Source organism: Magallana gigas, chromosome 3, assembly GCF_963853765.1.
Source record: "Magallana gigas chromosome 3, xbMagGiga1.1, whole genome shotgun sequence".
In the NCBI taxonomy this organism is placed as follows: domain Eukaryota; kingdom Metazoa; phylum Mollusca; class Bivalvia; order Ostreida; family Ostreidae; genus Magallana; species Magallana gigas.
Window position 1 is genome coordinate 14803283 of NC_088855.1, and position 128287 is coordinate 14931569.

The 128287-nt window shown below is 33.3% G+C and overlaps 8 protein-coding genes and 4 long non-coding RNA genes across 16 annotated transcripts in view; 6 read left to right on the forward strand and 6 right to left on the reverse strand.

Annotated features, from left to right (window-relative positions):
* The window catches only part of LOC105336245 (T-box transcription factor TBX2-B), a 16320-nt gene extending 14553 nt beyond the window's left edge, over positions 1-1767 (reverse strand). Inside the window, exon 1 of one of the 3 annotated variants that reach the window (XM_066078626.1) lies at positions 1166-1767. In XM_066078626.1, the coding sequence (XP_065934698.1) occupies positions 1166-1512 (347 nt within the window). In that variant the 5' untranslated portion in view covers positions 1513-1767. The remainder of the gene's footprint in view (positions 1-1165) is intronic. The other 2 variants (XM_011440481.4, XM_020070605.3) reach the window with 2 other exon arrangements.
* A 4038-nt stretch (positions 1768-5805) lies between these two features.
* On the forward strand, positions 5806-14989 carry LOC105336234 (uncharacterized). Of its 2 annotated transcripts, XR_010711840.1 has the most exons (5): positions 5806-7542; positions 12053-12151; positions 12613-12676; positions 12854-14106; positions 14263-14989. It is a non-coding gene; the product is annotated as an uncharacterized lncRNA (long non-coding RNA). The 2 variants fall into 2 exon arrangements; XR_901414.4 differs by lacking the exons at positions 12053-12151; positions 12613-12676 and having other exon boundaries at positions 5808-7542.
* Positions 14990-15230: 241 nt separating this feature from the next.
* LOC136273652 (uncharacterized) lies at positions 15231-16722 on the forward strand. Its single transcript, XR_010711841.1, has 2 exons — positions 15231-16393; positions 16479-16722. It is a non-coding gene; the product is annotated as an uncharacterized lncRNA (long non-coding RNA).
* Positions 16723-36394: 19672 nt separating this feature from the next.
* On the reverse strand, positions 36395-43329 carry LOC105336233 (T-box transcription factor TBX2b). Its single transcript, XM_011440460.4, has 6 exons — positions 42760-43329; positions 40863-41130; positions 38910-39056; positions 38214-38290; positions 37925-38094; positions 36395-37806 (listed from the first exon to the last, which is right to left on the reverse strand). Exons 1-6 carry the CDS (start codon positions 43095-43097, stop codon positions 36863-36865), a joined length of 1944 nt encoding a protein of 647 aa, XP_011438762.3. The 5' UTR covers positions 43098-43329; the 3' UTR covers positions 36395-36862.
* A 15152-nt stretch (positions 43330-58481) lies between these two features.
* On the reverse strand, positions 58482-73514 carry LOC105336232 (BCAS3 microtubule associated cell migration factor). The gene is made up of 22 exons (XM_034482067.2): positions 73354-73514; positions 72407-72461; positions 71659-71734; positions 71144-71244; positions 70820-70901; positions 70551-70614; positions 70059-70169; positions 69713-69789; positions 69339-69415; positions 68276-68359; positions 67943-68107; positions 67230-67460; positions 66776-66869; positions 66200-66349; positions 65803-66066; positions 64530-64689; positions 64016-64119; positions 63265-63365; positions 62796-62989; positions 62536-62657; positions 62169-62342; positions 58482-59162 (listed from the first exon to the last, which is right to left on the reverse strand). Exons 1-22 carry the CDS (start codon positions 73419-73421, stop codon positions 59041-59043), a joined length of 2676 nt encoding a protein of 891 aa, XP_034337958.2. The 5' UTR covers positions 73422-73514; the 3' UTR covers positions 58482-59040.
* A 3079-nt stretch (positions 73515-76593) lies between these two features.
* On the reverse strand, positions 76594-81585 carry LOC105336231 (uncharacterized). The gene is made up of 4 exons (XM_011440458.4): positions 81359-81585; positions 78792-78873; positions 78199-78290; positions 76594-77144 (listed from the first exon to the last, which is right to left on the reverse strand). Exons 2-4 carry the CDS (start codon positions 78831-78833, stop codon positions 76805-76807), a joined length of 474 nt encoding a protein of 157 aa, XP_011438760.3. The 5' UTR covers positions 78834-78873; positions 81359-81585; the 3' UTR covers positions 76594-76804.
* An 869-nt stretch (positions 81586-82454) lies between these two features.
* Positions 82455-85728, reverse strand: LOC105336230 (uncharacterized). The gene is made up of 5 exons (XM_034482068.2): positions 85550-85728; positions 84516-84638; positions 84176-84367; positions 83692-83782; positions 82455-83483 (listed from the first exon to the last, which is right to left on the reverse strand). Exons 1-5 carry the CDS (start codon positions 85719-85721, stop codon positions 83159-83161), a joined length of 903 nt encoding a protein of 300 aa, XP_034337959.2. The 5' UTR covers positions 85722-85728; the 3' UTR covers positions 82455-83158.
* Positions 85729-89859: 4131 nt separating this feature from the next.
* LOC105336244 (uncharacterized) lies at positions 89860-95963 on the forward strand. Its single transcript, XM_066077763.1, has 7 exons — positions 89860-89938; positions 90175-90555; positions 90659-90841; positions 92542-92664; positions 94790-94954; positions 95077-95182; positions 95378-95963. Exons 1-7 carry the CDS (start codon positions 89869-89871, stop codon positions 95619-95621), a joined length of 1272 nt encoding a protein of 423 aa, XP_065933835.1. The 5' UTR covers positions 89860-89868; the 3' UTR covers positions 95622-95963.
* Positions 95964-104491: 8528 nt separating this feature from the next.
* Positions 104492-109163, forward strand: LOC117692840 (uncharacterized). Its single transcript, XM_034482069.2, has 6 exons — positions 104492-104573; positions 105725-106108; positions 106195-106383; positions 106690-106812; positions 107380-107623; positions 107852-109163. The coding sequence occupies exons 1-6, from the start codon at positions 104498-104500 to the stop codon at positions 108093-108095; spliced, it is 1260 nt and encodes a 419-aa protein (XP_034337960.2). The 5' UTR covers positions 104492-104497; the 3' UTR covers positions 108096-109163.
* A 1654-nt stretch (positions 109164-110817) lies between these two features.
* On the forward strand, positions 110818-113453 carry LOC117692841 (uncharacterized). The gene is made up of 5 exons (XR_010711508.1): positions 110818-110878; positions 111222-111308; positions 111549-111929; positions 112891-113073; positions 113330-113453. It is a non-coding gene; the product is annotated as an uncharacterized lncRNA (long non-coding RNA).
* A 612-nt stretch (positions 113454-114065) lies between these two features.
* LOC136273329 (uncharacterized) lies at positions 114066-116668 on the forward strand. The gene is made up of 3 exons (XR_010711509.1): positions 114066-114238; positions 114359-114464; positions 114673-116668. It is a non-coding gene; the product is annotated as an uncharacterized lncRNA (long non-coding RNA).
* Positions 116669-123192: 6524 nt separating this feature from the next.
* LOC117692843 (uncharacterized) lies at positions 123193-127528 on the reverse strand. Of its 2 annotated transcripts, XM_066078627.1 has the most exons (8): positions 127324-127528; positions 126988-127067; positions 126372-126755; positions 126093-126275; positions 125689-125811; positions 125274-125519; positions 124675-124765; positions 123193-124209 (listed from the first exon to the last, which is right to left on the reverse strand). In XM_066078627.1, exons 1-8 carry the CDS (start codon positions 127338-127340, stop codon positions 123885-123887), a joined length of 1449 nt encoding a protein of 482 aa, XP_065934699.1. In that variant the 5' UTR covers positions 127341-127528; the 3' UTR covers positions 123193-123884. The 2 variants fall into 2 exon arrangements, with proteins under 2 accessions (XP_065934699.1, XP_065934700.1); XM_066078628.1 differs by lacking the exon at positions 125689-125811 and having other exon boundaries at positions 127324-127527.
* Between the last annotated feature and the right edge of the window lie 759 nt (positions 127529-128287).

Below are 128287 nucleotides of genomic sequence, written 5' to 3' on the forward strand. Positions count from 1 at the left end.
AACTAGAAAACACCGAAAATAAAAGTCTGGAATATATAACTGTAATTTATTTTGAAATTCGAATAATTTTTAGAGCAATATTTCTTTAGCAAGGAAAAAATTAGCCTGATTTAATATACAAATAATTAAAATTTTCTTTCTATTTCCTAGCAATAATTATATTCATTACATGGTGTATGGGAATTAGAATGTGGAATTTCTCCCATATATCTCTCAGCTGGACTTAATTTAAATCTTACATGATCCATATAAGTTTCAACAATATTCCGGAGATAAGATACCGTGTTGGTATCACAAGTTTATTGGTAACACAGTGTCACTGGACACGAGAAGTACTCTGACACTAATCCAAATCGGCTGACCCACCAGATTCCGGAAAAATTCACAAGGTCCTTTCCTCTCGGTTTATAATTGTATTAAGACTTTTGTTTATCTGTTAAGATGAACCGACGTAATCAACACTTATGCAGTTAATTACACAGGATATGGAATCAAATACGACTAGCGATTTAAGAGTGATCTTGTAATGGGATTTGTAAACTAAATCCACAAACGGGATCAAGTTGGGGCAGCCTTTAATCCAATTTCATATTTAAATTCACAACAGGCTAGCAGCTTTTTGTCGACGCAACCCGACGCCCTGGGTCGTTTTTAACATGCATAATCAGTTATAACAATATTGTGCAATATGCGTAAGGACTCTATCTATTATATATCAATTTTTAAAATCGTAAAAAAATAAATTAACGATATTAAGTAAAATATGCAAACATTTTTGCTACAAATAAGAACAGGTCCTTCTTTAATATAAATGCAAATAAGATATGTGATAAAATTGAAAATATGAGTTGTTTTTCCTCTAAAGATTACATTTATGTATAACACGTTTAATGGTTTTTATTTAAAGAAACTATTGTAATTATTTCAAATAAAGATTCAAATTGTTTTTAAATTTTAACATGTAATTTTTGGACGGAAATTGCTTTTGAAAAAATTCAAACCTTTAAAGTTTGAAAAGGTAAACATTAAGAAGATGAATTGGAAAATAAAACCACAATAAGGAAATTTTAGTAAAAATAGAAATGAATAAATGTAAATGTAAGGTCCCATAAAATGCCTTGTTAACATATATATACAACTTGGGTGGTAAATAAAAAATGTTTACCTTCCGGATTTTGTGATAACCATTTCGGTTCCGAGATTATGAAATTGTTCCCAGAGTTCCTTGGACTCTATTTCCACTTTAGGATCATCCTGGGCGTCGGGTTCGGGTTCCATGGTCCTGAGGGGTCGGGGATGAAATGGGTGGAGTAGTTCTCCCGGAGAAAGCGGGGAACGCCCCACAGATTGTTGAAGCTTCGGCAGAATGGACGCAGGGATCCCGGGGGGTCCAGGAACGGCCATTCCGGGTAAATAGTGCTGCTGTAACAGTGAAGTATAGTCCGAAGGCCTGGGAAACAAGAAGGGATTGTAAGCCATCGCTAAATCCGGATTTTGGTTTTGATAAATCATTGATACTGTTTCCGTATATATATCAAAGTATGTTAAACAGTATTAAAAATGATAATTGGATTTCATGAACGGCGGTCAAAAGTTAAAAACATTGTCCACGGATTTCATCTAGCCATTCACAACTGATGTCCGAGTATTATCAATGATAGAGAATATAGTTCAGGATTATCTAGATGACAACTAAACACTGCTTTCACCGTGAACTAGAATTGCTCATGTATATAGAAAGATATGCCTGATAACATATTGCGCGGTTCTGATTGGTTGCTTTTTTCCCATCATTATCCAAATGGGCGAGAACTAAGCGAGATTTGACGGCTGAACTCGCGAAAGGGTCTCGCGCCAGTGTGTCGCCAGCTACATAGCCTTTCTCGATAGGCTGTGTAATATGTGTTAATATGCCAGCCTTATCGGCAGTTATGACGAGAAGCTCCGCCCAGAACGTTACGCTTTACATATTTATTTGCCTCGTACACTTTCCTTCTTCATATTTATTCTAGTCGAGATTTCAACACGATTTATGCTGGAATGTTTGTTTAATAAATAATAAAACAGGTATCGAATGCAGGTTAAATATTTAATGATACAACAAGATTTAAATACAAATTTTAACTTTCTCGCCCATGTAAAATCTGTTTGTATTAAAAATTATCCTCATAGTCTCTTTGTATGACTGAAAAATATTTAAACTGCGGGTTATAATCGACAAAAAACATCGATATCCTTGAAATACCAAGTCATATCTCCAAAGAAAAATTTTGATAAATTGATAGGAGGGAATTAATGGCACATATCTTCCCTTCTACTTGATTTCAGTTTTTGAAACGGTACTTCAATAATCAATGGCTAATAGATAATCGTAGAACCTTGAGAATTTGGTAGGAAAGGCGCCTGGCTGCCACTCTAAGGATTAAGGGGAAGCTCGGTAGTCTGGCCTCTGAAACCGCGTGAGTTCCAGGGTCAACCCGCCTTGAAAATGTCACAATTTACTCACCCCCAAAAGTTATCCTTAAAAATCTTATTTCTGATCAAGTTTGTTATCTTTTTTGGAATTTGTTTGTTTTAAAACGTAATTTGTCAGCATCAAATTTGAATTTAGAGAACGCGTTTATTTTTGTTTAACATCATTTTTAGAAACATATTTAGTCTTTCTTTTTAACATTTCATTAAATTCTTGGTTTACGATTTATAAGATTTTATTCTACTTGTATTTCAAATCTGAGTGTTTCCTTCCAATTTACTCATTAGGGTAGAGGATGTATAATATTTTGCCAAATAAAGAACGATTATTTATAGGAAGTTAATGATTAAATTTAGAAAGAAATTTAAATAAACAACAACAAAAAGAATATTTTTGACAAGAAATGAAAATATACTTTAAAAAGTATTCTCTATATGAAATATTTAATAAATTGTCACACCCCGACTTATTTGAGTATTTAATGTAGAAAATATTTTTCAAAAGTTAATGCTAAAATGTACAGCTTTATAAATCTCTTATTTTTGGGGGTTTTAATTGGTTAAATAAAATTACATGAAATTTGAAATAAAGGCTTCTTGGTGTTTTAATGCCTTGTGTCTGAGACACTGTGAGTCATAGATTTTTTTTCTGTTTTTGAAACGTTTATAAACATGTGTCATTTCATCATTAATTCTTAAACAATCGTGGTATGAAATGATGTCTTTCATTCATAACGCGCACTTGATACAATGTAATACTTTTACGCGTGTACGCGCAGTTTGTCTACAGACTTGTGTTTTTAAAGAATTATATTTAAATCGACTACGAAAATTAAGCCTAAATAGTATACTTATGAAAGAATATAAGACATATTTCACTTTAATAAATGTGTAAAATAAATTAATAGATAGAAGAAATGATTGGAGTTAAGTTTTTGTTGTTTATTCTTCGCTTCTAATACTGGTGTCTCTTATCGAAGTCTAGGATGCTAAATTCCTAAGACAATATTTTCATATCAGTTTTAAGCTATCCATTATGGTGTGATCAGCCTCCGAAAAAAACCCTGAAAGATTATCTTAGAAAAACATCATAACAAAAATAGCGGCGGTATTAAAGAACACATTCAGAGAACGCAGGCAGTGGAAGTCTGGCTAGGAGCTGTAGACTGAGGGGGGACTGGTCAATTTGATAAGACAGGCGACAGTTTTACTGGGTAAACTGGCGATACGTTGTATTTAATTCAAGTCGGATGTAGGTAAACCAATCAAGAGAAGAAAGAAAATAATCGGGGATAACCCGACTGGAGTGTGAACATAATTAGTAAATATGTATCGCCGACATTGTAGGTGTGACAAAGCATTGTTTTCAGACTAAGTCGTTCGACGATTGTGGTTTAATTCGATTGAAGGGAATTGAGAAGGCGCCGCGCACCATCGCCCCAGTGGACATAGGTTTTATCTATGTTGAATTCCGCGGAAGGACCAAGGAAATTCTTGAATGGAAGCGCTGTAATTTGACAAATACTTTCTGGAGGCACACAGTGTCAACACTAGCACTTTCTCTTGCACAAGACCTTGCTACCAAGTCGGCCATTTCGCTTTTCATTCAGGTGTATTCGGTGATGAAATATTTGTTCAATAGTCGTACCAACGGCCACTTAAGGTCTTCACAACTCTACGAAGCATGTAGAGGTTCTTGTTTTGTCACCGAATGACCCAGCAAATTAGAGTGGAGTTTTTTCCTGTTTTTAAATTTCTCTTTTGGTACTGACTAATGTCATTGCAATATAAACAAGCTTCGCCCCCACTTCTACTCCCTCAAAGACCAAAGATCTCAGCTCAATTTCAATAATTATAAGAACCTATTAATTAAAATGATAAAAAATGTAAACATTGGATTGATTTAACCGTTAAAAATCTCAATATCGGGAAATTATCCTCTTATTGTATCATTGATTGCTCAAAGTAAATTTTAAATCCATGCAGACTCGTGCAAGGAACCAAAAAAAGATTAATATTGCAAATCATTAACCGTTTTATTAAAAAAAATTGATATTTTACACTGTATACAATCTATGATTGATATCACAGATGCACATTATCCTCACTTGATTTCTTTATTTTGAATTTTCAAATCCAAATAAATTCAAGCTAAAGGCATTGAATGAAGATTATTTATCAAACTAATCACTGAATGATTGTAATTAACCAAACTTTCGAATAGGTAACCCCTCTCCTAAAAATATGCATCAACGAATAGTTTTATATATTTATTTATATTTACTATTAAGCATGTACATTTTCATAATAATTTACATTTTTGGCGGTGTAAGAGATTGCAAAGTTTAAAATCAACACACTTTGTTTTTAAAATTCCTTTTTACTATAATAGCAAGACACTTATGCCTTATATGTATTTTATACGAATTTGCATATTCGTCAAGGATAAAATTTTGATTCATAAAAGTCTTTATTTGGTAGACGTTAAGTTATCATGGGACAAAACAGTGATTAATTAGGTGTGGTAAGTGGGTAAGTAATTAGAAATAACATAACAAAAATATAATAATTGTATTAAAAGAATAAATATAAAAAATATAAAGGATTCACGCATCAGGTCTGCATTCAAACTGTCAGAAACAAATGGGTTGCCCTTTGCAGTGATATCATTAAACAAAAACTATACAGGGCTCAGAGTTGAAGAAACTGATGTAACATTCTTGATTTTATATAATGTTGACATTTGAATAATAATTACAGAAAGTGGCCATACACAAAGCAACATCAATACTTTCGAGGAGAAGGGTGACAGATTTCAGTTACTTCAAAAAGGGGACACCAAATGTAGCATATTTATATCTCTGTTTCCCATATTTTGCCATAAAAATAATCCAATTTGGAAAGAATAAAGGAAAAAATACATCGATAAACGATTTCTACTCAAAACAACGGTATCAGACAATGATTTCATTATCCGGAATAAAGCGTCCATGAAGCTTTGATACGACTATAAAGTAAAGGACTTTCATTCCGCGCTTTCATGTACAAGTGATAAAATTTTATAGCAATATCATTTTTATTTCACACAAAGGGAGTAGGTAAGGGGATTGTTTACATGGTATGGGTGCAAAACCCAACAAAGATAGAGACTTTCGCGTACTTGATATTTTCACGACAGATTTTGGCTGTAAAATTTTACCGATCCGGACTGACATTACGTTTGATTCTCGTGCTTCCGGAGAAAGGTTTACTCCGGAACGGTTTTATCTTTTTATTTTACAGTCCCGCACAAAGAAAATGTTTACACAATAATTCAAAATCTTTGATGCGTTGTTTACACTGCTAGCAGGTGAGCATTTTCTCGAGAAGAAGTGTAATGGCGCTTGTTGCTCAACATTGACAATAACGAGGCAGTGTTCACTTCCTGGGTGTTCCAAACAGAATCAGTTTCTGTTTAAAAAACTACTTTCAAAGAGAGATAAAATATTTGGATACTGTGAAAGTAAAGTGCATCAATGAAAAACACTTCAAGAAGCACAAAAAACATAATTTAATGTTATAGTGTCAATTATCAGCCCGAGAATGCCAAAATATCTTGAATCTAAGGAAGAAAGTATAACCAAACATGAATCTCTCTCGTTTCTTTGGTTGAATTTATTTTCTGTTTGTCTGAATCTTGGTGATGGATACATTTCCACTGTCATCGCGAACGCGTGTCATTTTCAGCACTATCAGTGATCTTTATCATCTTACTATTACTTCATTACAACTAAGCTGTATATCCCGTAGATAGACGCTGCTAATCTGGACCAAATCTCTGATAATGTGTATTTATGGAGGACCCGAGGATTAGCGCCCCTAAGACAATATGTTTGACTTTTGATACGGTCGTTTTCTGATTACTTGTTTTGCAAACAAACCTGCACAAGTTCCACAAAGACCTGGACAAGGGGATTAGTATCTAAACATCGTCAGTCCAAATTAGTTTAACGCGATAATTTTGAAACTTACACCACCCTCTCCCCCGGCCCAGGAGAGAGTGCTATGGTGGCGAGTTTACTCTGACTTCATCAATTAATAATTAGACCGTCGGCGGGGGCCTCCTATCACCCTCATCAGACGGACTGACGGCCAAACCGAGTTTATGTAAGGGAATCAAAATATTGGTATATCATATCATTGTGGTACGGCACCCAAGATAAGGGACGTTCATGGACAAAAACACACTGTCACTTTTAATTCTCTTAATTGCACAATCACCTTCATCCAGGTTTTGAACAGCGAGGAAATTCGATCCAGCTTGGAGAGTTGGGGTTTCCTATCCGTCCATATTGGGGAGATGAAATTTCTAATTATCGCGAAAATGTGAGACGAAGACTTGTCGAGCGAGCACTTAAATATATTTGTTGACTGTTACATCATACGACAGAGAGCTGTCAGAGGAAGCTTATAACAATGCACGGCCCCTCTCCTACACAGAAAATATACACTCAAAACAATTATAACACATCGCACATCTCGAGCCTAGAAGCAGTCACTATTGTTTAAAAGCAAAACCTTATTTGATCGATGCATCAGATAAGCATTGAACTTTTTTTCATAATCATGATCAGTGTGGAAAAAATTCCCCTCTTTTATCGGTGGGTAGTGAAGCCCATTTTTCTGCTCTGTGAAGGTAAAGAGGGATGGGGCGTGTTGCACGACCATCCACCCGTGGTCTGATGTTTACGATTACCTAAGCATGTGTTGCTGTTTGCTACAACGAACACAGGTTCCCGACTACCTCCAATAAAAATATATTTATTTTTAACAGAACGTATCAAAATGTGCGTACAACCAGTAACCATTGTGGCCAAAGAATCTTACAGCTTGAACATACCGTTTATTACTTTTTTTTTTTACCTCTAAATAGAAGCAATTAAGCAACTATTTTGTGTTCAATCTACGCACGACGTAATATCTGCATTGTGCAATCCGCCATGTTTGTTTGTTTTCTTTTCTTTTTTTCATGGAATGTTTGATTTCTCGGGTACATTATTTACTGGAATTGTGCTTATTAAATTGACACAGGTTAGTAAAATTTTATTTTGTTTTTTATATATTTTTGTTTACGTAGGTTTATTTTACTAATTATATCTTTCCGATTTTGACTTTTGTTGAAAGAGATGCAATTACAGATAACAGACCAAAATAGTCAACACATGGTTATTTTCCATTAATTTGTAGACCCGATTAATTTCATGAAATAAACATCCTGTAAGACAAAATTTGAGTCAGTATCTTTATCTAAGTGCCCGTTTCTCTGCATTATCCAATAGTTTCTAAGTTTTGACTAACATTTCATTAAAAGTGGGAAAACACAGTGACGCCATTTCGCCAATTAAATCAGTTCTCCTTGGAGCCAAGTGTTTCACAAAATTGTCAAACAGTTTTCGCAAATTTGATAATAAAATCTGAATTTTTGGTCCTCTTAAATTGAATGTAAATCGTCTTCTCAATATGGAACAATAATTCCAAAAATACATAGTAATTATATGGCGAGTTTTTCACGCTTAATAACATGTAGACATGTTGTGGCATATTGTTTAGATAGCTATCTCAGAACTTTCGTTTGAAAAATTGCACGATATCCAGACTCGGAGTCTAGGGTTTTGTATGGGACTGACCAAAGGTAATCCCTGATTTCGCGGGGATAAATCCAGTTGGCCGCGAACAATGGCCAGGACTCACACCTACCCCAACGATGTCAACTCAAGAACTTATCTTACAATAGAATTGCCAAACTTTTTAAAACGATAACATCTAAGAAGAAAATCGAGAAAATACATTTGATAATAGAGTAATAACACTTTATACAATACATGTAAATTGAAAGTCGCGAAGAGAATTTAGAATTTAGTTACAATGATAATCTGTTGTCAATGTTGTTAACAACGAGGCATTAAGGGATTTTGTTTTCGTTAAAATTTTTTGGAATTATTTTTAAATATTAATTTTTATCGTTTATTGTATAGAAATGAAAACCCCGGCTCTGCATATACTGCTGAAAGTAAAGTGTATAGGTCTTTAGAAACAATTGAAAAATTCACACGAATGTCAACACGCAGCACGAGAGTTTTCAGACAAGGACTGCTACATTTACAAGAGCTTGTCAGTCATCGAGAGCAGCAAAAGTCGCCTTAATTGTCCAACTTTAATTAAATGCTTCCTGCATATTACATGTAAAACTTCTTCAGTTTGACTGCGGATCCACAGTAGTGGTGACAGATCTTATATAACAGATTTCGGATCGGGCTCGATTTGACACCAGTGAACATGGAAAATTCCTTTGATATCAAGGCGCGAGTAAAATAAGACGGTTGATATTAGTTCATAAATCAAATATCATATTTTAGTTTTAATTAAAAACTCATTTATTAAAGAAAAAGAAAAGATGCAAAACAGTTTTACTCTATGCATTTTCTAACTGGGTCTCTCCCCCCTTTCTTGAATATTTCAGTTTTGAGAAAAGCGACTCAAAGTGCAATAGAAAAATAACATGCACAATTAAATTTATATTGTCACTGATTACTCTCCTTATAATAATTGTGATGCACATTGTAAAAATATTTATTCAAGTTTTCAACAATGAGTAGAAATTTTGGATATAATTATAACACCAATAAAACAGCATATTTCTTCTAAAAAAATGACCCACAAAAAAGATCCCACTACTCCATTAAATGAATTAAGTAATCAAGTTTATTAAGCTATTGATACACAAAAAATAATATTTCAATTCCAATACTACATGTAGTAGATAATAATTATAAATATAACAACAAATAGTAAATCTCAGGTTAATTGTATTTTTTGTGGAATTCAACAAGTAAAAAGTATGAAAAAAAAATGTAACAAAATTTCCAATAAATTACATATACCAGAAGCTACATGTAAATACAATGGATTAATGGAGAATGCATGATATGTAAAGTTCGTGTCTTTTGAACATGTTTTTAACGTCTGTTAAAAATTGGAAGCGCCTTTCTCAATAATTTTGTTGTACGTTGATATAATGGAAAGTAGCAATTACCGCTCCAAGCCTGAAGAAATCACCGCCCGCATCAGTTTACTTTTTGCTCTCATTAGTCCTACCTAAGGGTCACGTGACAAGACGATATTGATATGCGAGACTACATCAAAGTATTAGTATGCCAGGTATCACGAAAGGTTCTGAGTTTTACGGTATTGACTTCCGAGAACAAAATGGTAGCACCATTAGTCGCCTGCAGTTAACTGCAAAATGTTTGGAGACAGTCAGTATGCTGCCATATTGCAAAGCGTTAGACTCTTAATGACTACCGCTATGGTAACTGATAGTCGGGTGCATAATCCCCTCTAATCGGGGAAAATCGATCGCTCAAAAAACACATCTGGAGGGAGTATGTTTTGGTGTAAAGCATTTTTTGGCTAGATATTCTATTTTGTGTTCATAAACCCAAATTTCTTTGTCGGGAACAAATGTTACTTCTAAAATTTTTGAAATTTTGTTTGAAATGACTTCTGACAGTAGGTGTACTTCAATTGGATTTTACAAATATTTCTAACGTTAGCCCTAGGGTCAACCAGAATGAAAATAAAAAATTGTGTACATTTCAAAGAATATTTGAAATTGAGAATATATCTACTAATGACAATATATCCGTAAACGAAAATATAGTTATAATGCTTTTGAAAAAAAGTACATTGTAGAAAATTACATGCATCTCACTTTATGTGCAAATTTAGATTCATACTTCATTGTATACAAACTATGTCATTAATATGGTCAAGATATATCAACTATGTTGTTTTGTTATTCTGCTTATATATTATTTTACACTTTAAATTATCCAACACATAAATTTTGAGGAATTCTTAAATTGTCTATGCACAAAAGGGAGATGGCATCCAAATTGAAGACTAGCACACGATAACAGCCTCATTTACGGCAACTTTTTTCCGACCGTTTTCTGGTAGATTTATTTTTTAGTATTTTAGAAATGTAAATATGATTACACTGGTAAGAAGATACAGGACAGTTAAACAACCTCTACACCTGGTCTCACTTTAGTACTGTAACATAAATTCTAAATTATTCTGATGGTGCGAAAATTCCAAAATGAGATGTCGCTTCTGACACCCAATCTACGGGTAGTTGTTACCTTATGTCAGCATTTCGGCATCAGATTCGAAGCAAAGACATTTATGTGTTAAACAGATACTAACTGTGATGATGTAGGTGTATTTTCCCTGCTATTGACACCTATCACCAATACACCCCAGAATGATACACCTTATTTATCAAATGTCGAAATAAATTTTTTTGGATATGAACATGATCCTTTGTGACAAATTAAGATGTTTGTGTTCTTCTGTTACTATGTAGATGTCGAAAAGTCGAGAAACATCTGTCCAAGACGTATGTATTTGGAGCTTGAATAAGGTGTGAGTTTAAGTTTCGGAAGAGGGCCGACCTCTTAACCCTAACAAGGTGCGCGGAATAACTAATAAGTTTCACTAATGTAGTTCAGGTATCTTCTTTTCTTACTGAAACCATACATCAATGTTATGAGCGGTAAGGACCCCCTACCTACAGCGAAGAATCCAACGTTGTATAACATTTAAAACCAAAACTGGAGCATTCAGGAAGGCGTTTGGATTACTTCGGGTAGTGTCTTACATCTGCCGGAAAGTTCACCCAGCGGAACAAAAGGCCACCATCTTTATTGTTCTGATTTGCGAGGCGTTTGATCATATCTGGATTTTTACACCTTTCAGAGTTTTGTTCGACAGTGTTATTTAAATTCGTAATTATGACACATGTTATTGTAATTGCGCTCAAAGTGCCGTGTATTGTTAACCGAAAAATCAATTCAAAGCATGTATTTATCATTTATGGATTTCCTTCTCATTATCTTGATTTCATTGTCCGAAAGAATGAAATTCAAAGAATAAATATTTTTTAAACACTTGACTATGCTGTCAGAGTTCTTTAGAATAACCAGTACTGAATGAAATGCATGAAGGCGAATGGATTTGGCGGCTTTTTTTGGACAGCACTGTTTTCTTTGGCGGAAGGATGTCCATGTCGAATTCGGCCTTCTGTCGACGCCGGGAAGCTAGGGAGCGTTTGATTTTCTGAAGATAAATGACGTCTTCCTACGGTGACACTGATGAGATGCAAACCAATTGTTTCAGGCAAACGAACGGATCCTTGATGTCATTTTGTTAGAATTTTAAGTATCTACTTGATTCAAGTACTACTACGATTGTTACTGATGGTTATCTCGGCTTCTTGTGCACGAGAATGAAGCTAACTAAAATAGCTCCGTGTTATCACGAAATTTTTTTGTTTGTTATTATGAAACATTCACTTGCCAATTAAGCACAATATTACGAAACTAATAATCCTTCTTTGAGAGTGAACTTTGCATGTGAAGTAGAATATCCCTAAGGCGCAACTATGGCGACATATTGTGTCCATGGCGACAGGAATTTAAAAAAATAACCTCAAACTTTTATAACTTTTATGACTGAAATTCTTTCATTTCTTTTAAAGGTCAGGCACTTTTTTCACTTTTTCCGCAGAACTTGATAGAATCCTACGTGACAGTGTGTCATGTTATGTAAAGATGCATTAAGATTAAAATTATTGTAGGTATGTATTACATGCAAAGAATTATGTTAATTAGTCAATAAAATGACAGAAAATCACCGAGTTTCGAACGAAAATAGCCACCTAAGTGTAAACCGGAATACGCCCAAAAGAGTCCTTAGCAACAATTCGTAACCCTATTTTAATATTACTATGTATTGTTTGGGGGTTTAGGTTAAACGGAATACGTTAAAGAAATATGGTAAAAAGCCCCGTTTATCAGCAACAAAGTTTGATTACATAGAATACCATTTTTTCCATTAGTTTTACGTTCTGGAAGGTGATAAGCTAGATTAATTTGGTTAATTTGGATAATTTATGTACATCATATCTTTGCAATATTTTCTAGCTTTCAAAATTAAATGTGCAGAACCTATATAATACAAGTATAATATCTAAACATCACTATAATCAATATTTGATAATAATTCTATATAATTCTAAAATACTTTTTTAACTTAAAGGGTAACAACGTTAAATTAGGAATAATAATTTTCACAGACAAAACCAACAACTAGACGGAGAGAGGTAGCTACAGTGCATTCTTTGGCCCACTAATAGAATTGTCGGAACCAGTACAATTACTACTATAGCATTATGTTACCCTTATGTCAATTTGAATTTTGTCAACTCATTCTGAATATGCCAAGAAAAAGAAAGGTGTCCTAAAAGTAGATTGTTTTAAATTTTTGCTGTTGTCTTTAGGAAACAAAATAAAACCTTGACAAGGACAACAAGCAGTGATCTTTGAAGGGCATGGATCTTCATTGACAGCTTGAAAACAAAGATAAGTTGAACCACTTTCTACTAAATCTCAGAAAGTGCCAAATGTGTCGTTGAGACAATGTCGTTTGCGAATTCTGTCCTAGATAAGAAACAATGTCAAAAATTCCTATGCAAAAGTGAGAACTTCATTTGCATTATGGCACTGATATAATAGACTTTTGTTTGTCCTTCGATTATTTTGCAAATCAGTCAAACGGAAAAAAGAGCAGACAAAAGACTTTTTTCTCTACATGCCGCGTCTTTAATATGTAACAGACGTAACATAAAAAAATGTATAACAATACAGGAACGATTTCATCTAAATCAACTCCAAAAGATTTTTAATGTCAACGAGGCAAAAAAAGTGTCGTTTTATTAGAAGTAAACCCCAAACCAAAGCATCGTCAGTGCTCGATTTAGAGTAGAGATGAAGTTAACTATACCCTCGAGAGATTAGACGAAAATGGAGGCAAGCTTTCCGAGGTGCGAGCAAGTTCCCGTAAAGTAACGAGAGAAAAAACATGCATAATTAAGAGACCGATTCCGAAGCTGATATAGGAGTATTCCGGACAGTTTATGGGATATGGTTGTCCCATGGGATACGCTTAGCGACTAGCGTTTTCAATGTCTGCAGATTTGCATAATATTCATTGCCATTTTGAATGTAATAGTGGGTTTGTATATCGCAGTAGTGCGAAATCATTGCAATGCACATCGGCAAAAACTCGTGATACAGATCTCGCGAGAATCCGGGAGTGACAAAAGCAATTTACGCCTATAAACACTATGCGAACGCCATCTTCCAACCAAGTAGTGAGACATGCATTATTTTTCGAAAAACAATGGTAATTTGTCATGCAAAATGACGATCATGTCCAAAACTTTCCACTCAAAAATTAACGGTATTTTGCATTCAAATTGTCTTTCAATATGCACAAGAGACTTTCCATTAACTGAGATTGTTTTCTGTATTCGACACAGACCATCTTGTGCCAGCTCGGCGAGTCTCTAAATTGAAACAGAAATATCAATACTTTGGGTCTCACATCTGATCTTGCGACGCATTACGGGCGTGAGAGAGGGTAATCAAACTTTATGGTCCAACTTAAAGAGAACTGACTACAACTAAATCTTTGAAAGAAAATTAAAATGAATAGCTGGTTGGACATTCCAGTACAGATTGCATTACTATAGTAAGAATCTAACCAAAATCACCAGAAATAAAATTTCAACTAATTTAACAATATTTTTTTTTCAAATCTTTGATGTAAAGTTAGGCTTGTGCACTAAGACCCGGGCACCATGTCTGAAGTGGCTAATGAGTATCTTTTTTGTGGTATAAAAAACAGGAGGAAGGGGTCGGTGGTTTGACAGAGGCACGCGGTGAAGAGCATGAAAATGGCGCATCAATGACAAAAAATGCGTGTGGTGGTGTCGACTAGCTTCGATCACGTGACTCCCAATCTCATCATCTTAATTAGATACTATTTTAAGCATTTGCCGAGTTTACTCCATACGTCAATGGAGTTCTTGTTTTGATACGTAGAGGATTGAAAATTATTGTTGTCTGACGACAGTGAATAATAACAGTGGTAACTTTGATAGTTCCTTAACACGTCTTCTACGGTCTATCTCGCATACAGTGCAGGAAAAACACGGACAACTGATGGTTATATATCGACGTAAGCTACCACCAAGCACCCGATGTCTGCCGCCGTAGTCAAGCAGACGACAGGCAACCCATGTGATAAACATCCGGGACACTCTCAACAAACTGACAGAAATGTCACGTGGGACAACAAGCAGACGACAGCAACAACGCTGTTTATCAGGGGTGCTTGATCGAACAGGTTTCGACAGAGTTGTAGAACCTGAGCGCAGAGAAAAAAAATTAAATGCTTAAAAAAATCCCATAGGTTGCTTACGGTATTCCAAAATATCAAGTGTATATCCTTAATAACTACTCGATATCTATTTCTTTTTTTTGCTATTCTTATACATGTATAAAATATGTTTATATTATTATTACATGTATCTCCATAACCTACTGCATTTAATTTTTTTTGCATATTTGGCTGCACATAAAATCTTGTATGTAAAGCTTTAAAACGCTTGTTTTTTTATCAATTTTCAAATTGAATAACTTGTATTAATCGATAATTTACATAAATCATTATTTACAAGAGAAATTTTATATTTTTTGTAAGAAAAAAAATATCTTAAAGTTTTGTATTTGTAATTTACTTTGAATTCGGATAAAGTCATGATTTTATGCTGGGTTTTTTTTACTTCAAAAATTGCTGTACATAACAATAATTCTGCATGAAACTTTAACGTTTATTATAAATAAAATTAAAACCAAAATTTTTTTTGGAGAATAGAGATTTTGTGCTCAATGGAATATATAGAAAATCAATTATTGTACAGGAAGACAATGATGTTATTTCAATTAAATCTGAGCATCTAAAGTTTCCCTCTCGTATTCTTTTAAACATAAATAATATTTACAGAAAGTTTATTAACCATTATTTTTCCCAGTAAAGCAGTTTATAACAATTTTACAACAAACTGATAGGAATAAAAATTGCAGCTTATGGTGCTTTAAACGAAAATTTCTATTCTGCACATACATTTATAAGTAAAATAATATTTAGTATATAGCTTCTAATGCGTACTCCCCTTTCACTTATTTTACATTCAAATTGTTAAACGCAATTAACTTTCACGGAAAAAAATAACAATGTTTTGGAAGAACAGAGTTTATTGTAAGTATAATTTAATAAATTACATTGATTAATACATTATTTACGCTATACAGCTTTGTAAAACACTAATAATGCGATTATGAGAATAAAGACACTATATAAGGAGTGGGATGGGGGTGGAATCATATTTTTAAATATTTTCAAGTAAACTTCACATGCACTGATTTAAGGTTATATTATGAAATATTTGCATTTCATTAATTATTCGGCAACATAAATGTTCGCACCATTTTTTTTTAAAAAAGTAAGTATTTCTATAAATTACTAACATATATTTTTTGTAATTCGTTTATATCAATTTTTAGTTCATTATTTATGCAACTATATTCTCACTGAAAATCAATGATCATTTACAGTAAAGCAATAACTATAGAGGGACAGCAAAGGTATAAATTTTCATAGGAAGCTAACCAAATACACAAATATTTATTTAAAGTAAAGCTTTTCTGAAATATTTATTTCAGGAATACATCTGATTTTCAATTTCGTTTTTTTTTTCGTTTCACACAAAAGACATATTTTTCGCAAGGTTTCTTTGTGGTTAGTGTCCTTATATACGCGTAATGTAAATAAAACTTTTGTGTCTCATTATACATATAAACATCAGTATAACAAGCATTTGGAAAAAAAAAGTTTTCAATGCCTACCTGTACATTGCCAAAGACTGCAGGTTGCTTGACCAATCGAATGTCCATTCCATGTCACGTGTTTTTAGGTAATTCTTTGGAAAATAATAACTTAAAAGTAATGAAAAAGTCACTTTTATGTATCGCTGAATAACTAGATAATCTGCATTTCAGAGAACCTTAAAAGGAGAACAACCTGAGAATATATTTCTTATCGAGATCAAAGACTTTCAATCGGCAGACATTTCGATTCCTGATTTTTAGGACAAATGAGCAAGACACGCAAATCTACGCCTATCTACTAAAAAACATGATGGACCAATCGCAAACACAGGGAGACCCTTATCAGACGGTTTAAAAGATTGACAGAGGCATGGTCTACCTTGCTGATAAAATGAAATAAAGATATGTCATTGTAGCTTTTTTCACTTAACAGTAAATAAATCATTCGGCTATGCAACGGACGGAGAGAGAGAGAGAGAGAGAGAGAGAGAGAGAGAGAGAGAGAGAGAGAGAGAGAGAGAGAGAGAAACAAAATCAAAATTAATCCTAATATTGTTTAAATTTTGAAGCAACATATAATGTTTCATTCATTATTAACTATCTCTTTTAAACCTGTATAAATGAACCAGAAATAGGTATGTTTCTTTTCATTAGCTATAGATACATTTTTGCTTGAAGCTAAAGTTTCGGTAATATTTTATTGCAAGCTTTGGTATGCGCCGCAGTGAGAGATAACGTTTCTTCATATGGGAATCCTATTTATGTTTTTTCTATTGTTTCGATTTATTAAGATCTCTTTTTGTAATTTGTTTCTTGGAACCCCGGGTGATTACAGAAACAGCAATATTCATTAAGGTGTAAAATGGTATTGACTGTGCTGCAGTTCTATTTGTTCTCGCCCAGACACAGATGCAGAGCGAGGGAATATTTCCACGACGGGCACATGCGGGTAAATAGTACCCGTCAGTTCTCGCTCCAAATCTCGTTTTTAACGATAACTAATGCGAAATCGACGAGAAAGTTGGCCAAGAAAATTTCAAAAGTGTGGCCAAAAGAAAAACGTATTGGCATTTGTAATGGAGGGCTGATCGACCAGACTTGTCTAGGGGGTCTTTATTAAAACCTGTTGCCATAATATCTAACATAGCGACATTGTGATTACATTGCAAAACATAATGTCAAAAGGAAAAAAAAAGATGGACACTCCGTAAAGTGATTTCAATGTTTGTCAAGGGTTAGTAAATCAGCTAAGTCTCTTGGTCTATACACTCTTTTATGAAAGCGAGGCCGTGATTCAAGATGGCGCCATCTGAAAAAAACTTCACACCCTTCCGAGTGGAAATCGACCTTGATTGACGTCCAACTAGTCTATATCACTGAAATGAACCGAATTACACGTTTTGTAGACTTCCTCAGACGCCGAAATTAAGGTAAATGATGACTTGGAGCGGTGATGGGAACCACGCCGAATTTCGCGACATTAAACATTCCCCCCTCGCTTCGCATTCCCCCCTCTCCTCAGTACACGTTGATGCCTCGTTAGCCGTGGATACACGGAGGTTTTTTACTCCCTATCTCGATGACTATAATTCATCAGACCGATACACTTTATGATCAGACTGCCAGGTTTTCCGACAACTCATAAAGATTTATCAACATCAGTTTTCTTAGACGACTTAAATTTTAATTGGCGCAATAACTTTTTACAGCTTTTGGTAGGGATTTGTGCGAAGAAACCTTTTTCTCGAATTCCTATTTGTCTAAAAACTGAACAATAGCGAGTGAAAACAGCTGTTTCTTGTAAACATACGAATTCTTTCTTAAACATTAAATTTCAAACAATTATTGTTAATTACGACAATGAATAAAAAAATCTTTACAAGCTTCTTACAAGCTTTCTTTATTTAAAGATTTTGTTGATGTATACACGATACAAGCCAATGAAATAAAGAATTCAAAACCGATATACTGCATGATCAAATATAAGTGTCTCTTAATTTTATTTGAAATAAAATAAATGAACCATTTATTTATTTTCACAAACATATTTTCAAATCCTTGTGACACATAAGCTGTATTTTGTAGGTTTTATTTAAAAAAAAAACGTAATTCAAAAATTGTACATTAAAAATAGACCACGATAAATGTGTAAAGTTACAATATCGTTTTGTCCAATATGACAGCAGTTTAGATTTTACCTGCAAAAAACGTGATAGGGTTTCGAATTCGGATATTTATGGCTTCCGGCTGCTGTCTTGGTGCAGCAGATTTTGGTCATAAACCGTTATAACAATCATTGAAAGTCCCATTTATCACCCAGGGGTTAACAAATTTAGGCAATCTAGATATATCAGTGAATTAACATGAACAACAATGATACTTATGAAATTTAAGGACGGCTCGCAAAGGGATATAGGGGATGAATACAGTAACTGGGTTTTAAAAATAGATTTGACGTTTAAACCATCACTCTTTTCACTAAAAACAATTTTTAGGAGAAAATTGCTGGTTTAAGAAATTGATTTTCGGTTAAGATGCCTCTACACCTATAACTTCATGATAATACATGTACGTCACAACATGGAGATTTAAATGTCTTGTGAATTTATTTTTATCGACAGAGATTTTGTTTAAATTCTAAGCTCAGTAGATAAAAGATGATAATACTGAACCACAGAAAAGTTAGGTTCGAATACGAAAGGGTATTTGTTATACATTATATGAAGGTATATGTTTTAAATAACTACTTTCTGTTCTCTGTAATTGCTTTTTTCTTGTCATTAACAAATTGGAATACATGCAAAAATATCTAATTATGAAAGACTCAAGGTGTTGAAAGACGGATTTTTTCTTTAAAGTTAGAGTGCAGTTAGAGTGATCAACCGTTTAAAGTTACAAAGAATCAAAATACTTACAATAATTTTAAACTTTGTAAAAAAAAAAGGTACTCGAAAAATTATTATAGACCAAGATAATGTGAAACAATGATGCATGCATTTTCCTAACTAAAGTGATTTTTATTGTGAAGAACCAAAGAAAAAAAAAGAACTTTGAATTTCCCTCCCACTAAATGTATGTTCATGCATGATCATGCATGTTTACGCAAGCGTATTGTAATACTATAGCATATTTTAAGCATAAACAAGTGGTCTGTCGGGTGACCCGAATTTCTTCTGAAACCAAAATTGTCTAATTTTAAAAGATGAACTCTTTGATTATTGCGTACTTCTGACTGCAACTTTTGAATTTTCTTTAATTCCATTATTCCTGCACTGCCTTTCCTTTGTTACTATTTTTAAAAACAGCAATTTCAATCACGTGACGCACTTATCAATGTTAAAAACATACATGTACGAATTACAGTACGTTTTAAATATTGTAATTGTAAAGTTAAGTTTCTTTATCTTCTAATACTTCATTTAATATTGTCAATTATCTATATATACGTTTTAAGTCAAATGAAATGAGTTTCTATTAGTAGTCAAATTTTTTTTGTATATTAATACTTCTTTGTCGTAATGTCTTTTTTTTTGTATAAAATGGTGCATTCCCTTTCTTAAAAATGAGCTCAATATATAGATTTTTTTATGATAAATAAGATTTGAAAAAATCATTAATTTTGTCAGAGGAAAGATTTCTCTTCTAAGGAATATATACTCAGTAGCAAATCAATTTTTGTACAGGATGACAATAATTCAGTTTTGCTTCAATTAAGGCTTCTTAACAGCTTTTCCCACAAAAATAAAGCTAACAGAAATTTAAAAGCTATGTTATTTTTTTTCATTTTCGCAGAAAATAATATCTCATGAAAAAAAATTCAACATGAAAATTGCAGCTCATATTGCTTTAAATTGTGTTGTCTCTAATTACTAAAACCCAAAATAAAATGTATCTGCAACTGACCAATTATCGTAGCTCAGGGAAAAAATCATTCGAATGAAGTAAGGGAATTTTATTTCAAATAATGGATTAAAATCGTGCAGTTTTCATTGCAAATATAACTTCTGCATCTTGAGTACAGAAATAGCAATCAGTAATTAATAAATTCCTTTAATAAGCAAAGTATAGGGAATCGTAGCTCGTATATTATAAATCACAGTATAAGAATTCCGAAACTGTTGGATCAGACTAGATTAAACAACGTGATTTTCAACAACATGATTTTCAAAATCGGAGACAGAATGAAAATCAGTTTGTTAATCCAGCAGTTTTGCTAAAGAGCAATTATTCCAACGCACCGAACGCCCGATTCATAAATTATCAAATCTGTGTATCCTCCACAGCATTTAATATCTATTGGATATACTAATTCTAGACTTACTTTTAAAAAAAAATCCTCTGATATGCAAACCTGTAATTATAGCTGTGATTTCAACCCCTTCAAGAGAATTAAGGGATACACTTCCCGCCATTTTGCAAGAAAATTGTGTCTCAAAAAGACTCTAAAACGCCATTGATTAATTGACTTTAATGATTAATGTGTGATTGCTGTCTTAAAGAGTTTAAATAATATTCAAGAAGCGATTTTATATTTTAGATTTCGTCGCCGGGGACCGGGGCGATATGTTTGATGTAGCCTTAGCGATGCCTTTGAAGATTTTAGAATAGATTATAATTTGACATGTACGTTCCAACAAAGGTTCTAGTGTCGCCAATTGCTGCCACCCCGGATTAGAGGAACCAGCGAAGCTGTCCATTACACAGTCACTTTTGATCACTACCACAGACCATTTTGTATGGTCAAATTGTATTTTAACTATAAAACAAAGTAATCAGATTAAGTGGCATCTTAGATAATTACCTACACAATTTTATCCTGACCTTTTTTTATCGCACACTCTCTGAATTTAAAGTATATATATTAAATTTTGTTCAATTCATTGAATCAATTTATTTTTTTTTTAGTTATTATTTTATAATGTTTATAATTGTTATAGAAGTTTTTCAAACAATACAAGTATTTAATTATGAAATTATTTCTATCTGGTAAGAACTTATATTTCTAGAAATCCCAAACTTTACGGCCAAAGATTAAGTTATGGTTATACTGATAACACGAAAAAAAACTCACTCTAGAAAATGAAACTAGAATCGTTGCATAAAAAAGTAAGTAGGATTAAAATAACAATAGTTTTGGGTTTCTGTGGCTGTTTAATATGAAGACCAAGCTGATCTTTACTTTATCTATCCTAGGACAACAGAGTCTATTGCGCCGTGATTGCTTTGTCGCGTCACAAGTTGGAGTTTCGTCTGGAAGGTAAACTGTTTTGAACACCAAGAGGATGGTGTCTGGTGGTCTCTATATTGGACATGGCATCTGTGCGTGTAACTTCTCGCGTCATGCGAAGGTTGTCCCAAGTACTCAGGGCGAGGGCGTCATGATGCCTCCCGTTACATAATGAAATCTCCTAAACACTTCACCCATCGTCGCCGACCAACCTCACAGAGGCAGCCCACGTGTCACAGAAAAATTCCCTTGAAATGCATTATTATTTATTATCTCTCTAAGCGAAAAAAAAGTTACATTTTGATATACCCTCGCGGTGTGCGGTTGGTCGCCAAATGTCGGGGACTTTACTCCCCTCCATCGTCAGAAGAATTCTTCAAAGGGCTGTAAATCAAACAGGTCGCCCATTTATTTGGAAAGCGAAAGTGTATTTGTTACATGTTGTATTTTACTTTTGGCGACTACCCATCGTCTAAGGGTCGCAAGAGGTGACAGGAGTTGTTTTTGTTCATCCTGGTTTAGAATTATTAAAATCTTCGCTGAGTGAGCTCCCGACAGCCGAGATCAACCTGAATGCCCCCTTTGCATGACACGTAGTTTTGGGCTTGGGGTGTGAGAAGGTTATGGGCAGCGCCATTCAACTTTGGAATGCTTTTCCTTGTACACTTTCCCCATTTAGTTTTTTTTTCTTTGATAAGTTAACGTCGCGATGACGATTCATCATATTTTCATGTTATGTGTCATTGGAGTGTCTCCCGCTTTTGCTGTCGCTTTTTTCTTGTCAGTTTTTCGGTATTTTTTCATTGAAAGTCGCCAACTAAATCACGACTATATTTGATGTTTTAACCTGCACATGATATACTTTTGATGTTGATGAATTATGAACAAATTTTTGCGAGAAAAACGTCTTATACAAGAAAAATAAGCTATCGCTTTCTGTAATTATAATCATGTTCTTTTATTAAAAATGGTATAAAAACTAATACTTAGTGTCTGCTAATTTTAATATAAGTTATCTGTAGTTTAAGACATCACAGGAAAGGTGGAATAACATTGCAAATACCCAAGCTTAAGTAAAAATATGTCTCGCAACTACAAAAGCTGGTCGCTTTCTAGATAAAATCAGGAAATATGTACTCAAAGCTTCTATTTCTATCTTCTTGTATCAAATTCCAAATGTGCAAAGATTTTTAATTAAAAATATACTAAGAAGTGACTAATCTGATGTATTTTAATTAATATTAATAGATTGATAAATCTATAGCGACGCCGCCAGAAGATAACCGGAAACTGGCTCGACGACATAAAACCAGCAACAGCAGCGGTGACGTAACACGATGTACAGGTACAGCGGATCGAGATGTTCCGGCGCTGATGAAACGAGCGATAGTCCCTGCAACGTCGCCAGTTACTGCACGGAAACACCGTATCTGTACAGTATCTTTCTTTTGGAGTGTAATGATCAAAGATTGTAATTACCAATTAGACGGTAAATTGTGTCTTTCTTGAAGCCACGGCGCGAGTTAACTGCAAGACAAACAAGCCCCGCTGTCAGATTCAATACATGCGGTGGCTACTTGAGAGATCCGACTGGTCATTTATGCCCGAACCACAAGCTTCGGCGGTTCTGAACATCCAAAAGAATGCTGATCCTTTTGCGATCGTCAATTTGGATTAGGGGATATTGTCCATATGCGTGGGGGCCCTACTGGTCCGATAAACAGAACACGATGTGGCGCTATGAGAAGGCGAGGAAGCTGTGCTACAAAAGACCACATGCAGTGGTGGTCAGACAGAGTCGTGCAGGAGTCGATCACCAGACAAACGATCGATTCAAACTCTACAGTGGCCTTGCTCGTATTGATGTTGAGCAATGCCAGGAATGGGTCAGCCCAATACGAGAAAGGAGCTTCGCTTCTTTATTGCTTCCCAATTATTTGCACAATGGCCGACATATTTTACTTAGCATGTACATAAACATATCCCCGAATAAAGGTATTTCAACAGGGTATCTTGAGGTAAAATCTGAATAAATACCAAGCCCGGATGTGGTGCCAAGACCGGTTTGGAAATTAGGTAACACTGTTGTAACTTTGATACAAATGGCGACGCTATTGCTACCAATCACGCCTCGTGTTTGACGACAAGGTTCTTCAAAAATCTCGAGCCTTTTATCATAGTAGGTACGAGGAATGTCTGGTATATCGCCCATAATAAAATAATAATTTGGTATTTACCTACAGACAGTGGAAACTGTTTGAGTGGGAAATTTATCTGATGTAGGTACATTAAAATCCCACGGTAGAAGGGTTATAAAGCGGCCCTCTAATTACAGCAATCGCTACATCGATAAGATTGACTAGTCTAACTAGATAGAGGAAGTATTAAAAATGCCAATTTTATCATAAATATGTACCACCGGAAGGGTCGAGGGTTGGTTCCAATGAGAGCAATTCACATCCACCGTATTGCTTCCCCTCCCTTCCCCTCCCACCCCGTAGTTTTATTTTTAAGAATCACCTGTCATTACGATTGCCAAGAGGAGTCCGTTGTAAAGTAGCCATCAAAATACTGATTAAGATTGATAACAGTATGATGAAGATGAGAACTCTTAATAAATACCACGCATTTGGCCGTATTGGTGATGGATTTGAAATGGCATTTACTTTCTCTTTATCAATATACGTGTAATATCTTTTCCATAACATTTTCTTGAAGAAACCATTGTTTAATCCAACTGTATTTGTTTATACTAAAGGAAATTGCAATGGGTCCTTGAAAACATACAAGTGTATTTGTTAAAAGCAATCAATAATAAAGTATTAATGTATCAAATGAACAACACCCCAAATTTAACAAAATCTAACAAAGACCACAAAGCTTAGCGACACAGGTGTGCTGTTCATTAGAATTAAGACACAAAGAAGATTCTATAAATGATATAACATCTGTTGGCTAGCAGATTAACGAAAGCTTCCAATTCAGTATCAACTACCAATGATATACAATTTTATCTTGTAATTGTTACGACAATTCGTCTCTAATTGCAATATACCACTACACGTGCTGCTTGTTTCCAGATTTCGCCAGAGAACAAGTTAAGTGGGGGTATTTAGATGACGCCACCCCACGATAACAATTGAATCAGGATTTTAGGGTGTGCCCTTTCCGGAAATTACATGTTCAAAATCTCGAGACCGTGGCGAAAGTCCAGCCGAGTGGCATGTTTTTCATTTAGATCCGTCGCCATCACTGACCGATCCCCGGGCTGGGTGGGAAAATCCATCCTCTCTCTAGGAGACTGTCAAGTGTTGATGTAAAATGATTGGGACATGGGGGAGTCGCGAAGTCCGAGATGTGTGCCGGATAGGGCTTAGGCTGGTGACGAGAGTCTGGTTTGGTCATCACTTGTGGTCAGTCCCGGCAGACTAGGCTGTTATTTTGTCGCCCAATTAAATGGAAATCTCGCGTGGAAGTGAAAAGATGTGAATGGGAGGCGATGCCGAGATAACGCCAATATTCGCTGGACTCCCAAGGAGCGATAGCCTTGTTACTGTGTACCGGCGATTAGCCAGTCGCCTGTAGTTGGATCACCGCCATTGTACTTCGAGCAGATGATAAATAAAATATAGACTTTTATTTACACAAGTTTTAGCATACGTTTAACGTTTTTCTGCTAAATAGAATCTTTAGAGCTACATGTACATAATCACGGATAGAGTGATGGTACTTGTTGGTAATATGCTTCTTTTATTATATTTACATGTATTAGATAAATGCAGGGCTCGGTGACTTCTATTATTTGTACCAAAAGAACGTTTGTTGTTGACCACATTTACAAATTCAATTACATTAGGGATACTGAAAAATATAACTTAAAAACTTATATATTTTTAATCATTTGTTTTGTGCATAAAATGCAATTCTTATTGTTTTTTCAACGTTTATGGGCTGTGCATTTAGGTTTTCTATATTATAAATGTGAAAAAATACTTAATAAGACTTTATTTTGAAAATAAAAACGTGATATTGCCAATGTATGATAAGTTTTCATTCACTTTTTAGCATGTATTTCAAAATATCAAGGGTTTTCTATTGATTCTTGTTTATAAAATTTTGGCATCGGATTTTCATATTTCCAAAGTATACAAAACATTCTGAACATTTTTCCTTGTTTTTCTTTATTTTAATCTATGTTCTATTACAACAATTACTTTAAATTTTTGGTCATAATTTGAATTATATACGATCTTAAGTTTTGGCTTATTTACATATGGATTTGCATTTCTGAAGCTACCTGGGTTCTATTATTACATCACAGCGTATACAGATACATTTATCTGAGTTTTAACATTAAAATATGTCGACTTATATAAGCATATATAATTACAAGTACTATCTAATAATTACTAAAGAAACGTATTCATTTGATTAATTCATAATATAAAATTTTTAAACATTAGATTGTAGGAATAATTTGGTCAATTTGGTGGGTGGTGGGTACTATTTTAAAAGGAATAAAAAAACTAAACCGTTTTTATGACCTAACTTCTAAACGTCGTCTGGAAAACAAGACAAAATATAGTAACGTTCGGAGGGCGGGAATAAAGAAAACTCCGCCACATTTTTAATTTACGATATTTGCTTTAAGGAACCTCAAATATATATAAGGCTGTAAAAATTAATAATGGATATTAATCGGTTATCACATTAATTTACTGCTTTGACGTAACATTACTCAGTAAAATACCTCATGACGTATGTCTGTTGCCCCATATTTTGACAGTTGGACATAAAAACAAGACCCCGGAGAAAATACAGCAAAAGCTTCCGATTTTTGTAATGATTGAAAATCAATAATAAAACGCCAAATAGAATATCAATGGACTGGGCTACTTGTTAGATCAATGATAAAGTCGTTAAAATTTGCCCGTAATGATCGTGAACTTGCGCAGACAATAGAAATTAATGTGATAACAAATTGATACGTGATCACGTGGCCCACGGGCATGTGTTGTCGTTTGTGGTCATTTGTTGGCGGGATTTAGAGGACCAGACAACATAAACATGGTCTGTTATTGTTTAAAAGAAAACAAAAAGATAAAATGTGTAACATGAAATGAAAAAAGGCGGCACATACTGTTTGTTATTCTTGAAAAACAAGTTCGAATCTTGGTTTTCCAGTTCAAGACTATTTTAACGGGTTTATCTTAGTATTAAAAAAAACTAAATAATCAAGAATTATTGTTTTTAATTCCGCCGGAATAGCTTTGAAATGTCTAGTGTCAATTACATTTTTTTTATAGAAAAAACGGTAAAAAAAAAAAGAATAAACCAAAAACTGCTTGTTATTTATTTTTCCACTTGCGGATTCAAGAGCGATTTCCATTGCTCCAGAATGTTTTGGTATATTAATTGGTCTTCATAACTTTACATACACATTTTAGTACACACAATGTTATTCATGAAAAGTTTGCCACAATAGAATAAAAATAGCTATAGTCACGGACCAATAGATCATATGCAATAGTGATATACATTTTGTACTTTAATCTATCAGAAATGACCCGAAACTGATGTTTGAAATTACATGTTACATACTTTTTGAAATTTGCATGCCTGTAAATAATTTCAATATTTGTATTGTACATTTATCCATGCCAGTGATTTATTGCTTCCTGAGATGATGTTGGTTGGCGGCCCAAGAGGATATGAACATTAACTGAAATAAACAACATTAATAAATATATAATGAGCGGCACTGGACATCTCACATCAGGTGTCAACTTCACCTGGTCAGGGGCGAGGTGATCTATGTCTGTCCATCCTCTTAGATTAACAGTGTCACACGCCAGTCTCGTGTTTATAGGCGCTTGTTGATTCGTAGATCATCAAATGATTTGTACATGCATATATATAAAATATATCAAAACTTCAAATTTTATTTATTGTTTTTACAGTTATCTTGTTTCAGCGTTAATAGGCACTTGTTGATTCGTAGATCATGAAATGATTTGTACATACATATATAAAATATATCAAAACTTAAAATATTATTAATTTTTATATTTATATTTTTTCAGCTTTTAACACGTTGAGGTTTATTTTGAATTTACTGCGATAAGCCAGATTCAACGATCTCGAAGAAATATTATGTATGGTGCCTTTCAGAACTGTTTGATTGAAAAGTTCCAGATAGTTAGTTGTAAGCATATACAAGAAGGCGAATACAAACGAGTATTCATGCCATTTTACTCAAAGCCTGACTATTCAATTATTTTATAGCGATTAAAGTATATAAAACGCGTGGGTAAAAAGTCATGTTGGTGAACATTTTATTGAAGTTTGTACATGTAGTAAAAAGCTTGATGATGAATTTCTGTAAGCATCGTAAAATGATTAATTTTATCGGAAGAAAAAAAAAAGATAATATAAGAATTATTCAGTTTGAATATTCATCATACAAACATAATTTATCAAATTTCTCGAAACAATTTGTTCTTCTTTGTTTAATTTTGCACTATCATTTTATATATTTCTGTGGTCAATTTAGGATGGTCTTTTTCAAGATTCTAGCAGACGACATTTGACAGAGATGGCGCCTGGAGTCTGGGACCAGCGATGTAGCCCCTGTTTACTACTAATTATTATGTGAACATTTATTTTCTTGAGTAACTCATCAACGGTTGTGCATTTACAAATAAGTGTCAGAAATGATGTTACTAGCCACGAGCTGACTGTCAACGCGAGAGATCTACGCTACCTAATCATTGAACAGAAATTATTTGACGCGAACTGACAAGAAGCTATTTCCGGGAGAGTTATCTGCCCCTGGTTACGCCTGTCTGTCAAATTTGTTGTCAATTCGGGATTAAGAAATGCACATTAGTAAAACAATATTTTGTTATTTATTTTAAAGCAACACTAGTAAATATTTGTTGACACGATCTACTTAGAACGCCCATGATGATTTAATGTTTTGCAAGCACTTGTTCCGTATTTATTAACAGTTTCACCATTAAATCATTTTTAAATGTGAAGAACTTCAAAATCAACAAGACAAAATTTGCACCATGCATGAAACTGTACACTTATATATTTAGAGGTGAATGGCCATAAAATTTATTTTCATTTTACAAAAAGTTGTTCATGATTACGCAAAGGTTAAACAGTGAAATTCTTTAAAAAATCGATTCAACCATTGCGGGCTTACTAAATAGAAGAAAAAATAAAGTAGAAAAAAAATTCCCACGAAATTTATAATTAAAAGAAAGTAAATTTTGATTATAACGCGAATTTGCAATTGAACCAAACGCACGATCACATGGTGGTTGCCGGAACCCTGCACAGCTATAGTTGGGTATCCAGTGTGAAACGAACTCTTATGTAAAAACACAATGTATTAAGTTTATTATTACATTATGGCCGTAGTGCTTGTTGATAAATCTGTAAGAATTTCACACGATACCTTCAATGTGTGAACAAAACGAAACAAATAAATTCTAATGTTTTTGAATTGGCGCTACACAGAGACGTTTTGTGTCTGGAAAATGTCATAAGTATAAAAACGTATCGGCATCCTTACGGCCCCGCACGGATCAATGTGGTTCTGATTTTTGAATGTGGTGTTTGAATGTTGTGGCCAGACAGACCAATGTGGATATTGATGTCAATTTGCCCCCGCGAAAACTTATTTTTTTGACATCTCTGTAAGAATCAATCCTTGCGTTAAAAAACAGTCAAGAAACGAGTTCGTGGCGCCAGCCCGGTCTCAAGTTAGGTTCTAGACACCCTCAAATGAAAATAAAACTCTCAACTTTACATAAACGACACGGGCACTCGTCCAATCAAATGCCCGAGAGGTTGATGGATCGAAGTTTTGTAACAAGTAGTCGAGGAACACCATAAGCAAAGACAATCCCAGGAAAAGGACTTTCGCCACAGTCTTCATATAACCGGACTACCATTGGTTACATTCATTGATCCAACAGCGTCATCCAAGAAAATAAGCTGTCAAGTGTCAGCTTGTTCTGTACAGGTTATATCCAAGACATCTATATTATCTTGAAGATTTCCTTATCCTTTAAAAATAAAAATGTTTAAAAGACGGCATTAACTTCTTAACCATTTCCAGAAATATTCTATATATTCAGATTGCTAGAACATTGTAAATAAAGCAAAAACTTTTTTGCCAGATGTGTGCAAAACAGGCCCTTTACAGTAACTTATGAGAGTTTTTCTTTTTACTTGAAATCCTACAAATCAAGGAGGAATGAGCGCCAATATTTAGAGTAACACCTCTATATTTTATGTCCGCGGATGAGTGTTTTAAGAACACTTTTTGAAGCTGAGGCGCTCATTTGATGAAGAGATTGACAATGTCATACATCACACCAAAGGAAGAGCAAAATGGAGCAAGCCACATTTCTGTGAAGTTTAAACATTTAAAAAGATTTCAAAAACAGGGTTGGGTGTCTCGGGGGTCTAGCTTTGGCATGGTCATTTATCAGCCACAATTAGGGCGCGATAAAGCTGGCCAAGACTTACATGCAGGTGCTGCGTTTTTCACTACATGTGGTTGCGTCATCAATTTAGTTGAATGCGATCATTTATCAGTGCACTTAATTTGTTTGTGTGGACATCTTTCTCCACTAAATAACCGGGAGCGCTTGTAAAAAATGGCTATCTGGACATATACGTATGATTATCGGGTTTTAAAATCAGTGTTCACAGTACCTACGTCCCTATACTTGATGACACTTCCTAGCCCCCAGCACTCTCGATAATTGATTTTGAGATACGATACGGATCTCTCCATAGAGTCCTATAGACGGAGAGCCCTGTTCCTTCTCTATATCTCTTTCTCTCTTAACATGTACCTGATGTTTACAAAATTATCAATTAAACCCACGTCTATCTTACCTGATCTAACGTTACTACTTTATCAAAATCTCATGTCATTAATAAAAAAAAGAAGACGCAAAGTGTTACGTTAATTTCAAGTGATAATTTTTACTATGAATGCCGGAGAAAAAAAAGTAAATTAGAATTAAATATGAACCGTCATATTCAGCTGACAAGATATCTAAATCATGCTCATCCGCAGTACACTTGGAGATTTGAACGAACTTTGAACTTTATTATTAACTGCTCAAACAACACGTTTTTATCAGCATTTGTGTATCTGCAATGCTTCACTCTAAATCGCTGGTTGCGCAAACGTACCAGGCAGAATGCGAAACAACCTCCCAGTAACATGAACTCCAAACACTTTGGCCCAACTTATTAATCATACAGTTGAACATCCCGAGATATGATATTGTCAGAGCAGTAAGATTTCATAAATCAAATTTGTGTATTTTTTCTCCCTTCTCAGCGTTGGGTGAGCGGGATTTGGTTTTGTTATATGACCACGTCTAGAATTGGCGACGGTGGAGTGTGTACCGTGTGACAAGACGGAGACATCACTACTAGCTCTCACGTACATCTCAGGGCTGGAGAAACACCGGGGTCAGAGACTGGGGAAGAGCAAGGCCGGGATGCAGTTATTTTTAAGACCCTGCCAGATATTTTTCTCTATAGCTGAACTTTAAAAAAAAAATCAAATTCCTCCTTAAAAAAAAAAGTTACTATCTCTCTATAAAACCCCCAGAATACACAAAGTCTTGTATGTTTTTTGTTGGTGGTTCAAATCTATGTAGTATACAGCTATTTAGTGTTGTTGGTGCGTGCACTGTATGCATGTGTGTGGTTCTTTTTACTCTTTGTATGTCTTAATCACCTTGTTTGTGGGTGCAAAGACCAAGAGGTTCACTTTTCGCCTCCATTTTGTAGATTTGTTGGAAAACATTGAGACGTAATTATGCAGTGTATTTCCTAGATAAATTCGGCGCATTCCTACCCTCTCCGTGTCGATGCTGCTACAATTCCAGTGAGCCAAATGGTCATTTGCGTGCTTTCTGATCGCTGGCAATTCAATGCGAAGCAAACCAGATGGCGTTTATTCTCAAAAAACAGGTACTAGTAAACATGGAGCACGCTAGGTGTCTGCTTGATAATTAGCAAAAATGTTGTTCCGGATGGCATTCGGTGCCAGGTTTTCTTCAACGTGTCATTGCCGTGTACCAAAGCGGCCATGATGTGAATTCGACGGGCCTTGTTGCATGAATCGTCTACGGGTAATTGCCGAAACTTGTAAAACTCTCTTTCACACTTGGAGTTCAACCAATTTATGTAATAGTTGGAAATTTGTCATTCCAAGAACCTACTCTTTAAAACAATACCACATGTAACGGTGCCATCTGGTTTATTTGCCGGTAGAATACTTCTTACGTATTGTGAAAGAAATTATTAATAACTGTGAAAAGCCTATCCTATGCTGTTTGAAGCGCCGAGACCCGCACACGCACGCGACCATTGGAAGCCCAAAAATGCCATTCTCTCAGATACAGAAATTTCCATGGCGACTGAAACAGCAGGTTGTCCGACAAACAATTGTATTAATTAAATATTGTCATCTCCCCAATGTCTTTGCTAATTGCAAACTAGCTGGTTTACCGAAAACAAATACGTTCCCGCAACTCTTCACCATTCTTCTGGTAGAGTCGGTGCAAATTAAAGAACAAAGATGAAAAGAAAAGAGTAAATTAAATGAATGTAAATCCACAAAACGTGTAAGCAGAGAAAGGAAATAATCACGTCGTTTTTTTTATTCAGAGAGTTCGAAAAAATTATACCAATTTTTAAAAATTGAAAACATTCGCGAACTAATGCTGAGTTTCATTTATTAAATCTTCATTTATATTTCATCGCCTATTGTGTTTGGATTTCCGAATCTCTGAAAATATCCCCATTTCTTTGGATCTTCGATTATATGCTCCTCATCCTATCTATTTTGTTGTTTATGAAGGAATTGATAAAGTCTTTGTTCAGATGTGTTTACACTTTCTGAAGAAAAATCTTCTCTATTTATGATAACAAATTACTTCTTTTAAGTTGATGATGTCGGAAATGTACTTGTATCTGCTAAAATATTTTTATAATTTATAAATTATTTATAAATAAAATCCCTTCATGTTTTACTATCTAGGAACATTTGTCATTTTGGAATATCAAACAACGTTGAAGATAAAATGGCTCGCTCATCAGATATAGAACGTCAAAGATTGCACCAGATATTGATAGAACAATGCAAAACATATGATGGCCCGCTCTGAATTTGACAGCGTTAAATACGATGTCTGTTAGCGATTTGCAAAAAAACCGATTTGGTTGCAAAAAACCCGAAAGCACTTTGCAGATATTGGCATGAAACATGTCATTGTGAACAGGCTAGCCTAACTTATTGGTAGAAACCGATGCCATGCTGATAAATTGTCACATGATGACACTGTCCAGCCGAATTTTGTCCCGCGTGTTTTCAGTACATCTACCCCCTGTCGCCGCGCACGCGCCGATGGACCATCAGTGCCCGAGGCGTTCCGATCAGGGCTCTGGAATCAATTAGGAAGCTTCAATCTACAATCCAATTGTACATAATACAAGATGATGCTTCGTTTTTTTCACGATAAACGTATCAACAATCCCCGATTTTCTTCAGAAGATGTTTTTATCAGATTAATGCCTAATCCCGACAGACTCGCATGGTCCGCGATTGAAGCGTTCAGTCGTATGATGAACGACATAGACAAGCCCTATTCAACATAAAACCAATCAAATTATGAACATCTTGGTTTTAGGGGAAAAAACAAAATCTTAACTTGTAGGGGCATAACATGACAAGTTTATGGGATTTTTCATCATACAAACTGTCGATGGCTAGAGGTCACGGGGGATTTATCTAGACAACAAAGAATACTCCATTATAAAAAAAACATGATTTATCATGAGGAGAAACGAAGTTTATAACTTGAAAAATATCAAATATAAGAAATAAATCACATAAAACAAGACAAATGAAGTTAAAATCTTCGTACAATTAGGAGTGAAAGCGTGTAATTGGGCTTAGCACGGGGGTATTGCAGACTTTTACATTCAAATGGGAGTATGTTTGGCCGTATTACCTTATGAAATTAAAAAAAAAAGAGTTCTTTTTTATTGCGAAATTTAATATCACTTGGAATTACATCTTCAAAGAAAAACAGTCATAAATAAAGTAACTAGTCCCTGATTATTGTTTTACAAGGGCTTTCTCTTTCATTTTGTCGCGGTTCATGTTGTTTTTTCCCTGAAGGAATTCACGATAATCTTAATCAAACAGACCGCTTAGCAGATTAAATAAACATAAAATATTCAACCAAAAAGAGTACTAATTTATTTATGAATTAATCAAAGTCGGTAACAAAATTAAAAGAGTTAATTTTAATTTTAAGTTTGAGATTTAGTAAAAAGATACAAATCGCTTTTTACTGCTTTTTTTATCAGTAAAATCAGACTGTGCGATTTTCTCCTTCAGCATTGAATTTGGTGTTAAACACTTTTACAACAATGTAGTGGAATTAAATTTACACGTGTACTTGTGTATCTTTGGTCCCTTAACAGTGTAATTAAGGTCATATAGATCAAAACTAAAGACTTTTACGACGATTTTACTTTCTTTTATATCTTTGCACTGAAATCCCCACGTCTGAGAAATGTTAGGTCAAAAGAAAACCGCCCATTAATTTAATTAATACCACTTGAGACGACTTGCTTTGAAAAAAAAAATTAAAGGATTTTATATTTATTAAAAGAATGATTTCATTATCTATAATGATAATTCTAACATATCTAGAAATTACCGATTAATATGTACGAAAATTTAGAATTTATTAAGAATATAATTAATATATAAGATTCATATAAATAATGACGAATTGTTTTTTTCATATTAACGAAAATAATTGTTTATTTTTTCACTGATTTTAAACAGAGAGATCTTTCAATAATTATTCGTGAAAAGTTAAATAAAAGAAGACACAATTTAATAGAAAATGTTAAACACAATTTTTCAAAAGAATTTTCAAAATTTTTGAAGTGAATTTTTATATGAAACAAAATTTAAATGAATAGAGAAATTATGGCAAATAGTCATGACTGCCTCCTCTTTGTTTGGATATGTTGGGAGAACCCTGCATGGTCATAGCCTTGGTCGACAGATGGGGCTATGGGGGTTTGACACACGGAAATCAAACACTACAATTCAACTGCAATTATTGTAGTATTTCTTTGCTGAATTTTGACAACCATATTTGAAAATACGGACACTATCGCTGTTAATAGTGTTAATAGGAGCATTGGGAGTTGGAAAAATTGTCACAACTTTGTCTTCGATAACAAAGGATATTCTGGACCAAAATATGGTTTTCATTTCAATGGGTTCAAAATTTACATGAAATTTCCCGCCCCTTCAACCGCTGCTAAATCGCTACCCAATAACACATATTCACTGTTAACAATGTCCAAATTAGGAGGAAAATTGGGTCTTTTTAGTTCATTTCCATAAAACAGGACTTTGAAAAATTTGATACTGTGTTTAGCAATATCTTAATCCTTCCAATGAACTAAGGACGACACGCTTCTGGGAATCTTCTGTACGCAGATTTTCCGGATTTCATTGATTTTTTTTTAAGTCAAGAGAATGTCAAGAAAAATTATCTGCTTGCTATAAGAATGAATCTTATAGATCAATATGTTTATGTATAAGTTGAAATACAAAAATCCCTACCACGCAAACTAATGTATTTCTACATAGAAATAGTCCATCTAACTACATGTTCCAATCTTTTAAATTGGTAAAAATAATATTAATTCTCATCATCAAAGTTATGATAGAAATTAAATAGATTAATTAATTCATCTTTTTATGATCTTGGTGTTAAAATTTAGTTGTCAACATCTTTTTTCAAATGTTGAAAATTAAAAATATGTAATATGGTTTGATTTCTCTATTTTTGTTGTATTTTTTTTTTATTGACGGTTTGGTTTTTCTTAAAATGAATCTTACAAGAGTGAATGAAAATGGTTGAATCGACTAAAATAATTCCAAATTACATGTTCCTTGCTTGACATACAGCACACAGAACATATTGGCAGAGTAGAAAGGGTCATATTTTATCTGGTTTTTCCCTGTGAAGGGGGTATATTACCTAAGAATTCTTTTTTGGGGGCTATCATGTTACGACAAAATATTGCTGACCCGCACCATGCTACTATACAAACCCAGTTGTGGGCGAACCACCAAGAGCTTTGGGGGACGCCTCGCTGGTTCCTATTCACCAACCTGTCGATTTATACACCTGCAAAAAATTATCTACCACGTCCATTGAAACTAAGGTGAACAAATTGTAAACGACACGAACGGAAATCTGAACTCTAAATAGTCGAGCCATGTTGGCAAAGGGTTGAAGAGAGACCCTCTGATTTCTGGAAACAAAGGTCGCTACACCGAGGACTTCTATCGGTGTGAACATCGACCGACTCCAAAAGACCTCTTGCGCAAGATACGGGTTGATAAACAAAGATAGCTATAAAAGGTAACAAAAGACCTAATATACCGTACACTTGCAAGGTATGCAAATTAGCTTTACTATATTCGTATTGCAATTTTGAAACGGGATTAAAAGAATTTACGAACATTTAGTCTACTTATTTTCTTCAGACCACAGGTGTATCTCAAAATCTGCTTTTCTTTCATGTACCGGTAACGTATATAGTACTTCACAAAATCTAGAAAACTATACACGTGAACATAAAATTTTCTTTCTACACTGCTCTCTTTCTATCAAAATCATGATGTAACTTTAAAGCATCCTTTGAAATACAACTGTTAACAGCTAAGAGTTCTTAAAAGATCAACAACAGATTAAAACTGTGTATGTTTTCAGTACTTTTATTTTCATATTCAAAGGAACGAATTTATTGCACTATGCCCGTATGAATATTAAAGAGCCCTGTTACAACTCGGCAATATTGTTACGCCAAGTGAGAAGAGAACTTAATGAAATATAGTAACGATTTACATACACAATGGTAACAGAGAAAAATAAATCAATAACAATATACATGTATACTTATAGTAACAATTCGATATACAATTCCGAAAAAAAATTTTCATACTTCAATCTATACAAATATACAATGCTCGTATGAACTAATTTTCAATCTATCATGTTTCAATCATAATTTTTTAAAGACCTCTAACAAATACTATTGACTAGAAAGCAACACAAAACATGACAATTATCATTTCAATGTATATCAAAACAAATCATTATACGACAAATAAAAAATCTTAGTTATGTTATATCACCCGTTGTTTTTTCAATGAAGAGATTATAGTGTAAGGCTTTTATTTTTCTAAATGGCTGTGCGGCATCATTTTGCTGCGATCGAGTCCGGTCAACATCCGTTCCATACTTTGCAGTTCACTACTTCTACTTTGAGTGTCAAAAGATGAGGGAATGTTTAGAGACACGGGACTACGATTTTGGGGTGAATGATGACCATATCCATGCGTACGTGGTGAAATCAGGTCAGGGGTACAACCAAGTCCCAAACCGGAAGTGTTTGGGGAGTTTGAACTGGACATTGTTGTTTTTGTGGATGGTAGGGAATAAGGTGTAAATCTTGGACTGGTGCGAGATGTGAACATTGGTCCGATTTGGGTCCCTTGTGCGTGAGGAGGAGAGAAAGAGCTGCTTCCTGTGAATGAACTTCCGGTAGAGTATGCCGGTTGTAAAAGAGTCTGGTTATGTGGGGAGAGGGAACTCAATGAGAGCGACAACGGGTGTGCGGGTGGTAAACTGCTAATGTCACTTTGTCCAGTGCTGAAAAATGGAAGCTGCGAAGAAAAGGGAGAGCTTCCGAACATGTGCCCAAGAGGGAAAGGCATCGAAGACGGTGAAGAAAAAAGCCCGTTGGATGGGTACATGAATGGAAACATTGCGTGTGTGGCGGAGGGTTGAACCACCGTAACATTGGGTGGTTTCGTTGGTTCTTTGCAGATGCTGTCAATGGGGGAAGCACTAGAGGATAAGTCTGGTGATTTCCGGCGATCATCACGGATACTTTCGTCACTACTCTCTCCTTCGTGGTCACTCAGACTCTTGAATGTAGAATTGCTGACGTCGGACCGGTTAAACTCGTCCCCCCGGGTCGGTGACGGTGATTCCTCCCTTTTGCAAACTTTTTCAGTTTCTGTGGGGGATGCTGGTTTCTCGCTGTCGAATAATTTGACCGGGGATTCAGGTCTCTTGGGTGAACTTGGAATTGCAGCACTAATAAGTTCTTGTTCTAGAAGAGAAAAAAATAAATCTTCATTAAAATTTGTCAATTTTAAATCAACTTCTAATACTGTTTAAATCATAAAAAAATATTTGAAGGCGAGAAGTTATTTGGATAACTTAATTACCAGTTTTATTTAGGTTTTTGAGCTGGTTAGCAGACGACACATCGGTATGCATGTCGTCTGTCTCATCGACACAGATCTCTTCGTTGTCTTCGTCGTCACTCTGGGCGTCATCTGAGCGGGATTTGTCTGGAGATACCAACACTGACTGGCCATTTTGTGTGATCACCCTTCTAATGAAGCAGAGAGAAAAATGATTTTAGTTATATATCTTAGCATATTGAAATATTTTGAATTGTTAATTATTGGTTCATTTTTTTTGAAAACTGTTAAAGTTGCAATGAAGGCTTACTTCTTTTCTCTTTTGCCTGCGCCAGTATCCCTGAAACCTTTGGCGAAAGGGTTATGGTCAATTTTCAGCTGTGTGATCTGGAATTGAAAATATGAAATTAAAAATTATGAAAGAATTTAGCCATATGGGATATTATGGCTCACAATTCAACAAACAATTCAAATAATCACAATAAGCATTAAATGCAATCAGGCACACCAGAGCCTGGAATTTTCAATCAAATGGGGGACTGATAGCCGATTTGGTGCTTCAGAAAATATACATCTACTGTGTGTTCTAATTAGTTGGTCATTAGGCGCAATCACGGACATGCCTTGTATACGTAGCGCGCACGTGTCGGGCGCCTGGCCGGACCCAAGGAAACACATTGTGATGGGACTGATACCACAAATCGCGTTCGATTTGTTTGAACAAGGTGTCTGCCGATAAGGGTTCTTTGGTCTCTCTTTGTAAGAAATCATGTACACCATCCCCCCAAATGAAGCAGAGCCAAACATTTGTTTCTGTAAGTGATAACATGGCTCTGGTAGGGCTTCGTTAACCGTCTCTGTCACACGCTAATTTCTCGCTAATTAATTGCGATGATGTCCACTCCGAGTCTGGTGTGGTCATCAAAAGAATATTTGGGGGTCTTGGATCTGTGTAATGTAGCGGTTGTCGTGTTTATGATGGCGACCAGAAGATGGCGATAGTTACCTTTTCGTTTTGATACGCTGTGACTGCAAAGAAGTCTGTCTCTTTGAAGACAAAAGTCTGGAACGTAGAGTAGGGAAGCTTCAGAATATCGTTGGCCCGGACTAAATGAAAACGAGGCTGGTACTTGTGCATGGAATTCAGGATCGTCTGCAAAAATAATAAGTCAAAAAATAATAATAAATTGATATAAATATCTATAAAATTTGCTTCTAGGTAAAACTAAACATGATTAGCAAAGCATTGTTATTTCAGTGTTAGATTTTGTCAAAAGCGCATTAATCGGGCGCGATGTGTGATTAATCCCCCTAATGTTGTCGCTGGGAAGACTCTATTTGTTATTTTTTAGTTCACTTTCTATGAATCGAAATTCTCGGGGTGGCGACAAGGAGTATTTGTCCCTTACAAGATATTAAATTGTATTATTACTCAGAGGCGTCAACGTTAGTAGTCCTTTCAGCAGTTGTTCGGTCATTCGCATATATGTGGTAAAATTGGACGTCTCTCTAACAGTGTTATCGCAGCTTTATCAAATCTTTGTAATCCGCCCGTCTCAACCCAGGCTAGCAGTTATATCAAATACAAATTAGGGTGTCATTGCCAAGATATTGTCCGTCAACGATATCATGTTAATAAACTCCCAAGCCTTTGATCGAATGGGAAGAGAATTATCCATACGCAGATGCAAATAGTTCGTCTAATTACGACAAGCCCGACACCCCGTCCATTGATTGGAGCGGGGTAGTCTTACAAAAAGCATATGCAAGCCTATGTAAGCGATTATTCTGCATGAATTCAGTCATTCTCCGGTCTTTTCATCTTGTACGATCTGTCACAATTTAAAAGGCGAATTGATTTGAACCCGGCACTGCATATGAGCCGTGTCGAATCCTGCTACCATCCAAACTTTATGCACAACCTTGCAAAAGATTTCCATTACCGATAGAACGTATTTCTCCCGCTGACCAACATCATCGCGACATTTATGGAGGTGGAATTACCGGATTGTTTTCTAGGATCTTTGTAATCTCGCAATCACATTGAGCTCGCTCCAAAAGCGCGATTTTCCCTACTCTTATTTGGTCCTAAGTGACGATACTCGGAATTATCAGGGAAACTCATTTGCTAAAGTTAACGGGTCTTTTGTATATAAATGACGTGTTTAAGGAAATTTGATTGGGCTTCTGACAATATGTAAATGGTAGAATTAACAGTAGCATGCAATGTTCGATTACATGTACTAGAGAGTCTGTTAACGTTTACACCATTGCTCTACGTTGATTCACAATATTAGGAAAGAAGAGTGGGAAAATATTTTTTTTATATTAAACAGATGGATTGATATACATTGTAGTAATTTAGAATCAAAAATAGAAATAGAATACATGTTTAAATTCAAAATAAATTCGAAGATTATTTTAATACAAGATTAAAAAGTGGGCTTGCATCAATTTCTATTTCCGTGCATTTGAAGATTTTTTTCACAAGTTTCATTAAGAAAATCTTCTCAGGAAGCGCAATTTCTGCCTAATTTATACGGTTATTGCAAAAGCACATGCCTACAAATTCAATAAAGCTAAAGATTGTCTACAACATGAAAGGTGTATATTAAATTAATCCACCCCTTTGTGTTCCCAGGACCAAATTTCTTTTATCGTCCTTATGAGTACCGCGGGTTGTAAATAGATTTTGATTGCAGAGCGCATCCCTCCCTTTCGGGACTCGTTTGACCGCCATGGTGAACTTGGGTGTAGTATCCCTCCATTGTTCTAGGTGACTATACCACACGTAGGGCCGATCTATTTGCGGTATTTTTGTAACTGAATTATATGTAATATACTAACAAATCTTGCCCAGGTGCCAAATAGACCCTGATTGCGAAAACCGTTCCTAATCGAATTTCCTACGCTCAAATTAACAAATTATTCTTATGGGATCAAAGTATATTGTACTTACAAAGCCGTGCTTGTCCGAGATGTTATTGGTCAGTTTCAGCTTATGGAAGGAAACCACTTTCTGCATCCATTGTTCCCCCGTGCTTGGGGAGTCGGGGTGGATATACATTCTTTTGGGCATTTCTGGGTCGGCTTTTCCTGCCACCACCCAGCGGCCGTTGTGAAATTTGTATCTACAGTCATCAACGGGGACGATGTCCATCAACAGAATATATTTTGCTCTTTTGTCCAATCCGGAAACTCGGACTTTGAATGGGGGAAACATGCGTCTGTAAATAAACAAAAAATATATAAACTATTTACTGTTGTTGATATATAAACATTTTAGAAATCAATGATAAAACATATGATATATTTCAAACTAAATATATAATAGTAAGTAAAATGATATTTTTAATATTATACTAGTACTTTTGTTAGATATTTTATTGAAGCAGATATTCTAAATATTTTTGTTTGTTCAATATTGTGACAGTATTCATAAAAGTACTTATTTTGAATTTGTAGATATTATTTAAATAATATTTTTTGTATAAATGTTTTCTCTGTGACTCTTTCGTTTACTGTAATGGATACATGTACAATATGAAAAAAATCTGCGACTTTTTTCACAGGGGATTTCGTTTTAATTATTTATAAAAAATAATCAATGTAATCGCATATTAATAATATAGCCGAGATTTATGGTGTTGTAGTGAAATGAAGTGCCATTAACACTGGTTGCAGAAAGGAAATGATATGCTAATTATGCTCCTTAGTTTAGATATACCAAGTACATGTCAAAACTCCCCCCGCTGTTAAATAAGAGGCTGAGAGAGACATATCGTACGTTTATGATACGGTGTGATCGGTTGGCAATAATAGCGAGGATTATTTTACAGTCATATGGCCCTTCAGTCAAGAACTTGTCATCAATGTATCTTAAGTAAGAAATTAACTCGGTAGCGCATCCTTAATCCTACCCGGGCGCGATCTCCGATAAATCATAAACCCCATCCTCACCCCTAGCTCGATAAGAAATGACCACGGCTGGTACTAGTTACGACAGTATTCTGTGGGGTGACACTAAGCACAGTATCGTAAAATATTAACGAGATTAAGTATCACAGATCCTGTTTTTAAATGTGATTGTGCATTAAGCTTTTCATAGGATGAACGCTAATGTAAATTGATATGTATACTTTATTTTTCTGTGTCCATTAACCCTACCCATTTGCTGACATCAGATAAAATATAGATCAATCGACTTTTTTCCATATTTGTTCATTCAATTTAAAGTTAAATAGAATACAACTAATGAAAAAATAAAGAATGCATAAAATAAAAAAAATACTTTGCTGGGCTTGAATTTTCAAAAGAATTTAAAAAGCAAAACATGTTATTTAAAAACTGGCTTGTTTTCATCATATGTTTTAATACGTATTTATGGTTTTAACCTTATTTGATTTTTTGTTTTTGTATTTCACTGTTATTGTTTATTATATTTCATTTTAAATATACAAGGAATTGTATTTCACGTGTAATATAATATATGCCCAGATATACAATTAGAATTATATGATTTTGAAATGGAAATCTCATGAAATAAGATATGTATATGAATAAAGGAAGGAATAAATGATTGAATTAATTAATAAAAACGAAAATTTGATGAAATGGTACATTGTATACATGTAAATAAACACACGAAAAATAAGTTAGTAAATAAATATATAAATAAATAAATAAATAAATAAATAAATAAATAAATAAATAAATAAATAAATAAATAAATAAATAAATAAATAAAATCAATTTTTCAAATGCAAATTCAAACTAACAATAACTAATACAACAGATCAGGTTATGCTAATTATAAGCTCTATATATAGATATTACTAATTCTATAAATGTTATACCTTCCAGATTTGGTGATGACCATTTCGGTGCCGATTTTGTGGAACTGGTCCCACAGGTCTTTGCCTTCTAACTCCACTTTTGGGTCGTCATGGACTTCAGTCTCTGGGGGTTCCATACCTCTGAGATGCCGAGACCCCAGAGAGTGCAGCATATCTGCACCCAGGGGATTGCGGCCCAGCTTTGGGAGGAGGGAGGCTGCATATCCCGGGGACTGCAGGGCTATGTTGGAGAGATATTGTTGTTGGGCCAGGAGTGACCCATAGTCCGAGGGTCGGTGCAGGAAAAACGGATTGTAGGCCATGGGTAGATTATCCGTGGTACTTCCTTGAAAAATCATGGAGAATTCGTAAGAAGTTTCTTTTTCACTTTCTCTTATGTCACTCAGTTTGTATTCAAAATCACAAGCATAAGTCCGTCATCACACAGATACGTCCAATTCAGAGAATGCACGATGAGCTTTCGTGTGTGGTATTTCAGTGGAAATATATCTGTATCATTAATTGCTACTAAACAATCATTTAAAAACACGAACTTGATAACATGTTATAAAGCTCGATACTTATACCACTGTTTTCGCTACATTGAATTTCAGGTGCAATGTTTTTCACTTGCTGATTTTTCATTGGTCGATAAACCTGCATGTTTCACCCCTCATTAAAAGTAGGCGGGGCGTAGTGCGATCTCGCGATAGCAGCACAGCGCCGCGTGAGATTACATTGTTTCTTTTGACAGGTGAAGAAAGCAAGAGAAACATGTATGCCACGCCCCCCTGTCGCGCTGGTCAACATACCGGAAAGCGAAAAAAATCACAACTTTCTATATTTCGTTTGGTTTGTTGTGTATCTATGTTATTGTTTGTTTACTGAAATAACCTAAATACATGTAAATATTATATCGGGAATCGTTTTCTCTCCATAGCATTATCGAGAGCATGAAACGAAAAAGAAATTTTTGCTACAATAACAAAATAAATATTTTACAAACAATTTATTTTTAATTTAACATATTTGTTGAAAATATTTGGTAATATTTGGGGTTTTGTATTTTGAAATTTTAAATATTTACATGCATGTACACCCACGATTTTTCTTCTTTTTAATTTTGACACATGAATTAGGAAACAAAATGCACAACTGTTAATGGAAATGCATGATCAATGTAGAAAAACTTGCAAAAATTTTATTTAATATATCATTTTTTTATTTTCAAAAAAAAAAAATGAAAAAAGGATGGGATTAGACCACAGAAGGGGCAAGTTATCGTCGCGACATTATTAATCTTGGACGTATCCAGACTCGCCGTCATTTATAACTGTTACTTTTTAACCGTGGACATGCTCCAGACTTGAGCGAGACATGGAGATTTGCAGAATACTCTTCTCCCGATCAACCGGGCAATATTCCCTCATTAAAATCAATATTTCTCCGACCACATCAAAATATAAGTGTACAAAAATCAAGTTTGATACCAGGAGGTGGGGACTCATATTAAGCCCCACATGTCAAAATTCCAACTCTTGTCAAGTGAGTTAAAAGCCCGAACCGCCTGGCGCCGAACGGCGTTAATTTAAATCCGTTTACAAAAAAAGATCTATGTCTGCTCATTCAAACTATAAAAAGTAACACTTTCCTTGCTCGCTTTTACTCGCGATAATCCATTATTAATTCACCTTTAATCGAGTGAGTTATCTGCATTTAAGAAGTTTTCTGTATAAAAAAGCGACAACCCTCAGATTATTGTGCTTTGCAGTAGTCCTTTATTAATCAAACGTATTGTTGACTTTATAATTAACAATTTAACCAAGGTGCAAATACTTTTAGCTTATCGTCGCCAGGATTTGGGTTTTTTTCCTCCCTGCTTTGGTTTTGGCTTTTATTTTCAGACTTCTCCTTGTTTTGAGTTCGGTGCTGGGTAGCAGACTTTGATAATTGATAACCCTGTGTACAATAAACACTAGCGTTGACCACGGACCTATATCAGGCTCAGTCAGCCTAATGAAATCTAAATGTCTAATTGATACCCGCTACGTAATTCAGGAATATATTTTATAACCCGGATTGCTTTTCCACCAGACATTCTAGTGACAGAAATGTCACTTAGCAAATTTTTATTACCTTTTTCTAAATTTGTAGTCTATTTGAATTTATTACATACAACTAAATCTAAATGACTTTTTAAAGTCAATCAATGATTTTATTCTTTTTTTACCATTTCCCATAGACACAATTTGAAAAGTTTAATATAAAACTATTAATTAAGTGAAAATGAGAAATTTCGATTTTAATCTATAGTTAATATATATAGATAAATTAATTTTAAAAACACGAAAAATACTTCAACTGTGGGGGTGGGATATGTAACCCTTCTTTGAACTGACACGTCCAGAAATTGCAATCGACATGCGATAATTTACATATGCGTGTAATATAAAGACTATTAACGCAATCGTATGATCTGGAAACCCGAGTTAAGGGCTTAATTTCCAGGAACCAAATAAAGACTGTGGGTGTAAATGACGGACAATCAGACCCCATTTCCCAGCATCATTTTGCCAGGTTTTGCGGGGATTCAGCACCGTGGGCTGACTGGCGGGTGACTAGCCTCACCAAGTTACCTGCAAACCCGAAAATGACTTCCCACCTCATTATAAGGGGCTTACTCCCGCGCAATCGCCAGCCGTAAAAGAAAATTACTTGATAGTAATTTGTGAAAATATCATGTAAATGTTGGTCTGAATTACTTTTCCAATAACCCGATTTACAGAAATATATGTCTGGTACTGCTGTTAAATTATTAATTTATTTAATATGCAATGATGGCCCATTTTGGAACTGCCTGAATACCCCCTCCCCCACAGACACACATGTACACTGTACAATTATTATTCACATTTTGTTACATAGATAGAAAAAAGAATGAAATTCTATAGCAATCGCATACTTGTCAAAAATCCTTGAATATTAACATTGAACTATGCATTCACAAAATACAATTGAGCTAAATAGAATCAATATTTTATTCTGATACATAATCTAAGTATATTTTAAAAGAGCATAAACCCTAAATTGCCTAATCATTGGGGCAATCAAGAGATGATCCCTTAATTACTTTTCTACAAATCCCCTGTCATGTTATTGTACATGTTTTGGCACATGAATTATGGAGACAATTGAGAGGAATTCTACATGTAAATTTTCGAACTAACGATCTAGAAAATATTTTTCTCACGATAGATAATTTAACCATGATTTATTTACCACCTCATAATCCATTTAATTCGTTCCCCCATTGTTCCCAGCACCAATAGAGAAAGGTGTAATTACTCGCGGGTTAATCATGTTGTTTTAACACCAATCATTATATATTTGCCATCACTGTCCATAATGACCCTTCGTGCTGTTGACAGTTTGACCCCCTCGGCTACAAATAAATTTCAATTTATTTAAAGAATTTCATTTTGACAGCAATGTGAAATTCTTAACGTAATTTTTTTTAACATGTACATAATGTATTCAACTAAAGAGAGATAACTTGAATATAAATTATTTTATTCCCCTAAAATTTGAAAACATTCAAATGATGACGAGTTCAAATAAATATTTAGATTCAGGATTGATTCACAGCAGTAAAACTTCCAATTTATTTATTTTTTGAATCATTAATTTCTTATAAAATTTAAGAAAATATAAACTTTAATAAATCCAAGAAAAAAATACCTGGGCAACGATTATTCCCATTTCCCAAATGTATAATTTATTAAATTCATAAAACCAGTGTCACCTTAAAATGAAACAAAGAACTTTTTCTTTTAAATCCTGAGCATGAATGTCAACTCAATTCTGAACATGTATGATCTTTCTTACCATCAATATTTTCTTGAACTTTTATCATCCTTTTTCCTAAATGTAGTGAACTCTTTTTAAGTTTTTATTACTATATTTTAGAATGTATGTTGCAGACGAATATTATCTAAAATATAATGAAGTTTTATATGATAACTTTAAGAGAGTAAACTTAATTTATTCTTTAAAAAAAATAATGAACATTAATTATTAAAATGTTAGAGATGAAATACCCCACAGTCTTCACAATAACATTTGGAATTAAATGAAAATTAATATATTCAGAGGATGTGAAAAAAATATGAAGAAATATTTTTGCCAAAGATATGTAATATTAGGATGTGATAATTTAAGGATTATCCGAGCGATAAACGACCGTGCGCGAAATTCTCACGGGGAGGACCAATTATCACCATAATGGCTAATCCTTGACACTCAGAGTAATCCCTGGAAAGTTTGATTTGTAGAAACATTTCTGGAACACTAAATATATATGTGCTCAATATACGCATAGCATTGATTAGTTTTTGATTATTTTCTTCTGTGATTAAGAAGAAAACATTTAAAATATAACATATAGAATTAGAAGTTTATTATCTTTTCTCCAAAATGCTTCTCTTAAATTGCCGTTGTTAAACCGAATGATCTTCATTATTCACAGAAAGGATTAACCCCCCCCCCAAAAAATAAAAAATAAAAATAAATAAATATGAAAATGTAAACGAAAACGTCGTATAATTTCTTCTATTAAATGTTTTCTATTTTCGAAAGAATGAACAATGTAGTTGCTCTATTCAGCACCGTAGCTGGGATAAATGCGTTGATGAGGTCAAATAAATACTTCATTAAATGAATGAAGCCGGATCCACATTGCTGAAGACAAAGCAGTTGCCCAGATTAGGGACACTCCAAGTGTTGCCTTATTTATCAAGGCGTCTATGCAAACAGAGTCGCGCGCAAAGGTGGAAATATATTACACACTGACCACTTAATACATAAGTAAAAAATAAACGAGCACAAGATTCAACGCCCAGTTTTCTGGACATCTCAAGAAACATGGGGTCAAACCACAAAATAAAACACCCAACTTCAACTTTAAGTATACTAGTATATTGTTATATCTATTTTTTATAAGAAGTATGGCATACTGGAACATTGACAGATCTGTTAAAAAATGGTGAGGAAGTGGGGTGGGGGGGGGGGGGGGGGTAAATAGTGGTTTGAAAGATGATTCTTTCTTCATATATGACAGTCAGTTCAAGATTGATAAACAAAATATAATCTATAACGCCAGACGAGAGAAGAGTGTCATCGAGATTACGAAAACAAGATTTTCATATTAGATTTCTTCCCAGTAAAATTGGCTGTATGTCTGAGGAATAAGACACCTTTAGACATGGAAGCGTTTTCTCCTACAGTTTAATCCTTTGTTAAGCTTTCAACACCTAAAAAAGGCGCGCGTACACAAACATTTATCTCTGCGGCTACCGCATGGATATAAGCGACTTGTCTCGCGAGACGTGAATACAGAAAAACGAGTGTTCGATAAGTAGCGACTGAGAGTCTCCGAACGTGTTGAAAACAAGACAGTGATAAAAACATTAAAAATCGCAATCGAAACAACACACGGAAAATTACCGTGATTATTACGCACAGTGATGTTCAAACTTAAGACATGTAAAAGCGATGAAAACCAATACAATGGTTGATACAAAGTGAAAACTCCAATCATTGATAATTAAAATCTTATCGATGTCGCCATCGACTATCCGTAGGGGGGCCCGGGGTTCGACCACTGTATGGCGAAATACTAGTACCACCCGGACGGACAAAGTAGTTTACAAATGACAGCATGATTTATTTCTTAACCGGTTTCCCCTTATAAAAATAAGCCCCGATGTGGGACTTTTTACACACGTTTTTGGTTTCGCGTGTTTTCCCATGGCATTTTGATTTATTTGCTTTAATAATTACCGTAAAGTTAAAGAACGAGTTATTCAAGAATTTAATTATTTTTGTAATCTGTTGAACAAATAGCCTACTAATATTTTTAATGAAAATATCCTCTAACTTCTTTCCAGCAATTAAGTACGTGAACAGCGTATATCTAATTTTCATTTCAAGACAATAGATTAAAATTTTGTTGTCAATAGAAAAAACGTCTAGGTAGTTAATTGGGCACCTTGCCGTATACCAACAACCAACAAAAAAGTAAAAATCACATGCAAAGTGGGTTTTTATTTCAAGTAAAACACAATCTAACAAATGGTATATACATTTCCATTGAAAAAAAATTACTCTGGACATTTACATGAAGATCGTACACGTGTACAGATACATGTAAAAGCAATAAAATTATACGACTGGATACCCATATTACCTTCAGTATAAACAAGAAAGGGAAATAAAAGAGCTAAGGAATACATGTAATGCTGTACGTGACACATTGCAATATATCTTTAATAAGGCTAGACTCCAGGGCTAGCGAAAATGTAAGAGCCCCAATGTTATGCGTTTCTTAAAATTTATTATGTACATAAACCACATCGAGGACATGCCCATTACGTGATAAGCTGAAATGCCACCTAGTGAAACCTTACAGACAATGCATCATATCAGATCTTTCCAAGGTTTATTATCTAATCAATATTAAAAAAATCTTTCGCTGCATTAAAAAGAAATTACAAATTATGGAGATAATTAAGCCTGTTTCTATTTGGACTAATTTTCTATCTCCCGGTGCAAAAGAGCTGCAGAAGATGTCATGCAATCTCACTCCTTGTGCTAAGAGGAGATAAAATGCCTACACGTAATCAGCAAGAAATGATCTTTTTACGGGTAATGAGCTAATGAAAGGTTTAAAAAGTCTCACCAGGTTATGTTTGGCTTCTGTGACAAAGAAACGTAAAATTCTGGATCATTACGAACAAAGAATAAATGTCAGGACCATTGATGACGTCATTTCTGTTAATGAACGGGCTGAAACAAAGAGATGAAGATAAACTCTAATCAAAAGTACATTAAGACACCAGTTCTCTGAAGTGTTAAACTAGTTTTTTCGAAAAATTAATTCATATACATGTATGACCGTTATATTAATATGCATTTATGCAATTAATATTTGAATTCAATATTTGATTTTTGTAATACTGTACTTGGCATCACCCTCTGAAAGGATTATGTTATATACCTCTATTATTTACATGTATTTGCTTAGCCAACCCCTTTTCCCTGATATTTTCCAAATTGTTTAGTTGTTCATGTGTTTATTCCCTCAAGAAAAGCCTATAAAAATCTCGTGGATATGCATCACGAACTTTCTTTTCATTCTTGGTTGTTTCCTGAATATTATATAAGGGGAAATTCTTCTGTAAATAACAATATTCCAAAAAATAATAAACATGGACAATATAAGTGTAATAAAAATGCATTAGTTCTTACAATCTGTCAGAAAAGATCAACAAAAGCCGAGACTGTTAACAAACAAAATAGGTTTAGAAGTATTAATTATGTCCTAAGTATGATGTCCAAATTGATATTTTATCACGGAAAATGACCGTTACACGAGATTTCTACAATGGACATCCGTCTGCAACCTCGTGTTAACATGTCTCGCTACATCTCGCGAGAGCTTTTATCCTAGACGTGACTTTTTGTCACTCCTATGGTCAGCCATGTTCCCTGTGACGTATCCGACGCGAAACACGACCTTTGACAACTGCATATGATTGCATGTTAATGAGGACAAAGGTCGGCCCTTTGTAGTGCGCTACCTGCTAAGAGACTTCACACCTTTTGCTCATCCAGTTGTCATTCGGTGATCCGCTCCCTGTAAAGTAGAGTGACGGTGTTTCAGAGTAACGCTTGCTTTTTTTGGTCAGGTTGTTTTGTAATGGTAAATTAATAATCTCGGCTTGTGACTGTATTGTCGGTTATTCAATAAACATTAACATAATTAATGGCAATAATGAGCGGTACTTTTGATGTAACCGGCCGTTTTGTTGTTCATAATCACTAAACAAGAATTTGTGGGCAAAAAGACAGACAATATTGCATAACGGTAAACATTTCCTTCTTCTTTTTGCGACATTTTGTGTTTAAGCATGTCGGAATCAGTTTTATTGTGCAAAATGACAAGTGTATTCGATTTCGAAATGCAATTTACATTAAGTCTTATTATTTGGTAAACATTGATTGAAAGATCACCAAATTTTTGAAAATATACCGATTTAAAAAATTACAAATGATTTCCTAATTAAACAAAATTTTAAAGATATTTTGCGCATGGTAGCTCACGTGCCATTTCTTTTTTGCGCACAACTTATGAATACGGGTTTGTCGAAATTGTTGTTCCTAAGCTTCATACGCCAAATGACAAAAGAAATCGAAATTTTCTAGAAGGTAGTTTGATTCCTGATTACGTATACATGGAAATGGTTGTTACACCCAAAGAAGATGAAATCATAATTAAAGATTGTTTACACTTGAACCATTGTACAGGGTGGTAGGTGGAAAATCCCACTGAATTTTAATCTTTTCCTCATGACTAAAGTGTCTAAAATCTATGAAGCCTTCTTCTCTATGAATTACATCAGTGCAATTTAAACATTAGTTACGGCCACCGGATTCTCACTCGACTCCATTAGGGACCTCTTACAGGGTGACAACCTTTAAATTTCCGAGATGGATAATGCATCAGTCTGTATTCTATCCAAGTCGGGTTTTTCAGATGTTGTGAAGGGTTTGTCTCCAGTGACACCAAGATGGAGAGACCAGGAGATAGCTTTGAATTAGTCCCGGCTGAGGCGTAAATTCTGGTCCTGATTTACATTCTCTTCATTGCCAGAATTCTATGGGTCGTCACGAAAAGAGAGGTGCCAGTCAATTTACACCGGCAACTTGAGAAAATGTATCAATTAACCAATACATTACTAACCACGATTTCATTCCGAGGTTCTGGACAAATTTACAACTACATGCAATCTCTCGAGACGACGGGTACGAGCCGGGGCCACTTAGATCCGTTACGAATACCGCTTAAGTACTTGAAGATAATTCTGCGAGATTGATGGATATTTGTTTTGTGTAGGATCTGTGTATAAAGTACCAAGGAAAACCGTTAGTCTCCATCTCAAGAGAGTATTGTCGGTGACGAAAGCAATTTAGGTTTGTTTGGTGAAATCGCCCAAGCTTATGGCGAATTCCGTAAATAACACAGATCTGCTATCTCTTTATTTGGTTATAAATCTATCGATAGAATGCCGCTTTGAAATATTGTCCAAGAAAAATGAAGAAAACTTGATTTTCATAAATTGACTTGCATCATAAACATGACAGTTAGAAGCGAAGTCAGACACAAGATTGGAAGCGTCACGAGTAGATGGTCCACAATTGGAGGCATTCATTCTCGTGTAGCAGTCGATCTCCGGTGCGATTTACAAAGAATTGTTCTTGATTGTTGTCTTGAAATATTATTCAGGGTTTGGCAGAGTTGTAGGTAACCTTCACAAAATATGCACATGCATTGATAATTTGCATTTTATAACGCAGTGGATTAGGTATTGCAATTTACATCGTACATGTTATTAAACAAGTTCCAGTTGGGAAGTAACCAAAAAACCCAACAAAAACCAACAACAACAAAAACAACACTTTTTAAATGAGCGAAAACAAAGCAACAACATACAATGGTAACGACAACAAATTATTACATAAATAAGTACCAAACTGCACGTATATCTATATAAAACTCGCTTTATTGTCTAAATATTAATTGTATGCAAAGTCCTCACTACATGTGATTAAAAATAATCTTGTACTAAAGATAAAGAGAAGGCAAGCTAGATACTTAAATAGAAAAATCACAAGTCTAAATCTGACAAAATCCTGCAGAGATTTGAAAATCTGACGACAATAGTACAAAATTTATGACAAAACAAATAAAGAGATCGCATTTCGCCTCGCAAATCGACATATTATGCAAAATTAATTACACCATGCAAAACGCAGATAAATTTTCGTTTCGTTATGCAACTATATTTTAAGAAATTGGCAAATTGAATCCAGCTTTCTCCGCCTGGGGAGTGTTCCATTCACGGGAGCATTCATTGTTTTAAACAAGTTTGGTGCGTGGACTAAACAGATTTGTTATCAAATTACTGAAAACTCTTTATTCTTTCTCCAGCTTTTCCGTTTCAAATCTGCATCAATGATGCACGAGGTTTTACGGGAGTACAATGATAGTCGACAAACACCTTGGTGAAGTTGATGAATTAGTGACAAACCTTTTTTCGCTACGTAAGAATGCCATTGTTTTTAGACTGTTTGCCATGGCATTGCAAGACCAGGATGTAAAAAATCTTATTGTCTGTATAGCTTTGTCTGCATCTCCTCTCAATCACGAATCCTGCTAAATTTACGGCGTGAGTAGCGCGTATTATTACATTCATTTACAAGGCAAATGCACTGTATATGTATTCAAGAGTTTCATTTTGATTCCCCAGGCGGAATTGAAAAAAAATTTATTCAATAGGAACTTTGAAATGAAATTATTATAAGCATATCATATTTTTATGTCTTTGTACTTTTGTAGATTGAAAATATGGTTAAAAGTTGCTGTGGTAGATTACCCAAACACTGCATGGTATATAAATTTCCATCTATAGAAGGTTATGCAAATCGTTCAATATTATTGCGTTTAAAAGAGAAAATAAATCATGGTCAATTTTTTTTCTTCGATGGTGTGATGTTGGGGTTGGAAAAAATCTTACATATTATGCAAAAGCTACTAAATATAATACCAACACAATAACAGATAAACAGGGCTTTGGTGTAAATGTAGATGTATTAATATAAAAAATGAAAAAAGTAAAAGAAAAGACAATAAGCATTAAATTCAAACTTATATCTATACACTTAAACATGTTGTTTGATTTTGTGCATGTCCTCTGTCAAGGGAATACATTTTAAAGGGTTGATTTTTGTTAAAAAAGAAAAAAACATGTGAAATAATAACTAAAGATTTCCTAGTAAAAAGACAAGAGTAAAAATATCACTAATATAACAAAACATGAATTTCATATATGAAAAAAAAAAATATGTGAAATACATGTACTGTTAATATAAATAAATGTTAATATGAATAACATGAAAATATATACAGTAAAAATGACAGTAAACTAAGGGAAAAATTATTCGCCATTTTGCAATTCGTAAAAATTAGCTTTGTCCAGATTTGCGAAGTCACGTTCCAAATGATCAGAACGCCACAGAACAAATTTATTTCATATCTTCGGTGATGTATGGGGCCTGATGTTGGTCAGGGAACAAGTTTGTGTTGTAAACAAACTAAACTTTTGTTCGTTTCTGTGTGTTTTCATACGAACGCACCGGCTCGTGTGAATGGAAAGACAACGATAAAGTTGTCAAAAATATGTCATCACGAAGTTTTGGACGATTGAAATGACAGGCACCACAACCAGCGACAGGGGAAGTAAATATCTTAAGCGGCGGGAACATAGCCTGATGAACGGCCTTTATGAGATTTTAAACATGGTTCACCCCAATTTTAACATCTCTACTTCTGCAAATAACGGGGTTTCCTTCCTCCTCATTGTGATTCTAAACAAGTCATGTCGTCTGCTTTTCAGATCTAAAAGGTCACCAAGGTGCTTAGGTAAAAAACCCGAAAATTACGGTAAAAATTAAAATGATCGAAGGTAACTTGGTACAGGACAGGTTTCGATGACAAGAAGTTGTACAAAATAATCGGCGTTACTGTTGTTGAAACTGTTGAATTGTCTGAACTAGGATCCATGGTTCTAACAAACTCATCAAATTCATGAAATCTCTTCAAACAAGTGCAACTTGGAGGGTACCTGTGTATGACAATGTCAGAGAGAGAGAGAGAGAGAGAGAGAGAGAGAGAGAGAGAGAGAGAGAGAGAGAGAGACCAAAAATTTGAAAGATGAACTAACACATTTATATATTTTGTCGTCGGCTGCATCTGTGTTTTTAAACAAAATCAATTACATTTTCTTACACAACAACAAGCTTGCATCTAACATTTTCATCTCTGCAATTTTTTTTATTTAGTTTACCAAAATAAAGCCACTAATTAAAAAAAATATAAAATGATTTGTTGCTTTAAAAAAAAGAGAAGAGTTAAAAAGGAAAAATTCTTATTAGTGGAATTTATAAAATACATCATCCAATTTATTTTTTTCTGCGTCTTTCTTTCGGTCACATAATTCCATCATTTTTAGAGATTTATGATGGCTCCTAAATGGTGATAATTAGATGAGTTTAGAGATATTTCCAAAGATAACATCAAATAAGCGAAATGTTTTAAGAAAATGTCGCATCTCGTGGCCATTATCTCCCAGCATCAGAAAAAAAATTTAATCGACGCCGAGAAATAGAGCGAGTTTGGCGAGATTACCCGCTAAATTGATACTCTGCGCCTGAAATTTCCACTGCACTGGGTATTGTGTCACGTGACAAAGGCTCGTTAGTCGAAAAAAATGATGCAAGGAGCGGGGTTTTATAGGAATTAAATTGAAGTAGAAAGTATCTTCTCTCTAAAATGTGACTTCATTGTCCATTTGTAAGTCAATTTTGTGCTTTTGTTTTGGACAAGAAGCCGTAATTGATACATCATAAAGCGAAGGCTGACTTATGATGTACGATTGTCGTAATAATGTAAATGTCGTTAAGCCTAATGATCTCCCTTGATAGGGAAGTCTTTAATGAATCGGGGAAAGTTTAGGTATTACAAGAACAATAATGAAACGGTATTCCTTCAAACAAAAACACTATCTGAATGAGCTTGTTACCGATCAATCATTCTTGCTTTATTCAATGTTTCCACTTATTTTCAATGCATCAGTCATTATATGACAAAGCGTGTTTCCCAGAAAATTCCGCGTTAACATTCTAACTGCCATGAAAAAAAAATACTACAAGTTATGAAATCAATTCTCTTTTCTTTCTTACCTGTTTCTAAGAAGATTATCTAAAGTAAATGAACACCTAAAAATGAAGAACCAAAAGAAGAGTCATAGAAAAATAGAAATAGAGAGAGAGAGAGAGAGAGAGAGAGAGAGAGAGAGAGAGAGAGAGAGAGAAGACTAGAAAACCAAACATGCCATAAACAACTTTCAAAAATAATTATGCATAAGAATGATATCAATTTATTTCTAAATTGATGGAACAAGAGCTAGAAAACATCTGAGTATTGTTTGAGAAGAAGCCAGTATTTTTGGTCTTATTAAAGAAGATGAAAGACAGGATTAATCAAATAGAAGGAACTAATATTCTGATTAATTTTTTGTGTATAAACTAAAAAAAAAGTTCTAATTCATGATGAAGCATATTTGTATTTCGAAAAGAAAGCCCCCCCCCCCCCCAAAAAAAAAAAAATAAAATAAAATAAAATAAGGAATTATGCTAGTATCATACAACAAACTTTATATTCAAGTATTACTAATAATATATGCTAAAAAGTAATAGTTTAAGCGAAAAGGAATTCCTCTACACAGTAATGTACTGTGTGGTTATGTAACAAAGACTACAAGAGGCTGGGTGGTGCGTGGTCCACAACCCCCGTCCCCCCATAAATCTGACAGATAGGGGTGACACTGAGACACGCTATCTGGCCGCCGATCCCTCACCGGACACTGAGCGCCCCAGAAACACGAAGTCCGTGTGTCCTTGTTTATTTTTTAGAAAATAACAATTTATCAACACTCGTAAAACATGACATATCATATGCGTTTTATGGCCCGGCCGATGATGTTATATATCCATAAAATCTCAAAACGCATTTGCCGATGTTGTGTGACACCGCATCGTCGTGAGTTGAGACGAACGCTGACAAAATGGACGGGTTTTTACTCCGGAATACAGATGAGGCTGATTAAAGATAAAATACATGTTGCTGGTGTCACTAGTTGGAGTAATGGTGAGGGCCCGGAACACACACAATAGGCTTACACGGTTATGTAAAGTAATTTCTATATGTTGAGGAAATGTTGGCAGAGATTGTAGAGAAAAATAATAAATAGTTGAAAAAATGTTTTAAAATATAAATATGAAATAATAAAAATAGATCAAACAAACAAACAAACAAATAAATAAATAGATAAATAAATTTGATTTTACCTTAGAGATAATAACTGTAAAATATATTTTGTTACTTGTTTTTTATGATAAAACTTTTCATCATAAATGGCATTTTGATTATAGTATTACAACTAAAAATGGAAATGAATTTTTGAGGATCTCTTTCGTGAATAAAAAATTTAAATATGGCATTTTTATTCACAGCGTTTAAGTTACATTTTAAATTTTGAAATTCGTGAATTTAAAGAACGTTAAGATTATTCATCTGAAATATAATGTATAAACTTTGATAAAATCAATGTAATCTGCAGCGAATAAGATGGGGGTGTGTGTAAAATTATTCACATAAAGATACATAAATATATATTCGTCATAACAGAAATGCAGTTCATTACTAAGAAATATGCGACCAATGTGTGTAAAACAGTTGTAACTATGCCATAAATTATCAAATTGTCGTGAGTGTAAATATTGTGTATAGTTTTTTGTTGTTTTCTATAAATCAGGCCTATGACACGCGGGGTGCGTTCGGTTTGACCAGGTCGGTGGAGCGCTTAGATACAGGGCGATATCGCCATCACGGTGCCACGACCATCAACTATAGGAGCTACTTACTGGTCCAGGGGAAAGACCTTTCTTACCCACTGAAAAAAATATAACAGAGACAATGAACTTGACAGGTCTGCACCAGTTTTCCCGTAAAATATCGGAGGTAAACCACAGCTTTGGGTTTTTTTCTCTAGTTACAACCAACATAATTGCTAGAAAATTATATCAAAGCTTAAATTATTCATAAATTGATTTAGAAACATGAAAAATGTTTATTTTAAATTATCTACCGATTCAGTAGTTTTACACTTTGACAAGGACCAGGAAAGACAACTCTGTCTAATAATAATTTATTTTATGATTTGATTATTTTAACTGCGCATCAAGAAATTTCCATAAGAGATACATGTATGATGTATGTTCTTGCCAAAAAAAAAAAAAAGAAAAAAAAAGGCAAAATCATACTTCTAATATGAATTTTGATTTTTACACCTACATTTTCATCCGTATTTCATAACTCAACAAATATTTCATATTTTAAGAATCATTATCATCAGGGTGGAAGTAAAAAAACGCTGTAAATGCTTGCTTTGGTCTGTAATAAAGCCATAAACAGCTCTCATTCTCTTCACCATTTTACCTTAATAAGCCAGAAACGGCTCTTATAACAGAAATCAGTCTGTGGCGGGTTTTCCGTTCGCATTAGCGAGTTTTGCGTACAGGGTAATTACATCGATGATGAGTGGCGAGGAATTGAAGACAGAATCTTTGAAAACTACCTACTTTTCTGAGGAAATTGACGGGTATCTGAGAACATGATGAATTGAAGATTGTGGACTGTCAAAGCTAGGATTTTGACGGATAGATGCGGCGTCTAATAAGCCATGTTCATTACCAGACGACTCGGCATCCGAACCAATAACTATCATGTTATTTTTCACCTGTGTGGATTAAAATGGTGATTTGCAATGGTATTTTCGTCTCCCGTTTCAACCAATGATCCGATTAGAAGTATTGGGGATATTATCAATTTGTAAAAGTCATTAGTCTGTACTCAAAATACAGTACTCCCCGGTCAGCATCTCCGGGAGTTCAACAGTTTCTTGGTGCTTGGTGCCTACCTATGTGTACACCTGTCTCCTGCTAAACCCACGCCAACAGTACCGACTGTGATCAAACCTGACATTAATAAGACTAAGAAGCATGACTTTACTGTTTTTGGTATCACATTTTAATAAGCATACATGTACGTGTATTTAAGAAAATATTTTTTCCCAAAAAGGTTAAAATAACAACCATGTACTTAATGATATAGACATGTATATTAATTAAGACGATACATGTAACTCCTCTTTCATACACTCATGACAACAAATTGATTACCAAACATGTCCCTTTATATGCTATCACACAGGAAATAAAGTCTAACTTGTAACTAAAGTGATAACAGATTATATCATTATATTTCGTATAATTTGAGATAACATAAATAATTTAAAAGCAATGCAGACCAGCGCCATAAGATTACATGTGAAGTATAAATCTGTTTTTATTTTTTAAATCACCCTTATAAATATCTTTTGAAAATCTGTAACACTGCCGCAATAAGCCAACAGTGGGAAATTTTTCACAAAACAACAAATGGCCCTATTTTCCACCCCAAAGTATCGTCCCCACCAGCCATATGAAAGTGACGTCATACGACATACGTAGTCAACGTCCAGTCATGACGGTGTCACTATACAGCTGACTTCTGGTTCCGGGTCGCTAACTTGAGTCCGGAGACTCGTTGCTGGTGCTGAACATCGGGTCCATGACGTGTTCCCGGGTCAGGCCGATACTGGACCCGGAGGACGTACTCAGGTTCTCATTGCTCCCCACAAACACATCTGTCAAAACACAAAAATCGGAATATTAAATCGCCATTCAAACGGACGAGATGAAGGAGAAGTTATGTTATAGCGTTTCAGCAGCTCATTATTCTACAGTTTAGTATTTTTTTTTATGACAGTAGAAATATTCTTTCATAATTTCGTTTTACGACCCCTTCGGTAATGAAAGAAAAGTCTCATATCATAATGAAATGTCGCATACATCCTGGTAAAATTACGTGATCATAAAAACTGCTTCTTTGTCCCCATTTTTAATTTTGAGACGACCAACTGTCCTTAAGGGGCGGGTGAAACAATGTTTTGGAGAATACCCTCCTTAAGGGAGTAAAAAAATACCTTCCCCGGTCAGAGCCGGTGGCCATTAAATGAATGGCAGGCAACAATCTGACCTACGAAGCGCCAATGTTTTCTCCCCTGTTTCTTTTGTTACGAACGGCAATTAAAATGAAACCTTAATGACGAAGATTGACAAAGATGTTGATTACAAACTTCATCTCAGGTAACCGGTTCTTCCCTTCTTGTGTTCATTACCTGAGAGTCAGCTAAATAGGCTGTTAATCCTGAGCTCGTTATTGATGTACCCACCGAGTATACGGATAATGGAGTAGGGGGGCTCGAATTATCATGGCATTAAATAAACCACACACGGAATTAAGCCCAGAAGAATTGGACGCCATCAGATCACGGGGATGACTGATCAGGCGTCATTAAAAGATAGAGGTGAGTCGCTTAACATCTCTGGGCATCTTAAAAACCAGTCTATGTCTTTGATAACCGATTCCTCCTCTCTTTGCTTTGTTGATTATAAAAGAGTTTTAATGACTCTGCAGCGGACAGAAGCAGCTGAGGCCGCCTGGCGGCCTTTAGCGATACCAAGACGGATGAAAATACATAGCTCTCGTTCTCAAAAGCGACACCGTTTCCAACCACTGCTGGTAATGACAAAAAAAAAAAGACTGCAAAATATAAAACTCTGACGTGTTGCCTAAGAAGCAGAAATGTTTCAAGGGTTTGTCTCAAGTACTGAAGGAACTAGTTGAAATTTCAACACATTCAGTTGATTTGACCATTATAAAGACCGTGAACAAAAACGAAAACATCAATCAACTAAAAAAAACCCCAGATAGTTACTAAAACAACAATATGAAGCAACTCAAAGTAGGATATTAAGGAAAATAACAGCCAACAACAACCAGCAGCAGCAACAACAACAACAACAGCCAACAACAACAACCAAGACTTACTCAAATAGAAACCAGAAACTTAAAAATCAACAACCAAAACCTTGGAAGAAATAAACAACAAACAATAACATCAACCAAGACTTAGAACAACAAACACCTGAAACAATGAACACCAACAACCAATCAATGGAATAAAACAACAACAATAAATACAACATACACCCAAGCTAAGTGCAACAAACACCAGAAACTAGAAAAATTAACAACCTACAAAAAACAACCTAGAATCAAGACAACATCACAGACCAAGAAAAACAACAAACAGAAAAAAGTTGACTAATTACCAAACTTTAAAACAGGAACAACAATCAACAACATCAACAACTTAGAACAACAATATCCAGAAACAAGAAACTCCATCCAAAAAACTAGATTAAGACAACAACAATGAACCACAACAACCAAGACTAAGAACGACAACCCCCCCCCCCCCCCCCCCCCCCGAAGCTTGAAAATCCAAAATGCAAAAACTAGGACTACAGTCAGCAACTTCTAGTAAAGTAAAACAACAACATCAAGTGTTAATCCACTGTTCCCTAGGATTTTGCAATCTTTTTTTGACAGTAAATGTATATGGCATGAAGTAATTCTTCCACAGTATTTTGGTTTAATCATTCATATTTGAGACTCTTGAAAATCATACCCGGTAATTATTATAAATACATGTAGGAAACTGGTTTTAAATAGAAACTTCGAATCATTATCCTCCTTTCTTTTTAAAAATTCCCATTCCATTATGATGATTTTAATATATAGTACTTACCAAAAAATCTCAAATAAGATAATTAATAAGTTTTGAAACAAAAGAAATTCTAGAACAGAAATATTACATATATTTGAATTTTAGTCTCTCAAACATTGATACAGATGACTTTTACTATCTTGGACTTCTCAACTGACGGTTCATGTAACCAAGAATATATCAAATTGAGTTTAAAACAAGTCCCTATTTTAAAGTAGTTTGTTTATATATTTTAACCTCTATATCAAATCCCCATTTACTGTAAACATATTACCAGGTACATGTTGTACATTCAGCAATGAATTCTTATCTAGCATTTTGGCAGAAAGTGGCTTCCATTGCTATTATATGCATGAAAAGTACAAAATTAAATCTATGTAATCTGTGTGAATAACTAATATCCACCAAATATTTATTTTTTGGTCCATAACAAGGGTTGAAATGAATGTAGACTCTAAATAATTTATTTAGTGTGCACTTACTTTAGTCTATCTTTTTGTACAGACATTGCATAAACAGCAAAAAATATTCAACCACACTCTTGAATGCTAATTTGTGGTCTACAACTCCGAAAGTCAAGTTGGAAAACAGAAATACTGTTGTTTCATCAATATTCATTGACTGCCTATTTACGAGGACTTTGTTGTTGAGTTAATCCACGAAATCAAACGTTCAGTTGAAACGGAATTTCCAATACTGTTGAATCATTTAAATTTGTTGGATTTTTGTTTTTTTGCTTATTCGAGGGGATGTAATTTTGTGAATGCATGGGTTTTCACAATAACAAAGTAACTGACAATGTTCATTATTTGTTTTTGCTGAGGATGTAAAATAGTGGATGAGGGCTACCCATGATAACCACAAATTCTAATGCTTCCACAGTAACTTATTTTATTGAGAAAATCATTGGCCACAAATTTAATATCCATGAAATTTTGATATTTTTTTTATGAAAACCAGAAAAATTTATGAAACCACAATACTGTGAATGAATGTAAGCTTTGTTTTACAACATACCATGTGATATACAGGAGGGTCCTCCTTCCTTCATGGGGGATTCCAACATGGCTTCTGCCAAATTCTCTTTCATCTTTTCATCAAATTCTTCACTTCCTCTTGGTTGCTTAGCAACAGTTGATTCTGCCCAACTGCTGTACACATCACATAAGTTTGGTGACTGGTCAAAACTACCTGGAAGCAAAATCAAATTAAATTTAGATTAACTAGGCAGGCACAATTGTTCACACAAACTCTTCTCTTTTTTCAGTCTTCTCCAACATTTGATGTACAGTAAAAATTATCCTTGATCTTGTACAGTCTTGTATTTTAAATCCAATAATCTTTCCTTTTATATCATTTTATAAATGCCTTAATTGGCACTAACCTGCTTCAATCAGTAAGGGAGTGGAGTTTTTTCCTGGAGATGAGGTAGAGTCACTTCCTGTCCGTCTGTATGCAGGACGAGCATTAGGCATGGCTACTGGACTCGATCGAGCTGGCTGTATCCTACAGATACATGTATTCCACATAACTTAAAAAATTCCTTCTATAAATTTTTTTCTTTCAAAATCCTAAACTTACAAATCACCAAACTATAAGATTTTAATACAATTTTTGATCATTACATTAGGACGAAATTCTCACTTGAGACTTTCTAAGTCGACTTCATCGGAGGTGATGTCCATGTTGGACAGGTTGACCTCGGGACTCTGGGATAGGAGCGCGGAGGACTGGGAGGATAGGACCGTGGTGTTCTGTACGTTCTGATAGGTCTTGAACGAGAACTGGGGGCCCATCCACAGGCGACGATGAGGCCCCATGTGGGTTATTATCTCCACCTACAAAGAAATAAATCATGAAGTTGAGATACAAAGATTCTAGCTCTTGTATTCATTTGACCATCATTAAAAATTTTCTGGAATTGCAAAAGGAGTTCAGAATATTCAACTCCAGACCAGTGGAAAATGAAATTCTATTAAAATTTTACATCCTTAGTACATGTATTTACATTAATGTTGTCATTATTTTCATATTTGCGTGAAGTATGTGTGGTACATGCAGATTCTCACTTTTGATCATTCATCAGGTGTCTATGAATTTAAAATATATGTACCTGTGAAAGCCACTCCTCCTGATCAACCCCTTTCTTTTCTTGTTCTGATGTAAGACTATCCCTGGAGTCCTGTCTGATGACTGGCAACAAGTCTCCTCCATCTGAAAACCCAAACAGACATCAAACGTTGTACATAAAACAGAGGGAGAAAAACTTAAAAAGACTTGTGAGGAGAAATTAAATTGATCAACCAATATGTTTTTACATTCTATAGGCAAATAATGGATACACCCGTAGTAAAATGAGATGCATGTACCAAGGAAACCCTCTCTATCTTACACCAGTACTAATAATGTTGAAAAAATGTGTCCAGCATCTAGGGTCTAGTACTTATATTTACATGTAACTTCTAATGCAAGTTCTTTCATTTTGCTGCGACTTTATCTCAAACGGTTTATCAAAATAGAGACTACAGAAATAAACAATCACTTTAAAAACTTATAAAGAGTACCCTCTATATGTAGCATCAAGTGAATATTCACATCAAGTCAAACAATTGCCATGCTCCTTCCTGTATTGTTTATAAATATATTAGCCATCAGAAATAAGTAGTACCCTTATTGTAGCTTTAGTAACATCATTAATATGTTCTGCTACAAACATTTTTACATACCGGTATATAGTTCTTCGGAATACTCTAACAGCAAAGAGAAATGTATGTAATTTCAAATGCCTTTGCTTGTATATATTTTCTACTATTTGCAATTAGGAAATGAGGTTTGTGACCAAAAGACTGGACACTGTTGATTACCTGAATGTGAGGAACTAGGTCGCTGAGACATAACCGTGTCAGAGGCAAGGATGAGGGGGTTGTTGTTGACTAGAGGGGGGCGGACTTCATCAGAGGTTTTTGACCTGAATAAAAAAGATTACAATCAAAGTTCCCCTATCCCAGGTAATATAAATGCAAACTACTGATTTAAAAAATACTTGAATGCTATAAAAATGCAATTACATGCACAATGATGCACAATGGAGCTTTATCATACTCCAACATTAGATATGAAGAGATGTTTAAATATACAAAGGTGTGTGCATGAATGGCTGTAAATTGTTTGAACTTGATTGCTTTACAGCTAAAGGATGTTTACCTTTCAAAAAACAATTACCAGGTACTACCGGTACTCAGTAGTCTGACATCATTTATTCTATCCCAAACTGACTCACAGTGTGAAAAATACTTTTTGAAAAGCTGAATATTTAATAAAAATAAAATTGTCTGAAATAGAATATATTTGAATCCTAAATAGATAAGACAAACTTGCCTCTGTAAATGCCACTGGGTATAACCAGTGATGGTTAAGTCCAGAGGGGTTCCGTCGGTCACTTTCTCTGAGAGTTGCTTGGACTTTGGGTCCAGTATGTACTCCACTAGGGTCCCTGTCTGACTCATCAGGAACAGGGAGTCCGCTACTCTCTTACCCTCTACAAACAATTCTACAGTTTAAAATATATTATACAGCTGTAAATACTTTACTTTACAATTTAATTTATTCAACTCGCTGTAGTTTAACTTATGATCCAGTAAACATATTACATTTAGTACTTATGGTCTTTGAGGGAATTTTTTAAAAATGTTACATGTATATAAGATTTTATTCAATCTGATTTAAATCGGCGGCACCATTTTTTCTTCCAGTGATCTTGAACTTGCACAAATGACCAAAGCTCAAGGTCAGATCAAGAGCGGTTGCATATCAGAGCAGCTGATTCTAATCAGATTGGATTTTATTAAGTGCATTTTTTAAAATTCACATCCATGACATTTGGTCATGTGCCGTTCTTTACTAGAAGCTGTGTCCCTCTAAACTTAAATTGATTGATAACATAAACAAGTGAAAAGCTGTCAATGTGACAGGAAACCGGGTTTTCTTTTATGTGAACTGTATCCATAATCCATGTCGACCATATCTAGTGAAATGGAGTACCCTATATGCAATATTTTGCCAAAAAATGACTAAGTTCAAAAGCTGGTATTTTATCCATAAATTATTGGAAATCAAAATCCTAACAATATGGACACCTCTGATATACGTACAATTAATCTGCTAAAGAACAACTTCCTATCTTGAAAACTGTAGGAGGAGTTATCCGTACAATGAGGGTACCCTATATGCAATATTTTGCCAAAAAATGACTTAAGTTCAAAAGCTGGTATTTTATTCATAAATTATCAGAAATCAAAATCCTAGCAATACGCACACCTCTGATATATGTACAATTGATCTGCAAACGAGCAACTTCCTATCTTGAAAACTGTAGGAGGAGTTATCCGTACAATGAGGGTACCCTTTTGGCAGCCGTCCGCCCGCCCGATATTTTCACCATTTTAATAACCGGATTTTTCCGTTGGAAAATCCGGTTAAAAATGAAATATGTCTACAGTATCACTAATACAATTACAAGTATAATATACAACATGACAATGTAAAAATTTGTTACTAAATATAAGCAAAGAATTTAAAATGGAAATACTTGTGCATCTATAAATTTACAAACAATAGCTGTGCATGACACAAAAATTATGTAGTGAGTTACCTCGTTTATCCACAGCCAGACTTGGTGTGCCTCCCACCCACACTCTGGGGGTGGAGAAACAGGCCGTGACCAGGATCCAGTTGTCAGAGGCTGTGTGGGAAGGGCTCCCTGTCTTACTGCTGCCCCGCCCAGCCATCAGGGGCTGCTTGATCTGGGCCAGGGGGTACACTGTTATGGGGTGTGGGTATGGGGGGAGACGGGGGTTTCCTATGCTGTTGTTCAGGGCATTGTGTCTCAGCAAGCTTGGGTAATTGTCATATTGCCCTAAAGAAAATGCACTTCATATTATTGTGAGTTATTGTGACAATGACGCTTAGGTTGTCAACTTCATTAGTGAAGAATTTGATACATTTTTTTTCACTGTGAAGAATAAAATAAAGATGAGAACAGAACATACCCCCAGTAGATGTTGGACTGCCAGAGGCATTCAGCACCGGACTATTCCTACCAGCCCCATGATCCATATCATCAAGTCCAGCACTCTTGTGGAAACGACTGGCCCGGTTCACGATCCGTGGACTACAGTGGGTCCTGGTGTTGACAGAGCCTGAAAATGTAAAGAAATGCTATAGAAGACCGTATGATGAAGACCTTAACAAACATTGGTTTCACTAAGTGAAGCATTCCCTCAAAGAAAAACATATCAGTTAAGGTCAAGTCAGATGTTGTGGCAGACAGACAGAAAGACATAAAGAGACATACAGACAGGCAAATGAACCAAAAACTATGTTGAAAGATATTTAATCTCAGGAAGACCCAGACATAAAACATACATGATACATGTACTTGGAGACTCATGTACATGTACATAAATAAACATCAAAATTCCTGCAATTTGTGAGGAGTATCAATGGTTCTCAAGTATTTTAATAATTAAAGCTAAATACATTTACTGTATTCTTTTGATGATGCATATAAAAAATACTGGTAATAAAAATATTATTCATGTGCTCATTAAATCTTATTATTTTACCTCCATATGGGGTAATGGGGAATAGATGAGTAGTCCCCCTGTGAGAGCTGACAGTCACCCATCTACTGTCATGGCTGAAACACATGTCAATCACCTGTCAAAAAGAAGAATACAAAGTTAGACATCAAAGTTTGTACATGTAATCATTATTATAATGTGGCTTTGTATAATACAACTTTCTCAAAAACTGTAATTTGTTTAAAATTCTTTGCAAATTAATAGTTCATCAGTGAGCTAAAATACAAGTTATGTCAGATTTGGTTTATGGAGGGAAAAATAACAAACTTTCAATGTATTTTGTCAATGAATTCATATAAAATCAATTTGATTTTAGTTTGCAAAGAAATAAAACTTGTTTTTCAGAGTTTAGTTTCTGAATGATTTTAATCTTCAAAAAAGAAATAATAATTAAAGAGATGTATACAGAGAAAGATGATCAATCCCCTCCCCCCACCTTAGCAGTGGTTTCCCCTCTGTGCAGTGTATACAGGTGGTGGATGGCCCCCAGGGAGGAGGCACAAGGATGAGCCATGATCCGGAACACATGGAAGTTATGACCTAGTTTACAAGCCGTCAGTAGTAGAGTTCCTGAAGTGTCAAAAGTCATACAAGACACTGGTTCATTGGCGTGTGCATGGAAATGGGCGATCAGTCCCTCTGCATCATTGTCCTCACTCACACTGAACTAAAACCGAGACAGAGACGATATCACCATACATGATGTGAACAGCAAATCTGACAAGTCCTACAGAAAGGGGGATTAATCTTGCAAGACAAAGACAATAGCGGTATCTATATGCAGTGAATCAAATATTTTCCATGGAAAGGGGAATAAATCTTACAGAGATAGAATAAAACCAAGCTGCCTATTGCAGATACTTTGTGAATTTCTTCTTGACTAAATCAATGACACAAATAATAAAGTTGGCATTTCATATTTCACTTATATAAAATTGGCATTTCATATTTCACTTACATAAAATTTGCATTTCATATTTCACTTATCAATAAACCAATGTCTCAGTAAGGGCTTCATCAAATTTTTAGTAATGTATTTGCATTGGGGTTTTTTCTAATGAAAAATGTTGTACAGAAAAAAAAAATTGTTGATAATAAAATACTTTCATGCCAGACAAATGTATTTCATTCGCTATATAAATTATTTACATGATCCCCTGGCACTGTCTGTGTATCAATAACTGAGATAATGCCCGGCCTGTGACCGTTGTCCAGGGGTGGGGAGTCTGCTTTCTTGGGGGCTGAGGGGTTTTTTGCACCGGTCACACTGTGGACCATGGCCTCTCCAAACATTGTCAAACCTTTAAATGCACCCTGGGAAAGACAACAGGCATTTTTAAACTGTGAAATTAGTTAATTAACAATATTAAACTATGAAATAGCTTGTTTTTCAAAATGAGTTGAAAGGCAAATCTGAAATTATTGATTTGTACATATACATATATATATAATCATGCAAGTTCTTTTAGAGGAGTAGCGTACCTTGGCAGCGCTGATGACTGTAGCAGCGTAAGACTGTGACCCGTCCCCCGACATCCCCCCACACGACTGGTGTATAGGAACAAGCTGTAACACAACCAAACCCATCTTTATAAGGCTGATACAAGTACATTCCAATGAGAGTAAAAATCTAAAAGTACATATTTGGGAGTTGATTTTAATCAACTCTCCTATGCAGTTACTCGGACAAACCGAAAGTGAAACAGTGTTTGGACCTCAGCACAAATCAACACTGCTGACAAGACTTAGTTCTTGAAAATAATTGATAAATTCGATGTAAAGTATGCTAAAGCATTGTTTTTCAACAAAACTTATTTATAAATATCTTGAAAATAGTCAGATTTTAAATGGTACGAACAATTTAGATATTTTTTGTAGTCGTATGTATTCCTACGCCAGAGTTAAATAAAGTCTCGTTCAACTCGACGTTCGGCTGTCTCCGTAAATCTCCGACAAGCAGAGAGTTTCTCTTGCTCGTCGGAGATTTACGGTGTCAGCCGAGCATTTGGTTGAACGAGACTAGAGTTCAATATTGCTTGGATCCATACAATTTTCGAGAAATATTTTTATTACTGATACATAGTTTGATTGAATTAATTTTATCTCTAAATATTATTAAACATGATTCATATGGGGGTTTCTCAACATTCTTGTCGAAAAAGTCCAAAAATTCATATTATAAAAATGTGCGTCATTCAAATACAAATTAGAAACTACATGTACTTGTCATGCAAAATAACATATCATTGATTTTAAGATAAATAAACATCGACAAAATCAACTCCCGTCAGTTCTTCAGTACTTTGATCTTCCTTATGCCACCTTATGTTTGAAAAGATAAAACATTTACTTGAAATGAATCATTCAATCATATGTATGTAAATTATTATTCATTTATCACATTAAAATATTATTAGAAACAAATTTAATTGATTTTAAAACAGCAAAGGGTATTTGTACACATTATACATAACTAACATGTAATTCACCATGCATTAGAATACTTTGGCATTTTAAAATACTATTCTCAGAGTTTTCTCCTTACTCGCTTGTCTGCGTAGGCCAACCATCTTGTTCCAAGTGCAATGGGGTTAATAATGGGCCCAGAGTTGGGAAAACAGTCTGGAATGCAAACATTAGCATGTAATTATTTCTGAAGTGCAGCATTCCTAATAACTTTTTTCTTTCAAAATCTACAGAATACCGTAATGGAATATACTATTCAACATGAACAATTTTGTTAAAGAAGAATTATTTCATGAGAATGTGGAAGTTTTTTTTCATATCAAAAGGACATTGGATAGTTTAAGTTCATATTATTCCATCATAACAAACACAACAATATCAATTATCAAATCATACTAGATGCAATAAAAAAATACATGTATTGTTAGAGTTTTGAGTATATACAGTACTCACTCATGACCCAGAATAGTTGTCTCAATGAACATGAGTCAAACACACTCAGCTTTTCTTGGAACACCACCACAATCACTCTGAAAACATACAATTTTATTACTCTTTGAAAATCCTTACGTAATAGCAAATACTAGCATAATGTAGTATGTCATTACAAGTAACAGTGTTTAAGTTATTGCTTGTGTGTTATCATCCCAATTCTTATGACAATTCTTTGAAAATACCTGTACATACTACTTTCATTGTATATATACTGCTGTTTATGAACATAACTTTCGACAGTATTTATTTCTTAATACTAAAACACAACTAAAAGTACTTTTCCCTTGTCAATGACATCACTGACCTCTTATTGCACTCTATATTCAGCACAGAGTGAGTCTTAAAGCTAACACTGTGCACCTCATCCCCAGTCCTCAGGGAAATGAACTTCACGGAGCAGTAAGGCTGTCCAGCACTGAAAGGAAGAAGCCAATGCAATCAGAGTAATTTTTAAGAGGATAACTCATGCTACTCCCAGGAACTCTCTCTCTCTCTCCATTGCTAATTAAGTTTAAGCACAGACCAAAAATGGAGTAAGGTAACAGTACTGGTAAAAGGACATGAATTAAGTGTGTATTAAATAGCATTTCTGATTTTTTATTGAGTATCAAATTTCTGATTTTCTGTTGAGTATCAACAGCTGATCAATGCATCTTACCTGGTACTAACAGTGTATCTTACCTGGTACTATCAGTGTATCTTACCTGGTACTATCAGTGTATCTTACCTGGTACTAACAGTGTATCTTACCTGGTACTAACAGTGTATCTTACCTGGTACTATCAGTGTATCTTACCTGGTACTATCACACAGTGCTGCTAGTGGCCTCTTGTAATGGTACTGATCAGGATTCTCAAACACTGTAACACACATGTATACAACATCTCAGTAAAATCACAGAAACAAAGACCAAAAGATACTGGCTGCAGTTTACAAAGGAACCTACAATTTGAACAAATGATAATTGCAACTTATTCAATAGCTAAAAAATGTTTCATCTTCAGTTAAAAATGTCTATCGAGATTAAAATAGTTTATCTGTCTCAAGTTTAACCCTTGGACTCACCTTGAGTTGGAGTGGGTAGGACTCTGAAGATTCTGATTGGTCCTTGTCTTAGTGACAGTACTTCCTGTGCTTCTCCATTGGTCTGTTATTTGATAATTGATGATTAAAAAATTGCCATTGCATACATTTAACAAAGCATGAGGGACAGTTTTAATTTTACATGTAAACTGTTATTAAAAATTGAGATTCAAGAGAAACTAAATAACCTTGTAGAAGTTTAAAGCTTTTTTCATACAAATATGGTTGACTTGGCTGCTGTACAACATGTTTTATATAAAATGCTGATTTGTTACATATTGTTTACAACAAGACAAAAATTCTTACTGCTATATTCCAGACTTGAACTCCATTTCCATAACCTAGTATTAACAGCAGTGGTACACCTTTACTTTCATTTGTGTTGAGGTCAGGGTTGGAAGCCACGTCTAAAATGAACATGTTAATGACTTAATCTTACCTTTTAATGAAATAATTTTGAAAAAAAAAACCTCAGTCAAATCTAATTTCTTTGCAAATCATCTTCATGTGAATAATTCCTTGTTCTTCACCACACTTTTTTTTTTACAAGGAATGATGATAAATTGCTTCAATATATAATGTGCCTCTTATAATATAGAATTGAAAGAAAAAAATGTCATATGATAATTTGTACTCAGAAATAAATATAAATATTTTTTGAAGCACAATAGCCATATTATGTATCTGTAATCAAGCCTTACTTGCATCCCTATCAACATAAGACACAGTTATCCGATAATACCAGTGTCTTGGGCTGAAACAATGAGATCAAGACTTTCCTATTTAATACCCATTATAACCAGTAAGTGTAATTTACATACCATTGATATCTGACTTGGCGAACTGGACCCATTGAATCCTCTCCTTGTCCTCAGGTTTACTGTTCCCAGTGTAGGCCTATAAAAACAGAACAAGTAATTAGTTTTATCAATACACAGTAACATGCATCGTCGGATACTCACAGGTGTTCACGTCTTTTACTAGGATACCAATGGGTGATCACATCTTTTACTCGCTCACGGGATATGCATGGGTGTTCATAATTTTACTCAGATACCCATAGCTGATCATGTCTTCTAAGATGTGATCACTAGTGGGCATCGGACGATGAGTAATATGTACCCACGTGTTTTTCTCCTGTTCAATAATATATACATGTACTTTTCCTTCTGTTTTACTCAACTGTATGAGTCCCCAAAATCCTAACGCCTGCAAACACAAACTCACTCTCAGAGCACTCTCTTTCTTTTATTACATGATACAAATGTATTTTATACTGTCAGTGTAAATTATAAAATTTGTTAAACCTGATATGATATCATTGCTTTTTAGCTTCTTTCAAATATAACTTCAAAACATTAACTTATTATTTTGTTAATTTTAAAATGACAGAAGTGTAAGCATGAAAGGTTAAAATGGAATTTCCACACTGAATGGCAGACATGTTTTTAGGAGATTCATTTTGTTGAAATAATTACACATAAATACAGTAAATGATTAATATTTTTTTGTGCACTGATACATGTAAATTCAAGTGATTGTGTTTTTCTAGACCCTATGAAACCTTACCTGTGGTACCACGTCTGATATGAAATCTACAACACTCTCCATCACACTCTTCTCACTACAACAAAAAAATACAGCAATCATACATGCAAATCTACTATTTTCATTCTGTAGTGCAACAATTGAAGTACAGACATGTAAATCTTGTAAAAATTTAAAATATACAATTGTGCACTCAATGTTTCCTGATTTGTCTTGAGCAATCCCAAATAATTTACGCCATTCTTTCCCTATGGGAGAGCAACCTTATTTTTGTCCTGATGTGATGTAGGGGTTACCTCATCAGTCCAAATTATGTTTATTTCTATTCATTGACCATGTTAACAGATACAGTCGAACTTCGTTATCTCGAACTAGGTGGGGCTGTGAGATATCCAAATATTTGAGATATCCACAGTAAAATACTTTAAAAATAGGTGGTTTGGACTTAAAAATCACTTCGACATATCCATTGTATTCGATATATTGGTGTTTGTGATATTGAAGTTTAACTGTACATGTAGATTGACCAACATGAAATTGAAAATCATGATTGGATGAATAACAGGAAATTTTATGATTAAATTTGAATATATGTAAAAATAAATATACAACTTCATATCAAAGAGAATGAGTCCTTTCCTCAGATTTGTCAACTCTCATTTCTTCCCTCTCCTCAAAACTCACGAGATGTTCAGAATTTAATTATATGTACATTTCATTCATCTCAATTATGCATGTAATAAATATTGCAATTTCAATAATCATGATAATTTACCCTCATGGAGATAACAAAGACACATAAAAAGAAAGCTAAATGCTAAAAACAAATTTCACGAACATTTCCTTAAGCCTAATCAGATCAGGGACAGGAATAAAATGTTATTCATCTCTGATCAATTTGTATACAATTTTTGAACCACTGTCACCACCAAAAAATACACAAACAGACAATTTAAAATGGCGTTTACCTGAAAGCCTGTGGTCTTATGACATTGTGGCTTAATTTCATATTTCTCTTTGGAGAATCTGCAGCCATTTCAACAGATTTTACCCCATAAATTGCAAGAAAAACTTCTTACATTTACAGTGGAAAAACAAAGATGACGTCACGTTTGTTTTGGATTGTCCGCGAAGCGAATGACTGAAGAGTTCTTCTTCCGGTTGCAAGTTGCAAGTGGCGGATCTAATGTATTAGTTGGCGTAGAGAATTTCATAATTAAAAACCAATGTTTGAAACTTCTAAAAGCATGATAAGCTTTGTTATATTTTTATTTTCCCAGGGAACGTCAAAAATAATTTGTGACTTCAAACAAAACAAAACCTAATATTTGATCTCAATCAATGCATACACCCCACCCCACTCATCCCACCCCTCAAGTTTCAAATTTGAGAAAGGGAACCCATTTCCCACGTGACTAGGCTTTGTAATGATTTCACTGTATATTCAAGATCGTTTTTGACAATAGCAATGTTGTTAACAATATGAGCAATATATAATAATATTCCCCGTGACACAGATGATAGTTTTTTAAACAGTTTTGAAAGTGTTATATTTTTTATAAAAAAAAAATCATAATGATATTAAAAGTATGAATGAGTCCTAAATATATAAATTGATTTATTTTCTAATCAAAAAGTCGTTTTTACTTAAAGAATAGAAACCCGATTAGGTAAATATTTCCTGTTATCAATATTATTAATTGATTTCAAACAATATTCTTGGTTTTTTTTTTTTTTAATATAAAATAATCTTCAAATCAATTTTTTTAATGAAAAATTGTATATTTGTTTTACACAAGAAAAATAGTCAAATGACTAGAACAGTATTCTATACATACATTGTATAAATAATTTGCATCATATGTTGTAGAACCACAGAACACTAATCGAAATGAGGAAATTTTAATCAGTTCTAAAAGAAGGAAGTGAACGTTAGATAATGTGCACGTGCCTAATCATTTTTAGAGTGACCTTCAAGTTGCCACAAGTTGAAAGTCTATCAATGGTGCCACAAGTTGAAAGTCTATCAATGGTGCTAAAGTTCAATAAGCACTTAATCCACGCCGTACTCTCTACAATTTCAAACTGAGATGGAGTGTGCAATGTTCAAAGATATTTTCAAACAAAATTTCAGATCCAAACGCTCCCCCCCCCCCCCCCCCCCCAACCAGCTGTTGAACTTCGTTTTTTTTTGGACAAAATATTGCATATAGGGTACCCCTATTGTACGGATAACTCCTCTTACAGTTTTCAAAAGTTTTTCTTTTGGCAAATATTGCATATAGGGCAACAAAACAAAACAAAAGCAAACAGACAGACTAACTAATATACATGTATTAATGAGAGAACGACGATTGTATATAAATAGCATCTTTTCTATTCCAATTAGAAAAAGTGGGTTAGTAAAAGGAATATTCTTCCGTTTTCACAATTTATGGTTCATTTTTATATTGTTTGAATTAAATAATTTTCAAAAATTTTTGGGGAAGAAAACATCGATTCAATTTCAAGAGTCGGATTTTATAATTTATTATTGTTCGGGTCCCGGAAATAGAACTTTTATTGACGTTGGCCCGATCATTGATTTTTAACAGGAAAAAAATCACCCAAAACTCACAGAAATTTTTTTCGCAAACAAAAGCTAGTTTCCGAGCGCTAGAGAAAAAAAATCAATTTATTTCTCAACTTATTAATCGGACTCTGCATGAAAAACCAAGAATTTCAATTATTAAAAAACAGCAAAAATTTCACAAGTTCATGTATAGCTTGAGTTTCAGTTTGATTATTTATCTACCTATCTCATACGATATCACATATTTTAGGACGTTTTACGCATTATAAACAGCGAGGCAAACGAAGTACCTTTTATAGCTGTTTTACAATATTATGATAGAACAAAACAGACAATTAATATTGTATTTCTATATGTACATGTAGTAATGTATTTATATGCGTTTTACAAGTTAATCTATGACAGATACTCGTACAAAGTGTAACATGAATTCGCTGTACATTGTAGGAATAACAAGGATAACTTATTGTTTCTATGTACATCATTGCAATCTACAAAACAAATTTTATCACTGTTACATATATTAGCATTACATATTAACAGTTTGAACATTGTGTGCATGAGCATACTAGAGAAAAATACACCAGAGACATTTAAAATAATGCACAATACCACGTATGAATTGATAACAAATTAAAAGGCTTGCCCCCACCAAATATTTCATAAACAATAACATTAAAAGTATAGAGTTTATGATATTTTCAAGGCCATAAAAGTTTGGAGCATAAAGTTTATTGTTATACTTTCATGTTAAATACTGAAATATGATTGGTTAAGACGCAGTTAATAATATTTTCTATTACCCTCAGCGTTAGCAACGCACTTAGCAACGGGTAACATTAAAAAATCTTACATGCGCAAAAATTATGCGCGTACGGTTCGCTGTAGAATTCACGTTATTCCTATATAAAAGCAGTAAAATTTTCTTAAAAATTAAGACATTCAGTATAACAAAATAAATAAATTTATATATTATAAACATGATAACAGTCAAAAGGAATATAATTTAGGAACATACATTTTTCTTTCCATTTTACGTAAGTCTTTCAAAATTTTACAACACAGAATGTATATAATACAATCATGTATAGTGAAATTATATGTACATGCACATGTATTTGTTTCCACTATTTTTTTTTATATACATTTACATGTATAGATAAAATCAAATGCCAGATCAAACAGACTGAGGATAACTAATTAACCCTATAGTTTGAGTGTATGAGTGTATAGATGTAAAAATGTAGCTCTACAGGAAAATCAGGGTTAAAACTGCAATTTTCGCACGCTAGTTTGGTCATTATACATGCATCATACTTATCTAATTTCAAAAAAAAATATTCCGCAATATCATTTGATGCCAATTTTTTAAAGGCGTTTTACTATGAATTTATCTCTTTATTTGACTCAGATTTTCTCTAAAATATCCTCATCAACTCCAGATGGTGAAGTACATGTATGTTAAATCCACGCACTGTATGACCCGTCGAGAATCGCCATTTTAAAAAAAATATATCTGTAAAACAAACCACATTCAATGGAACTGATGCTGAAATGAATTTCAGAGGCAAAGTTAGTTACTACGTCAGTCGTAAAATATCCAAAGAAAAACTCGCATGACAAAGCGATCACTTAACCAGAACGTGCGCAGCAATGTTACGTTTATAGAATATCCAGAATGTAAGATAACTTGGTCACCATTTGCACCAAACGTAAACAAAAGCAAATATGTTTGAGAAGAAAAAAATTAATAAAAAAAATTCTACTCTTCGTATGAATTATGATTATCATAACTCACAGCTATGGTCATATTTATACATGCTGATATACCAGGCAAACAGCTATATTTACTCTGTATAGTTTTCAAACGGAAGGCGACATTTTTCGTATATATATTTATCCTTGAAGTCTGCTTGGAGCTTCATTAGAACTAATTTCTTAGTTATTGACAATTCACTGTCTGATTTACACATCTTCCTCGTTCCACGTGATTTTGTGACGTCATTGGTGACCTCGTTCTGATTAGGCTGATCTAATTTATCAGCTGCATACAATGGATTGGTTGTGAGATTCGCCGATGGATCTTTGTCTTCTTTTTCTTTACTACTCTCTGTTAAACCATCGTGGTCATCCAAAAGTGTTAGGTACAAAGGGGTAATAAGGCTCTCTAGATCTCTGATCTTTTTCCTGTCAACAGATATAAAAACCAAACTTCTTATAGACAAAACGACGTATTAAAGTAATACTTACGTATTACTGTGCAATCTTTAAAGCAATTAAGGGTTAGTTTTAAAAAAGTTAAAGAATGTTAATGAAATGAAATGTGCATATACTGGTTGGCTTTTATTTCAACAAGAACATGCAAAAACACCTACTACTATTTAAAACATTTGACGGAATATATTTGTAAAATGTATGCGTGTCTTATTTCTGTGAAACATCGTTATTTTCAAATTTTCCAAAAAAGTCTAGCATTTTATATAACGCAGAATATAATAGTCTTAACGCCAAAAAGAAATCGAACACTCGTCCTCCTATACCTATATATGGAGAGAGAGAGAGAGAGAGAGAGAGAGAGAGAGAGAGAGAGAGAGAGAGAGAGAGAGAGAGAGAGAGAGAGAGAGAGAGAGAGTTTAATACATCAGTGTGGTCAGTCCGGTAGTAAGAGACCCGGCTATTTTATATTTATTGTTGACTCGATCTGTCACCTTTGTTCCCGGAATTATGAAATCAATATCGATTAAATGAACAGATACAGAATATTTTTGTAGAACTTCAAGGATGTAAATGTATTTTTGCAATGGAGTTTCCTGTGAAATTTTCTACATGGAACCAGCACGGAATTAAGTTTATCATACACGCCCTTGGGAATTTATTATCACAGTTGTGTATCATATGATTCTATCAAAACAACTGTCATGTGACAAATCGACGTGGGCACGATATGGAGCCTCCTCTATCCAAGGACATCGACGAAATATAGATTTTTTAAGTCCTTCAGCATGCTTATGTTACAACAAGAGTTAAAACATCAACTTGATCCAATTCCTGTAACAACTAAAACCGTTATAAAAATCTTGAAAATTGATGAATCTATTTTTGTGTTTCACATGCTAATCCGTCTCAAGGAAACTACACACTGACACCACAAACTGGCAAAACTGATGCATATGATAGAATTAGTATAAATGTATACCTTGTACTTGGTTCTAAATAACCGTAGGGGGTGGTGGCTACTTACCGCGCCAATCGGACTAACCAAAGGAGAGAGCCAATGATAAACACACACAGGACGGCCATAGCTCCCACCGACACTTTCAACACCATGATGTCCTGTTGTTGATTTAAAATCAGAATACTTAGAATACTTAGAATAATATCGCCATCATTTAGTTCTTGATTTCTTCAGTATACAGGATTATTTTTGCTCCGTGTATTTTTCGCCCTTCTACACTTGCAAACAGTTTCGTCCCATCTTGAATTCGCCCAAACAGAATTGTGTTTTTACAGATAAAATTTGAGTCATCCGAATTCGCTCAGTCTTAAATTTGCCTGCTTACAACGAGGGCGAAAGGGGCGAAAATAAAACGAAGGCGAATATTTCCCTGTTTATGGTATCTTTCAACAAGCACAGATATGCTGATTAACATGTACATTGTACTGTTTTACTGTAAAAATCCTTATCTCAAGTACAAAACATGAGGAAAATTTGGTTCTCTAGGTGTAATCAAAATTAACACAATGAAAACTCTAATCTTCCTTTTGGAAAATAACATGATACCAAAGACATGTGTAAGGACATCTATATGGTAAAAGGAAGTGATTGATAATTACCTGACATACGTCTGTACAATTTTGAAACTGTCCCATGGTCATGGTCCAAAAATCATGAGGACAATGTCAGTTATATATGTATCTGAAATTGAAAGATTAGAATGCAAACGATTTAGAAACGACTTTTTATCACATAATTGTCAACATGGAGGGTTTTCTGCATGCTTCTTAAAGGGTGCCACGTTCTTCATAATGTCAGTATAAAATTGACCACAATCCGTCTAATTTGTACGTCTAGTTCATTGTTCTTTGAAAATTACAATGTCTCAAGAAACCTGTTGGGCTCCTTCATTTACTACTGATATGTCTGCTAATTCATTCTAAAAGACAAAGTAAGCATCATTTCACATCGTGTCATATAATAATAATAATGTCAGTGCAAAGATGGCAGTGTTGTATCCGTCTAGGGCTCTATATCTTAAAAAATTGCCAAAGTGTGTCTCTTCTGACAGGTGACATACAAACCTATAGGAAAACAATTTTTTAAAGTGAAAAACAATACTAAGGATGAGTGGCACGTCCGGTTGTTGTATTTCTGATAACAATTGGACAACGGATGTAACAACCTTCAACCAGTACTAAAAAAAACAATACGTATTTTCCTAGACTTCCACACTTTTGACAAATTGGTGAAATTACCTATCGCGATATATTCCAACAAGGCAGTAAAGAGACTATGCTAAACTAGAAAAGACCCTGGAGAGTGTAAAATCATCCACCAGACTTTTTTTCGCAGAAGATAGCATGCTCTATACATGATAATTTCCGATGAAAACTTTATCATCTTACAAATGGATCTACAGTTTGAGGAATAAAAATACCTTAAAACAAAACAGAATTTACCGATTTACAGATTACTTCAATCCATCTAAATGAGAGGTATTGCGGATCACTTGGAAACGAAAGATATACCAACTACACCTTACACGTACTTACACTTACACTGACTTCAGATGGACATCTCGAAAAAAGAAAATTATTGGAATAGTGTGGTGTCACCTTGTAGAAAAGTCTCATAGAACAACCATATGGAATCTTTCACGCTTCTTTGCAGTGACAAAGAATGAAACACAACAAAATCAACTTCATAAAGAGAAAGCTAGTTACTCTAGCGATCAAGTCGAAACACCATATTTTAGAATAATTTACATGTCTAGGATTCCTATACAGCAAACGATATTGATAAGCTAAAAGCTAGAAAGTATCCAATACAAAGAGGCAAGATTTTTGGCGAACAACTACTACACCAAAAGCAGCACCAGGGACATTATTTAGGTTCTAGAATGGCCTTCCTTACGGTACAAGGCTGTAAGTTAATGATGACATACGAAATCTAGCATGCGTTCATAGACATACAAGCGAGAAAATGAATATACCTCCACCCACTATGCAAAACACAGACACTATCACAGACTTGTCATACCGTTCTGCTAATCAGACCCCTACAGTTTTTCCTGCCTTCCTTAAATTCAGTATGTCGCAATTTACCCGAACACCTGTCACTGCCAAAAACTATAGAAGTCTTCACAGCAGTAATTGTTTCAATTTTGCTTTAAACCTCCGTTCGCTACCCTGCAAAATACTATAAATGTACTCAACTGAATAAATACGACAATGCAAGCACTGTACTCTATTTGCTGTCTATATGTAGGAAGTAGAACCTTCCAAATCAGAACACTGACACCTTAAGACAAATCCTTGAAACCTTTTATCAGGCTACTGGCAAGCTGAGGCCATACCGTCTCTTGTTGAATATCAAATTCAATGAGGTTAAAGCAAACGTTTTTAGAATTTGCAGTTTACTTAACTTTAGGCTTGTGGAATATGAGTGCAAAGGACATATATTCTGAACTGATTTTGAATCCTAATGAACTTTGTTTACAACTATCGTGATGTTATCGTAATGTTATCCAGGTAGTCATTTAATCTAAATCCGTTGGAGAATTTCCGACAAAAGGGTATTTTTCCTAAAAGCATATATTTTTCCGTATGTTAAAAAAATAAGAATGACAATTGAAATACAAAAGTGATTATTAGCTCATTAAGAAGTTGTCTATCATATGGCCGGATTGGTTCTTTGGAAGCTGCTTCTTACATATTTTGTTCATACAACTAATCCCATTGCTGATCATGATATTCGACTAAATGGTCGTACCTACTACACACTTATCCTATAATCAAGACTTTATATACATGTAGTGTTCGTTTGACACAACAAAACAAAATATTAGTTTACAGGAATGCTTTTTCATCCAATATGGTTACGAGTGGTGATACAATTCATTGCACGCCATTTGCAATGTGAATTATTTGTTGAAATCTTATACAGAGTAGTCCAGTGGAGCTCAAATATAAAATAGGTTTTATTAACTAGATTATTGGACAGTAACGCGCATATAAAATAATGGGTAAATAAAGGAATATTGGAAAAATAACTTCACTTTTAAATTGAAAATAAAGTGTTAAATCTCGCTTTGTATGTTTTACAAATCTATCAAGTTTAGACTATATCTTTAGACACCATGATGATATGATATGCCACACAAAGAAACCAAAAATCTACTTACTGGAGACGATTTGAATCATCTGAATCTCCCTAATAACCTTAAACCTTCATGGACATTTTGTATCTGAATGATCTTTCCAACCAGAACCACATTTCAAGTATTAAATTCTGCCAGTCACGTAATTAAAACATTTCCTGAATATTTCATAAAATGAAGATCAGTCAAAAAGTTCTCTATAGTTTATATAATTTACAATGAGTATGAAATCGTGCAATTTTTTTTATGAAAAGGAATGGATCTCAATTGAGGAAAAAGGGTAAACACTATATTTTGTGTCACATGGAAATAATTCAACACCAGGAACTATTTTTGAACAGAAAATTCAGATGTTTTATGTAGTGCAGTACCAAACACTGTTTATTACCTCCAGAGTAAAGTTTCATAGAAGCTGTACACAAATCTACAAAATATTTAGTAATATTGTAACTTTAATCTTTGTTGAGGCGTTCGGCAGAGATACAATTTCGTAGATAGATGCTGAAAAGTCCCTTATGTAATACATTTGTAATACTCCTATATTTTTTAAGCTCTCATAAAGCGAATGTCTCTTTTTTTCGAGCTCTTCTTTAGAACGACTCGGCTAATTTTAATTAAAACTTGGCTTAAGCATTCTTAGTTGCATGTAATGCGATTCTTATTTACTACAATACAACTCAACATAATTTGTAAAGGGGAGATTAAAAAACCTTTTATTGTAAACAAGATGAATTTCTACTGCCCAGAACCGCAATATTTACTTTTAGGCATGATTGATTTCTAGTAGTTTATAGCATGAATAAAATTAGTCAAACAATGGTTTTCTTTGAGACCTCCTGACGAACAACAATGCAATAATGCTTGATTTCACTCTGCCCCTGCCCAAACAATAATGTGGTGTAGAGAGACACAGCGCTCAACAAGATGATATGGATCGTGTTTAAACTCTTCTTCTAATGAACAACAAAGAAATGATTCATGGTATCTTTATTCAAACATCATTATAATGGTTCAAACTGTGAACCACAGACCAATACTATTTCTGTAGTTTCATCAATATTCGTTGAATACCAATTTTCGTGGATTTCGTTATTAAGTTGATCCATGAATTAAGTGTTCATTGAAGTGCAATTTCTAACATCTTGAATTGATAGGGTCATTGGCCACGATTTTACGTTTCCTTGAAACTGTGATTTTCACTTTATCCACGAAAATTGATACCCTTGAATATTAATGAAATCACAGTAAACAATAGTACTACACCCGATAGAAGGGTGCAAAACTTTTGATCCAAAAAGAACCAGTTAACTCATTTAGACTATCTTGGTAAATGAAATTGTTTGATAATGTAAATGTAAACTCATGACAAGACTTTGTCACCTTGAAAACTCGGTTTGTGGCTTGTACACCCCAAAATGCAATCAAAACACATGAAAACAACTTTAAAATCTGCAATAATAATATTAAAATACAGTAATATCTTTTTCAAGGTTGTTGAAAAGATATTTTTTTGGGGAAAAGCCTAAAAACGAGAAACCCAAGAAACACAAATTATAGTATTAATTTCCAACATTACCATGGTCTAAAATATAACTTTGATTTTTCTGCCAATTTAGACAGTACCTCAATTGCAGATTGCTATTTTACATGAACGTTTTAAGAAATACTAAGGTCAAGGCAATTTATTGGAAAACAGATTCATTTCAATGGTAAGAACAAATTCTTGATTGCATATTTCTGAAAATCTGTGAGAGTCCATGTATAGTTTCCACTATGCAGTCAATTAATTAAAAGTTTTGACATACATGTATTAATCGACATTATTCAGATAATCTTTTGTAGCTCATAAACTCCATTCGGGTCGTTATTTACCAGCATAGAACCTTTACTTTTACTTTCAAGTGACGTCATATTACATCCTGGGTCATCTTGTTCAACTCCAGAGTTTTCCATAACCATACAATCTGTTTCGTACACGGAATTAGTATATTGTTTTGTATTTGGATGGCAGAGGAACTGGTTTGAAATTTCCTGATAGTTCTTATCGTCTTCGGAAGGACTTATTTCTGTTCTACAATGTTGATCGTTTGATTCTGGGCACCTGTCATCAAGTTTCTGTAGTATTTTCAGCAGCAAATATCTTTCCTTCCTGCAAACACAAAGTATTGTCTTTTTACAGTTGTTTGTGTGTCGCGTGTGACGCTCACCTTTTCACTATTCTGCCTATCACCCTGGACATACATATGAATATATCACAGAATGATAAAGATCAATTATGCACAGAAGAATGATTTATTACATATAACTACATGTTATTAATCTCAATAATCTACTTGATAAAAAAGAGCTATGCTTACTTTTGTTGAATAATATTTAACAGCAGCAGAAAAACGACCAACAAAGCAAAGAAAATAAGGATCACTGTAAGGCCCTGTATCCAGAATTTTACTGAAATATAGAAAGACTATATCGATAACCTTGAGATATAGAGCCCTGGATAAAAGGGAAGAAAACTTCGAAATTTAAAATGGAAATATTTAGGTAATTTTTTTTTTACAGAAAATTTAGTCTATGGCTATAAAATAACATCAAATACTTAATGTTGATCTGATGTGTAATTTGTTAGGCAACAGCCTCCATAGGTTAAGTTTATCATACAAACAATTCAATGTTTAAAATACAGAAAATTACTATGAGATTAAAAGATAATAAAATAATGTAGAAATAAACATAAACGATCGATAATAGGACTCCCGTTAGTATCTAACCATATGACTGAACACAAGAAGTCAATATTATATTCCAAGTTCCACAGGGAAACACCAATGTTAGGTAATCTACCTGGATATCCTGTTTCTTTGTCTGTCACATTATGATAATCCATAAAATTCCGCACGGTTGCATTTGGCTTGACCTCGTATGGTGTAGATAAGGATCCTGTGAACTGTAGATCTGAGGCTTGACTACTATATCCTATATTGTGCTTAGACCTTGAACTCAAAGTCCAATTGCGACATTGAATTGAAAAGCTCCCTGAGAGGAAATGTAATATAGGTTTGATAGATAGTTACAGATATTTATTCATTTGTTTTATTAAGATCGTATGTGATATACATGGTCTCCTAATATATAATAAGCTTTGAAATCGTTTCAATCGTTGAAATTTATTCAGGACATCTACCTTTACTGACGATTTTTATCATAGGCACGCTTGATTTTGATCCATTTTCTGTTGTTATTATCAGGTTGTCTGCTTGAACTGGAATATCAACTCCATATAAACTTACGTCCGTGTTTTGATGCTCTTAAAATAAATAAATTTAATTACATAAATATGAGTCTGAATATTTTCTAAGAAATATTTTCCTAAAACTAAGCATGTAAATCAGTTCTGTTTCTCCCTGTCTGAAAATAGTTGTGATGGACGACCTGTGAGCTACAGTTCCGTACGTGTTAAAACGTTGCAATTTAGAGGAAAAATTGCGCTATACGCTAGTTTTGGACTGATTAATCTTGTTTCCATACATTCACACAAATTTTGTGTAAAAAATTATTACCACGAAATTTTTCAGGCATATACAACTAACATCGTTTCTTTACTTGCCTCAGACTTTCTTTAATCATGCTAACCAATCTCGGAAAATGAAGTACATGTATGTTAAATTCACGCGCAGATCGCTATTTGATCATGTAAACAAACTACACTTCTTCACCAGGGGCTGGTGATGGTAGTTCAAAAATATCAGAGGCAAGTAAAGTGACGATATCTATAGTAAAATGTCTGAATGTCTTTTTTGGAATCAAATATTTGTACAGAATTTTGTGAAAATATGGTTAATCAGTCCAAAACCAGCGCATTTTTTGTGCGCCTTAAATTGCAACTTTTTAACATGTACGGAACTGTAGATCCCAGGTTGTCCATCTGAATTTTTTTCTGACTGGGAGGTACAGACCAGCAGCTAATATACTGTAAATTCCTGATATTTCGCGAGTACTTAATTTCGCGATCACACTGTATCAAATCGCAAGAATATAAAATCGCGAACGTGGAACTTTCCTTCTTATGTCTTTTAGTTTTCAACTCTCAGAAAATAATGGCGAGATTTTAAAAATCCGCTAAGGATGCTTCTCGCGATTTTATGCGAATATTAATTCCTGGCGTTTAATTAGGAATCTACAGTATACTGTCTACTATTCGTAGATTTTTCTTTTTACCAAAAATGTTGATATCATTAGATTGAATCAGAAGTTTGACAGACATTGTCTGAAATATCTCAACACGAGTAACAGATCCAGTAATGTTACAGGTACAGTCGGCGTCCAAAACCCTCAAATACACAGGTTGATTAAAAATTTTTGTCTCATTTTCCGTCAAACACATGTCCATGATCTGAGAATCTACAAAATGGCACAATAGTATGAACACAACAGAAGAACTACTTCTTGGAATATACTAGTACATGTACCGTACATTAAAACTCATCATATTTAGTGTGCATACCTTGAACGCATTCATAGTCAATACTCTGTCGAAAAGTTGCATTCTGTAACTCGGGTCGTTTTGAGGCATTACAAAACTTCTTCAGAGCCGCTTCAGCCTCCAGAAAATATTTTTTGGTCAGGGAACACTCCTTTCGTCCATTGCATGTATCAACAGCTGAGTCCAAAATGTGGTTGTTTTTAAGATTGATGTTGTTAGTTGGTAGTTCGACACCACAGTAAACAGCATCACTGGCGCTACACCCGAGGGATGGGAACATCAGTCTGTTAAAACCATCCTCAATCACGTGCCGTTTAATATAAATAGTTTGATTGGTGGGACAGAGGATGTGGTAGGTATTCCAATCAGACGTTTTTGTACATGGAGAGTTTACCAGTACACCTGAATTCAAACACAAATCGTTCATATAAAAATGAAATTAGTTGATTCATTACTTCAGAATTGTTGTTAGTCTAAAATAAGGACAGTATGACCTTTAAGATAGCAAACAAAAATGTAAATGATCTGCATATGATTTTGTTCATCAGAACGAAAGGGAAGCAAACGAAACACGTCTCTCCATCTAACGATTAATGGTTAAAATTGTGCTTTACTCTGTTTTAGATTACCCATGGTATCTGGAGTGAACTGTATTACCACACAGAAAAGGATCAAACGCTCTTTCATCGGATTCAACATTGGTGTAAATAAACTGTAAAATTTAAAAAAAAATCCATATATATTATATATATATATATATATATATATATATATATATATATATATATATATATATATATATATATATATATATATATATATATATATATATATTTAAACAATGAAATGCTTTCTTTGGTGATTCATTCGGGGTATGAAGGTAGTGACATTGTAGAAAAAATACATAACCCGCGTTAGCGGGTTATGTTAATTTTTTCTGCAGTGATCACTACCGTCATAACCCGAATGGATCATCAAAGAAAGCATTTTATTGCTTATATTAACATCTTTCTTTAAGCTAATTGATAAATTGATTAAGAAAAGTAAGTAAAATTCACTTGAATACTGTTAATGTACGTAAGTAAGTTAGTTAAAAGAAACAGTCAAATCGTCTCCTGTGAGACTTTAAGTCTGACATCGTCATGATTATTTCGTGCAGTCCGGGATTTTTCCTAGGTCGCTATAGGTTTGGACCAATCGATAAACAGGGCGTGTCGATATCTGTCCTGTCATTTTCTTGTCAGTTTTAGCCGGTGTAGATTTCGACCGATCCCTAAATGGGGCGTGTAGATTTCAGTCTGGCTGTTTCTATAGAGCTATGAATTAACTATAAGTTTCCGTAAGAAATAGAGGGAACCATACTTGGTATATATATATATATATATATATATATATATATATATATATATATATATATATATATATATATATATATATATATATATATATATATATATATATATATATATCTCCTTCAATCAGTTTCATTAATAGAGATTAGGTAGTTTATTAAAAGATAACAAAAACCTGACGGATAACATTCTTTAAAATTCTTTAATTTCTGAAGATAAATATGATACATATAAGTTTTAGAAATAATTGTTATATAGCATTACTCTATAAACAGCTTACCTAAACCCGATTTTCATTAAAACACGGGACAACATGTTCCCAAGCTCAGTTTAATGAATTTCCTTGAAAATCACATAAATACTGATGTTAAATGATGTTAAAGCTTGGTTATTTTTAATATGAAACACACATACAAGGATATTTATTATTTAGGACAAGTACATGAATCCCTTTTGACAATATAATGAAAGGTTTTCAAGAAGTATTATTTTGTGAAAAACATGATTTTATGAAACGAGGAAGTTGTCTTTCTCTTGATATATAATGATAAAATTTATTATAGAGAATTACTTAATCTACACGCGGATCTCAAATGTTTTCTAGGGGAAGGGGAAGTATGAATGTATTTTTATATTGTGTTTGGTATTTTGATATGAAAATTAAAAAAGTTTGATTTTTTAAAAGTTAACCAGGGTTTTAGAAATTGTGCACTTTATAAAAATTAAGTTGAAAGTGTGTTAATTTTGGGACCAAGTAAATGCACCGCGAATTTTTTTATTTCAATTAAGTTTAAATACTCATTTTTGGATGTCGACGGTCCTGAAACACACCGAGACTAACGCTAACGCACGGTATTCAATTTATTTGCACAGCCTTGCATGGTATGTTTTAGGACTGAGATGATCCAAAAAATAAGCAATCGATGCTTATATATATATTGATGTTTATTTGTATTAATTATTTGTGTATCGTCACTTTAAAGCAATTATAAACGCTCTTAACCAGGGATATGAAACACATATGGAACAGCTATTGTAACAATTTATTTAGTACGCTTCCACGACTAATAGTATAGTGCCAGAAACTTTGTCGAGAAAAGTTTTTTTTATCAACAAATAGACATGATTTAACAATAGTATTATTTTTGATCAGTACACACCAGTCTGTAAAATTAAAAGTTTCATTTATTCTTTCAATAATTGATGTACACAAAGCGCTTGATGACGTTTATATTTTTGTCATCATGCGAATAAGTGTTTTCAAAGAAAATTGAACGTCACAGATTTCCAAAGTAAACATAAGAAAAAGTATATACTGAATATAGATATATGATATTGATATCGTCGATTTATTTGAATATGTGTTTGGAATTGAGTGATTGGGGGTAATATACCTATCTCTCCTTTAATTAATGTGCTGGTATTAGAAATCTATTTTTAGTTTTTACCCCCCCCCCCCCCTTCTGTTTGGCAAATCGGATACACTTTCGACTTTTCATAAAATTCATACATGTATCTTAAAATTTTTTATCGTTGAATTTAATGAATAGTTTGACAGACACCGGTATTGTCTGAAATATCTCAACACGTGACAATGATCTAGGAAGTTTATACGAACAATCAGCTGCGTCCAAAATTTTCAAATTCACGGGTTGATCAAAATGTTTGCTCATATTTTCAGTCATAAACATCTTTATGATCGGACAACAATATGAACACAACCAACACTTGTGATTTACCGTATATTAAACTTTTAATTTATTAAATTATTTTTAATATATCACATTCAGCTTAACAGTGTTTTGATAACGAATCATTGTATCTAAATATTTTTTTTCAAAGTGCATTGACTTGGTCCAAGAATTATGCACTTTCAACAAAAGTTTGAGAGTGCATAATTTTTAAAGGTGCGTTGTAACAATGCACGGACGTAGAGGGGTTTAGGCTTGCCCCCGGCCCTGCCCTTGGAAATAAAAAAAATCAATCTTATCAAAATACCGAGCACAATATGAAACACAATTATCCTTTAGAACCCTCCCCTCTACCCCCCCCCCCCCCCCCCACCCACCCAACTAAAACATTTCTGGATCCGTGCCTGGGACAAGTTATTCTTCTATCGGGATGAATTTTACTTATACATCAAAAGAAGACAACTTCCTCATTTCCTTATGATAATTTTCAAATAAATTTTAGAATATATTTGTACTTAAAAACTTTCTCGTTTTATAAAATCATGCTTTCACAAAATAGCACTTCTTGCAAACCTTTCATGATATTTTCAAAAAGGATACATGTACTTGTCATTAATGATTGTGTTTTCATATTAAAAATAAACAAGCTTGAACATTACAATATTTATGTGATTACCAGGGAAATTGATTTAATTGAGCTTGGGAACATGTTGCGCCGCTTTGTAATGAAAATCCGGTTTAGGTAAGCTGTGATGCTATACAACAGTTATTAAAAATATACATGTCTTCATATTATTATCTTAAAAAATTAACATTTAAAGACTGTTATCCATCCAAGTTTGTTATCTTAAAATGAAACACCTAATCTTTATGATGAAACTTATTCAAAGGAAGTATAGTGCTATTTTGGTGTACTATTATGGTTTATGTATTAACATATGATATATTGACATAATGTATATGTAAATGAATGGGTGATTTTTCTTTTTATTTTACAGTTTATTTACACCAATGTTAAATATGTTGAAAGGGCGTTTGTTCCTTTGCTGTGTGGTATTACAGTTCATTCCAGACACAATGGGTAATCTGTAACAGAGTTAAGCATAATGTTGACCATTAATCGTTAGATCGAGAAACGTGTTTTGGTTTGCTTCCCTTGCATTCTAATAAACAGAATAATATGAAAATCATTTACATTTTGTTTACTATCCTAAAGGTCATACTGTCCTTATTTTACACTAACAACAATTCTAAAGTAATGAAATGTGCGTATCAATTAATTTCATTTTTGAATGAACGATATGTGTTTAAATTCAGGTGTACTGGTAAACTCTCCATGTACAAAAACGTCTGATTGGAATACCTACCACATCCTCTGTCCCACCAATCAAACTATTTATATTAAACGGCACGTGATTGAGGATGGTTTTAACAGACTGATGTTCCCATCCCTCGGGTGTAGCGCCAGTGATGCTGTTTACTGTGGTGTCGAACTACCAACTAACAACATCAATCTTAAAAACAACCACATTTTGGACTCAGCTGTTGATACATGCAATGGACGAAAGGAGTGTTCCCTGACCAAAAAATATTTTCTGGAGGCTGAAGCGGCTCTGAAGAAGTTTTGTAATGCCTCAAAACGACCCGAGTTACAGAATGCAACTTTTCGACAGAGTATTGACTATGAATGTGTTCAAGGTATGCACACTAAATATGATGAGTTTTAATGTACGGTACATGTACTAGTATATTCCAAGAAGTAGTTCTTCTGTTGTGTTCATACTATTGTGCCATTTTGTAGATTCTCAGATCATGGACATGTGTTTGACGGAAAATAAGATAAGGCATTTTAATCAACCTGTGTATTTGAGGGTTTTGGACGCCGACTGTACCTGTAACATTACTGGATCTGTTACTCGTGTTGAGATATTACAAACAATGTCTGTCAAACTTCTGATTCAATCTAATGATATCAACATTTTTGGTAAAAAGAAAAATCTACGAATAGTAGACAGTATACTGTAGATTCCTAATTAAACGCCAGGAATTAATATTCGCATAAAATCGCGAGAAGCATCCTTCGCGGATTTTTAAAATCTCGCCATTATTTTCTGAGAGTTGAAAACTAAAAGACATAAGAAGGAAAGTTCCACGTTCGCGATTTTATATTCTCGCGATTTGATACAAACCAGTGTGATCGCGAAATTAAGTACTCGCGTAATATAAGGATTTTACAGAATATTAGTTGCTGGTCTGTACCTCCCGGTCAGAAAAAAATTCAGATGGACAACCTGGGAGCTACAGTTACGTACATGTTAAAAAGTTGCAATTTACGGCGCACAAAAAATGCGCTGGTTTGGACTGATTAACCATATTTCCACAAAAATTCTGTACAAATATTTGATTCCAAAAAAGACATTCAGATTTTACTATAGGTATCGTCACTTTACTTGCCTCTGATATTTTTGAACTACCATCACCAGCCCCTGGTGAAGTAGTGTAGTTTGTTTACATGATCAAATGACGATCTGCACGTGAATTTAACATACATGTACTTCATTTTCCGAGATTGGTTAGCATGATTAAAGAAAGTCTGAGGAAAGTAAAGAAACGATGTTAGTTGTATTTGCCTGAAAAATTTCGTGGTAATAATTTTTTACACAAAATTTGTGTGAATGTATGGAAACAAGATTCACCCCTGCGAATGTGTTCGGAATGTTTTCTTTATCATTGCTAAGTATGTAATAAATCCAGAGGTGCTCGAATGAAAGTTCACGAGACGTCACCGAGATTTGTTCAGTTCCTCTGAAATTTCGAGCGGAAGTATAAATGTTCGGATAATATTCTCAAAATACGTAAGTACTGGTTGATTTTCATATCATATTCTACTTTGATTTATGTTAAAACATCAACATCTTTTAAGATGTATGTCTTATTTCACTATCTAGCATTTTTAAAAATATTAAACGATGATATTTAGAACAGAGTTATCGTTCTTGTACCACCACGTGTAGAGTGGTTGATAATATAAAAATTGGGTTGCTTAATAAAATCATAGCCATGTTGGATGCTTGTTGTGTGAAATACCATGTTTTTTAAAAAAAATAATGGGTGAATGTTTTGGATAAAAACTTAGTGTTTCGTGCCATTTTCAATGAACATTCTGCATAAAAAAGTACAGTCTGTTTGACTATTGATGTTATTACTAGGTCAGGCGCGGATCGAAAATTAAATCTTAGGGGGGATCTCTACTACGCATGATAATTGTCGTAACAGCAGAAAAAATACAATTTTTTGTATTGTCACATTTATTTCTAGAACACATTTTATCCATCAATTAATAAAGATAAGGTTTAAAATCAATAAACCTCTAGAATTTACATTTGAATACAAGAACCTAGATTCTCTAAAAAAGACTATAAACACGAGGCACGATTTTTACTGCGAAACTGAAAGGGTCATATAACATTCGCAGGGGTGAGATTAATCAGTCCAACACTAGCGCAATTTTTCCTATAAATTGCAACGTTTTAACACGTACGGAACTGTAGCTCACAGGTCGTCCATCACAACTATTTTCAGACAGAGAGAAACAGAACTGATTAACATGCTTAGTTTTAGGAAAATATTTCTTAGAAAATATTCAGGCTCATATTTATGTGATTGAATTTATTTATTTTTAAGCGCATCAAAACACGGACGTAAGTTTATACGGAGTTGACATTCCAGTTCAAGCAGACAACCTGATAATAACAACAGAAAATGGATCAAAATCAAGCTTGGCTATGATGAAAATCGTCAGTAAAGGTAGATGTTCTGAATTAATTTTAACAATTGAAACAATTTCAAAGCTTATTATATATCAGGAAACCATGAATATCACATACGATCTTAATAAAACAAATGTATAAATATCTTTAAACTATCTATCAAAGATATATTACATTTCCTCTCGGGGAGCTTTTCAATTTAATGTCGAAATTGGACTTTGAGTTCAAGGTCTAAGCACAATATAGGATATAGTAGTCAAGCTTCAGATCTACAGTTCACAGGATCCTTATCTATATAGCATAAAAATACACCAATTGCAACCATGCGATATTTTATGAATAAAATGACAAACAAAAAAAAACGAGATATCCAGATAGATTACCTAAAATGGGCGAGTTTTCCTGTAGAATTTGGAATATTGACTTCTTGTGTTTAGTCATATAATTAGATACTAACGGGATTCCTTTTATCGATAGTTGATTATTTTTACATTATTTCTTTATCTTTTGATCTCGCAGTAATTTTCTGTATTTCAAACATTGACATGTTTGTATAATTCACTGAACCTAGGGAGGCTCTGGCCCAAAAAATTACCCATCAGATCAACATCGTCATTTTTGGTAAAAGAAAAATTACCAAAATATTTCCATTTGAAATTTTGAAGTTTTCTTTCACTTCATCTATGATTTTACCTTTTGAAAACGCGTAAAGTAATATTACTTATATAAAAATTAATAATACTTATGAACCAAAAATTTTTTACCTTAATTACTGATCTATTGCAAAATGAATTTTAAATATTCTTTGCTTGCAAATGAAACGTATATGATGCGATATTTTAAATCAGATAGTGCCATTTTCTTACCAATTTATTTCAATCCTAATGAAAATATATACCTTACCTCATCTCACAATATAAGGATATAACACCAAAGTGCTAAAACCGGTTATTAAGCTTGTTGTCAATTTTTTTGGAAAAAGTACTCCAGTATTTTCATAATATTGAAACCAATTATACAGTTCATTACATGTATTGTCATTTGTTTAACTCTAAGTCAAACCTAAGTAAATACTTGCTTCACTGAAGAAACTGAAACACATTATGAGCTTAAAATTTAAAATTTATTTTTCGTTTTCTAATGTTCATAAAAGTTAATGTGGGTAATTTTAATGCTTTATCAATGCTTTTGAAAGTCAAATATTGCGTAACAAGCAAGATACAGGGTTCATAATTCTTTGTTTTGTAAGCAAATCTCGAGTCTTGTTGTTGTTTACATATGTGTTTCGTTGGTATAAGTTCAATCAAAGGATGTTACATCCGCATTTCGTTTGTAAATCGACGTCTAACATTTGCATTTTAGTCTTTCATTTAAAATGCACGTTACATAAAAAAATTATATTTTGATGTCGAATTGTGTCCCTTTAGAGGGGTATCCTCACGATTTCGGTCGAATTATATTTTTTCTATTGTTATTGTTTGAAATGCATTATCAAAGCATTTCTAATGATCAATAAAAATTTGTTTATCAGACGTAGAGTTATAAGCGAAATACAGAACTCTTAATTCTTTGTAATATAAACAAGACTTGTGCCCTGTTTTTGTTTACATTGGTTCAAGATACCAGTTAAAATTCCTTTCAACCCGAATTTTATATATTCTTGTTCTTTTTAAGCATAGACAAACAGTTCTTAGTGTTTGGCACATTCATGTTAAGTCAACAATTGTATTTTCACTTTAACATGCAAAATGTAAACAGAAGCATGACCTGGGCTTTTGAAGAATTGTTAACTCTCTCTCTCTCTCTCTCTCTCTCTCTCTCTCTCTCTCACATTATTACCGATTACTGGCTCTAAAATCTTGGATGATGCTTTACTGAAGCACTGTAAACATCAAACTTGAAAAGTAATCGTTGACTAAAATTGTGCCCATGCCGTTTAGAAAGAAGAATCATTATATTTAGAGACTTTGTTATTCTTGGCCAAAAAATGTGTTATATACACATGTAGTAATTGGTCCAGGTCTCGGTACCCTTAATTCTTTATTTCAGCATAGGTAGCGCTTTGACTAAGCATCCAGTTTCTTAATAGTTTTGGTTACATGGCATAAAACGTTTAGCGTATACGCTTACCGCTTAAAAATGATAACATATTTATTTTACAGGTAGTTTTACCGTCCGCTGTAACAATAATCTACAAGTATCATCGTCAACTGTAAAAACCCTTAGAAGAGCATTTCAAATTGAAACATCATTCACACAGTCAAAAACAAACATATTTTTTGAATCAACCACAAACGATCAAAAATCTGTGCAGAAAGAAAAAACAGGTAATTATGACATTTGATTCAATGACCGCGATTCTTAAAAAAATAAGGCAATTGCTTGGTGCTTCGAACATATTATACTGAATCTCAATTCAAGTTACATAGTATTTTGGTTTTATTTGTAGAAAGTTCCGATGTTACAATTACGCACGGTGGTGTTTTAAGTTGGATACAGACCATTTTGATAATATTCCTTCTTGTTTTTTCTTTTTTAATTTACTACAAAAAGAGGTAATTTCCTTTAAATTTGAAGGTTCAAGTCGCCTACAGAACACTTATCATTATTAGAAATAAAAAGAATTATCGCTGCTGTAAACTAAGAAATATTGATATTCATATAGTTATACAGACATATTTTAATCAAAGGTTGTAAATGCACATACATGCGTTATGAATATTTCATTTTATACATGTACTTTATTATAGGATTGCAGGTCATAGTTCAGTCGAAATAGGAATTAAAGACAAACAGGAGAAACTGATTCTTGTTTGTCATGCTAAAAATGAGAAGAAGAAGACGAGTATTGAGATCCATCAAGCGGACTGTATGTGTGCCAGCAACAATGAACGCAATGCGACGGCCTCTGCATACACACCTCTACAAATTGTAAACAAAGTCGAGAGTAATATTCATACAAGTACCAATAATGACTATCTTGACGTTATTTAATCATTTTACATTCATCATAGTTTTGAGATTTAATCTTCTGCTCAAACAATATATAGTGAATTTGTGTTTGTAGACCAGCAGGACTGTTCAGTGTGATATGTTATTGTTATGTGTTTTCTTTGTAATTAATATTTTGGAGAGTTTGTACACTGTAGTTATTTGATTGCATTGATGACACAATGATCAATTTCGATGATGGGACAAGTTGATACGAGAGACTGCTTTAGAAAAATCAATAATGTTCATATGTAAATATAACATACCACACATCCGTTTTTTTTCACATGTCACAAAATTTTCGGAAATGGGGAAATTGTACCATTTTTATTTTGCCTCATTCATTTCTTGCATTTTAATTTTTTTTTAATATATATATATATATATATATATATATATATATATATATATATATATATATATATATATATATATATATATATATAATGATTTTAATTGAAAATTAGATCATCGCGGAAATTACCGGATATACGGTACTTTAATTCAACCATCGCTCTATCCGTGTATATATTTGTTTTCATTTTTTTTAAAATTAACTCATCTTTCAATATCTATATAATTATGAGGATCGGATTCTGAATAACTTGTAAACCATCATACATGTTTAGAATAAAAAAAAACATGACAAGAAAATTTTAGGTAGTATCATCATATTATTGAAATCTTATCTCTAACTTCTGAAAAGAGTTCTCAGTGCAATGCAATTGATATTTGAACTCCCTAGTTTAATTAAACAGAAGACATATTTTTGGTGGTTTCTCGAGTATTCTGATGTGGTTTTGTTCTTTTTTTTTGTTTACTGCAGCAGGCCAGGCTTCTGAATTTTTCTACTGTGATAAAATAAAGGATTAGCATATGCAGAATCATTGAACATGTAAATATAAAATTACTGCATACTCTTAACTATGTCAATTTATTGTCTAAGAACTCTATAAGGCAAAAAGAAATGTTTAATGAAACACAAGGCATGTGATAATGCTTTGTTATGCAAGAAAACTGTGAGAAGGACTATATATCATGCAGCATATGGCAAATGACCTTTTCCAAACACTTGATGGGACTCAGTGGTACCTAAACATACAGCGAGATAATCAGAGAGGAAACAGGTGAATATAATGAAGTGTATATGTGAAGTTTATCAACTTTTCATGGTTAGGAAAAGGAAGACGGAAATGATGACAATTTATGACGATATTCATTGTAACATTTCATATTTTATATGCTTTAAAAAGAACTTCCTGTCCAAATTGTTTTAGTTAAACGAGAGACAGATAGGCAAAATATTCTTTCAACAAATACTCTTGTTGCACTTGAAAAAAAATATAATTCACTGTTCTTCTTAATTCAAACACACCAGCCAAAAACTTTAAGGTGGCTCTATATACTCACAGTTTATTGCAATTTTCAATAGAAGACCACAAAACATGTATTTATCAAAAATAAAATGATGATAGTGATACCCTAGGTATTTTTAAAGAATTTTTAATGTTTTCTTGTAAAATAATTTTTAAAAAGTTAACTACTAACAAATTGAAAGAATTTTTTTTGTCAAATGATTGACATTTCTTTCAGACACTTTAACAAATTAAAATATAACACTTCATAACATTCAAAAAAAATTTAATTGTTGCAAATCTTTTAGAATTTCCCGAAAGCATATAATTTTTCATTTTGTCTTATTCTGTTGACAAATCATCTGAAAAAGCTGCTCGATGTTATAATAAAATGTGTTTAAACTAATGTGAAATAAAAAAAAATGAAAACATTAAAAATCAACACAAGTTTAATTTTTTTTTTTACTTGATTTTAAAGTTCCTCAGGTAAGAGTTATCGTTCCTAAGTCCCATGGCCCAAACACCTTGGGGACTTTTCAATTTCTGAGTTGAAGAATATTCCCTAAATATTGTTTTGGAATGAATACATACACCTTTCATTATAGGCTTATATTAAAGTAAATATATAGTAAATATATTCGCCCTAATGCAAAACCAAGTCAAATTAAGATAAGGGAAAATTATCTTTTATACGATTTATGTATCCCAAACTAAAAGAAATTCAAAGCCACCTAATATATGGGACATTTGTCGATATTAATGTGGAATGAAGTACTCAGTACATTAAAATTGAAATAGTTTCACTGGTTTAGAATTTTTCTCTCACAATATTTAACAAAAAAATACGTTTAGAAAATTTTGGAAATAATACGACACAACATGAATGTGTCCCATAGCACCCTACATGTTAATAATGAATTTTCCAATCATCAAATTAAATCTATTCATTTCGCAAATATTTCAAAAGAGCGGTCCCCATACAATTTGCCTCAGTTCAAATTAGCCAGTACCGAAAATACATGCTTCCAGATTTACTTTTTTGCGTACTGCATCATCAAAAAGTGGTGTATAGAGCCACCTTAAACATTGAAATGCATTTACCCATTCAAAACACAGCATATGTAAACCTTACTCTTGGATTTCAAAACGATTGACAAATCTCTCATCAGAAAATTTTCCAACAAGGCAGTAGATAGACAAGAAAAGATGCTGAAGAGTTTAAATCACCAACAAGACTTTTCGCATATCAGATAGCTTGATCAAATCAGATGAAAACTCTGCACGTCTGATGATCAAATCAGATAGAAACTCTATCATCATACAAGGGGATCTACTGTTAGAAGATTGAAAAGCATTATCTAATTACGGACTTACAGATTACTTCAATCTATCTATTCATGCCAAATATACCGTTCACTGACCTTAGATGGATATGTCAAAAAAGAAAAAATAGTCTGATCTAGTAAGTCTATCAACTAAATCAAAGCATAAGTGCTACTGTACACCCCTTGGCCAGTACTACGTAATGTCTGACCTGTCTAAAATACTCAAACAGTCAACAATGTTGACAAACTAGAGCTATGAAAATTAAATACGGAACTGCAAAGTTTCTGCTAGGCATCTACAAGACTAAAACAACACCAGACTTACCTTCCTTATAGCAAAATCTGTACGTAAGTGTTGACATACGTAACCTAGTATGGACTCTTAGACATACCAGCGACGTCATAAATGTACCTCCACTCACTATGTACAAGACACAAACTTTCTCCGACTTGCTCATATGCAGAGCAGACCTCTTTAGATACACCGCAATCATTCAAGTATAAAACTAAGAAACTACGTCACAAGTTCCCTTGATTAACACCTTGCCAATATAAAAAAATTCATAGGTCTTTAAGGCAGTAATTGCTTCCATCACCTATGTGCATCAGTCGCCGTTTTATCATGCTTTCTTAACCTTTTCTCTCTTACTTGCACTATTACTTTACACTACCGAACCAATGCTGAAGTGCAGGTACTGTACTTTATATGTAGGAAACAAAAAGCATCTACAACTACAGATAAATCCTTGAATTTTTTTTATCGTTACTGAAAAGCTGAGGCAATAATATGAATTGTAAAATAGAAATGGCAATTGAGATTAAAAAAAAAGGTCATTAACTCATTTAGCAACAGCTGATCATGATTATGCCATATGTGGTGTTTTGAAAACTGCATCTTAGATAACAAGTACATACAACAAATCTTTATTAAGACATTCTACTTAATAACCGTTTTTAAGACACAATTTTTATATTCGCGAATTCGTATAGTGTACGTTCAACACACCAAAACAAAAAAAATTAGTAGACAACATTGCATTTTCATGCAATATGGTAACAATTAACATTGCACGCCATTTGCGATGTATATTTGCTAGAAACGTATACAGAATAGTCGAGTGGAGCTCAGGTTAAAAACAATTTACCATGTAGTGTTTTGCGCCGGGTGGTCTATGAATCTATCAAGTTTTCACGCTTTAACAACATGCGATTATGAGAGGCTAATCAAAGAAATAATACAAAATATTTACTGCTGACGATATGAATCACATGAATCTTCTAAGCAAGATTAAAAACGTGTTTCCAAGCTTTAATATGTGATATTATTATGAAAGCATCATTAGCCTGATATGGTGTTTGTTTGAAAAGTGGCATAGAATAAAAAAGTAAGGCCCTGGTCCAAAGTTAGAAAACATTGGATAATACATTACAAAATTGATTCGTAGTATTACCACAGACAGGGTTACTAAAAATATAAAGATTTAGTCATACACACCCATGTTGGATAATCCAATCTGGTCGCAGAGGCCTGTTTCTGTAGCTTTACTCAAATTATTGATAAAGGGATGCGTGGTTGAATTTTGCATAACGCTGACCTGGAAAATTGCATTTTCTGTTGTAAAATATGATGACGTGTCCTTTATATCTTGGCCTTTGAAACTTGAATAATCCTTTGGTAATTCTGTAGTACTATTTTTAATGTTTTGCTCATGGCTTGATCCAAAAGTTTTTTCCTTATGAAATTGACTTGAATTATATCTATCTATCTATCTATCTATCTATCTATCTATCTATCTATCTATCTATCTATCTATCTATCTATCTATCTATCTATCTATCTTTAATCAAGCTCTTCGTGATGTATATGATTTCCTTGCATATAGTTGTATATTAAACTGTTTCATATTATTTAAAAGCTGAAGACTTTTATCATAGCCAAGCTTGTCTTTGATCCATTCCGTTATTTTATTATCAGATTGTCTGTTTGATCAGGAATATCAATTGGATACAAATTTAGTGTCTTGTTGCTCATGTCAAAAAGTAAAATGATAAATCATTTCCAAGTTTCAACTTAAGTACTTACAAAAGAATACGACACTGAAAGTTTTCTAATGAAGAATTAATCATAAAGAAAAACGAATTTTATTTTTTAAATAAACTCCCCAATTTCAATAGATTTTATGCCAAAAATGATGTTATCATTGGAATCAGTAGTTTGACAGATATTGTCTGCAATATCTCAACACGCATAACTGTTCCAGTAAGGTTACAGGAACAATCTGCATCCGAAGCCTTCAGATACAAGGGTTGATCAAAATATTTGCTCTTGTTTTCCGTCAAACAAATTTCCATGATCCGAGAATCTACAACATCGCAGAACAATATAAACACTACGTAGAAACCAAATCATGGGCAATACATGTACCGTACATTAAAATTCAGCATAAATACATACCTTGAATGCATTCACAGTTCATGCTCTGTCGAATTGATTCCTGTAATTAGGGTCGTAGTGAGGCATTACAAAACTTCTCCAAAGCCGTTTCAGCTTCCTAAAAATATTGTTTGGGCAGAGTACACTCATGTTTACCATTGCATGTGTTATAATTATCGGTTGATTCCAAAATGTGGTAGTTTTTATGACTGATTTTGTTTTTAGTTGGTAGTTCGACACTAAAGTAAACAGCATAACGGACGCTACAAACGAAGGCAGGGAAGTTCAACTTGGTAAAATATCCTCAATAACATGCTTTGCGATATAAATCGTGTGATTGGTGGGACAGCTGATGTGGTAGTTACTCCAATCCGACGTTTTCTGACATGGAGAGTTCATCAGTACACCTGAATTCAAATACAAATCAGTCATTTTAAAATGGAATTAAGTAACATGCACTTTAAGTTACATGTATTATGAAATGTTTTTAGCTCAACATTAAGACAGTATAAGATAATATACATAAATTTAAATAATCTACCTATGATTTTGTTCACCAGAGCACAAAGGACTCAAACTGATACATGTACGTCCATCTTTGCAGTTGATAGTCAAAATTATACTTTACTCCGTTACATATTAACAATTATATCCGGAATGAACTGTGATACCATCCAGTAATTAATCAAACAACGTTTCATACTATTTAACAGTGGTGTAAAAAACCAGCAAAATAATACAAACTACTTTTTATTCACATAAATATCATATTTAATATATGGTCACGACTTTGGTCAAATTCAATTTTTTCTTCTTCTATTTTTATTACTTATAATGCTTAAAGAAAGCATTTCTAGTGACCAGGTGAAATTGAGAATCAGTCGCAGAGTTATGAGCAAGATACCAGGCTCACAAGTCTTTGTCATGCAAACAAGACTCGTGCCCTGTTTTTGTTTACATATGTTCAATATACCAGTAAAAATCTATTTCAAGCTGATTTGTCTATCTTCTTATTAATTTTAAGCATAAATAAACAGTTTCTAACGTATAACAAATTCATTTTGGGTCTGAAACTGGAATTTTCACTTCAACATTACAAAGCTTTGTTTACATAGGAAAGAATTGTAAACTCTGTAACTCGCTTATAACTCAACGAATGACACTCAAATTTTTGGTTGCCTTTTAAACTTTCTAAAGCATTGTAAACATTTAAATCGGAAAAAAATTGACCAAAATTGTGACCATACACCTAGGCGTTTAAAATATCATATCGTATACAAACTGTTACAGTACACTAAAATACCACTAAATTTCCTATAGTGAATTTAATCATGAGGATTAAATATTTCGTCATAAAATCCACAATTTATTACATTCCTTAATTGTAATTTCTCAAGAGAAATAAATACATGTTTAATTTTGAAACAACCTTTATATAACCACACTATGTGAATAGGTTTCCTAAACCTGATATTCATTACTTAATGCGACACCATGCTCCCAAGCACAATTAAGTAAACTCTCTTGAAAATCATATCGATATTGTGATGTTAAAGGTTGGTTATTTTTTATATGGAATACACATGCAAGGATATTTATCATCGAGGACGAGCACGTGTACATGTATCCCTAATGATAATATATAAAAAGGTTTTCAAAAAATGAAATATTGTACAATTTCAAATTATGGAGTGTTAAATATGTATAGTTGATTTATTTATTGACATATGTTAACAAAATGAAGAAGTTATCTTTATCTTGATATACATTGTATAATGAAAAGTATTATTCCTGGAAAAAAAATAATAAATTGCAAATGCAGATAAAAACAAAAATTCGGGGGAAGTGGGTCAAAGGGATTGTGTTTGCCAGGGAGTCGGGGCCCAGTTTTGGTCATTTTAATATAGTAATTGAAAGGTATGAATTTTCCAGCGGGTCCTGACACGCTCGACCCCCTCTAGATCCGCGCATGAATTCCAGTATGATACGTATCCTCTAAACACAACAGTTGTTTGAATAGTGTAGGCTGCATTTTGCTGAAATGTTTTAATTCTAAACCCATTGAAAAACAACGAACTTGTTTTTTAAACACCGTGTTTGTCTATGTGTGACGGTTACGAATTGCGCTCATGTCGATTAAAAACAGTACACCCTTTTAACTTTTGATGTTCTTTTTCACTAGATCTTGAATAGGTCATTAACAATGGAAAAGTCTTGGTACTGAGGAATAGTTTCAGGGCACATTTCCTTTCATCAAGAAATAGACAACAAACACGGTAATCATTTTGTACAAAAGTTTTAACTATATAAGTAGGTATAAATATGTAATATTGTATATTTACTATTAAAGCTAAATTGTGTCTATTGCTGATATAATTATGTCAACCCATTCAACCAATTTTTTAAGAAAAATACTTTTAAATATATATATTTTGGACATCGGCATAGGTTTTACAAAAAAAATTCAGAAGATATGAAGCAATTTATATGTTTTCTCCTTCTTCAACCAAAGTGAAGCATAATATCACCAAACAATTTATCACAAGAGTTCCTGGTGTCTAGAAGGTCAAAACCAGCTGTACAGTTTTACAAGGGCTGCCAGTTTTAGAGGTGGTTGAAGATCCTTTCGATGAACACTTTGAAGTAATGCCAAGGTTTTTCAAGTACGTCTGCAATCCATGTCGAATCACAGTATATTGACTACAGACCGTCAATGTCGTTTATACATTAGACCAAATTGTTTTTGGTCCTCTAATACGATTATTTATGGTCTCTAGTTTAATTAATTAACAAGTTCACTGACGCTCACGTTTTTGCACTGGTGTGGTTATATTTTAATTTCTACTCCTAATTTCATATATCCAAAAAGTCACACAAAGACCAAGATTGATTACAGGAAAGAAATTGTCATTTATTAAAAATGGTGACAGGAAATCATAATAGATAAAAAAATCAGTAAAGGGGATATTATATTGATATAACTGTATATTCAGAATATGTTCAGGATATATTGGGAAACATGTATTTCATAGTGACAACTAATGGATTTCGCAAGACTTGTGAAATAATCTGGGGATTCCATTCTTCTAGAAATTTTTTAGTGTTGTAAATAGCCACTTTTTAACGTAAATTTTTGTAAATTTTTCGTACTTAAAACGCAAATTGTATTATGGCTTTTTCCAACGCTATAATTTGCAATCCCTTATCGCTAAAGTATGTTTTAACGTATATGATAATTTGTTTGTTCAATTTTAAAATATCATGATAGGTATGAAATGGGCTCTCGTAGTATTTCCTATTAAAAACGATTGCGCTTTTACAAAACAGTATGTAATTGATATCCAAGGAAATAACATAAATTGCGGATTGATTTTTCCGGATATTTTTATATCTATCATTTAACCTCCTTGTTGAGGTAAGCAAACTAAACATTGTGTTATATTATACGTAATAGCAAAAACATTGACAAATATATTTTTAAACTTATAAATTTATTTATATCCTATGAAATAAGAACTATGAGATGTGAACGATTGCTTTTTTCTGAATATTTTTTTTATTTACTTGACTTGATATAAAATACATTTTTTTTTTAATTTTTGCAATTGATCGTTAAGGTTTTAATATTTTGAGGTTATAAATTAAATCAAAATGTTATTTTTTCAAATAATTGATTCATGTAAAACCAACAAACACGTACACCCGCCGGTCGCATTTACATTTTTTCATAAATATTTCATGTTTTTTTGTTATTTTAGCTTGCAAATGCCAGCAATATATAGGATGCCAGGATGCTTTATAATATACATAATGGTCATGGAGCTTATTTCCGAAGCAATGGGTAATGTGAAAAAAAAGAAACAAGCATTTATTTATTTTGACCATTACCAAAGGTTTTCAACTGCATTCTATTGTTTTTCTTATGCAGATATTTTACATTTAAAAAGGTACAGTAATTGAATAGTCATAATTCCTAATGTTGAACAAAAAGCAGTTATTTAAAAAGTAAAATGCTTTTTGGTGATTTATATGGGATATGAAGGTAGCGATATTGCAGAAAAATGCAATTTTTCTCAGCAATTATCGCAACCTTAATAACTGCATGAATCATATAAGAAAGCATTTTATTGCTCTTTATTAATACCTTTCTGTTAACACATTAATCAATTGAAGTTTTGATTTTAATTTATGTTATAAGTATGTTAGAAAAAAGAAATAGCCAAGTTGTTTTATAAAGGAACTTTAGTATGACATCATCATGAATATTTCGTGCAATTTGTGATTTTCTTTAGGTTGCTGGAGGTTTTGACCAAGTTATAAATAGGTTAGAAATTAAGAATCAATGTATATTACTGATTATAATTTTATCACCTCTTATAAAGTAGTCATCAGTGTGGTTGCCTCATTATCGGTGGATACAATCTTTTAACTCCTTGCAATAAAATATGGTTTCACCTAACGTTAACGTTTAACAACTCTTCTTGTGTTAAACAGTTCAGGAAAGACTTTGATTTGATCCATGGTTTGTTTTACTTATAAGACAAATATTAAAATCATCAATTTGCATCGAAAGAATAGACAACAATAAATATTATATAAAAAAAGTATAATAATTGTAATGGATTATCAAATAATAAAGAACAAGAATGTTTGATAGCGATGTTAACATAAAAAACCGTTGAAATATTTAGTTTGTTTGCATTAATTGTGATATATATATATAAACATTTGATTTGAGAAAACTACAATCGGATAAACAAGTCGAACAGGTTGATATCTTTAAGAAAAAATAGCATTTAGCCGTGAGGTATGCTGGCCCATTAAGGTCGAAAAAAGTGATTTTTCCCATCTTAGTCACTCCACCATTTAGAATTAGAGGAGAAAATACTCTGATGATGTAAATATAATGTAATGAATTGTAAATCAAGTATGAGCTTTACTTTGTATTAAATATATGTATCGTATAGTAAGTGATTTGTTTCTTTAAAAAAGGTGTATTGGTCAATTCTCCATGTAAGGGAACGGCAGATTGGAGTGATTACAACATCCGCTGTCCTGCCAATCACATAATTTATATCCGGAAGCATGTGATTGAGAATGCGTTTAACACACTGGTCTTCCCTGCCCTTGGGTGTAGCGCCAGTCATTCCCTAAACTGTGGCGTTGAACTACCCATTAACAACACCATAAATCGAAAGAACTACGACATTTTTGAATCAGCCGTTAACACATGCAATGGACAAAATGAATGTACTCTGACCAAGGAATATTTTGTGGATTCTGAAATGGCTCTAAAGAAGTATTGTAATGCCTCAATACGACCAGAAATACAGAGAGCGCCGTTTCGACAAAGCATCGAATATAAATGTATTCAAGGTATGTTAACATGTTAAGTTTTGATGTACGGTAAATTCAGAGAGTTGATGGTTTTGTTGTTTTTATATTTTTGTGCGATTTTATAGATTTTCAGATCATAGACATGTGTTCGACAGAAGATAATACATGTAGCAGCCATTCTGATCAGCCCGTGTACTTGAAGGCTTCGGGCACAGGATGCTCCTGTAACATAACTGGATTTGTATCACGTGTTGAGATATTACAGGCAATATCTGTAAAACTACTGATTCATTCCAATGCTAGCAACGTGTTCGGTATATAAATGATTTTTTTTTATATAAGAACAACACCTTAATTTTTCTAAAGTTAATTGTAGTTAAGAAGTATTTGAAAGCTTCCATTAAGAGCATCAAGTGAGAAGCGTTAGTTTACCCGACATATACGACCTTGATATATCTGTTCAAGCAGACAATTTGATGAAAAGTCGGAAGTTTATTTGAGTTTTACAAAATTACTTTATGTATTTTGGACCACTAATTGGTTAACCTTTAGTGCCATTTGTATATTGATCAAGTGAATTATGATAAGGAAGTAATTGAAACTTTGATTTCTTTTTCAAGAGCATCAAAACACTGACGTTGGTTTATACGGTGTAGATATTTCTGTTCAAGCAGAAAACCTGACAATAGAAATAAAAGAGGGGTCAAACAAAGGCTTGTCTCTGATGAAAGTTTTAAGTAAAGGTAACTTTTTTTCGGATGATATTACCTTCTGAAAATTTAAAAAACCCAGAAAGACTAAGATTATGATTGAACAAATGACCAAGTACATTTTGCTATATAAACAAAGCTTTTGTTTTCATTTTGAATGTTAAGTAATATTCAGTTTTAGACTTAAAATGAATATTTTAAACGTTAGAAACTGTTTCTTTATGCTTAATATCAATAAGAGGATAGACAAATCAGCAGAAAAAGTTTTTTTACTGGTATTATTTGACCTATGTAAAAAAAGAAGGGGCACAAACCTTGTTTACATGATCAAGAATTGAGAGCTCTGTATTTTGCTTATAACTCTACGACTGACTCTCAAATTTTATTTGATCATTAGAAATGCATTCCTAAAGCATAAAAAGTAATAAAAACAGAAAAATAGAATTTGACCAAAATCGTGATAGTGCCCCTTTAAACCTACTTTGCCTGCATAAAGACGACTGTATCGTACAAAATACAATATTTCAAATTAAATAATTCGTTATTTTAATCAATGTCACTCTCTCAGGATAAAAAAATGATAAAACATATTTTATGCAGAAAACCTAATAATACACTGTGACAGTTACCAAATATCATTGTCAACTTATGAGACTCTTAGAAGACAATTTCAAATTGAAAAGACGAGTTGGACTTCGTTTTCCACACCGGCAAAACCAAACATGTATATAGAATCAACAAGAAACGACCAAGTACATGTGCACGACGATGTTTTAAGTTGGATACAGACGTTTTTCATCATCATTTTGCTAGTCTTTGCTTCATTCTCTTGGTACAAAAAGAGGTAATGTTTTCTTTTTGAATTGAATAATCTTAGTCGTTTAACGAGCAGACATTATTGGAATAAATTGAATAAAATAAATCATCGCTTCTAGCTTTCATACATGGTAAAATAGGATATATGAAATTCATGTAGTTTATACAAAGATGTTTTAATTGTAGATTAATGGTAAATACACATACAGACATTACAAATATTACACTTCATACATGGAATTAACTTTTATTTCAGGACTGAGGGCAGAAATACAATCAAAATAAGATTAATAGACAGAGAGGAGAAACTGAGTTTTATGTGTTATTCAAAAGATGAAAAAAAGAAAACAAGTATTGAGATCCATCAGGCCGACTGTATGTGTGAAGCCACCAACAAGCAACATGTGACAAGTTCTACCTACACACCTTTAGATGTTCTAAACGAAGTTGAGAATAATAATCAGTCAAATAGCAACAATGAATATCTTGACGTTGTATGATTACATTACATATATCGTTCGATCAAGACCATTGCTGAATATGCTTAATTTCGTAATAATTCTTATTCAAGTGCTTCAACGTTGTAAATGTTCTCGTATATGTACATATAGATACACGTGTACGGTGTTATTTGAAGAAAAGGACTGGCTCAACAACACGACTTGTTAATGTAGAGAAAGGACTTAAATGTTATGTGTATGGGATTTTATTTTTAATTAAATTAATTTTTTGTTGTTGATAAATTAAAAAAGTGGCAAATAAGAATTACAAATATGTTTTGTATAGAAATCTACTTCTCGTGGATTATGGAATTGCACTTACAAAATCTTGCTAAAGAAATGACGAAAACAAAGGTCAGATATGATTTTCGTGTATTCGAACATCGGTGTACCAGTGTATCTGTGTGTTTTGTTTATTACATTTTATCAAGTCATCTATCAGTCTTCATGTATGAGAATCGATTTAATGAATAATTTCTCAATCCCTGTTTATGTATTAAGATAAAATAGGTTATTTAAGATATAAACATTGGAAGGTTTTCCGACCTTCATCATAATTTTTTTCATCATATAAATGTTATTTCTTCTTCAAACTTTATAAATGAAATAAAAAGAAATTTATTGATTATATCCGTGCATTTTACAAAGTTATTGCAAATTCAACCACAATGGATATTATGGAATAAATATACTCTTTGAGATCAATTTAAAAAAAAAAGAAGGTTGGCTCGATTTCCTTTACCAATATGAATAGATATCCGTGGACCCACCAAGCCATGCATTTTGTTAAATTACTCATCATAACATTAACACTAGAAGACTTATGAAATTTGTCAATGTAAAAGGTAGATTTATTGTACGAATAAATAAATCCGGATAATTTAGAGTTATCGGATATTTAAGTTTGTAAATAAAGATATATTTTTGCGATGTGATTTAATCTTATCATTTTTGTTGATCGGATCATATACATTTTTTTTGTCTTTGTTTTGATAAATTGACAATTGTGTTATGTTCTAGTGTTAAATCATGTGAATGCATTGTGTCTGTCAGCTTATTGCAATTGTCTTTTTATGGTAAAAAAAAGTACCTAAAATAAACAGAATAATTTTACTTAACTGTCTGCCCTTTGTTGTGTCAATAATAATGTCAAACTGTAATGAGGCAGATGGAAAATATGTTTGATAACATACATTTAACGTGAAATTTGCAATGCTGTGAAATTAAACTATAAGAGGACGACTATATGGCTTTATAAAGGTCTTTTCTCAGAGAGCCGGTGGGAATCGGTCGTGAATAAACGTACTGTAAGATACCCAAAACAGGAAATAGATAAATACATTGTAGTGCGATTAAGTTTAACGATATTCCACGATTATGAAAGGAAAACGGAAAGACTGGTTCGATAATTTAAAACGATGTGCAATGTAACATGCCAAATGGTATGATGTGACTTAAAAACACGTCCTTCTTGAATAAAATTGCAGTATTTTAAATTAATATGTAATGTAAATACACGATGTTTAAAACAAAATCTAAGTGTATTGTTAATATTTTAAAATTGTGTTCATTTTATTGTAATTATTTGATCTGAAAAACTCAAAAGTAGAAGGAAAATCTCGATATACATGGATCTATTGTACAAATTAAAGGCACTGCCATTAAACATAATAGCAAATCGGAGTCGGTCTTAATAAGGGTCACGATTTAAAAAAAAAATTAATTAAGCCAACAAATGTAATCTATATGTGTGCTGAAGATGCTGACAGAGAACTTAATAACTGAAAAAGCATATACACTTATAACATCCATTTCTTAAGTTAAACAATATATTTTTAAGAATAAACGTTGAGGCGTTCATTTGACACAAAGGAATTACATTATGACATAAAGTTGATCATCACACCAAATAGTCATACTTCTTATAAGTTTTCCTCATCAACATCTCACTGCATTCAATTTACCTTGAGAATGATGTGAAAGGGTTACATTGAAATATGAAGGAAATATTTTGTTAAAATTAATTATCGGGTGATCAAACCATAATCGTGGGGACTGGGGGGGGGGGGGGGGGGGGTCTGGGTGAATGAGGGAGTCAAGAGAAGCTGATTTCACACAATTAATGGTGCATAAAATGAACAAGGTTTAATTCTGTTATTTTTTGACAAATTCTTAAATTTAACCGTTGCAAATTGTTGACATTTGATTAAAGATTTTTGACATGTAAGGAAAGACGTCATTATCGTACCTGATTTCAAACGGCGAGGAGTTTCCCGAAAGTGACGGAGTTAGGGGGCTATGCGATAATTTAATACAAACATTAAAATGGTACACGGATGTTATGATAAACTGTTCAGTTTAGGTTTATATGTTCTTATAAAATGTTTTTCTTTTTCTCGTCTTTCAGAAGTACAATGTATTAGACTCGCACATTTTATAAAATGGGAAAATAGTACAAGATTTCTTTCCACATACGTCCAGATGTTCACTGAGTTTTATTGTACGGTATTCCGGTGAATTAATATGCTGTTTATGTATCCGGATTCGTTCTTGTAATGTATTTCCCGTTTCTCCAATATAAAGTTCTCCACAACCAGAACATGTGATTACATAAATTAAATTTCTGGTTTGGCATGACATGTCATTGTTGATAGTAAACTCTTTCCCCCTAGTTGAATGTTTGTCCTGTTTTGATATACAGGCAGGTACCACACCGTGGATCGCTGCGGAGCGGTTTCTTCGTTTGGACTTGACTGTATTCATCAATTAATCTCCTTGTTGCGGTGAGTATATACAACATTGTATAACCATATATATCTTATTGCTATAAAATTGAAACATTGATTCATATTCTTTGTTTTATGATATTGAAATGTTAGCGGTTGTTTGTTGTGGTTTTATATCGATGAAATACTCAGTCCCTCTTAAATCAGTTGACTTGATATTAAAGACAATTATTTTTTTATAAAACGTTTAAGAAGTCGTAATAAAATTTGAATTTAAAAATCAAATCTTAATTTATCAGCGCGTACACGCTGATAACTCGCTGCCTGCATTTTTCGTTCAGATATTTGTGGTAAAATACATGAATCTATTCAAATAGCAAGTTTTTTTTTCTTATTTTAGTTTGTAAAACACCTACTTTATACATGATGCAAGGATACTTTATCATATACATGGTTGTCGTTTTAGAGGTTTTTCCGGAAACTATGGGTAAAGAATTACGAGAATAAAAAAATATCTTAATTATTAAAAAGATTAGATGTCACTTTATTAAATTACGTTTTTCTTATCCAGACATTTCGAATTTAGGTAAACTTATTTATTACTCTTTTTAAACGTTGAAACAATAGAAGATAAACATAATGAAATAAATTAGGAAACAAATTTGCGCATTATTTGGATTACATAATAGTTTTTGACCTATTAATGCTATTTGGTGTTTTTAAAAAGGTGTGCTGGTCAATTCTCCATGCAAAAAAACGTCGGATTGGAGTAACTACCAAATCCTTTGTCCCACCAATCACACGATTTATATCACAAAGCACGTGATTGAAGATGGATTTAACAGACTGATGTTCCCATCCCTTGGGTGTAGCGCCAGTGATGCTGTTTACTGTGGTGTTGAACTACCAGCTAACAACATCAATCTTAAAAACTACCACATTTTAGACTCAGCCGTTAATACATGCAATGGACGAAATGAATGTACTCTGTCCAGACAATATTTTCTGGAGGCTGAAGCGGCTTTGAAGAAGTATTGTAACGCCTCACTCCGACACGAGTTACAGAAAGCAACTTTTCGACAGAGCATTGACTATGAATGTATTCAAGGTACGTAAACATGTTGAGTTTTAATATACGGTGAATGTACGAGGGTTGATCCAAAAGTAATGTCACAGATGCGATAAAATCATGTAAAATCTGCGTAAAAAGACAAAAACTTGTGCTTTGAGATATCTATTTAAATTCAGATCTGAAAATGTTAATGCATTATAATAAATATATCAGAAGATAATATATTTTTTTAAAGTGAGAAGCAAGGATCGTCGCCTGACGGTAGCGACGTCATTTCTAGATTTTTGGCGTTCTGGTACATGTAGAATTTCGTAATTTAGTACAAGATATAACAATTGGCCACAATGCTCTGTTTTACACCCCCCCCCTTTTTTCACAAAGTAACTAATCACTCTTTTTGTAATCGATGGGGTAGTATATCGGATATTATTTAATGAGTGATGAGTTTGTGAAGGTCTCTTCAAGAAGTCGTGAACGACTTTTAGGTTGATATATCATTTCTAGTACATTTTCTAGTGATTTCTATCCATTGCAGCAAAAAAAAAGGCTAGTATCACTCTTCGCATGTCCAGTTTTTTTTTTCTTGATCTAGAGAAAAATAGTATTGCGTAGATATCCGAAATAGACGGTAACGTCCCCTTATTTTTTTTTTAAACAATTAGAAAAAGTTTATAATATATCTGTTTCAAAATATTGTGTTATTTGGGTCAATTTCAATTTTTGAAATTATGTTATCTAGACATAAAAACAAACCTTTAAAAATGCGTAAATTCATGATGCGGCGATGTCACGTATAAATCAGGCTATAAACATCAATATCTTGTTAAGTGTTCAACGAAATATAATCAATATTTTTCTTTAGAATTTAGATACGAAACATTTTGATGTATCATTTTATACAATACAGTACCAGTGTGACATTACTTTTAGATCAACCCTTGTATGTTCAAAGAGTTGATTCTTCCATCGTTTTATATCTTATTGTGCAATTTTGCAGATTCTCAAATCGTGGACATGTGTTTGGCGAAAAATGAGAGCAGCCATTTTTATCAACCTGTGTATTTGACGGCTTCGGACCCAAACTGTACCTGTAGTCTTACTGGATCTGTTACACGTGTTAAGATATTACAGACAATATCTATCAAACTACTGATTCAGTCTAAAGATAACAACATTTTTGGTATACATGATTTTATATAGGAGCATTATCCTAATCAATTTTTTAAAGTTAATTGTAGTTAAATCAAAAATCTGACAATAGTTTATTCGGGGTTGATACCTGTTCAAGCAGACAATCTGATGAAAAGTCGGAAGTTTATTTGAGTTATACAAAAATAAATATGAATTTTAGACCTCTAATTAGGTTATTTCAAGTGCCATAATAATATAGATCAAGTAAATTGTGATAAGGAAGTAACTTTGGTTTCTTTTTTAAGAACATCAATACACTGGTGTAAATTTATACGGCGATGATATTCCTGTTCAAGCAGACAACCTGATAATAGCAATACGGAATGGATCAAATGCAAGCTTGACTCTGATAAAAGTTTTAGGGAAAGGTAACCCCTCCTATATATGATATTACTTTCTGGAAAAAAACCCCGTAAAACGTAAATTCTAAAATAAATTATTTAGTGATGCATCAAATACATTTAACATTTATTCATGGTCTATTCTAAAATATATTTTATTTATTCTTTGCCTGCAGAAAGGCAAATGTTACGTACAAAATGCAGAATCATAAATAAGATAGTTTCATTATACGATTATTTGACCTCACAATGAAAGGATATATTATCAAAGCACTTACTGAAGGTACTGGAAACCGGTAAGCAAGCTTGTTGTTAAGTTGTTGGGAATAGCTGCATTGATTTTTTAAACTCATAACTAGTTAATTTTTGTCATTTGTTTAACTCTAAGCAAAAACTTGCCTAATTAAAATGAACAATCCCTATATTTATGTTTAAAATTAGACAATTTGTCATTTTTTTCAACAAATATGTTTTACACGTCTAGTAATTTGTCCAGCTTCAGTACTTTTAATCTTTTAACTCAGCATATGCAGCTCTTTCACTAAGCTTTACTTGTATTATAGTTTTGGTTACATAGCATAAATGGATAAGCGTATACGCTAATCGCCTAATAAAGATATCGTTTTTGTTTTACAGGAGGTTTTACCATCAGCTGTGATAAAAACATACCTGTACGAGCATCATCGTCATTGAATAATAGAAGAGCTTTTAAAATTGAACCTACAATTGGAACATCATTCACAAAGTCAAAAACAAGCATTTTTATTGAATCAACCACAAACGACCAAGTACCTGTGTACAAAGAAAAAATAGGTAATTATGAGATTTGAATCAATAACCGTAAAATTCAAACAATACGGTAATGACTGGGTACTTGGAGTATATTGTACTGATTCTTAATTCCATTTTCATAGATTTTTCTTTCATTTGTAGAAAGTCCCAAAATTGCAACTACCGACGGTGGTGTTTTAAGTTGGATACAGACCATTTTGATAATATTCCTGCTTCTTTTTGCTTTTTTAATTTACTACAAAAAGAGGTAATTTCCTCTAAATTTTAAGGTTCGAGCCGCCTACAGAACACTTATTATTTTTAAAAAAAAAAAGAAATATCGCTGCTGTTTTTTAAAAAGGTAAACTAAGAAATATTGATATTCATATAGTTATACAGACAGATTTTAATCAAAGGTTTTAAATGCACATACATGCGTTATGAATATTTCATTTTATACATGTACTTCATTATAGGACTGAAGGTCATAGTTCAGTCAAAATAGGAATTAAAGACAAACAGGAGAAACTGATGCTTGTTTGTCATCCTAAAAATGAGAAGAAGTCGAGTATTGAGATCCATCAAGCGGACTGTATGTGTGCCAGCAACAATAAACGCAATGAGACGGCCTCTGCATATACACCTCTACGAATTGAGAACGAAGTCGAGAGAAATATTCATACAAGTACCAATAATGACTATCTTGATGTTATTTAATCATTTTACATTCATTATAGTTTTGAAATTTAATCTGCTGCTCAAACAATATATAGTGAATTTGTGTTTGTAGACCAGCAGGACTGTTCAGTGTGATATGTTATTGTTATGTGTTTTATTTGTAATTGATATTTAGTGGAGAGTGTGTACACTGTAGTTATTTGATTACATTAATACACAATTATCATTTTCGATGATGGGACAAGTTGTTACCGCTACGAGAGATTGCCTTAGAAAAATCAATAATGTTCATATGTAAATATAACATACCCCAACGTATATCAGGTTTTTTTCGCGTGTCACAAAATTTGGGAAAATGGGGATATCTGTAACATTTTTTGCGTCATTCATTTTTTGCGAATTAAAAAGTTTGTTATAATTTCTGCATATTCAATTTTTTGTGATTAAAAATAGATCGCGAACAAAGCGAAAATTAGATCATCGCGATAATTACTGGATATACGGTATTTTAATTCAACCATCGTTATATCCGTGTATATTTTTTTAATTAACGCATCTTTCAATCTCTATACGAATATAAGGATCGGATTTTGAATAACTTTTAAACCATCATGCATGATTAAAATGAAAAAAAAAACATGACAAGAAAATTTTAGGTAGTATCATCATAATATTGAAATCTTATCTCTAACTTCTGAAATGAGTTTTCAGTGCAATGCTATATGATATTTGAACTCCCAACTTTAATTAAACAGTAGACATATTTTTTGTGGTTTGTCGAGTATTTTTATGTGGTTTTGTTCTCTTTTGTTTACTGCAGTAGGCCAGGCTTCTGAATTTTTCTACCTTGATAAAATAAAGGATTAGCATATGCAGAATCATTGCACATGTAAATATAAAATTACTGCATACTCTTAATTATGTGAATTTATTGTCTAAGAACTCTATAAGGCAAAAACAATATTTAATGAAGTACAAGGCATGTGATAATGCTTTGAATGTTATGCAAAAAAACTCTGAGAATGACTATATATCATGCAACATATGGCAAATGACCTTTTTCAAACACCTGATGGGACTAAGTGGTACCTAAACATACAGCAGCGAGATAATCAGAAAGGAAACAGGTGAATATAATGAAGTGTATATGTGAAGTTTATCAACTTTTTATGGTTAGGAAAAGGAAAACGGAAATGATGACAATTTATGACGATATTCATTGTAACATTTCATATTCTATATTTTGATAATATTGATTCTTGTCTTTGTCCTTTTGATTTACTATAAAAAGAGGCAATTTGATGGTCCAAGTTTTCTACTAAACACTTATCAAATTAAGAAGTAAAATGAATTACCGCTGTCGGTTTTATATAGAGGTAGAATAACAAACATTAATATTCATATAACTTATAGTTTATTCAAACATGTTTTATCCATAGATTGCATTACGAATATTTCATTTTATACATGTATTTTTATTACAAGGACCACAGGGCCATAATTCAGTCAAAATCATAATAAATAACAAACAGGAAAAACTGATGCTTGTTTGTCATCCTAAATGAAAAGACGAGTATTGAGATCCATCAAGCGGACCGTATGTGTGCCAGCATCAATAAAGGCAATGAAACGGCTTCTTCATACACACCTTTACAAATTGTAAACGATGTCGAGAATAATATAAGACAAGTACCAATAATGACTATCTTGACGCTATTTATCCATATCACAAATATCTTTTAAGTCTAGTGCTGATTAATAATAATTTTAATATTCAACTTGCTGTTCAAATAATACTAGTTTAACTTTTTTTTAAAAACAATTATGACTGGTTTAATGTGAATTATTATTGCTATGGTTTTTTTTTTGTTATTGATATTTTGGAAAGTTTGTATACAGTAGTTAGTTGATTGATTTCATTCGTTGACTCAATGACCCTTTTTGATGATGGAACAAGAAATCACTGCTAAAAGGATTGCTATTCATAGAAAAGTAAAAAATGTTAATGTGTGCATGTTATATACAATAATTCAACCATCTCTCTCTCTCTCTCTCTCTCTCTCTCTCTCTCTATATATATATAAATATATATATATATATTCATTTTTTGTTATAAACAGATCTTTCAATCTTTATATAAATAAAAGGGTCAGGATACTGAGTAACTTTTAAACCACCATTCATGTATAGAACTTTCTGCATTTGTCCCACTCTGTTAAAATGAAGGCTTAACATATGCTAAATCATGGACATATAAAACTAATGCCACTCTTGGTTATATCAAAATATTATTTAAGAACGTAGCAAGCAAAAAAATGTTTTATGAAATACAAGGGACGTGATGATGCTTGATATGTTATGCAAAAAACCATGAGAGACACTATATTATATGATACAGCATATAGTTAATGACCTTTCCAAAAGACATGATGGGAATCTGTCGTACATGTAACTAACATACAGCTAGATAATCGACTTTTTATAGCTAGGAAAAGGAAGACGGAAGTGTTTGTACGGCACTTTATGTCGATGATTATTGTAACCTTTCATATTCTATAATACATTTTTTAAAGAACATTCTGCCTTAATTGTTTTAATTTAACAAGTGATAAATATGTAAAACATTCTCTAAAAAGAATTTTCTTCTTGTGTTTAAAAATAAATAATTCATTGTTTTCCTTAATTCAAACACACTAATTTTTAAGTTTAATCATTGTATTACATTTACACAGCATACCATACTAACACACACACATTCAATTTTAATTGAATGCCATGCTTTGACAAAAGGACATAAAATATAGTGAATCAAATGGTTCTTAAAATCCCATTTGACCAATGATATTTTCAAGGAGTACAATATTGTTCTTGAATAGCTGCACATTTTGTAAAACCAAACTTATATTTTGAGTTTTAGATGACAGTTGGCCAACAATATACATTGTATGGCAACTTATTTTGCATCAAGCAAGTAAATATGGTTTTTGATTAAGATTTTTGTTGATGGGATGGGAATGACTGAAGACAAAAAATTATGACATACTTTAATGAATTTAACTTTCACTTCACATTAAAAATAAAATCAAATTGAATGTTCACGTTTTATAAACTTAATGCTATCTGATATATAGTAAGTGGTGACTTATCCGAATTAAAAAGTTCCTAACAAATTAAAATAAATATATATATATTAATAAATATTGAGAATATGAAAACTTCCATCTCAAGCTCTTCAGAAAAGCATTTTAAAAATTTCCTACATTAGATTAACATCCTCTATCAATCCTATTGAAAAAAGTAAAGTACATATACTTGAATTGCCCCGATCTTTATTGCGTCACCCTAAATTTGTATGACTCTCTACCAAGATAATTTCTTAATTCGTAAAGAAAGCAAAACAAACATTTTTATAATGACAACTTCCGAGGGCTGGTATCAGGGGAAAAATCTAAACCGTGTAATATTGTTTGGTTCATTTATCTAAAACCAAAATGTTTATTAAAAATCGAATTCTAAGTCTAAAGTAACAATATAATTTATCATAGAGAACCTATACATTTACAATGTTTTAAAATTTACAATTTTTTTAAACTAATCTGGTTTTTATTCGTTTTATATGTGTTCCGCACTGTAAGAGTTGTCGAACTTCTTTGACAAACTGTCGTCATTTGATGTTCATTTGAGGAGAGTCTACCGTCTGAAATGAAGGATCATCTAAAAAAAATCAAAATTATCAAGAGAAAAACTTCCATCCTATAAGCAACTTCGTAATGATTCAAATTCTTTCTCTTGATCTTACCTCTTACTTAGGTACATATGACTGTATAACGCTATTTTTGATTTGTTTTAGAATTAAATAAAAGTATCCTTGCATGCACAATGTGATGCTATATGTTATTCTACGGTTTTCTAATCAATATATCACAGACTTATCTGAATGAAAACACAGGTAATCGTGAATTTTGGATTTTATATTTGAGGACAATGTGCCGAGACAAAAAAGCGCCTTGAGGGTGATACAGCTATAGCTTCCGGTTGCTGCCTCACATAGTACAAACTCTATGCATATAAAATAATATTTTTATTTCACCCGGCACTAATTAGCTTTGGTTTTTATCTAATTAATGTGTATGCATTTTTTATCCTATCAAAGATACGACTTTTTAATACATTTAAGAAGTAGGCAAATCTAAAGTTGCTGTTTAGGACAGTTAGTTAAAGTTAAGGTAACAGTTTACTACACGTGGAGGGAATTAGAGCTTACATCGCTGTAGGTGATTCTGTATCAACGTTGCCTGATAAGTTGTGATTGATGGTATAAATGATCAATCACTAATTACCTAACTGATCAAAATTTCGACACGCTGTCGGGGTCAACATGGTCTTAAAATCATGGTCGATATTAGCTATATTTATCTGAAATTGAAAGACCATTCACGCTGGATTTCAAGTGCCAAACAAATGAAAATTTTTGTATTTATGTATAATTGTCAAGCATTTCATTTTCTGTATGCCTAAAAACATGACATTAAAAATACGTTTTCAAAATATCAGGAAAAAATTTTGATGGGCAAGTCTCTTAGAACAACCATTATTTAGGATATTTTACAATTCATTGCAATCACAAAGAAAGCCAACAGGAGTTTCAGCTTCTTTCGGAGAATTCTATTCAAATTAGTTTATCGACCAAATCAAATCTTAAGTGCTACTATACATCTCTTTGGACAATGCTACAAAATGCCTGACCTGTCTAAGATACTCAAACAGTCAACAATATTGACAAACTAGAGCTAGAAAGAATCTAATGCAGAGCAGCAAGGTTTCTGGTAGACAACTTCGAGACTAAAACAACACCAACTATGCATATGATTTAGATCCAAGAACGGCTTTCCTTATAGCAAAATCTGTGAGTAAGTGATGACATACTGAACCCAGCATGGTCTCTCAGATATACCAGCATCATAAATGTACCTTCACATATATGCACATTACGCAGACACTCTTTTCCTTAAATATAAGTAAAGGAACCAACTCTTGCCATCTAAACACACAAGAGTGTTTTTAAACTGAATTCTAAGAGATTGTTAATCGAAATGTTATCATTGCCATGTATCTAGCACCATTTTAAAAAAAGGGGGGGGGGGAACTCATCCCAAATATCTTGGAACATTAGAAAGTCAGGGGTCTCTAAGGTAGTAATTGTTACAATCACTAATGTGCATCAGTCGCAGTTTCTTGCACTATTACTTTAGACTACCAGATTAATGCAACAATGCTCAAGTGCAAGAACTGAAATTATTTGTAAGAAGAATAAACGTCCTGCTTTAAACATTTACAAATAGAGACAAATCGTTGAATTTTTTATTATGCTACTGAAAATCAGCGGACATATTGTCACTTAAAAACTAAACAATGGTATTTGAGATACAAAATCGTTTATTAACTCATTTAGCAACCGCTAAATATGGCATAATTATATTTTGGAAACTGCATCTTAATTATATAAACGTATTACATGTATATCTAGCGTGTACAATATTCAGCGGAAAATTATTTTTCAACGAACTAGCGTAGATTTGAATTAGCGTATTTCTGAATGTGGCTATTCTTTTGCGGAAGCGGCTTTCCGCGAAAAACGCTTAAAAGAAAATAGAGCCAAAAGTACACTATCCTGTTCATACAAATTATCTTGATTGCGACATCCGACTAAATGGCCGTACTTAAGACACAATATCTCATAATCACGTATAGTGAACTTTCAACACAGCAAAACAAAAATATTAGTTGACAATCTATATGCTTTTTCATATAGTTTGGTTATAATGTTAACCGCACACCATTAGCGATGTGTATTGTTAGATAGTATTCAGAACAGTTCAATGGAGCTCAGATTTTTAACATTTTACATGGAGATGTTTTGGTTTGGATATTCTAGGAATCTATCAAGTTTTCCAGCTTTAAACCACATTAGAATATGAGAGACTGTACAAAAAATAAATAATAAACTAGACTCTTGTTGCTATAGCAACAAAAAGGTCTTCCGTTCCTCGTGTATCAATCTGCACATAAAAATCCGTTTCTCTCGTGAAAAGAAAAGGGATATAATATATACTGTAAAGGAATTCCAAAGAAATTATTTTTAAGTTAAACAAACAAAAAGACAAAATGTCAGTTATAGAGTACTCTCTGTGACGGCCGGAAGTTACGCCGTATCATACAGCACATAGTAAGCATAACTTCATACATTGTTTTGTCTTTCCTCACAGTTTAGATGTTAAAGTTTTTGTTAGTTATACATGCAATATCTCTTTGAGAAAAGTTTCTGTCTCGGGACCGGTGACGACTGGAAGTTACTCCGGATTAAACAAAATAGTGTTAACACATGTACATACACAGGTATATCACCACAAAGTTTCGTTGTTAAATTCATTACCGTTGTACAGATCTCGTCGTAATAAGGTTTTTTGTCTGGGGACAGGAAACGGACAAACGGAATATTTCTTGTATACTTGCTTTTTGTACATTATTCTTCATCGAGCTAACTAAAAATGTCAAAGGAAAAAAGTTAAACTGATAAACAGCTCAATTTATTTGAACTCTTTCTATGTGGACCAGAAGCGACGGAAGACAAAATGAAACCGGTTAAAAGCATTTTCAATCAAATGTATATCATCCATGAAAGTTTCGTGCTTTGATAACTTATAGTTTCTGAGATCTCGTGGGTACAAAATGTGTTTTAAAAAAGCTACCTGAGATTATTAAGATATTTCACCGGCAGTAGAATTTGTTTGTTGATATAACATCGCATAGATAACTTATGTATAGATTTATTATTATATATTTATTTTATGGAAAAGAAATTTAAGGCGTAAAAATAATTATTTTTGAAGTGCTTCCAGTGACGGCCAGAAGCTACAACAAACAATACACAATAGTTTAAACACATCTATAAATATAGGTCTCTCATCCCACAAAGTTTTGATGTTCAAGTGATTGCCGATTCTGAGATCTCGAGGGAACAAGGTTTTCTGACGCGGGACAGGAATTTTGAAAAAAAGAAAAAATCGCCTCGGGATATTATCATTTTTCTATCACTCCTTAAAATTTCAAGAAAACCTATCCAACCATCTCTGAGAAATCTTTTGGACAAAAAAAGGAGGGAAAAATAATAAGAAGAAACACTACAATCACTATAAGATCTTCCATTGGAAACGAAAGACCTTAATAAAGTTCTCACGTGGGACAATTAATCTAAATCTCCCTAGTAAAACTGTGTTACTTTATAGACATTTTTTATCAGAATGATCTTCCAACAAGAATCTCTATACATTTACTAAAAATGTCAGTCACGTAATTAAACTATTTCCTAAATATTTTATATAATAAAGGTCAGCCAAACAAAGTTTTCTGTAGTTTATAAAATTTACAATGAGTATGAATTTTTTATGAAAAGGGAAAAAGGGTAAGCGCTACATTTTGTGTCACATGGAAATAAATAAAAATATATGAATAATACATCAAGAAAATTTTTTGAACATAATAATATGATGTTTTAATGCTGTGCGGTACTAAACGCTATTTATTAGATACAGAGCTACTATGATTTTTCATACAAGTTAATGAAAAATCCTCGTATTACAAGTATTAATTGAATCATTAGTTAAGTTAAATTAGATAGTTAATATCATGAATAAGATTGTTTAAAAATGACTTTTACACCTCCCGAGAAACAACAATGCAATAATACTTGATTTCAATATGCCCCTTAGTAGCCAATAATGTGGTCCAAAAGAAAGGAACACTGTTTAAATTAGAAAAATAAAAATACAATCTTAAACTCTTCTTCTGATGCAAAACGATGCCCTGTTCATGATGCAAACATCTATAATAGTGGTTCAAACTGTGAATCTTAAACATATACAAAAACTACAGCGCAAGGAAAGGTGCAGAGTCTGTTGAACTATTATTGTGATATAGTGTAAATTCAAGTTTGTTAACGTCCTTTTTGGCTAAGCAAAAAAAAAAAAAAAAAAGAAAGAACACATGACAGGAAGCAAATTGCAATATCGAAAAATTAAGGAATCTGTCTTTAAAAAGTATTCTTCTAAAGAACAACACTACTGAAATTTATGTATTTTGTCAAAACCGTTTGGAGAACTGTCGTTCTATTATTATCTAATATTTTAATATTCTAATATTATCAAAATTAAATTATTATAAGATAAATTGAGATGTCATGTTTGGAAAACTATGACCTCAGACTAAAAATTTGGATGCCGGGAGGGGTCTGAAGTTCAACGTAAGAAGACTGAGAGTAATTTCTTCTCTTCTATCAAGAGTTACCAAGCTTTAATTTGTGATATTACCATGAAAGCACATAAGACTTATACGATATATCGCAAAGTGTTGATTTGAATTGTCGAAAAGTGATTAAAAAAACTAAGACCCGCCCGTGGTCCAAAATTCGAAAACACATTGAAGAGAATTCTTGTAGTTAACGAGATAATGTTGGTTGTTTTGGGGTTGGAGCCGATGAAAGATTAAGTACATAGATGAATTATAAAAGTGGGTCATTTATTAAATAGAAATACATGTATATAAAAAAAATCTTCTAATGTAACTTCAAAATAAATTTGTGATAGGTGCTAATTAGTTACAAGAATTTTCAAATCCACAGTAATTCATGGGGACTTTTCGGGAAGGGGGAGGATCGGATCTTATTTTGCATACATTTTGAATGGAACGAGAAACTAAAAAAATAAAGGCATTGATAAGCAATTTCACAATGATCAAATTGAAAACAGATTTTTCTGCAAATTAAGACATGTACAGTTCATTGTCAGCAATTAAAGAACGATATGCAAGAACTATTTCACAAACTTCAGAGTTTAGTTAATTGTAGTGGATATCAGATGTTTATTTCAAAGGTAGGGACAGCACCTTGGTTGCAAAAATCCGTAATTGTTTTTTCTATTTTCAATTAAAATAATGAAATATTGTTCAACATGATTCAAATAATCTTTTGTAGCTCATAAACTCCTTTTGGGTTGCTGTCTTCAGGCATAGACAGTGAACCATTACTTTCAAGTGACATCACATTGCCTCGAACGTCATCTCCAGCGTTTTCCAAAACCATACACTCTGTTTCGTACACAGAATTAGTGAATCGTTTCGTATTTGGATGACAGAGGAACTGACTGGAAGTCTGTTGGTAAGTCTTATCATCTTCTGACAGTCTTGGATGACTTAAATCTGCTTTAGAGTTTTGTTTAACTGTGTCAGAGCATTTATCATCTAGTTTCTGTAGAATTGTCAAAAGCAAATTTCTGTCCTTTCTGTAGAAAAGAAAATGGTTTTACATCAAAATATTAGATAACGTCCTTAGCGTGACGCATTCAGAGATAAAGGGGTTATTATTTTACATCATTATAACCTTCTCAAAAAAAGCAAATTTCTTCTAGACAACAAACTAGTCTATGAAATAGGTCTTTCCGTTATTCAATCCATCTATTTAAAGTTATCACAACTTGTACATTTTACACAGCAATTTTCACAAGATGAAGCTGTGCCAATCAGTCAATTGAATTGTGACTGAAATATAACTGAGAGGATGTAGCCGAAATGTGACTGAAATATGACTCAATGCCATGTCTCTGCCATTCAGTCACCTTTCCAAACCATTCAGTCACTATTCAGTCGACTGAATAACAGTCCTATGATTGTGATTCATACTGTTTCAGTAGTTAAAACAAATTTATTAATATAATCATATATATACTGGATTTGAAAATTCACATTACCTTTGCTTAAATATAGAAAAAAGAAGCATGAAAGTGACCAGCAAAACGATGACAGCTAGAATTACTATGAAACTTTGCATCCAGAATTTCGCTAAAATATAAAATGTTATGTATAAAATGAGAAAAAGTCAATCTTATGATACTTTTTAGTAGTTGTCATAGTTATAAATATAGTTATTTTGTTATATTCTTGCAAGTAACTATATAAATAAATTCAAAGTATGACATAAGACGATGCAAAAACAATGTTAGATTTAACATAAACAATTGACAAGACTCTGAACAATTTTATGTAAAAGAAAATCCTACAGAGCTAGGCCACCTTTAATTCATTCTCTCTCTCTCTCTCTCTCTCTCTCTCTCTCTCTCTCTCTCTCTCTCACCATAAAAATAAAATGCAACAATATTCATATCTATTACGTACTATAAAACACAATATATATATTAAGGAAAACAATAAGGAATTAATTTTATTTGTAAAAACGACTAATTATTGTATATTGCAGAACACTAAAATTCAGATTTTAACTAAATTTTATTATTTTATACCATTATGAATAATTATTAATAAATTATATTAATTATTTAGTGAAACACACCGTTGTTAAGTATCCCGTCTAGGTCACTGAGTTCTCTTTTTGGAGCATTGTTAAAACTGCTCATGAAAAATTGTCTGGTTGCAACTTCGCTGAAATTAAATGGTGTATTCATTGTTGTAAGGAACAGTGTTGTGTCTTCTACAGGTTGACCATTGACTCTTGAATTGACCTTTTGTAATTCGGTAGTAATATATTCTTTGTTTTGCTCAGTCTCATCCCTTATATGACATTGAATTGAGATATGCCCTAAAAGAAAATACAATGTATGATACTAAATTAATAGTTTACAAGTATCTCTTTGTAATTCAAACTGTTTGTAATGTACACAATGCACATGTCATAAGGTGTGAACTTTGTGTGAACTTTGTTTATATGTAAACTTTGTTTCTATGTAAAAGTCGAACAACAAATCTACCTTTACTGAGAACGTTCATCAGAACGAAGCCGTTGTTTGGTCCCTCTTGTATTCTTATTAATAAATTGTCAGCTTGGACAGGAATATCAATACCGTACAAACCAACGTCAGGGTTTTGATGGTCTTAAAAAAGAGGTCAAAGTTTTAATTACTCCCTAATCACATTGCACTTGATCAATATCACTAGAAATTGTCTTATTAGAGGTCCTTTATGCAGATTAATAATTTGAACTAATATTAACTTAAGAATTTTTATCAGATTGTCTGCTTAAACAGGGATATCAACGCAATATACACTAACACAAGAGTGTTAATGCTTTGGAAACGTTCAGATACTTCTAAACTACAACCAACTCTTCAAAATGATTTAGATATAGTTCCTATATTCAGAAATCTTTTTATACCCAAAAGGTTGCTGACATTGGATTGAATCCGTATTTTGAAAGACATCGTCTGTAATATCTTAATACGTGATACAGATCCAATAAGACTACAAGTACAGTTTGCGCCCGACGTCTTTATATACACGGGTTGATGATAATGTCTGCTCTCATTTTTTATCAAACACATGTCTATGATTTGAGAATCTACAAATATGTAAAATACACAAGATGAATACATCGTAAGAACCAACTCTTGGGATACAAATGTGCCGTTTATTAAAACTCAACATGTTTACATACCTTGAATGCATTCATAGTCAATGCTGTGTCGAAAAGTTGCTTTCTGTAACTCGGGTCGTAGTGAAGCATTACAAAACTTTTTTAGAGCCGCTTCAGCCTCCAGAAAATACTGTCTGGTCAGATTACACTCATTTCGTCCATTGCACGTATTCACGACTGAGTCCATAATGTGGTAGTTTTTAAGACTGATGTTGTTAGTTGGTAGTTCGACACCACAGTAAACAGCATCACGGACGCTACACCCAATAGATGGGAAGGCCAGTTTGGTAAATCCATCCTCAATCACTTGCTTTGTGATATAAATCGTGTGATTGGTGGGACAACGGAGGATGTGGTAGTTACTCCAATCAGACGTTTTTGTACATGGAGAGTTTAACAGTACACCTGAATTCAAACACAAATCGGTCATTTTAATATAAATTCAATTAATACGCACATGATATTACTTCAGAATTTTTTTTAGTTTAAAATAAGGACAGCATGATCTGTAAGATGGTAGAAAAAACTTTAGATAATTTGCATATGATTTTGTTTATCATAATACAAGGAGCAAACAAAACAGATCTCTCCATCTTGCGATTAATAGTCACAATCATGCTATACTGTTACAGATTACCCATTGTATCAGGAATGAACTGTAGTACCACACAGTGTATCAAACACCCTTTCATCGTATCTAACATCAGTGTAAATAAACTATACAATGAAAACAAAAACCTTATTTATTAATATGCATAATATATCAATATATAATATGAAATATAAACCGTATTAATAGACTAAAAAGGACTAAATTTCATTCCGTCAGTTTTATCAGTAAAGATTAGGTATTTCATTATGAAATAAGAACATTTAATTCATAATATTGTTTAAACGGTAATTTCTCAAGATAAATATAAATGCATATATTTTTTTGAATTAACTATTATATAGTACTAATTGAAGAGCTTACCTTAACCGGATTTTCATAACAAAACAGGGACAATATGTATCCTAGCTCCATTTAATGCATTTCCTTGAAAATCACATAAATATTGTGATGTTAAAGCGTGGTTATTTTTAACATGAAACACATACAAGGATATTTATCATTTAAAACCAGGACATGCATCCCTTTTGACAACATCATGAAAGGTTTTCAAGAAGTATTATTTTGTTAAAAGCATGCCCTTGTGAAACGAGGAAGTTATCGTTCTCTTGATATACTAGCACATGTATAATGATAAAATCCCCCCACCCCTAAAAAACCCCTATTTCCAAGCGCAGATCTAGAAAAGTTTTTATGGGAGCGATTTCAAGGACTGAATGTATTTTATATTGTTTTTGGTATTTTAATAAGAAAATTTAATAAGTTTGATTTAAAAAAAAAATTACCAGGGTTTCAGAAATTATATACTTTAAAAATATTTTGTTCAATTTTTGGGGCCAAGTTTTGGCACCATGAAACAAAATTACAGTGAAGCACTGAATGCTTATTTTTGGATGTCGTCGGTTGTTAAACACACCAAGGTTTACGCTAACGCGCGGTATACAATTAGTCTGCACAACATTGGTGTGTTATATGACAGAGGATATTCAAAAATAATCATTCAATGCTCAACCCTATTTATATTCATTTTGTTGTTTATTTGTGAAGTATTTGTGTATCGCCACTTTAAAGCAATTATAAAGTTAACGCTCTTTGTCGAGAATACTCTTTTTTATCAACAAATAGACATGATTTAACGATAACATTAGATTTCATCAGTACACATCAGATTGGTTTTGGGATATTGAAAGTTTCATTAAATCTTACAAATAATAAATACACGGAATGTAAATAGAGTGTATTGATATCGCTGGCTGAATACATGTTTTGCAAGGAGTGATCAGGGGTGGTTACCTCTCTCCTGTAATTAATGTGCTGGCAATTAAAC

Coding starts and splice junctions, on each gene's coding strand:
- LOC105336233 (XM_011440460.4), bottom strand. CDS start 43,097: ATGATTTTTCAAGGAAGTACCACGGATAATCTACCCATGGCCTACAAT. Junction 41,131..42,759: donor GTCATCACCAAATCTGGAAG/GTATAACATTTA, acceptor GTTTATTTACAG/ACGCATGTTTCCCCCATTCA. Junction 37,807..37,924: donor CAAAAACCTAAATAAAACTG/GTAATTAAGTTA, acceptor TTTCTCTTCTAG/AACAAGAACTTATTAGTGCT.
- LOC105336232 (XM_034482067.2), bottom strand. CDS start 73,421: ATGGCTGCAGATTCTCCAAAGAGAAATATGAAATTAAGCCACAATGTC. Junction 69,416..69,712: donor ACAACTATTCTGGGTCATGA/GTGAGTACTGTA, acceptor TTTGCATTCCAG/ACTGTTTTCCCAACTCTGGG. Junction 68,360..69,338: donor TGGCCTACGCAGACAAGCGA/GTAAGGAGAAAA, acceptor GTTGTGTTACAG/CTTGTTCCTATACACCAGTC.
- LOC105336231 (XM_011440458.4), bottom strand. CDS start 78,833: ATGACCATGGGACAGTTTCAAAATTGTACAGACGTATGTCAG. Junction 78,291..78,791: donor ATTGTACAGACGTATGTCAG/GTAATTATCAAT, acceptor AATCAACAACAG/GACATCATGGTGTTGAAAGT. Junction 77,145..78,198: donor TGGTTAGTCCGATTGGCGCG/GTAAGTAGCCAC, acceptor ATCTGTTGACAG/GAAAAAGATCAGAGATCTAG.
- LOC105336230 (XM_034482068.2), bottom strand. CDS start 85,721: ATGGACATGTGTTTGACGGAAAATGAGACAAAAATTTTTAATCAACCT. Junction 84,639..85,549: donor TAATGATATCAACATTTTTG/GTAAAAAGAAAA, acceptor ATTTATTTTAAG/AGCATCAAAACACGGACGTA. Junction 84,368..84,515: donor GATAAAAATCGTCAGTAAAG/GTAGATGTCCTG, acceptor ATTTCCTCTCAG/GGAGCTTTTCAATTCAATGT.
- LOC105336244 (XM_066077763.1), top strand. CDS start 89,869: ATGTTAAATATGTTGAAAGGGCGTTTGTTCCTTTGCTGTGTGGTATTA. Junction 89,939..90,174: donor GTTCATTCCAGACACAATGG/GTAATCTGTAAC, acceptor GTTTAAATTCAG/GTGTACTGGTAAACTCTCCA. Junction 90,842..92,541: donor TAATGATATCAACATTTTTG/GTAAAAAGAAAA, acceptor TTTATTTTTAAG/CGCATCAAAACACGGACGTA.
- LOC117692840 (XM_034482069.2), top strand. CDS start 104,498: ATGCCAGCAATATATAGGATGCCAGGATGCTTTATAATATACATAATG. Junction 106,384..106,689: donor CAATGCTAGCAACGTGTTCG/GTATATAAATGA, acceptor TTCTTTTTCAAG/AGCATCAAAACACTGACGTT. Junction 107,624..107,851: donor TTCTCTTGGTACAAAAAGAG/GTAATGTTTTCT, acceptor CTTTTATTTCAG/GACTGAGGGCAGAAATACAA.
- LOC117692843 (XM_066078627.1), bottom strand. Junction 126,756..126,987: donor GTTCATTCCTGATACAATGG/GTAATCTGTAAC, acceptor GTTTGAATTCAG/GTGTACTGTTAAACTCTCCA. Junction 124,210..124,674: donor TTTTCTATATTTAAGCAAAG/GTAATGTGAATT, acceptor TCTTTTCTACAG/AAAGGACAGAAATTTGCTTT.